General features: G+C 41.0%; 5 protein-coding genes and 1 long non-coding RNA gene across 14 annotated transcripts; 3 read left to right on the top strand and 3 right to left on the bottom strand.

Moving 5' to 3' along the window:
- Positions 1 to 10702: 10702 nt before the first annotated feature.
- Positions 10703 to 19908, top strand: ptmaa (prothymosin alpha a). The gene is made up of 5 exons (XM_030048960.1): positions 10703 to 10882; positions 13528 to 13596; positions 13699 to 13780; positions 17186 to 17262; positions 18783 to 19908. Exons 1-5 carry the CDS (start codon positions 10838 to 10840, stop codon positions 18819 to 18821), a joined length of 312 nt encoding a protein of 103 aa, XP_029904820.1. The 5' UTR covers positions 10703 to 10837; the 3' UTR covers positions 18822 to 19908.
- A 1392-nt stretch (positions 19909 to 21300) lies between these two features.
- Positions 21301 to 35732, bottom strand: lrrc40 (leucine rich repeat containing 40). The gene is made up of 15 exons (XM_030048957.1): positions 35427 to 35732; positions 33593 to 33774; positions 33059 to 33132; positions 32608 to 32737; positions 32015 to 32138; positions 31572 to 31711; positions 30796 to 30968; positions 29859 to 29949; positions 28080 to 28125; positions 27750 to 27852; positions 27169 to 27276; positions 26608 to 26718; positions 25896 to 25973; positions 25035 to 25220; positions 21301 to 24422 (listed from the first exon to the last, which is right to left on the bottom strand). The coding sequence occupies exons 1-15, from the start codon at positions 35560 to 35562 to the stop codon at positions 24317 to 24319; spliced, it is 1788 nt and encodes a 595-aa protein (XP_029904817.1). The 5' UTR covers positions 35563 to 35732; the 3' UTR covers positions 21301 to 24316.
- A 1062-nt stretch (positions 35733 to 36794) lies between these two features.
- dohh (deoxyhypusine hydroxylase/monooxygenase) lies at positions 36795 to 42484 on the top strand. Its single transcript, XM_030050005.1, has 6 exons — positions 36795 to 36929; positions 37645 to 37754; positions 38354 to 38521; positions 38881 to 38957; positions 39464 to 39710; positions 40724 to 42484. The coding sequence occupies exons 1-6, from the start codon at positions 36925 to 36927 to the stop codon at positions 41032 to 41034; spliced, it is 918 nt and encodes a 305-aa protein (XP_029905865.1). The 5' UTR covers positions 36795 to 36924; the 3' UTR covers positions 41035 to 42484.
- A 7736-nt stretch (positions 42485 to 50220) lies between these two features.
- On the bottom strand, positions 50221 to 68724 carry LOC115357472 (leucine-rich repeat-containing protein 24-like). 8 transcript variants are annotated; one of them, XM_030048932.1, is made up of 9 exons: positions 68488 to 68702; positions 67733 to 68234; positions 61088 to 61270; positions 57130 to 57216; positions 56701 to 56892; positions 56403 to 56571; positions 54833 to 55095; positions 53842 to 54426; positions 50221 to 52372 (listed from the first exon to the last, which is right to left on the bottom strand). In XM_030048932.1, exons 3-9 carry the CDS (start codon positions 61250 to 61252, stop codon positions 51962 to 51964), a joined length of 1872 nt encoding a protein of 623 aa, XP_029904792.1. In that variant the 5' UTR covers positions 61253 to 61270; positions 67733 to 68234; positions 68488 to 68702; the 3' UTR covers positions 50221 to 51961. The 8 variants fall into 8 exon arrangements, with proteins under 8 accessions (XP_029904792.1, XP_029904793.1, XP_029904800.1 ...); XM_030048933.1 differs by lacking the exon at positions 68488 to 68702 and adding an exon at positions 68367 to 68428; XM_030048940.1 differs by lacking the exon at positions 67733 to 68234 and having other exon boundaries at positions 68661 to 68724.
- On the top strand, positions 68534 to 89325 carry LOC115357474 (uncharacterized). Its single transcript, XR_003928115.1, has 5 exons — positions 68534 to 68689; positions 69782 to 69834; positions 71369 to 74888; positions 85248 to 85251; positions 89311 to 89325. It is a non-coding gene; the product is annotated as an uncharacterized LOC115357474 (long non-coding RNA).
- Positions 75510 to 123880, bottom strand: nfic (nuclear factor I/C). Of its 2 annotated transcripts, none has more exons than XM_030048941.1 (14): positions 123593 to 123880; positions 111568 to 111738; positions 110360 to 110536; positions 107605 to 107788; positions 103418 to 103492; positions 103254 to 103328; positions 101875 to 102007; positions 98811 to 98932; positions 97976 to 98089; positions 97655 to 97812; positions 93077 to 93260; positions 91032 to 91120; positions 78838 to 84488; positions 75510 to 78804 (listed from the first exon to the last, which is right to left on the bottom strand). In XM_030048941.1, exons 1-13 carry the CDS (start codon positions 123671 to 123673, stop codon positions 84468 to 84470), a joined length of 1584 nt encoding a protein of 527 aa, XP_029904801.1. In that variant the 5' UTR covers positions 123674 to 123880; the 3' UTR covers positions 75510 to 78804; positions 78838 to 84467. The 2 variants fall into 2 exon arrangements, with proteins under 2 accessions (XP_029904801.1, XP_029904802.1); XM_030048942.1 differs by lacking the exon at positions 123593 to 123880 and adding an exon at positions 118367 to 118921.
- Between the last annotated feature and the right edge of the window lie 8488 nt (positions 123881 to 132368).

Genomic DNA, 132368 nt, shown 5'->3' with positions numbered 1-132368 from the left:
TCTCCCTTTTCAGATGTCAGCCAGATATACCTTACTGAACAGAGTGCAGACAAAATGGTATCAAACCTGTATTATATCTTTTGCCAGCTAAAAATAAATCAAAACAAAATTGATAAAATAATCAGTAAAAAATGTATCAATAACCAAACTGATTTTGGATTCCCAACAAAAATTTGGGTGGCCAGCTCTGCTGCCATTCCTTCTTGTATTTGCTTATTCTTTGTCTTTCTTTCTTTTCTTCACTAAAACTGCCTTACCATCCATGAAAATGCACCAAATGTTGGTACACAGCTTTGTTGCAATGCCAAACACCCACTCAGGTCTGGGGCAAATAGTCTTGATGCTGGAGCTATAACAGTGTGCTAAAGTTTTAAACCAAAAAGAAAAAAAAAAAAAAAAAAAAAAAAACACAATGCATGCAATAACTAGAATTTTTTTTAGGTTGTTCTTAGACCAAACAAGAGGATACTTGTGTTTTCTCTTCACTGGAACATATACTTTATTATGAGTCCACCTCTAGGTTTTAATCTTTGAAAAAAGTCAAACTAATAATTAATCTATTAATCTATTTATTAATAATTAGTCTAACTAGTCCCACATACTGTCCACAAATTGCATGAAAATCACTACACCGCATCCTGTCTGACTGTAAATAAATGATAGTCAGCACTGCCACTATAAATTGATGCTTACATAATGCCCAGTCTTCATGTGGAAAAAAAGTTGTTTTTTTTTTTTTTTTTCCAATTTCCTCAGAAACCAGCAAATAGCATATTGGTACCCATTATGTCTTTTACTGGATTTTAAATGTAATGCTGAATGGTAGGGTTACATCAGCACCTGTTGTATGGATGTGACATTACCAGCCACCAAAGACCAGGCGCCCTACTTTTCACTATAGAACTCAGGCTCCACAGAATCATGGGTGTGGGGTTTAATTACTTTTTAAGAACCAGTTGAATAAGTTCAACCAAGAAGCCAGTAGGAGGTGTGTGATTTTCTCTCAGATTCAAAAAACAAGTAAGCGCTTCTAAACCCACTTTGTGTAAAGACTCACAGGGTCTGTAGTGCATCAGGTGTCTGTGTCCTGAAGATATTTTGTCAAGGAAATCAGTGGTGACTCTAAGGTTGGAAGGAAGTGGATTGTTTAATATATAAATCTGTATATTGCGATAGACTCAGTGAGCGACTGGTTCACTGGGGAGCCCAGGGACTGGATCATTACATGATTATTGAATTTTTGGGAGCATATAAAATAGGTTATACTGGGTGTTCATGAAACATGAACTCAAATGTATTCCCCGATATCAGCTGATGAACCACAACTTTACTCACAGCTTAAGGGGATGTAAAACTCACAACCACTGCACCACCTTTGTCAGCATTCATTATAACAATAACAGTATCACTGGACAGACTAACATGCACATGACGCTGTTTTAAGGACCTGGGGGAGGTCACTAGTATCCAGTTGGGAACTGCATCTTTCTTACACCTGCAGTACATGGGTATGAAGATCATCTTCTCTCTCACCCAGAGATGCGGGTGGAAGGTTGGTGCCAGTCAGGGGAAGATGGACCGGGCTTGCAGGTTTGTGTGCAGTGTTTTGTTCATTGTTTATGTGGCAACTTTGTACATCACTTTCACCTTAGCTTTGACGTTCTTGGACTATTTTTGCACCATGATCCTTACGAGAAATCATATTTTACAATAGTTTTACTGTGTCACTTCAATCCCAACTCTGAGAATGGTGACGTTCTCATGTCTGACATTTTCTATTCATAGATTCTAGTCTTGGATGTAGGCCAAGCCATTTAGGGAGCTGTCACCATTTAGTTTACTCTTGCAAACACCTATTAGTCAAAAGCCACTCCAGAAAACTGTAACACTCAAACAGAACAGTGTATTTGTGAGCAAGTACTAGAACTACAGAACAGAACTGCTCAAATGAATGATTGTAGCTACACAGTATCTGTACAATAGTACAAAGGAGCGGTAGGACTAACTGGCCCATTTGTTTCTCTCCAAAAGTACCCAAAACCAAAAGGGCCATGATGGGCTGAGATGTGTCCTGCAAATAAAAGTCAAATATGCACAGGACAGAGGCAATGATGGGTGCCTTCTGTGTCATCGGTGTGGGGAGGAGGGAAGAGGTAATCTCCAAACTGGAGATTTCCTTCATTGCACTGCAAAAACGCAAAATCTTACCAAGATTATTTGTCTTATTTCAAGTCAAAAATGTCTTATTTCAAGTCAAAATATCTCATCACACTTAAAACAAGACATGATCACCCCAGAAGAAACTTGTTTTTAGACAATTTTCAGTTGTTTCAAGTGAAAATTCACTTGAAATAAGTGAAAATTTGCTTGTTTCATTGGCAAAATTTGCCAGTGGAAAAAGTGAAAATTCACTTGAAATAAGTAAAAATTAGCTTGAAACAAGAAACAAATTTTGCCAATGAAACAAGCAAATTTTCACTTGTTTCAAGCAAATTTTCAGTTGAAACAAGAGACAATTGTCTAAAAACCTGTTACTTCTGAGGTGATCATGTCTTATTTTAAGTGTAATGAGATATTTTGACTAGGAATAAGACATTTTTGACTTGAAATAAGACAAATAATCTTGGTAAGATTTTGAGTTTTTGCAGTGTGTAAAAGCTGTGCAAAGACTCCTGAATAGAAAGAGTGGAAAAATTGCTCACTATCATCACAATGGACCTTGTGTGGCCAAACTGCATAGTAAGCTGTAGTGGAATGAACTGTGTTGACGACACTAGGAGGGAGTCCGAGGCATGCCAGCCATTCTGTCTCAGCAATCAAATCCAAAACCTCAGACCTATCAATGGGAGCTGGCATACTTCTGCCCTTGCCTCGTACATGTATTTTGTCTTCAAGGGAGGTGCAAAGGCTGTGCTGGTAGAGGCAGAGTCAGCACTGGAGACCACATCACACTCATGCTCTGTGGAGCCTAAGAAAAACCTCCAGCTTTTTGGTCTTGATGCCAGGGGAGGGAGAGAGACAAAGAAGATCTACATGAGCCCTGACCACGTCTGAATGCAGATGCCAGTCACTTGGACACAGACTCCCGCCCCTCCATGATGTGAGGTCAGGAGCATCTGAGCCTCTGAGCTATGCTGAGTAAACAGGCTGACTGGACTCCACTTTGATGATTTATGTATACTGCTGCCATGCAATTGTCCATCTTAATGAGGACAAGCCAATCTTGAATGAAATGGCTGGTCTTGCCATGTTCAACTCACCACTCTAGATAGATACCTGCCTCCCCAACCTGGGAGGGAGGCATTTGTCAACACCAAGATCTGTGACATTACTTTGTCAAGAGGAACTCCCTCTGCAAACAGACTGGGGTTCCTCCCGTATAACAGGTCTAGCCCCACCAGGGGGGGAAATTGTCACTAGGGGATGACTGTGTCACTTGGGATTGAGGCGTAGACATGCAAACCATCTTTCACATCGCTGGCTATCATCCTCAGTAGTTAGATAACTGTGAGTACTGTTACATCTCTGCAGGAAGGGACACAAACTTGAAGCTCTGTGTTCATTGAAGGGAGTATATCAGATGTTTGAACAGCTCCACTGTCTGATGTGTCACCTTAAGTCTGGAGGGTTCAGAGTTCATCCAGGTATAGCAGGACACTGATAGGAAAAGGTGTGAGGGGCCAGTGAGTAACCAAATGGCAGATGGTTCTGTTAGTACTGGACTACTTTGAAGGTGAAGCACAGGAACATCCTGCGATTTGGGGTGATGTGCACATAGAAATAAGAGTTCTTGAGGTCAGTGGAAGTGAACCAGTCCCCTGACTGGATGGACTGCAACACATGCAACACATTGTCAGAACGCGGAACGTGATGTATTTGTTGAAGAATGAAAGGTTGAGAATTGGCCTCATTCCTCTTCTTTGGTACTAGGAAGTAATGAGAGTAAAACCCCTTGTTTGCGCTCTCCCTGAGGACCACTGAAATCACCCCTTTGTCCAGCAGGGCAGTGTTGTGCATGGACGCATTACAAGAACAGTGCTCATTGAAAGTGCTCATATTTTTAATGAACGGTGAACTGAACAGCTCTTTTTGCAAATAATGAATGTGAATGTGAGCGTGTTAACTCTTGCGAGGGTTAACAACGCTCTTGTGAGAGTAAATGGTGCTTAATCACTCTGAGCCAAGGCAAACAACTGGCATTCTTTCTGAATTAGCCATGCATCTTAACATCAATGCAGTCCTACCATTCTCCATAGAATTTACAAAACCATTCCCACCAGCAGCGCCAGTTCTGATTGGAGATTCTGCCATCTGAGGCTCATTAAGAACTATTTATGTCCCTGCATGGACTGCCTCTCTTTGCTGTGTGTTGAGCAGGACATGTTAACACTGAAAAAGGCAAAGTGGTTGGCAGTGGTTTCCACCATGACGGAGAGGAGGATGACGTTTTAAAAGTAGTAAAATGGACTACACTAACGTTAAAGTACAGCAGGCTGAGCAGGGACAACAAGTGGTGAGTGAAACATCCATAATTAGTCTTTATTAACTTATATTTTGGTCAGCAACAAGTGTTATAACATATACTCACATTGTTTTTCTTGGTTTTCAAAAGTAATCTCTGCCTGGGATTCTATAGTAGCACACAGTAATGAATTTCTGGTAATAATGGATTGCACTTATATAGCACTTTATCTAGATTCTCAAAAGACCTTTGATTGACATGTCATCTGAAAGATGGTATTTCTTACAGCACAGAGTCCCTGTCACTGCACCAGGGTTAACTAGGACCAGAAGGAAGACTGCCCCCTATTGGCCCACCAACATCACTTCCAGCAGCAACTTGAGCGTTCCCAGAAGGTCTCTCATCCATGTAATAGCCAAACCCACACCTGCTTGGTTTCCATCATTCAGCAGAGCCAAGGCCCATGTTTGTATGGCTGCTAGTTTGAGAAATGGGCAGTGGCAATGGCTGAGGGCTAGGGATGGATGGAGGAGGTCCTACTGAAAAAGAATTGCTCAAGGCAGCTCATTAAAAAATAGAAGAATTTTTTTCAAAATTCAAAATTGTGAACTATGAACATGAACTAGTTGATTGTAATGTGTGTGAACTGAACTTTGAGTTGGCTCTTGGGAAATGTGAACTTGCACAACACTGCAGGAAGTCAGCCTCTTTTGTCTCTTTAGTTTAACACAAGGTGCTGAAGAATAAAGGTGAGCAGAACTATGGCTGCACAGCACTTGTGCAAGGTGGGGACAGAGGTAGAGCCCTCCTCAGTAGTTTGGGAAAGAAAAGGCATCAGTGCTGCACATGTATGCGTGGGATACACCCAAATGTGATGGAACCACACACAAAATAGAACAGTTCAAGTTTTAGCTATTTTATATATATACACTTAGTCATAACACTGTCAAATTTATCATTTGTGCTCTTCCTTGTCCCCTACACCCTATGTTACTCCCTTTCCAACCTAGCCTCCATTGATTATGAACTACAGCACTAACTTTGTACAATAAAATACACATTACCAACCTACAGATTGTTGTAAAGGCAACTGTTTCACCTTCAACCTGGCACTACACTTTACTCAGTTATTTCAGAGGATTTTAGAAGTGTTTTTCTCTCACTGCTTTCTCTTTTTGGAATCAGCATTTAAAGAAGGTGAGTTTAAGGCACTTTTGCCCACACTTGAGTCTGTACACATGCAGTGGTGGACACTGACAGCTATCAGTGAAATCACCAGGTCTAGTTTTTGGTTGGAATGAAAACCTGCAGACTCCTGGCCCTCCATGGTCCTCCATGGCAGATGGTCACTTGTCCCAGTACCCTGTACTAGATGATGCCAAAACATCATAAAAATACTTGGCCTACCATTAAATATATCTTTTGAAAAGTTGCTAAAAGCCAAGTTGTGCAGATATACATTCTGCAGCTTAGAATTATTTTGAAAATTATTTCATGGTTACCTGTTAGTGTCAGATTGGGTTTTACTTTACTGATCACTCATGAAACACAGTGTGCTGTTACAGTAAAGAAGCTGATTTGTTCATATTCATGAGGCCTATTAACTGTATGAAGTTTTGTGTTTTTAATGTTCTCATTTTGCTTGCTCTTATGCTCTATGTAGCAGTGTACACCCCCACCCCCCGCCCCCTCGCCGCCCAAAAAGCCATAACACGAGTGAAGTTTATCAATAGGGATTTTATAGTTATTACTGCCTATTATTGCTATTATTTGTTGATTGTCCATGCGTGTCCGTGGTGTGGAGGACCCAGCTCTGCAGTTTCGACTCAGACCAATCCGGTTTGTTCCGACTCCGGTCCTGCCTGTACTTGCGCCTACGCCGCTCCGCCCCCCTTACCCGGAACCGTGCAGGGCCGGTTGAGTGACAGCTCAATCGGCCAGTCGTTGGGCGCAAAGCGTCAGCTGTATGTTCGCTCTAGTTCACCAACCAATCAGCTGAGAGCTAAAACAATCACGACGCCATACGGCCTGCAGCGGCCGCCATGCTGGTGAGGGAAAGACGACCGCAAGCTCCTTCCTGCACCGCTTCAACTCACATAGCAACGACACGACGGCTTTCTACTGCGAATCATCACAACTTTATTACATATCAATTATATATCATATATTATTATTGTGTATTCAATTTTTATCACATCCTAAAGAGAAGCTATCTATCTATCTATCTGTCTATCTATCTATCTATCTATCTATCTATCTATCTATCTATCTATCTATCTATCTATCTATCTGTCTGTCTATCTGTATATCTATAGATGTGTGTGTTTTAAGTTTTGTTGCCACTGAGTGTTTAGATTTAATATGATACAGTGTATTGATGCAATACAATAAGATCATCAACAACAATAATAAAATTGATAGTAATAGCAACAACAATAATGTTATTTTTTTAGTATTATTATAACTAAACAGCTGAATGACCTCAGAGTCATGAGTTTCTGTTAGAATTAGTAGCTGTTTCACATGAAAGCATATATAATTTAAATGTGTGTCTATACCAGTACCAGAAATTTCCCTTAGCCCCCCTCCCATTCTTCTCTCATGGTCCCTCCCATCCTTATTTTCCCCTTTTCCTTGAACAACCCCCCACGCCCCCTCCCTCTGTATGTGTCTGTTTTTTTCTCTCTCGTTACTTTGCCTTGCTGTATGACCTTCAGCAAAACATCCTAAAAATGCAAGCACAGAGGTGCACAGAGGAGCTCACCTGGCAGAGCACGCCCCACATGTCGAGGCTGAGTCCCGGCTGGAGCAGCCTGGGTTCGACTCTGAGCCGAGCCCCTTGCTGCATGTCGCCCCCTCTCTCTATCTGTCTCTCTCTACTGTCACTATGGAATAAAACAGAAATGCCATAAAGTCATGTAAAATAAAAATCATGACACTTTTGTATCATGTAATAATAAGCGTAATAATGAAAAATGATGTGACCATTGTGAAAGTAATCAAATAATCAGTAGTTGTAATAGTAACAACACAGTAGCAGTCATATTAGCAGTAGTGGTGCAGTAGTAGCAGTGGATAGCTTTAGTATTTGTAGTGGTAATGGAGCGCTAATAATAATCATACTAATGATGAAATGTATTGACAGTTTACTACAAATATGCAGCAAAATACAATGCAATAAAATGCAATTAAAAAACAGGTTGAAATTTGATAAAATAACATTTTACATCTGTTGGTGGTCAGTTTTTGTGATATCACATCCCAGATATGCAGATACACCAGGTTGATTAATAATTAGCAATCACTCCTTCACTCTTTCACATGTTGTGGGGTTTGGGTTTGGAAACTACAAACTGCAAACCCTTTTCAGCCAGTCAGCATGGGAGGCTGGTCAGCATTGCCTTGACCTGAGACTGACCTCCCTGTCCAGGTTCATGATCTGACATTTATAGACCCAGTTGCGATGTTTACTTACAATAACTCCTGAAAATTTTATGGCAAATGGAAGTGAAATAATGGCAATCAACTAAGTCTAATTTCAAAACAGGACAAAGTGGTGATGGGGTGCTGGGTAGTGGCAAAGAGGGGTTGTAGTTTCTAACGAGTTAATTTAATCTAAGATTAGCTCTAATCAGAGTTTAATGAATAAATAAATTCATCTCTAAAAATACACAGAGCTCCGTTGCACAGTTAAAAACTAATCCTGAATTAGCAAATCCGGGTTTAGTGGTTTAAACCTAAATTAAATAATGAGAGTTAAACCAGAATGGTGGTTTACTAAAAAAATGAATCAAATAACCAAATAACTAACAATTAGTTGGCTTGGAGGACAACTTCAAATTTCTCTTCTTTTGAGAAAAAAACCTTTGGGCTGAATTAATGGAGCAGCAAGGCCAAATTATATATATATAAAAAACTACAACAGCACCACTACACCATTATAAAAAAAAGGAGACAGTCTGGAAGAAAGTGGCAGACTTTTTAAATGAATCAAATGGAATAAAGGAAAGAAGAGACATGGCCACATTTCCAGCCTGTTTGTAAGAACAGGAAATGAAGGTGAAAAGACGGGAGCTAATCATCCTGTGAGGAGCAAGGTGACATATTAATAGAGAAATTAAACAGCCTCATCCCCCAGCAGACTAAACCAGTTAAAAAAAAAAAAAAAAAAAAAAAAAAAATATATATATATATATATATATATATATGCAGCAAGAGGCTTCCTGGACTTCAATGCTGATTCCTCTTGGTGTCTCAAGAGAAGTTCAGCAGCATCATAAAACTCAGCTGGGTAACGTCTGTCTGAACTTGATTGTTTCAGTCAACCCATCTTAATAAATTCAGCCATTTTAAACATACTCAAGTGTAGACTTAAAAGTGAATTTCTGATCCTAGTTTAAATTGCAGTTTTAACTTTTGTTGCAACAGGGTTACGGTAGAAACCAAACTGACATTCAGGTTTTAAACTGAATTCTTCTTCATTTTATTCCAGTTTTAAAGACTGATGCAACATAATTTAATTGTAAACCATGACTTAATCTGGTTTAAAAATGAATGCTTATTGGTGTGACTCACTCCATATGTTTGAACATTACCAGTATGACTGAAAAACAATCGCTCAAATTTGCTGGTTTCACAGAGCTTACACATTTCGAAGGTGTCATAGTTGTTATGATGATGTCATGATGATCTGTCCTAGACCTATGGGCCTGTTTGTGCTAAGCCCCACCCTCTGTAGATAGTGTTTGTCATAGGACGCCCCTCTCTGCCCATTGGCGTGGACAGGTGGTCACTTTTTGTCCATGCCCTTACAAGATACAGCTCTGTTTGTTTTTGAGCTTTAGTTCTGCTTTTGTTATTGGACATGTCCCTTTAGACCAGTAATGGAAGTCAGTCGGTGTTCCCGTGGCCCATAACCAGCCTCTCGCCTGGCGTTTGTTGTTGTCACAGGACACACCCCTGCCCGCCAGTCAGAAAGGTGCACAGTTTTCCTCATGTTATGTGGATGATATGGAAACTCCAGCCTTGTTTGTGCACACACCTGCCCCTTGCCAGGCCAATCAATAATAAGTAAACATGTACAAAACCCATGGTGCACCGTGCTACCCTCACCGCACTCTAATCGGTAGCTACCGTGTGAGGCTTAACATGGTATAAGAAGAACAGATAAACAAATTAATGAATGACACACAGTAGAGCTCATACCTCTGGTCCACAATCTGTAATAAAGAACACAATCAGAAGTGGGTGTGGCCATATGTCAACGATTTTGGGACAACATGCAAAATACTGATGGCCTGTGAAGTGTGAAAAGTTACTATGTTGTTCCTTCCACCTTGCATCAGAATTTTTGTTGTTTTACGTTAATCTGTTGGGGAAGTTGTGTGACTTTTTGTGGTTTGCCACGCCCACTGCCACGCCCCCTTCTGACTGAATGGCCTGAATAGTAAAGTGGGTCCTCTGTGGCCCACGATGTATGTACTTAAAGTTTTGACATGCTTCTGTTCAGAGGTTATGGGCCTTTTGTGTTACTGTCATGCCCACTAACATGCTCTCTTTCGGCCAGAGGCTGCAAAATGTTATCCACTTCTTCCTTGACCCACGATGAACTCCCCCAAGCGTAGAGTGACAGCAGTAAAGAGAACACATTAAACAAAAAGATACTAATACACAATCATACCTTTATTTGTCCAGAAAACATTAACAGAGAGAAGTGGCTCAGCAAAGCCAACAGCAATCTAATAATAATGATGATGATAATGAGGAGGAGAATGAAGTTACAGTGCTAAGCAGCTGGACTACATATCCTATTAGAGAGGATTAAAACTACACACCTACCTGAATAGAGAGTGGGGGGAGCTTGCACGTGAGTATGCGCGTTTGTGTACGTGCATAAAACAGTGAGGTCAGGTCTGTGCCCATGTAAACGAGCACTTGTGTATACCTGTGCATGTGTGTGTGTGTGAGTGAGAGAGAGAGAGAGAGAGAGAGAGAGAGAGAGAGAGAGAGAGAGAGAGAGAGAGACTTCTATGGTTTGTACGTGCGCGCGCATGCATCCGCGTGTACGTGCGCATGCCATACAGAGTGAAGAAGAATGACAGACAGCTCGAGATTAAAACAGGAGGGAGGGTTGCCTATTGTTCCTGCCTGGCCAATCACAAGCTGAATATTTTCGGCGCTCACTGACCAATCAGCGGGACGGACCAGACACCTACTCCCGCCCACAAGTCTATAAAGGCGGGAGCTGCGGTTGATAGACGCGCCGCTGTTAACGTCTTTTTGTCTTTTGCGGAACACAGGAACAAAACCAACATCCTTTTTATTTTAAACCATTTCTGACTGGGAATTAGTTTGTTTCTCGCAAGGATATCTAACATGGCGGACAGTAAGGTGGAGAGCAGCGGGGAATTGAGCGCCAAGGTAAGGAGGAGAGGGATGGACAGAGAAAGGACAGAATGCTTTATCCAGCTACTATCTCCATTTATAACTCTGTTACTATCTATAAAGCCTATTATAGTACACTGTTGATATAAAGAAGAGGCGGAATGACAAGTGTTGTCTTTATCCAACAATACTCTACACCGTATAGGTCCTCTCTAACGGTCAGCTAATAAAACTGAAGTATTGTTCTGCCCATTGAATTGAAGCGCCGAGGTAAAGCAGCTGTTTAAATGAATCTAGATCGGAGACGGGCTGCTTGATGCTCTTAGTTAGCGGGATAGGAAAAGAAAAGCTGACAGCCTCCCGGTGGCTTTGTAGCCTGCCGCCTCTCTGTTTAATCCTACAAAATCAGACTTGAATAGATTGTAGCCCAATAATTCGCTGTCAGCCTACAAATTACACTAATACCCGGCCAGTCTCTCGCACGAGAGAACGATACGCCAAACTTGACTGAAAAAATGTCATATTAATATTGCCTTGTTATTCGACAAGGGCGCATACCTTATCAATCATAATCAATCACATCCTCTTAACCGTTGGGAGCCATTTATCAATCCGGCACTCATGAAATCCACTTTGCAATACTTTATTTGAATAAATCTCAACTTTTAGGATCGGTACGCACCAGCGCTGCCGCCCACCGCGGAGCAGCCCGTTTTCGTCGAAGATGATTGAAGGAATAATAGCCAAGCTACAGTTACCAGTGAGCCTGTTATGAAAAGTAGGAAAAGTGTCGTTTTTTGATTGAGGTACTTTTAAGTCTAATTATAAATTATATAAACGATCTAAATATTGGCGTCTGACTGTTCTAATGAATTGGTTTAGTGTCTTTTTATGCGCTGCTTTGCCGACATGCAAGGGCACACTAAATTGAGATTTTTTTTGAAAGAGTTGAGTATATGTAAGCTTTCTATTCCTTTCATAATATGTCGTAATAAAATATTGCTCAGTTTAGCCGCCGGTAACGGTCGGGTACTCCGGTCGTTACATGATACAACAATAACAGACTTTAGTTTGTTACAAGCTTCTCGTGCCTCTTCCCAGTCGCCGCAGAGCTCGAGCGTCTAAACTCATGGGGGAGAGCGCGCGCGATCCTTTGTTTATTAGTATTGTCATTAGCGTTGCTTATATCCATGTGTAGCCCACATCATCCTTACAATGCCCCCCGAACATGAATAGTCGTGATTCCCGGGAATAAGATTTTGCACGCCACGGCTTTACAGCCGCGGCGCGTACAGACCCTCATCGCTCGTGCCTCTGAGGAAGCGCTATTATCAAGGTGGGCTGATTTCTGCGGACCCCTGGTTTCGTTTGGTCTGAGCTGCAGATCCTGACACACCGTACGGCTGCGAGAGGGAAATGCGTGTTTAGAGTGAAGTCAGCGCGAGTCTACCGGTTGAATGGAGCCAGTCGGTTGGTATTTTGACCAACCAGCTGGTACGCGAGGGAAGGAGGGTCCGGTCGTGCTTGGCTCAAGATGCCTTCAGGACTTTGCAGGAACAGGACGGCGCTAGGACCACCGGCGGCCGTGTAAAGACGACACCGTCTGTCGAGGATGTCACTCATGCAGTTGGATCGATCGATAGTAGCGCTTGTGTGTGTGTGTGTGTGTGTGTGTCAGTAGCTGCAGTGTAGCAACTTTGATCACCAACAGTACATGAAAGATAGGAGCCAATTTCCTACGGACGACTTTTTTAAGTGCATTATTGCGTAGTAAGTGTATTTGGAGACTTATTGATGCACGTTGAATTGAAATCCAGATGCACAGTACACAAAATCATATGCAGCAGGTTTGAAGAGTTAATTTTACAATGGGCGCCCTTTCTCTTATTAGTGTCTCCTTGCTGTCTTGATGAAGTGAAGTCTCTCTCCTTTGCACCCGCTCTGATTACCTGCAGGAGAATAATAAGATGCTCTTCCACTGGGAGTTGTAGTCTTTTTACGGGTGTGTCTCCTGGTTTCCCCACGAGGCTCCATTCTGAATGGACTACAGCAGTAGTAGGCAGTCAGGTTGCCACCATGAAGTGGGGGGGACTTAAGAGAATTGACCAATAGGGCATCAGGGCATTAAAGCATCACCTTTGGGAAAAAAAAAAAAAAAAAAAAACTGCATGCAGTACAAGTTAGTTGAGGGGAGTAGGAGGGAGAGGTGTTTGTCTCACTTTTTTTCTGTAGGAAGCAATACTTCTTTAGGAGGCATGGTGTTTTGTGAACCTCCTTACATTAACAAAAGGCTTCACGAAGAATACGAACAAGAAATGAGAAGATGAGAGGTTAAGGTCTTAGTGCTCTGATAATACGCACATGATCAAAGAATTAAATGTATGAGTGAACTGCTAGCAAAGAAAAACACTAAAGACAATATGAGTTCAGAGAATCACAGGGAGTATTTAAAATTCCCCCTCACACCTCCGTGAACAACTCAGATGCCTTTTTATGGTTAAATAAATAACATGAAGAATTATTTGCAGCTGCTCTTTGACCCAGGTCATTCTCAAAGTCATGGGAAAGTGGCCTAAAAAATACTGTCAAATGTTATCAAGAATGGTCATTACATTGTTTTGGAGGCACAGTGATCTTCATTCATTCAAACACTGTGCGTGTGTGTATGTGTGTGGTTTCAGGAACTGAAGGAGAAGAAACAGGCAGAGGACACAGAGAATGGAAAAGATGCTGCTGCCAACGGCAAGACTGTAAGAACAGCACCTGTCCTCTTCTCCAAGCTTGTCGAACATTATTGGTCCTGCGCTCTGCCTGCTGACAGCAAACATAACTCTTCTGTCTCATCCTGTTAGGAGGAGGAGAATGGAGAGCAGGAGAATGAGGTAGATGAGGAAGAGGAGGATGTGGGCGAAGATGAGGAGGATGATGGAGAGGGTAGGTTTCTTTATTCCATCCTTGAGAAGGAATAAGTAAACAAAACAAAAACAGAGCATCTGTAAAGGTCATGGTACCCATCCAACTGACATGGAGTTGGACGATCAACAATATTCTGTTGAGACACAGAGAGAATGGCTTGGCTGCAGTGAGTTTTTGAAGGCAGATACTGAAGCTGCCAATATTTTGTGCTGATATTCAGTATCTTTAAAACTGACAAGATAAATAAAAAACTCAATTGAAAACTAGATTAATACAGTAATATTCTGCCAAACTTTGGCAACTTTGGCAGGGTAATAACAATTTTTTGAAGAAAACCTCAACTGTGCACCTTTGCCAAAGGACTACATTCAGGAGAAAGGGATTAAGAGTAAAGCTGAATACAAGTTTATGTTCAAAATGACCAACGAATTACCATAGTTGGGTGCCATTGTGCTCCCATTGCCCTCTCTTTCATCTGCAGAAAAAAATTGTACAAAACATGACAAAAACTGGAGGAGTGCACTCAGTAGAGTGTATTTCTCTGCCATGCGTGTTGTCTCACCTTACACTTTTTCCACTTACTAGAAGTGAAAATACATAGCCGCTGTCTGTGTAGCTCCCCTTTTCCGGTACTTGGTGAAAAACTAGCTGAGGAGTTTTTTCAAAAGTGTTGAATCACTGAAACCACAAGAGGTTGTAACTGTGCACAGAAACAATGGGCTGATAGGCCCAGTAGTTTGCAGGATTAGTTGTGGACAGATACACAGACAGATATACACAACCAAACGCATGGTCCCCTCTAGGCTGCTGCCTGACAGAGATGACCACAATGTTTTTGTCATTTTTTAACTCAAGTAAAGCCTTTCATTGATGTTCAGGCAAATTTCTTTGTACTTTGTATCCACATGTTTTATTAAAGACTTGCAAGGCGTCTCTCTCAAACTGCAATATGTTTCCAAGGAGGGATTTCTGTTTCTGAGAGGTAACTGCCTAGAAACAGAAATGCCTCCTTTATGTGAGCTGAAACTGTGAACTGTAAACCAGCTGATCAGGGTGAGGAGGGATGGACTTATTTTTTGTTAAAGCCACATGTTGCCTCTCTTCCCCCACATGTAAAATGGGTTCTAAAAACTGTTAAACAATTGGCTGGCAACATTACTGGCGACTAGGCTTGGGCCGATTGAAGATTGAATCGGCAGTCGCCAATGGACAGAATCCATCACAATTGCCAGTTTAGCTGCCGGTGCTATACGATGCATCTTCTGATACAACACTCCAAATATACTTAACTTGTGTTTGTTTGGTTATCACAATTAAAGGAGCAATGACAAAAAAAACACATCAGCAAGACACTGCATGAAAGAGTGCACTAGTACAACGTTGATGTTCAAACAGGATTTCAGCGGCTGTAGCCTCGCTCCACTGAACCAACACTGATTCATATATATTTATGACTTTTTGTACTGTATATGAATACCCCTTTGTGTGTATATGCAGGTGTGCACTGTACACCTGCATATACCACCACTACACTAGTGTGCACAAGGATGATTTTTTCTTCTGCTGATCATTCGATGGCAATTGATGCTGTAATACCACTTAGTAATGCAACATATAGGCTCAATTTCACATGCGTCAGACTGTTCTTTTTAATTTTCCAGTAATCAATTGCGTGTTAATTTATCTGGTAGAGTAACTGACAACTAAGTTACGTTTCCATCCCTGCTCTATACAGTTTCAGTCAGTTCTGTAGAGTGCACGATGATACAGATTGCATTATGAGTCATTTATCATAATGTGTATTGTATTTTAAAGTCCTTTCCAGTACTCAGCCCCACTCATCACACAGGGATCCCACATGTCACAGGTCTCCTTGAACATCATGGAATTTGCAGAGCTGTATTCCAGACAGGAGAAGAGAGGGAAGTCAGCCTTTGTCAGAACCAGCCTGTTCAGCGGAGGATTGAATTAAAACTGGCTTTTGTGTAGCGCAACTGCTACAATAAAGGACTTTTTGTTTTGAGTAACTTAATTATGAATACATGCATGCACATTTTAGAACAATGTAACTTTTCTTTCCTTACTAAAATACAGGCCGTTTAATCGGTGGTAACACTTTGCAGCTTCAGAAAAAGAACCAGTTTACTTTAGTAAACTATTATCCGTCAAGGGGAAATTGGGTTTGTAGCAATGTCATTACAGGAAACCACATAAAACAATACATCATCATGCACAAAAACACAGAAACTGCCTAATCTGCATTTTGAGCACCATTGCTGGTGTTATCAGCCAAGACAGTTAGTTTCACACTGTTTTCCATCTGGATTACAGACTGTGCCTTTATTCATCTCTTAGCCTGGTTTAGCTGCGGTCTCAGGGGGACAGAAAAGCCTCTCATATTCATTCAAGAGTAGAGCTTCCATCTAGTGGCCAGACTGTGTACCTGCTCAATTCACTGCTGTAGATTACATTGAGCTGAGTGCAGTTCAATCCAATTTCAGTCTTGTTCAGTTAATTTTAATTTAGTTCTAAAGGTTGAGCATGAAGACATGAGGCATCTTTCAATGTCAAGTTAATTTTTTGTACCAAGTGTAAAAAATGGGAAAGTGTAAGAATTTGTAAAACATCTATAGATGAGGAACAGTAGTTCTGGAGACGACTTTTTTTACTTTCTATTGTGTTTTTTTTTTTCTCTCAAATTGAGAATGTTTGAGAGCAGGAATGGTGTGGGCGGAGGACTGAATTCCAGCGTTACCACCAGATTCCCAATGGGAGTAAAGCTGGAAATTCACCTGTTATGTATGTTTGCGATTGTGAAGTTAAAATGGACTTGCATCATTATCTAGGGCTGGGATGATAAGCGATTTTGAAAAATCTCTATATTGGGCCAAAACTATTGATTATTAATGGTATTGTTATTTTTACAGCAACAACCACCTGTGTTCAACTTTCAGCAACAGTTTTTATTTTTGCCACAAGGAGGCACCAAAGCATAGACACACAAATAAAGTTTTTCAGATACAAGGGAAATCTTTCTGAAGTGGCTTTCTCTCAGCCCATCCGCTACAACATGCACTCTGGGCCCTACAGTGCCTGTTTTGTCTGTGTGCGTGCGAGTGTGTGTGTGTGTGTGTGTGTGTGTGTGTGTGTGGTACAGGCTGTGACGCTGACTCACTCAGCAGCCAATCACAGTACAGTATGTCAGCAGTTACTAGGGGAAAACCAGGGCAGGAGGGTTTTGAAAATCAATCAGGGATCAGAAAATATGAATAAACATACATACATATTTTACTTCTACTGATTTGTTACCAGTTTATTGCTAATTATCAGTGAGTGGTCCCAGCTCTAGTCATATAATAAAAAGAAGCTTCAGAACTACATATAGATCTCTGAGACAGATTGTAATCATGTGTGTGTTTTCAGGTGATGAAGATGATGATGAAGAAGATGACCTTGATGGGCAGACGGGGAAGAGAGCAGCTGAAGATGATGATGAAGAGGTGAGGAGGAGCTTGTGATTGGATGGAGCCCATAGTTCTGTAAAGAACTTGGTTCAGGAAGCAAATAAAAAGTTTTTAAACACCTTGTAAGAGCCTCCACCCTGCAGCTGGGTTGGATCGGTTCCCCTAAAACAGCTGGCTGACTAAAACACAGCCTTAAATATTAGTCTTTTTTTTTTTCTTTCTTTTTTTTTGTGGAACTAATGGAGGCTCGTGTTTATTGGCCCACAGTTTTGTGTTGCTGTACATGACTGTGCTCTGTTTGAGTTTGAGAGATCCTCGACATTTTCATATAAAACAAATGTCTGTTCCATTGTTTCTGCTAGGTTCCTGTTCAGGCCTGATATTATGCACTGGGAAAACCCCTAAACAGACAGGATGGCATATTGCCACGGACGACTTTGGTTGAATGTCACAGCAGACAGTCTGCAATTTATATTTACATTCCTATTTTTTGTTCACTCAGTATATTCCAGACAAAGCGGTCACAAGGAAAAGATGATATTAAGCTGAATTTATTGCCACATTATAATTAAGATTCCACACGAGTATAGAACATTTTAAACAATGTTACAGGACTCATTAGAACATTCAGTGAAAATATATTAAGTTATTCTAACAAAGTAAATTCACGCTAACAGTCATAAAATTTACTGTTGAGATCAGATACCACATAAAATGGCTGACACACTATATAGTGAAGTATATGTAGCAGATAGTCAACAGTTTCAAACACAGCCTTTATCTCATGACCTTTTGTCAGAGGCAGGTCACAAATTTCCACTTGTGTTTTTTTTGAGAGGAGAAATTTATGAGTGCAGGGGTTTTTAAGTTGTGGTGTCTCAGGGTCTCTGGGGGTTTCGTCCAGTAAAATCCTTGGCAGCATCACTGTGGCATGTGGTTGAACAAGGGACACATGGAAATATTTTACAGTATATTGAAGTTTTTTTTGTCAAAGTGGCAGCCTGAAACGTAGCTCTGTGCTCACTAATTGCATACAAACGTGGTCTGGTTTCATCAAAAGTTGCAACACAACATCTACAGCAATCAATCATCTACAGCCTTTCAAGGGCCTCAGTTTTCCGGATGATATGCAGAATATGTTTCACATACGTATATTTTAGGAAAAAAGCTGAGAATGTCCTGGTAGCAGCAAGTGAAAAGTCACACCACCACCGGCAGAAATAGCCTAAAAGCAACCGTAATCCCTAAAAGACGAGCATGACTTTGTTGGTTGTAGGGTGCTCGCTGATGCTTTAAGGGCAGACTAAGTAAATCGAGTGAAATAAAATGACCACTGAACACTGAGTGAGGGTTTACATGGCCCAGAACTGCTTGTCTCCAGCAGTAATCTCTCCATGTTAATTGCGTTTCTTGTAATCCTTTAGCCTGATTATGGACACCAGATTTGTGGCGTTTCTGAAACTGGATTACCGCTGATTACTAAAGTGCATATTAACACTCTGATGTTGCCATTGCACAAGCTGACCAAACCCTCCGTGCTATTCCTTTCCTCCCAGGATGATGTCGGAACCAAGAAGCAGAAAACAGATGACTAGAGACTCCGCAGCGCCCCCCCTCTGCTTGGAGGACAAGTACACCATCAACAAAACAGCCAGTTTTCTAGCAAACCTTCAAGACTTCCGAGTCCTCCCTTCTTAACAAGAATACTTTTAAAATAAGGAGAATTTGTTTGTATTTTTATTTACATTTTATATTTTTGTAAATATTATTAGGAGGTCGGCCATTTTGCGACAGTGATCTCTCTGGTTATCAAGTGGTGCTTTGAAGACTTTTAGATCTGTCAATTTTCATCATCAATCTCCCATCCCAAGCCGTTTAAACCTACCAGCTGAGCATTCCAGCCCCACACACTTTACAAACACAGCGGCATCTTCAACACACTGCCTGTTACACACACACACACACACACACACACACACACACACACATACACACACACACACCCTGGCTTACTTTTAATACAGCATAAGTTCTAGGGTTAGTAGTAACAAAGTGTGTGCTGTCCTTATGAGTTTGTATTAGTTACTGTATATCATTCATCAGTAGACTATATAAGACATCAAGACTGTAGTTTTTAGCTGTCCGTCCGTCTATATCTGTCCACCTATTATGGCCTGGCTTTATGGTTTCATGTTGGTGATACTTTATTAAACAATAAACGGGAAGTTGTTTTTGTTCATTCTTAACTCTGTCTGCATTAGTTTCTGTCTGTCAGAGGCTGCATTTACCTGCAGGAAAAGAAAGAGCAGAATCTGTTATGTAAGATAGATCCTGTCTTTTGACCTGCGAGGAATTTTCAGAGGTGAGTCACACTGGCTGCATTTCCACAGGGAAGTGATACTTCCAGGCCTGATCTTGTCTGGGCTGCTCAAACAGAAATCGGTGTGTTTTCCCCCTGTTTGGACAGCCAGGAGATCTGAGCTGTGGAGAGCTGATCTGTCGCTCCTGTGGAAATGCAGCTGTTGGATTACCCATCAGATTTCTCATGTTCCTGTGTGAATGTAGCCCCAGAAGAAGTGATTGTCATAGAAGCTCATTGTAAATGCCTCATCATGCCTTAACATGGAGAAAACCCTGGTAAATAATTGAGGAATAAACTGACCTGAAATAATTGTCCTCTGATAAATGCTTCTTTGACCTTTTCTTCACGTCTCCTCCAGCAGTTTGTGTGTTTGACTCAAGACACAAGAGTGTAAACATCTTAATGAACGACAAATGATGCATGACATTTTGTTTAACAGCAATAATTTACTGATATTAATTTACAAACTCACCTGTTGTACAGTTAAGTCATACAAAGTAGATGTAACCATCCAATTAAAAGTATTAAATATCGCCACAAGCACCAATGAAACAGCGTCATGTACCTGTGTAGAATGCAGGATACAGTGCAACCTTTGGTCACTTTGAGAGAATATTATTCACAGTGGCAGCCTAAATACTCACACACCAGTTCAAAGCATCATCACAGCAGATTTCTCTCAGCAGCATGCATTATTGTGTTAGGCAGGGCCAACAGTTTGTGAATGTGTGAAGTTAGAGCCTATATGTGGGACAGCATTTTCAGCACTTGAAAGATCTCACTCTGTTTCACTGCTGTTGTGGTTGTGTGGTAGTTCCACAAGATAGTAGATAGTGTGGAAATTAAATTGAGTTTGCTGTGTTATGGGAGGTGAGGAAATGCTCTGCTGTATATAGTGTTTCAATATGAAAGAACAGTGGCATGTATGAAGCAGCAGAGACCTGGTGGTATTTGCTGCCTCATATGATCCTGTAATAGATCCTGTCAGCTCCTTCCCTGTGCTCTCCAAAATGAACTCAGGTGATCTGGCCCAGCAAATGACACAATTTGAGCAGTGACCCAAGCTGAAAAAATATTTATAGGGATGCACAACCACACACACTTGTCTGGGAGTCATTATCAGTGCCTCTTTACAGCCCTCTTGCTTGCTAACTGGTGGAACTACTTTGTCTCTGTATCACTACGCAAACACATACAGCTGAGTGGAGTTTTTTTAGACGTCAGTCTCCCCCTGCTGTCCGACTCCCACCTGCCAGCCTTCAGGCTACGCCTCCTTATTTACATACAACTTGAACAGCCAAATGAAAAAGATTCAACTTTAAATGGAAAATGGCATTTTAAATTTCATATTTTCCAATTTTGTTCTCCCTTTTCAAATTGGCATTTTATATCATCAATTTCCTTATTCTTTTTAACATTTACTTATCGTCTGATTACTCCTGGTAGTAGAGAAAAATAATCATCTACCATTTTAAGGTTCTGTTGAAATCAAACAGAATTTACAATTTATTGTCATATGGAATATAAAAGACATTATTTCAACATATTTCAAGGTTAAGAGTAAATCTCCTGTTAATGTAACACACACATTCTTAAACTAATAATCCAATTACACCACTGTGATGTGAGGATGGCTAAATGACAGTCTGGGTTTGGCTGTAATGCAGGTTAAATTCTGGATTATATCTGAAAAACTCAACCAGTCATCAAAATTATGAACAACATGTGGCTTTATTAAGATAGAAAGTGCTGTCAGATTAACTAGTAAACATCAAATATATTCAGAGGCTCCATGCATACAACAACAAATACACACTCACAAAATTACACAAGTCATGAACCACAAGTTTTTCGGTCAAACTGTGGCTGATTGGTTTGCACGGCTGAGTTGATTAGTCATTTCTTTCGCTTTCCCTTTGCAAAGGGGAGGAAAGTATCATTTAAAGGTTAACTCCAGTGTAATTCTAGTTTGATTCCTGTCCGTTATGTGTATTTGCCAGTCAGAAGCTGTGACCATCTCGTTGGACCACAGGTTCGCCCTGCATTGTGGAAGTCTCGAATTCATTTCAAAAATCCATTCAAACTGGTGGCGTAGATGGATTGCTGCCTTAACTAACATAGTCCATTATTTTCAATGTGTATTGTAGTTTTAAGTTTAATGAGACTATTTAAACGTAGACTTTAAAATTTTCTCTTCATTTTGCAGTGTACAAAGTTGTCTGGTGGTAGTGAAGTAAAAAAAAAAAAAAAAAAAAAAATTAATTAATTAATTAATTTATTTGCACATTATTTAGCCCCTTTAGTACAATTCATTTAGACTTAAGATCACCAATAACCATTTCCCAAAGCCTACCATACTGCTTTGGATGTTTGAATGTGCTTTTCCTACCTTCCAGGAAGCAGCTGTTTCCATTAATTTTAGTAATAAATCATCAATCAATCAATCATCATACTTAAAACTTGAGATTGCTAATCGATCACAGTGAACATCCTGCCCATGTTTGTTTTGTTTTGGTTTGGTTTTTTTGTTGTTTTTTTGTCAAAATTACGATATTGTGGCAGTTTCTTGCCCACACTGAATTGAAAAGTCTACCTCCTTGTGGTGCATTCATATGCTGATGAGCAGCTCTGACACCCAAGACTTCAAAGCCTGCTGTCAAAACAGCATGGCTTTTATCAAAAAACCACACCAAGATGATAAAAAATACATAAACATGGGCATTGTGAAAAAGGATTATTTGGATTTGGCTTCTTCCTGTTTAAAAAAATAAGATAATCTGTCTGATTACCATGCAGAAAGAATGTTCAAATTTATCTATCAACAACACATGAATGTACTGCTTTGTTTGCACTCAGAAACCCACAAAACAGAGCAGATCTGTCTGTCAGAACACAGTCTCTGAAGAAAGTGTGTTTTTTTTTTTTTTTTTTTCCAAACCACATTTAAACATGACTCGTAAAGAAATTGTCACAAATGCAAAGCAGCAGAGGATTTGAGGTATGTATCTCACCTGGATGTTTGAATTATTTAAAAGGTAAATTGGGTACATAGTCAGCAATCATTGAAAAAATGACCAGTTGTGATCATAAGCATGTTACTTCTCATGCAGATGCTCTGCTGGGCCTGCTGGTGGCGTCAAAGCAACGATGAAATGACCAGGTTTGATCCTCTGGCCAAAATGAATGTTCTCACCAACTTTCATGGCAGTCCAACAAATTAATCTGGAGAAGCTCAACAGATTTCAGCTGCTGGTGGCACAAGAGAAAAGATCACCAAAACTGACAGGTTTCCTCCTCTAGGCAACATGAAGGTGGTCACCAAATTTAATGGTGATGCTAAAGTAGTTTTTGACACTTTAGTTGTCAAGATAAAATCTGCCTGTTGGTGGCGCTACAGAGAGGGTCCTATAGGTTCCTCAAATAGCACAGATTTGATTCTTAAGGAAACATGAATGTTGTCAGCAAAATGCATGGTGACCCACCAAACAGATAACAGGTAGATACGCCCCTCTGAACCCAACTGCTGACCGACCAGTCATGTTGGCAAAAAAACACACACACACACACACACGTGTTATTTAAAGCCCTGCAATCCTGCACTGTTTGGGCTAACCTGTGGTAGATGTTTCATGGGCATTAATGGTGACAGGAAAAGCTAAAATTATACCGGCGTTACCTATTAGGCTTTTTTCTGAACTGTGGCTGTTCAGACATGTAAACAACACAGAAACAAGGAGCACAGCGGGGGCACTGAACAACCACCGGCTGTGTTTCCATGCAGGGAGAGAAACCTGGTTTGGGGTACATGCGTGTTAACATGACAGGTGAACTCCCATGTTGAACAAGTGACTGTTGGTGTGTTACGGTGGCATGGCAAGCTCTCTCTGTATCCACTTTGGTTTTTTGTCTGTCACACAACCTTGATTGATGGCCCCTTGTTTGAACCCCAGGCCTCGGGTCATGTCCTCACTAAGCCAGGCAAATCTGAAACTGCATCCTTTTCCCCCGTTTTTGCCCTTCTGTTCACACTGAAGCATTGTTTTCCACAAGTAAAAAACAGATTTTTGAAAATGCTGACAAGGGATGGTCATTTGATCTGCTCATGCTTAACAGCTGAGGGTTTTTTCATTTTTTTTTCTTCCCAATTTTATGATTAACTGTTGTCTTCTGTTGTCTAAAAACACAACTGTGAGGCAATAATTGAGATTACCTGTTTTCCAGGGATCGTTTTATTTAAATCTCCCAAGCTGTTCTGGAGACATTCATTCATTATAAATGAGCCTCTGGCTGCTGATTGGCTGGTGGTGTTGGTGGCCCTGTGCTTCTCTCCAGCACTAACAATGGCTGCTGCCCCATAGGGCTGTTTAAACACTGGAGGGCTGATGCAAATTTGAATTTCTAAATAACTGGTTGACTTTTGATGAAGCCCAGTTGTGAAGAACCAGCTGGGGCCAACTCTCATTAGCTTGTTTACCCCTTTAAACATTTTGAGGCATTTCAGTGTGGATGGTGGGCTTTTGGAAAATGATCTGAATACAATGGTTTAGTGTGGATAGACCACCAAAACTGCATTTTCAGATGTACCCGGCTTAGTGTGGACACTGCCTTTTTCATGTGCAATGTTCAGTCAAACATAAACAAATGATGCCTCATCCCAAGAACAATAACTTTCCATCGTGGCTCTGGCCCTGCCTGGGCTGGCGTCAGGGTCAGGATTAGTGTGGGGGATTATGTGGGGATTCGGCTGCGGAGGTACTCCAACAGAGAATCAGTTCCTTTGGCCACGATGGCTGCTCTCGGAGTCCGGAAAGGGTTCCCCTCCAGACTCAGACACCTACAGGAAGAAAGTTAAGATTATCCACATTATATTTAAACTCAAACCCTATTGTGTAAGTGCAGATAACCACTGGTAAAAGTCCCGTCTGGAATTCCATTTCACCCCACAGACTGAAATTCTTCCCACCATAAATCCTGATGGGAACAAGGATTTTGAGATGGGAGTGTTTTAACTGGGGTTTGACTATTAGTAACTGGCAATCTGATGCAGTCAGTTCTGCTTCAGTCAATTCCCCAGAGATGGCCGCAAGTTTGCTCAGGGCAACTATAGAATCCCCTATACAATGACAATTCAACGTAATTCCATTCATATGAAAGAAATACAGGGTATGTTAAGCTTCCTTCATAGTATTCCCTCCAGAATGTCACGTTGCCACAAGTTGTTCCAGAAACAATCGTTTTTACCCTCTCCATTTACAGGTAAAACCCATGTCCAGCTAAGTTCTCTACGGGGTTCTCAAACAGAAAAATGTCTTTAAACAGATTGAGCATTACAAAATTATGATATATAACAATGAAAGAACATCTGCATTTCTCTTTTAAAGCCTAAACGCAGGTGACACATGATGAATAAACAGTGTGCTGCTTCATTCTTAAGTGTATATCCTACCTGAGGCTTGTACAGAGTCCCAGTTCAGGCGGTATGTTCAGCAGGTCGTTGTTTGACAGGTCCAAAGTTGACAGATGGACCATTCGCTTCAGAGAGCCGGGGTCCACGCTGCCCACCTGGTTGTTGGCAAGCAGCACCGTCTCCAGGGAAACGATCTGATACAGGACATCAGGGAAGGACTTGAACCTGTGACCAGCCGACAAACACTGAGTGGGGAAACTGTAGATGACTGACTGAATGAAGCAGGACTATCTGATTGGACATGGGCTACATCCAAGATTATTTACACGGCTGAACAGCTCATTCTGAGGCATTCTGCTGTTGGGTATTTCTGAATTATTATTATATCTCTGCTGTTGAGATGCAACCTCATCACCACACCTTTTCTGTTCCAAATTAACCATGAAGCCTTGCTGCTGTGTGTGTTGTAGGTTCCATATATAGAAAGAAGTCAGTTTAGCAGCTGACTTGTGACGTCCAGGGTCAAAAAGACGTTGCGACCGTTAACAATGACTAGTGATTATTCTCTGTTAATTTATTGCAATCTTTCACAAGGTGAAGCCGTATAATAACTCCGCGATGGTCTTCAACTAAAAATAAATTAAATATAAAAATAATGACCACCATAGTGTCGAAGAACCCTTCAACACACATTGGAGGGGGGTTTCTCTGCAAAGGTCATTATTTTTTGATAGAAGATCATCTCATCCTGAATTATCCCTTATACAGCCATAAAAATGCAAAAAACAAAAAACTTCAATAGTTGGTCACAAGTCTGAGATGGAAGTTCAGAGCTTGGACCACATGACCTTCAGAGGGATTATATTTTTGTGGTGACCTGTTTCTTTAACAGTCCTTTACCTGTTATAACTGAGTATAACTGAGCGCAGTTTAGTCAGGTTCTCCAGTCCAGATGGCAGATCACTCAGCTGGTTGTTCCTGACAGAAACACACAACAACCAGTTAGACTCTCCACACCAAGAGCCCGTTGCCCCCAGTTGCCCCCAGGTTCGATATCATCCCCAGGGTCCAACACTAAAACCATTCACCCACCAAAAGCAGGTAAATTTTGGGTTTGGTGGAAAAATAAATCGGGGTCACCAGCCAGGTGGCCAGTAAATAAACTGGAAATACAGTGTAGGCCCCGGTTTACAGCGTGTGTTTTTTAGTTGCACTGTCTGACGTCAATGTGACCCGAACTGTCCTTCATACCTATCATGACATCAGCCAATCAAATCAAAGTGTTTTGGTGATTTCTACACCATGTCTGCCTATGGTTTCAAACATCTGTGTTACATGTTGCTAGAGGTGTGGCAACACACTTCTGGTGTTAAGCCACTAAAATAAAACAAGATGAGGACAAAAGTCTTGGAGGCTCATGCAATTTTATGATCAGTTACGAATATTTTTGGCAGGTAAAGTTTCTCAGTTTACCAACCTGTAGTAGACGAGCCAAAAGGTTCATTTTGGACCCTGGTCATCCCATCTGTATGTACTTTGTATGCATCATGTATGAGGCTTAAATTGTAAATGCAAATGTTGTCATGTGTGTGGTGTGTGTGTGTTTCTCTACCTGAGGTCTATGTGTGTGAGCTGCAGTAACTTGCAGATGTCAGGAGAGCAGCAGCTCAGTCTGTTGAAGCCCAGATTGACCTCTGACACTGAAGACTGGAACTCCACTAGTCTAGACAGACAAGACACAAAACAGCAGAGATCAGGCTTCTTAGTTTGTTTATTCAAACTGTAAAATACATCACAAAGCTGCTGAGAATCAAAGGATAAAGAGACTGATTTGCAATGCCGTCCCTGATTGTAAAAGTCAGTCAGTCAAATAGGGGCCGCAGAGGAAAGGGAAGAGAACAGAGTGAGACAGACAGACTGATGATTCCCACTGTGGCCCTCCTGTAAAGTTCAACTAAAACAACAACTTAAAGCAATTAATCCATTACCAAAATTATAATTATGTAATACATTTTCTGTTGATTGACTATTCAATTAATCGACTATTCATTTCCACCCGAAGCTGCTAACTAAAACTAAATGAAATTTGCCCCAAACTGAAGTCACCACGATCAGTGCTGTGTGTGTGTGTGTGTGTGTGTGTGTGTGTGTGTGTGTGTGTGTGTGTGTGTACCTGGGGGGCACGGTGGTCAGCTGGTTCTTGCTGAAGTTAACAGTGACAATGGCTTCACCTGCTGCAGCATCAAACGTCTCATCTGGAATATTCTCTGCCTGCTTCTCACTGACACACACACACACACACACACACACACACACAAAATGCATACATTATAATACCACCGTAGCTGATGTGATTTGGCCTCATTAAATTGCCTTTTAATGTTACTGGGTTTTGATAATTCATTGACATCCATCAAAAAACATGTACAATATGACTGTATACCAAATTATATTCAAATAATGCAATATGAAATAGAGATATATAATATAACGATGCATGTCATATATAGTAAATCAGAATAATTACCGCATCAAAATACAACAGGAGTCAAACACACAAGTAATAATGTTTGGCTGTAGTAAGTGGCACTCCAAAGTTATCCTGTGGTCCTTGTATGATATAATCATGTAAGATAAAGTCATTTGTTCATTACATTACATAATCAGGTTGACTCAAACACTAGTACATACCCAGTTGTAGGTAGAACTATGTATAAATGGAGTCCTACTGTCTAATATCTGAACATCACCAACCTGTACTCCAGCACTTTGAGAGTTTTGATGTTGTGCACGTTGACTCTGGCCTGGCTTGGCAGCGTCATGGCCGTGGGAGTTTCATCTGCTCTCTCAGGCTCTTCTGTACATACAGGCAAATATGTGCATGACCCACACACACACACACACACACACACACACACACACACAATTTTTTTTTAGCTCTGCTGGTCTAGAATAGAGGCAGGATTCAGTTGAGTTAGTAAATTCAATACAGCTGATTAAATCATTAGAGTCAATAGATTCAGGAGGCAGAAGTGGAAGACAGAAGCTGAGATAGTAGAGTCAAGGCTGAAAAGTTGTTTGTACCCTTAATTCTCCCTCTTAAATATTTCAGCAGCTCGTTGGTTCCTTTCTGTCAGAGAGACAACAGAACAGAGGAAGTAGTTAGAATATGGCATTCATGTGTATGTGTGTGTGTGTGTGTGTGTGTGTTACAGTGAAGCACAAAAACACATCATCATCAGGTGATCTGGGATTTTCATGCAGGTTTTCTTGGTCTAGAATTGGACTAAAACATGGCAACAAACATGGCAGTGGTATCCTGTATAAGCAGCTATAGATACACCGACATCCCTGAACTTATGAAGTGTGACAATGTGCTGTATGGTGATGTGAGGTCAGCTATGGAAACATTTATTTCAGGGATCTTTCACACAAAGAAGTGCTGCTAGGAGAGAAGCTGTGAACTTTGTGCATCTCAGTGGAAGGACGCTCCTCATTTAGCACACTTTCTGAGGTGGCACAGCACGGATCAGCTGTCAAATGACAACGATAAATGCACAGTGAGAAAGTGAGAGAGGCTGACATTACTCTGACATACTAAGTAGTTTTGTCTTTGGCCCTAATGTCTACTCCAAAACAATTTGATTTGTAGCTTGACAAGAGTCAGTTAATCTGAGTAAGCTGTTAGTTACTTAACCAGGCAGAGTCTGCAACAAGACAATGTTGGTTAGTTGTCAATGACAGCTGGCTGACAAATGTTAAATAAACACATTTATCAAATGTATCAGTGATGAAACTGTCCTTCTAGTCCATGCCCACATGGATATTGATATTTCTGAAAATCAAACTTTATAAATAAAATATAGCAGCACTTTCTAAAATGCCTTGGTACACATGTGAACACAAAAATGCACAAGTCTCCACTTTAGGAGCTCGTGCAAAGAACCTGAGAAGTGACAGGCATGCTTTGTTGATATCAGAGAGTTAAAAATACATGTAGAAGAAAGCTTAGACGTCTTCATACCTACAACTGTGTGGAAATTACAATCAGATGCAAGACACTGAAGCCCTGACTGCTCCTGGCATGGTGGCCTCTGCCATCAGAGTGTGTGTGAGAATGGGTAAATGTGAGGCAGACACTGTAAAGTGCTTTGAGTAGTCAGTAAACTAGAAAAACTCTATATATAGCCCATGATAAAAGTTGCAGCTGTATGAGATCAGTGTCTCCACTGTGAGCGCAGGCAAGGAAGCTAAACTGCTGCTGGTCTGTCCTGTAGCTTTTTCTATGACACACTGCTGCATGTGGACCGGAGGCCAAACCTGAATAGTTTTAATTCACCATGTGGGTGTGGCCTTTAAAGTCACAGGACTTAATCGTGATATAACTATGTTATTAACTTATTAACTTAACTAGCTATAAATTTAGAAAGCTAATCAGATGCTAACATGTATTACTGCCCAAAAGCTGAACACGTCCTGTGTGACCAGCAGAGAGGCTGCTACATCAGACAACACAGAGGCACAGCTGTAGCTCTGGGGTCTGACTTCAACGGTCCTGTTTGACTCAGGTAAGACAGTGTAATGTCAACCAGACCTTTACATGAGGAAAAGATAACTTTATTTAGATTTAGACATTTTAAGACGTATGGTAGGATGACTCAGCAGTTCTAGACAGTTACAGGCATGTGGGACATGAATCCCCTGCCCTTACGTGTGTCCACATTACTGGAAGAGCATGTGCTGCATCTTCCTCCCTTCACCATTATCTTTGACTGTGAAAGATGCACTGTGTGTGTGTGTGTGTGTGTGTGTGTGTATATGTATATATGTGTGTGTGTGTGTGTGTCTGTGTGTAAACCCTACAGTGAGCAGGTCTCTCCTAATTCCTCTCAATGGGTTTCCCTCCAAGAGTAACATCTTCAGATTGGGCAGTAAGCTGACAGAGGCTGAAAGACTGACGCACACACACACACACACACACAAACACACACAAACACAAACACACACAAAGTTAGGATGTGATTATAATGGTCAATGGTCAATGGCTGCTTGTGTCATACGAGGTACCAAGCTGCTCCTCAGGAGTGATTAGGGGTTTATTCTCTTGTTCTGCGACAAAATAAGAAGGTTATGATTCTGTAAAATTCTTAATACTGTTATGTTATATATTGTTATTATAATGTTAAATGCTGAAAGGGTTAGCACTCCAGAAGTCAGTTTCTTAGGTGCTCTTGGTGATGAAATTTCTGCTCATGGTGCCACTATGTCTTTGAAAGAATTTGTCTTTGCATAAAGTTGGAAGAGAAAATGATTGTAGCCGTGTTGAGATCTGAAAATCTCTGTTGGCTTATAAAGGTCTTCACAACTGAAATAATGCACAGAGGAAAGTCACAGACTGCTGGTCATCATATGAAGTAACTGAAGTAGCAAATAACTGCAGCCAATTTGCTGCCTTGCTTGGTACAGTAAAGCATAATGTCAAGATTACATTTTACCAGATACAGGATTATAAATTATATCTGGGTAAAATGAAATGAAGAAAATCATAAATACAAAATAGGTCTAGATATCCCAATAATGTTAACTGAGAATCTGCTCCAATGCTTAACAAGCACATGCCCACAAGCACTTCTGAATGAAGCGGTGGTCATGCCTGGTCTGAGCATGTGCTGTCACTGACCGGCCTGTGTGACACTATTAGATTATTCAGTGATTTGCTGAGTTTGGCTCCGGGTCAGAAACAGTCAGCAGCTGCTCTAAGTGATCGTCAGGTGATGTTATGGTGGTGACGTGGGCCTACTTGGCGATGTCATTGTTGGTGAGGTCGAGGCGTGACAGTGTGCTGAGCAAGGTGATCTGTTCAGGAAGGTCTTTGATCTTGTTGTCTCGGAGTTCCAGAAGAGAAATGGCTGCCAGGCCGGCCAGGTTCTCCACCTCCAGCACCTCTATCTGGTTGTTACCGAGATACAGCTCCTAGAGACGGACAGACACACGGACAAAGCATTCCCTTCTTAGAGGTCAAGATATGTGGGTAAGATTTGAAGCAACACAGGCGCAATAATTTCTGCCAAAGGATCTGACAGTATCATACATTTCGAGTTCCCACGTCAGACTCCAACACAACATACCTCTTCTGTTCAATGTCATTTCCAAATAAAAGAGAAAAGAAAAAGTGCCTTTCATTTGTATTTAGTTCACAGAAACATTAAAAAGTAGTCATGATGCTTGTGGTGATTTTGTATAGATACTTTTTTCCCATCAATTCTACAGACAACATACTGTATTGTGATATATATGATGACCAAGACATTAAATTATGCATATCGTGATAGAGGATTTTGTCCATATCACCAGCCCTGTCTGATACTATCTTATCTGCCAATCGCTAATGATGTATATCATCAGTTTTAGAAGGAAACAGTATTCTGGTTAATGTTTAATTCAGCCGCTTTCCATGACACTTCCTTCTTTTAGCGACAGCAGATTACTTCTAACACGGAAGGGCAAATGATGATTCCAGACAACAAATTTACCCATAACGCTGTTTAAATCTGAGCTTGCTGTTGCTATGACTACCTTCAGGTTGGAGGCAGGGAGCTTTGGGAGGAGGCGGAGCTTGTTGTGTCTGAGGTAGAGCTGCTCCAGAGCGACCATCTCTGACAGGCTGGCTGGAACACCGGTCAGCTGGTTATTGCTGCAGTCGAGCACTTTGACATCTGCAAGTGATGGAGTTAAATAGTGACGATGGGTTTATTCTGACAGTCATGTAACTATCACGACAACTGACTCCTCGTTTTCATGTCCCTCTCATTTCTCCTAATGTTCTTCTCTCTATTTTGATCAAATTTTAAATTGCCCATTTCTACACCTGTTCACAATATGTCTAGAATTTGTATTCATGTTAATCTGCAAAATGCAAACAGCAAAAAGGTATGCAAAAAGTTCCTTTAACAAAGCAAACATATCGAAAGTGAAAGTCAGACAGGTAAAGAGGAGAGATAGACATAAGACAGTCGTACTTGCCAACTTGGTGAGGCTGTCAGGCAGACAGGTGAGCATGTTGTGAGACAGGTCTAGTGTCTGCAGACAGGTTAGGTTCCCCAGGCTGGAGGGAAGGCACTTCAGGCGGTTGTTGGACAGGACCTTCCACCAAAACACACAAATCAATCAGCAGGCAGCTCCATCAGAGAGCAGCATTAGTATGTAGTGTAGTGTAGTGTAGTACACTACAGAGTACAGAATGATGAACTAATGAGTTCCAGCTGATGACAAGGCCACTTGCTGCTCTGTCAGTCACTGTATCTCCATGCACTTCATGGGTTATTCACCATGTATGGGCAATTATCTGCTTTCTCAAATGCTATGTAATGCTATGAGAAAACCAGTTTCCGAGGGAAGGTATACACTCATTTACTACAACAGACCAACAAAACACTTTAACATTAATATTTATTAATACTCAGAGATCATGTATTAGATCAGGCATTTGCCAGGGCCGCTACACTTCCTCTTCCCTCTTGCAGCAGGTAACCACCGACTGGTTCACACGACGGCAGCCAGTCGATGAGCAGCAGCAGCCCAGGGCCGGTGTCTATATTTCTGTGTTAAGTACCAGCTCAGTCAGATTTTCCAGCTGTCCCAGTTCGTCCGGCAGGGTTTCCAGGATGTTCTGCTGTAGTGTCAGACTGCGAAGGTTCTTCAGAGTACACACCTCCACCGGCAACACACTCAGCTTGTTGTGACTGGACAGACAGGAGGACACATGCACATGCAAAACATTTTATTTGTTTATTTATTTAGCTGTATCCTACTAGTATTTGCTACTGCAATGACCAAATTTGCCCCCTTGGAATCATGTTTTTAATCCTATCATCTTAAAACACACACACACACACACACACACACACACACACACACACACACACACGCACATACACACACACGAAAACCCCAGAATGGCACATTTAATGTAAAAAATACTCTGTACGCGGTAAATGTCCACAAGGCATAAATGATTAACAACTGTGCACCGTGTGTGTGTGTGTGTGTGTGTGTGTGTCTACCTGAGTCGTAGTTGCTGTAGCTGCTCCAGTTCTCCCAAAGTGCTGGGTAAACTGCTCAGCTGGTTGTCATGGAGCTAAAGAAAACAAACAAACAAACAAAAAAAATCAGTAAAAACAAATTTTGGGTTTGTGCTGAATTCCATCATAAAGGAAGTTGTGGGGATGAAACTTACACCCTGAGCTGAATTCAAGCAAATGAATGTGAAGATAGATAGATAGATAGATAGATAGTAGATAGATAGATAGATAGATACTTTATTCTTCCCGAGGGAAATTCACAGCTTCCAGCAGTATCCACAAATTCAAGATAAAACAAATTCAAGATAAAAGACATAAGAAACTGCGTGTGCATCACCTGCAGGTCATTCCATGTGGAAAATGTGTATGAAAGCACCTACAGAGTAAAGTGGCCAGCATCTGAGACCCTTAATAGTGACACCTCGCACTGATTAAGCATATGGGGGGTGCTACTCCCTTTCCTCTGTCATCTCGTCTAACTACCTCTCTGAGGAAAACCTGGCTTGAGTTACTCACGTCCAGTGTAGTGAGTCCAGGTAGTAGTCTGATATCGTCAGATAACACTGTGAGCTGATTGGATGAGAGCAGCAGTTTGGTGAGGTCGGTCTGTTCCCACCAGCGATCTGACGCTCCAAACGACAGATTCTGGTTGGCCTCCTCTGGTGTGTCCAAGTTCAGACGGTACACATCCTGAGGAACTGAGACAGACATTACAGACATTAAACTGGGCTGCTACTTACTAACTCACTACTAACACTTAACGAATCACTGAGATCATTACTGCTATACTGACATCATCAAAGTCCAGCATTTCCTACACAGCATTAGCATGATCAGATTTCCTCATCTTGTTGTTGTTGTTCCAGTAATAACAAAATGATTATTGGCTCTGGCCTGTCATGTAAATAACCAATCAGATTAGACTGGCTGTTGTCTGTTGACCCTCTTGGCGTTGCCCAAATGCTTGGGGACTTTGACAACGAATTAAACAAAGCATGAGCTACTAATTACTAGGGATGTAAAACCAAACCAAACAAACAAACAAACAAAAACAAACTGCTTGATAAAGTGCAAAACAGAACTGTAAAAAAATGAACCATTCAATACAAAATACTAGGGGTGGGACTCACTAGAGGCCCACTATACGATAATATCATGATGCTTAAGTCACAATACAATAATACTGTGATCTTAAATATTTTGCAGTATGCTTTGTATTGTGATTACATGTATTGTGATATATTGAGATTTATTATCTTTTTTCAGCTGAAAATTCTGTCAATATCTGTTTTATCTGATAAGATAAATTTTCATTCTGTTCAACAATTGTGTTCTGTTATAGCAGAAAAATGTGATTGTCAAGCAGACAGACTGACCGACTCTGTCATAAAGGCCTGACATAAATGTTGCATTGATTCCTGGCAATGTAATATTAATCCTTGGCGTTCATGTATTGATACAGTACTGCCACATAAAATATTGCATTACTATGCTGCATTGATTTTTTTCCACCCCCACACAACCCACCCTGCAAAGTGCAGTGTTACAAACACATCTGCTGTATGAGAGCCATCTAAACACACATGAATCCATGGATTTACTGAAACTATTTTTGTGTTTGTTTCAAACAGTCTATACGTTTGCCTTTGAGAGAATATTTGTTGATTTCACAATGTTGTCCCAAATCTCTGAATGGAAAAAAAAGTTATTTCTGCAAAATATCATTTTGGAAATGGTGGTGATTCTTTTCTTCCTGATGGACAAACCAAACCAAACAAACCATGATCCAAAATCCGTGATACAAACTGATCTGTGGGTTTATTGACCTCCAGCGAGTAACAACAGGGGGTTACCTTCAGTGCGTAACAACATGGGGTTACCTTCAGTGCGTAACAACATGGGGTTACCTTCAGTGGGTAACAACATGGGGTTACTTTCAGTGGGTAACAACATGAGGTTACCTTCAGTGGGTAACAACATGGGGTTACCTTCAGTGAGTAACAACATGGGGTTACCTTCAGTGGGTAACAACATGGGGTTACCTTCAGTGAGTAACAACATGGGGTTACCTTCAGTGAGTAACATCAGTGAGTAACAACATGGGGTTACCTTCAGTGAGTAACATCAGTGAGTAACAACATGGGGTTACCTTCAGTGAGTAACAACATGGGGTTACCTTCAGTGAGTAACAACATGGGGTTACCTTCAGTGAGTAACATCAGTGAGTAACAACATGGGGTTACCTTCAGTGAGTAACATCAGTGAGTAACAACATGGGGTTACCTTCAGTGAGTAACAACATGGGGTTACCTTCAGTGAGTAACATCAGTGAGTAACAACATGGGGTTACCTTCAGTGAGCCCCCGGCCGGACAGGTTGAGCTGGCCGCTCTTCCTGGCTGCCTTCAGCAGTCCGTAAGGCACGGTGGGCTCCGGCTTCTCCGTCCTGAAGCCCGCCAGGGAGTCCACCTTTTTAAAACGAGACATTGTTGCTGCACTCAGTCAGAGAGTTTGTAACTGTGTTTAAAAGACTGTCAGCGGCGTGTTCACACATCAGACAGAAGTGTATCGGCTCGGTCAACACCTCGGGTGGGCACACTAGGTATTAAACTCCCGGCCAACACGAAAAATTAGCGGAAAATTTTACTTCCGATATGATGTTTTTTTTCTTCTTCTTCTCTGTTTTACTGGCGGGTAGCAAATAACTTTTCGGTTTATACCTCCACCTACTGTACAGAACATGCAACAGCACACTATATTGCACGCTTACCTAAATGCCCCCCTAACATCTTCTATACCCAAATCTCATTCAAGGCTATCTGACTTGTTATTCAAATAGAAAATCGTGTTTCTTCTACCTCACCAATATATAACCAATATAAGTATTTCGGTTTCTGTTGAAGATTGTACACATGTAGCCTACCACCCTGTTTAAGATAATATTTGTAATTTCTTCCCAACTGTAAACGATGCACTTTTTGTGATTATGATGGGAGAACTGTTGAACATGTCAAAAACAAAAACAAAACAAAAAAACAACAAAATAAAATAAAATAAAATAAAATAAAAAATGAAACAAAGATTTCAACAAAGACTGATAAATTACTCATGTTTGACAATCCGACATTTTCGGCAGATGAATATTATATTATAGGCCTGGTTGATTATTTTGGGTAAATATTAGGCTATATTCCGAAAATTAAAAAAAAATCTGCTTAATAATTTCCCCTCCCTTCACATTTGTAAAGATCTTAAAGCATATTCGACTACTACTGAAAATATAAAACTCAGAAATTACAAACTGGCAAAACATTTCCGGTTTACTCCAATCCGGTTTGCAGACCCTGAGGGTTTCTGGTTCCTTTGTTTCTCTTCCCCCTACATTTTGTTACTTGTCGCTCATTGTAATTCACTGTAGTTTACTGTGATATTATGTTTATACTGGCGTATATGTACATAATCTTTTATAATGAAAAATGTATGTAACATGTATACTCCCTGTACCTGTAATTTAGTCAAATAAACGGGGAAAATATCTCGCAGTCTCTCCCTCTCTGCATTATATTTTGAGCAATAAAAACATGCTCCACATTTTCTTGTCATTTACAAGTATTGCATTGGTCACTCATCCTTTCCCCCAAATAAAACATGCTGCCGGAGATGTAGTGTCGCACTGAGCCGCTCTCCAGTCCAGGTGGTGGCGCTAAATCATGTTTTGGCTGGTTTCCCCGCCGCCGATAGGCCAGTAGAGGCAGAAGCCGCCGCTGTCAGTCAGCTGTGAGCCGTGTTAGCTAACCTCTCCGGCACGGCAGCTCGTCGCTGACAAGAAGAGGGGACAGAAGAAAGCACATGAAGTGGGTATATGATATAAACTCGGAGTGTGTCGGCGACTTTTACTTCTGCTTGAATTATGGTGTTGAAACGTTATTCGAGAGTAAGCTTTGCGTCATTTTAGCCGCGAGGTCTTACACAACCAGCTAGCTCACTAACAGCGGCTCACAACGTGGCTCCCATGCAGCTCCGAGCGATGTTACACAAACTGAACGGAGCCGTGTGTTGGCCTCTGTTGTGTTTGGTGGCTGCTGTAAACCTGATACAGTCCTTTCTGTTTAATCTGGAGCCAGCTCAGGCTAACGTTACGTCCGACGCCATTCAAACATCTGTCAGGTTAATGTGGTCTGGCTCCCAGCAGAAAGTACACGCCTCGCTATCACACTGATGTTACTGATGTTATCACACGTCGTTGTTTTGGCAGGTCAGCAAGACAACATCAAATGATCAGTTTGTTGTGTGGACTTTGGTGTGAGGCTCTCTGTGAGGAGAAGCCAGCGAGCTATAGAGGGTTTTCTCACAATGTGTTTGAGTTCAGTCACTCTTCTTTACAATGTCTGTCTGTCTTTATATGTGTATGTCTTAGGATTTAAGCGTGGCTGCTGATGTTCTGTCTATTCTGCTACATCGCAGAACCAAAGCAAACAGGAGACTCACCTTACATCAAACTGTGTGTGTGTGTGTGTGTGTGTGTGTGTGTGTGTGTGTGTGTGTGTGTGTGTGTGTGTGTGCGCACAGCATCATGGCCAGTGTTAACCAGATATCGGCAGTGGGCGAGGTTCTGGTGGACCCAGGAATGGACCTGACGCGGCGCTTCAGAGCCTTGTTCACCCTGAGGAACCTGGGAGGTAACACACTCACACTCACACACCACACCAAACCAAACAACTCCACCGGCCAGAGCCCTCCACCACACTGCTTTTGGAACTCAGTTGTTTGAAATACAGCAATAACAACATAATGATAAAGATGAGGATAATAAATAGGACTATAAGCAGCAATGAAAGTGGGAGGACGAAAGGAATGTTGATGAAGAGTAAAAACAAGGTGGAGAAAGATCATTTAAAAAACCGTCTGGACAGCAGCTGCAGGAGTAGGTAGTTTTGGATACAGACAGAGTAGTAGCGAGGTATGTGAGGGGAGTGGTCGTGGTAAAAGAAGTAGAGCTTGAGGAGGTAATAACACCAGGAATGGGGGAAGGGAGGCATGAGGAAGTAGTGTTAATCAGAGGAGTGCTAGCTTGTGGTAAACTGGAATAGGATCAGGACAAGGACAGGTTTTAGAGGTCAAGCCTTGTTTCACTAAGATTGGAGTGTGCCAAGTTTGTGGAAAACAGGCCTTTAGTCTGTCTCAGCCACAGCAGGGGCAAGCCAGACAGATTTCCTCTGTGGACGAGGACATGGATGATGACATGTCATGTTTTGTGTCATGTCCTAATCTGTGTCAGGTGCCGAGGCCATTGAATGGATCAGCAAAGCATTCAGCGATGAGTCTGCCCTGCTGAAGCATGAACTGGCTTACTGCCTGGGACAGATGCAGGACACACACGCCATACCAGTGCTCACCGCTGTGCTCAAAGACACACAGCAAGAACCCATGGTCAGACATGAAGCAGGTAAACGCACACACACTACACTTTATACAACGTTCACTACAGTCCCTGGAAGGTGTCTGTTCAGTTTGGCATAAAGTTCCTCCTCTGGTCTTCATACCAGTTAAGAGTCCATCAACAAATAACCGAATATGATGAATGAATGAATGACTTCCTGATATGATGTTCTCACCTCTAACAAACAGCACGGTAGTTCATAACAAAGAGGAAAGACATCACCTAAGATCACAAGGCATTGCTGTAATTTGGCGAGATGAATTCAACTAAAGGCATGAATGTTCCCTACATTTTTCAGACATGCTCGGCGGTAATGCACACTAAATCATCGTTCAGGGTTTGTCTGTCTGCTCGTCTGTCTCTAGGGGAGGCTCTCGGTGCAATTGGTGATCCCGTGGTTCTGGACCTGCTGAAAGAGTATAGTCAGGACCCTGTGATCGAGGTGAGGACATGACCCTCTGACCTGTAACATCTAACCCACAGCAAGCCTAAAGATCCACTATGGAAATTAAAATACATCTACAGAATCACAGAACCATGCTAAATACAGAAAAAATGTAACCAAATTATTTGTAATCCTCGATTTAAAAAAAAAAAAAAAAAAATCTGTGGTCCAGAAGATATGTTTTTGTTGTGGTCTGAATGGAACTACAGCAGCCATACACCAAGCAGCCTGTTACATTTCTTTGGGAATAGAGAGGCGTGCCACGTGCTCTGAGGTGTAGTGGACTCCAGTAAGACTTGTGATCAGATGACGATTGGTTGAGGAATGACTTGTGTGTGTGTTTCAGTCAGTCGGTAAGGGCTTCTGTTACTGACTGTTTTTGACTATTAATGGTGGAAAGATTGTTGCAGAATTAGGTCTTTTCCCTGCTTCAGCAGTGACATATCAGATGTTGTGTGCGGAGCGTGAAGTTGGTAATTACACTTGATCCCTCCACCCTGCAGGTGGCAGAGACGTGCCAGTTGGCCGTTCGTCGATTGGAGTGGTTGCAAAACGGAGGAGAAGAGGGCGGAGCCACGGACAAGAACCCCTACAGCTCTGTAGACCCCGCCCCCCCAGCAGCGAGGAAGAGCGTCTCAGAGCTGCGGGCCATCCTGCTGAATGAAAGCCTGCCCCTGTTTGAACGCTACCGGGCCATGTTCGCTCTGCGCAACCTCGGCACCGAGGAGTCCGTCCTCGCTCTGGGAGACGGTACGACGCTGCTTTGTTTATTTTAGGAGACAGGGCGGCCATTTTATTTGCACATCACTTGAGAAAAACTCCAGCTTTGCTAAATGTCATGTTTTTTTTACTTCAGTTGAGAGATAACGTGGTCCTTTATCGGCTGAAAACAATATGGCACCTGAGACCGCGAAACCTGTTTAACGTCAACCCACATAGAGCTGAATCGAGGGCAGCTGGACTTGTGTGTAGATTCTTGAAGACATTTCACTTTTCATCCAAGAAGCTTCTTCAGTTCTCTCCAAACAAGTCCAAGTTGGCCTCAGTTCAGCTCTTTGCGGATAACCATGACCACACGTTTCAAGTCAAATTGATATAAACATGGCAGTCTTTCTGAGTCGGTGAAAAGCTGGCATGTTCAGCCCTGCCAAGCCTGTCCAAGCTGGACCAACACGAGTTAAAAACAGTGTTAGTGCTGTCCAGATTGAAGAGCTCCTGTGAGAGTCTGCTCCCAGGAGGCGGGACGAGACACGGGGCTGAGTCTTGCTGTGAGGAGGCGGCTGAGCTGCACACAGCCTGTTTAGTGGGCTGGTAGTCCAAGTGATCAGGCAGATAAACAGAAAGCAGTGTTGCCACTGCCTCAAGCTTGATTTGGTGGAATTTTGCCAATGCACATCCACATGAACACACAGGCTGGGAGCGGCAATTAGCAGAGCAGAGAATGTCCAGTTTCAGCAGGTCACGCTGCAGTGGTCATCTGGCTACACTAGGACTGCCTAGTCTTGTTTTTTTCAGGGGACAGCTCACAAATGCACCCAGTAGTGAAATCTTTTATTTAGCCAGGAATGTGCCATTGAGGTTTTACTGATAGAAACACAGGAAGAGAGTCTAAACAAATCAGTATCAATAAATTCTTGGTTAACTCCTTCTTATATTTGCTTCTTCCCCAGAGAAAATGTAAACATGGTGTCCACTTTCCCAAAAGGCAGTGTCCTGTCTGGAGTGTTGGATGTAAATGTGTGTGTGTGTGTGTTTGTTTGCAGGACTGCAGTGCTCCAGCGCTCTGTTTCGGCATGAGATCGGCTACGTCCTGGGTCAGATGCAGCACCCGGCGTCCATCCCCGCCCTGCGCGCGGCTCTCGAGCGTCCCAACGAAAACCCCATGGTCCGCCACGAGGCAGCCGAGGCTCTGGGCTCCATTGGCAAGGACGAGTGTGTTGCTGTACTGCAGCGTTACCGTGGGGACGGGGAGCGCGTTGTCAAGGAGAGCTGCGTGGTTGCGTTAGACATGCTGGAATATGAAAACAGCGACCAGTTCCAGTACGCTGACGGACTGGTCAGGCTACAGGGGTAAAAGTCAGAGTTCAGGATTACAGTCGTAACTCCTGGACTCCTGTGGACTTTCACAAACAAAAAAACAGCCCTGCTTCTCAGCCACTGCGGGAAATGTCTTATTTTCACACTTGCAACTTCTCAACATTACATTTGAGATTCTACATGTTGTTTGTGCAGTTGATCTCAAAGTAGGATGCAGAGCTCCTTGTGGGGGTTTCAGGGGTTTCCCAGCTGATGAGGAACAGTTTAATATCCCTATAATGGAACTCATATTCCCACTTTGGCAACGTCCACGAATTCTAATAGTAGTTTTCACTTGCACCACAGTAATCACACTGTGTCTCACCATGCAGACACAGCTACAGTTCAGCCCTAAAAACAGTAACAAAAATCTGTCCTTGTGGATTTCTGGGATGAAATCTAATTCAATATGTATCTGTGGTCCCGTGACCCAGCTGGATCTCTGACATGAGAACATTTGAGAGGCACGATGAAAACTGATCAGCACATAAACCACAATACAGATGTCTTTTACGTCCAAACCAGCGCAGCCAGTTGGTGGGCTGCTGGGACGTCAGCTGTGGACTGAGGGCTGGTGGCTGCATGTCGGGGTCCCGTGGCTGTGTGCCTACCGCTCTGACTGCTGCCGTGTCTGGACTGTCCTGCTGATCAGGCCTGAGCTCACTTCACATTTTGTTGTTTCTGTTTGATGTAGAACAGAGATCAGCCAGTGTTTCTGGTGTCGAGATACCAAATGTAGGGGCAGCCAGCCCTCTAAACTGAGATGGTTACCTTCAGAATGTGATTTGCTGCCGAATACTGATTGCCAGCTTACAACTGTAATCAATAACCCTCTCTACTAGAGTACTCAAACTCTAATTTAATGTGGTCATTTTCAATTGGTTTTGGATCGCTTTATCTTGAAAGTTATGCGGTGGTGAAAGGAGCAACTGAAATTTATAAAATGAAATTTTACTTTGTGTTCATTGTCTAATATGTATTTGTTGAAAAATGGTACCACTTTACAATAAATCTATCCTTATAATGGATTATGAATGGTTTATAATTAGGTTTAGCCTTTGTCGACATATGAAAACTGTGTTGTAATGGTTTAATTGTTAGTAATGATAATTAGTAACCTAATTCTCAACCATTCCTAAACCCTTTTAAGGGTCTTATTGTAAACTGGCACTGAAAAGTCTTATCTGTAATCTCTCCACTTCCTAAGTGCTTTTCCCCTCAGACGTGTTGCTGACCAGTCCTTGAAATGATCAGGTATTTATTCATAAGCATTAAACTGATTGGTGCCTTTTCCACCAATGATAAGACACTCACAGTTTCTGTGATGTGATCATGTGATCTGTTGCATCACAAGTGTGATTTTGGCGCAGCCTGTCGAGGTGTGTGTGAGCTCTGTCAGCTCTAACTCTGTTACAACAATAAACGGCTTGGAGGTCTTATCCATCACCCGAGCAGCATATCTCTTGGTTTGTAAGTTATTTAATCCACCAAACAGATGGGGGAGGTTAGCTGCAGAGAGAGACGATCCACAGACAGACACTTAACACACCAAGGAACCAAGGACAGTATGAAAATTGTTTGTGGAATCAAAATGTCCAATTAGAATCACTGTAGGTGAAGGGCAGAAAATAAATAGGGATCAAATCAGAAAACAGAAATACTCTGTGTGTTTCACATAATTTCCCTGACATTTGGATGCATTGCACCTATTTGAAATCCCTTGTGTGCCCACCTGAAAAAAACAAAACAAAACAGCTTTTTAATTCTTTAAAGGTCAGCAAGGTGGAACCATCTATTCTGCAACAGATCAACACAGCGGCTGTGAATCGGCCTCTTCATTAACAACACCATGCACAGCTGGGAAAACACTGACGCTATTCTTTATTTTAAAATAGAGCAGTGCACACGATAAATAGAACAAACACCATCAAATAAATAGACAATAAACAGACAAATGAGCAAAAGAATCCATACTCGACTCTGTGGCTAAACAAGCAAATGAAACTCGTACATAGAACAAAGAACCTCATTCATAAATAAATAAATAAATAAACGGTTAACTATAAAATAGAAATCAAACAATTCTCCACAAAAGAACGTACAAATCCAACACTTGGAACCTGGCTAACGAAGATGAACATAATGGCTGTTTTAAATGCTTTTCTCTCTTCCTCTGGCATGTACAGTGAGGATTACAGCAGGAGCAGAGCTGGAGAACACAAGATGCAGCTGGAGCACAAAAAGGCTGCACAGGAATGGGACTCATAATTTAGGATTGCCATAATCTCATTACAAAAGTCTTAACTAACACGTTGCAGTAGTGAAAGAAAAAAAAAAAAAAAACAGCACAGATGATTTTATGTTCAAAATAGGCATTACTTCTTAAGTTACTAAAACTTATTTTAACAATGGCTGATAGCTGGAAGTGATCATACACCAATCAAATTACAAGAAGTAAACTGGAATGTCTTGCTTTTGACTTATTTGGATTTGGATGGTAACATAACCAAAAGCAACGAAGTAATCGAGTATTCGAGCCACTTACTGATTACAGTTTTAAGCAGGTAATCAGTCATTTGTATCTGCAAAATACACCAAGTCAAAGCAAAACCTCAAAACGTGTGACTTTGATTGATCAGCTACAAGAGCCAGCTGAGGTCTGGAAGGAAACGATGGATGGTCTTCATAAATGACAGTGAATCAGACGCCTGGATACGGCAGATTTGTACAAGATGATGAGCGCGAGGCTTTCCGTTGGACAGTGACAGGATGGACAGATAATGCCCTTGAATGTAAATACATCACCATGCATGTTCACGTTGTACATCGAGTTCAATCAGTCGGTCTCCGCTGTCAGAACCGATTCTGTCCGTTGAGAGCACCACACTTGAGTTGATTTTTTTTTTCTTTTTTTTTTTTGTGGCAAAATCTGAATTCAAATAACATCAATATTTCCAAAGAGAAACAAAGCCCCCACCCCACCCCCACACCAGAAGTCATCTTCATCTCTGAACGCTTGTTCACTCCGAGCGTCTGTATGGTGCAGCTACAATGTTTTTTTGCTGCTTTTGCCTTACATAGCATTACACTGTTTGAGTGAACATAGCTAGTAAGTACTAATTAGGTAGTATCAGTTAAAATAAATAAATAAATAAATTTGAAAAACAAACAAACCTGAAAACACTTTATTCAGAAATGATCATCGACCCCGATGATGGATGCAGCAATTGTCCAATCATCATTTTTATTCCTGTGGTATTTCAAATGAAAATTCCTCCTTACTTTAAAGAAAATTCCTTCAACCTCCTGTCCATTTCGCACGATCCAGGCTGCACCAGCAAATCAAATGAGAAGAACAACAGCAAGGCATCTCAAGCATTTATGTGTTTAACTCGCTGGAACGTTCACATCCAAAATTTGTTTTGTTGTTTTGTTAATTTAAAATCACCCGGCCGTATCATGGCTGCCATAACGTTTTTGATGAGCTTGTCATGGAAATAACTGATTTAGTGCATGAGCTTCACAACATCCACACATGAAATAATTTTAGGGCTCATGTGATATTTCCAGTGTAGCAGCATCAAAAACCTTTGGCTGACATTTCAGCTGTTCAACACGCCGAGAGGAGGCCCTTTTTAACCATTTCAATTATGTGGCAAGAGCTTTGGAAAACAATGATGGCTGTAACCTGATTGTTTTTGCATTTTAATGTAGGAAAAAACCATTTCACTTGGGTCCTATGGTGGTTAGATATTATTTTCCTCATAGAAATCTACTTGTTTCTGTAGAAAGAGCTGAATTAGAGCAATGTGGTGATCTTGCAAAGTAGCTGGTCAGGCGGTATACAAAATAGACGGTGTAAGGTTATATTGTAGCTCTGTTTTCCAGTACTTTTAGTCTTCTTACATGACAACAACTTGAAAAAAGCCAGCACAGGCTTGACCAGTCAGTCCTTCACTGAAGATCTGCTGGTCACTCTAGGATTTGGGTAGACCCTGAGAAGAATAATCTGTTGCAAATTGAGAGAAAAACTAATGTTAAGTCTCTTGTTGTATTTTAAGTTATTTCTGCACGAAAACATTTACCAACCATTTTAATGTCACTGTCTAATTATAACTGGGAAACATGATAAGTGCAATCTCAGAGATGTCCAAAAAATCTTTGAGGAGAAAAAAGACAAATAATGTCACAACTTTAATGACATTCTGTCACAGAGGAAGGTGAACAAAGCTGCCCAAACTGATCAAAAACTAATACTGAAAGACTAGCTTGGATCAGTGGCGGTTCCGTACAATTTCATCGCCAGGCTCCAGCCTGGGGTCAGCTGTTCAGTCACAGGGGGCATTTCACAAAGAGCTACAACTACCACTTTTCACCTGAACTAAAGGCCTGCCCGGAGACCTAAAGCTGCAATCATCAAAACTGCCAAGGGTGGCTTTTAGTGAGGACTCTTTAGACTGAACTGACAGATGTACTGAATAAACATTTCATTCGATGGTTGAGTCTCCATGGCTTTCACAATCAGCCTGACTCATAAATTACATGTTTATATTGCACATTTTTGACTGAGCATGACATTCTTTTGCCTCTGGCAGTATCAGTCTGATTGTGACACTCTTGTTAACTCCCAGACAAATTAGAGGCAATATAGTTTGCCCATGTTATCAAAGCCCTATGTTCACCAGCTCTATATAGCACATAATGTCCCCCAGCTTTAAATTCAGGGGGTTGGAATCAGGATTAATGGGTCTTAACAGAAGACTGAACTAAAGAACATAGGACCTGGGAAAAGTAGGACCCTGGAGACAGAACTCTGGGAACATAGGACCCTAGCACATAGGACCTTGGGAACTTGGTACCCTAGGAACTTAGGATCCTAAGAACATAAGAGCCTGATAACTTGGGACCCTGGAAACTTAGGACTTTGGGAACTTTGTATCCCAAGAACATAGAACCCTAGGAACATAGGGCATTGGGAACTTAGCACCCTGGAAACTTAGGATCCTAAGAACATCGGACCCTAAGAACATAGGACCTTGAGAACAAGACCCTGAGTACATAGGACCCTGGAAACATAGGACCATGGGTACATAGGACTTAGAGAAGACGGGACCTGGGAAACTTAGGAACCTAGGAACTTAGGATCCTAAGACTACAGAACCGAGGGATCATAGGACCCTGCAAACAGGACCCTGACTACATAGGACCTAGGGAACTTAGATGTGCTGCCAGTAAGGATACCATAGGATACCAATACATGACCAGATTTTGGAATTTAATCAAATTATGTGAGAAAAGAAATAAGACCGTGGTAGATCTGCAGTAGAGAGGCATGAAAATCAGCAGCCTCTCTGTAAAATTGGAAGGGTTGATTAATATAGGAGCACAAAGTTATTTAGGCTGCATACAACTTTACAGACTTCAACCCAGACTGCTATTACAGCTACCACACAGAAACAAATGTGAAAAACCTATCTGATCTCCCCAATACATACACTTCCTTTAAATCTAGCATGGCAAAAGCTCCAGGATCAGTCTGGAGAAAATGGGTGTGCTTGTTATTGCCACTGGCACACATCAAAACTGGTGGGTGGACTCAGCACTTAATATACAAACAGATGATGATTGATGATAGTTTTTTAAACCCTTCGACAAACACCTTCTTCTGTATTTCAGTCACACAGGGTACTCTGTTGTTTTTCTGCATCTGTACTCTTATGGATCTTTTTTCTACTGAATTAGTGTAACTTGCAATGACCACACTGCCAGTGCAATTTAAACTAGTCTTCCTTGTTGTTCCTTGTTGCACACAATTAGCTGGTCTGTTGTATTTAACTTATGTTTCACTGTTGCTCTCCACAGTCTTTCAAATTACACAGAGAGGCGGTTCTGCTGAGGGTATACCTTGAAACACTGTATGAGAGTAACTGATCAAACTCTCTTGGAAAAATCGTTTCTATATATTATTTCAGTTACTTGAAAATCTCAAGTGACGTCCAGGCTAAATAAATAAATAAATAAATAAGAACTAAACTTGTTCTACAGGGTGTCCACAAAGTCTATTTACAATTTAAAAAATCTATTACAAAAGCAATTGATGAGATGTGTTAATCAGATTTGTTCTATGTACTCAGTGGTTATCAAAGATTTTAATCACATTGCATTTGTGTATTTCAGCAAAATATCGCTGATGCCATTGCCACCATTGATGAGGCTATGCTACAGCTAACATGGCAAGAAATCGAGTATCGTCTTGATGTGCTTCGTACAGCTAATGGTGCCCATATAGAGGTGTATTAAATGAGGCAAAAAAACTTCAATATCTGCTCCTCATTTTGGAATAATTTCCACAGATTTGTCTATTCATTTGCTTTTGTAATAAATTTGTTAAATTATAAAGAGACTTTATGGACACCCTGTATTTTCTTCTCAGTGACTGGAGAAGTAGTTTTGGAGAAGCCATTCAGCCATTATTGGTAAGCCTGGTGTTGCTTGGACAGACCTGTTGCTTAGAACTGCTTATGAAATTTTAAATAAGCTGCAGTGGCTTTACTAAGCACATATTAATTTTAGCTTATCAAATATTTGATTCATCATTTACTGTGATGCCAGATCCCCAAATTTAATTTCTGTGTTGCAGCTTCACTGAATAATTTAGGCTGAAGATCTTAACATAAAATTGTATGGCATTAAAGGCTCAATGCATCCCACTGTAACAGTTTACTCTGACAGTACAGGACAGTACAGCTTCCCCTGTGCCACTTGTTTGAACCTTCTAGGTGTAGTTTGGAGGATTGCCCAAGGTCAATCCTTGGACATTCTGCCTACGTTCAAAGGATAATTCTCTTTATTTCTGACCTGGGCTTTATTTTGCAGTCAATTCCAATCAATCAGTTACCACAAAATATTGTCCAGTTTGCCTCTCTAGAGTACTGAGGTTGATGGCATGGCTGGACAAGCTGGTCTCTGATAAAATCTGTTAGGTTGTCTGGGAAGCCCTGTCTCTATTAAATTCTGAGGAAATCCAAAATTGTGTATCAAATTTGACATCCTTCTCTATTTATTTGGAACAATTTAAGACTTGGGAGCCAGTCTTATTGTACCCTGTTGTGTCTTAGGATGTCTGCAGGAAATTTCTGTTTTTCTTACTTGTCTTCAAAACAAGAAAAGACATGGCCAAATGTTGCACAGACATAAACTATCACAAAAAACTATATAATCCATCTAGGCATTAATCCATTTATAAAAGTATTTACATAAAAGTTCCATAAAGCCTGCACTCTACCCACCCAAAATAATGGTGCTGTGTCTGATTTCTTATGTTGAGTCACTGTGCAAAAGGGCACACCAAAGACAGGTGAGTAACGAGCCCTGTGCTGATGTTTGTCGAGCCATTCTAGGTGGTGATGATGGTCCTTTTAGCAACTAGCAGTGGGAAGGTGCCGGAAGAAGCCAGCTACGGGACTGCTGAAGACCAAACATGTCAAAAACACATGAAACTGATGTTTGATGCTCTGTGTTGATCTATCGTCAACACGTTAAAATGTAAACATTTTTGAAAATGTGCAGCTTCAGATGTCAGTTTCTTGCAATTTTAAGCTTTTTGGCCTCTTTGTCCATTTTTAACAGGTGTGTCATATTTCCCCACTAGCTGTTAAACAGGAGGGTTAAATCATTTCTGTAAGCTTAAGTTTTTCCTACCTCACATGCAAGATTTTCTTCCTGGTGTTTTAAAATCAAGCACCTCGCCATGCAGTCTGCCTTTACAAACATTTGCTCGTTCTAAAGAGCTCACTGAATTCCAGCGTGGGGACCTACTCCATATCATTGCCCATGGATTTAGAATGGGATGTCATAAAAGCTCCTGTAGGTGTAATGTGTAGGTGGTCCAGTGCTTTTATCCATGTAATGTACCTTAACCTGACTGCTCAACACAGCCACTGGGGAAGTTTAACAGTCACACGTTCAAAATGGACAAGTGGCAAAACAGCTTGGAATGTAAAATTAACCTATTGCAGACACACTGTTTGCATACAAACCAGTTGTTTGAGTGTGGTCACATGTACAGTTACAGTACAACAACACGCTGTCTTATGTGCTGACAACACACAAACAACATGGTGACATGTCAGTTTCATGTTTTTACCCTGTTTGGCCTCCACTCTGTGGAAGATCAGGGTTAAACAGGAAGACGTTCTGGATTTTAAAGGGGGCCTTGGGTGTAATCTCACTTTATCTTGTATGTACTAAACTTTTGATCAGTTTTTAGATACAAGATTTTGTGCTTTTATACGTTTTACTTTTATGGGTTTTAGTATTTTATCTGATAGTTGCATACATTTGGTGCATAAATGCACCAAATATTTGCGATTATCAGTGACATTTATGTCCAAAATAATTCATCTTCCAAATTAATCAGCGTGTGTGCACCCACTTGAGAAGTCTGTTCTACTTTTCATCATTATAACAGCTTTTGCATTCCTTTGACAGTGTGGAAAACAGATAGCTCTTACCCACTCATTTTTCTATTTAGATTAATCTGGTAGGATGTGTTTCTTGGAGTACAGTGTTTATCTATTAAACATTCAAAATCCCCCTGCCTTTTCTTGGCATTGGCTGACCTATTACAGTTACAGCTAGCTAGCATATGCAATGCCTGTCCATGCCTGAATAGGTTAGAAATCTCTTTAACACATAACTTGTCCAGAACCTCACAGACCCAAACTTCATAAAATGTATCACTTGATATGTAGGCCATCCTGACAAACTGTCCACACCCAACACATGTGAGGCCTCTGTGCTAGGCGGGAGAGACACACCCATCAGAATATTGCTAAGAGAAGGTTAGTGTATTCATTAGTGTTAGTGTATACTCAGCGTAGGCTCGGTGACTTCAGCTGTATTTGGTGTTTAGTGAGGTCTGTTTGTGTATTTGTGCATGGCAGAGCTTCACTGTTGAGCCTTCTAAAGCTGCTGTGGGTTTGATGTGATGAAAGGTGTCTGCTCGGTAACCCCAGTGACACACTCAACTTTGTCTTTAAATTAGGTGGCAGATGAATGGTGCCGCCTGTCCGATGAGCTTGTAAATTGAGGACAGCGTGATCTCCTCTTTTGGTAAATGACTTTCTGATACATTCCTGTTTTGCATCACTGAACATCAAACCTGTGTAATCTTGGTAAAGGAAAACATTTCCTGACTGCTGCAGGTGCTGCAGTGTGTTTTGTTGGAGACCACCATGCCTACCATTTCAATGGCATTTACAGGTAAGTCATTCTGTACTGGTTAAATGGATATGAATTGATCAGAACTGATGAGCAATGTGGCAAACAGGCCTGTATTCAAAATAGACAGAATTATCCTTTAAGATCCTGTCTCCTCCACCACAAGGCTTCCTCAGTGCTTACTGTCTTTAGAAATATTCAAATGTTCCTTGTTTCATTATGGTAAAAAAAAAAAAAAAAAAAAAAAAAAAAAAAAACATGGGTTTGTCTTGAGCTATTACCATGACAGATGCAAGTTTTAAACCCTGTAAAGGCAGTGGAAGGATTCCAGTATTAAAGTGGTTCTGATTTAGGCGAACCCAGTGAAGTACAGTACAGAGTGTGAATGCCCTTTTCTCTGGACTACACTGAACATACCCACTTATTTATCTGGTCAGCCTTGTTAGTGTTCACTGGACTGGAGTGTAGAGTCTTTTTTTACCAGCCTAGATGCCACTGATTTATATTGGACTATGCTATCGCAATATATCTATCTATCAGCTTATGTCAACTTATGCTGGAGTACAGAGTTACAGATCCCCCTAGTTACCACTCACTTTATTTGAGTGCGAGGTCAAGGTTTATTGATCTATCTTCCGAATTACCATTCACTTATATTGGAATATCCAACCCTGTCTCATGGATTTGGAGCAACAGTCATGAAATGTAATCGAGTTTGTCTTTTTATGTTCATGGACACAGATATAATTTGTGTCCATGAACATGTTTCCTTTCGTGGAGGTGGCTGAAACCACTTCCAGAGGCTAAATTTCAGTAGCTTTAGCCCACAAAAGCGTATATCCAGGTGTGGAAAGGTTACATTTATGTATAAAAACAAGTTGGTTAAGGTTAGGGAAAGGTTAGGATTAGGCAGCAAATCGGTCATGGACACGGTCTCGGTCTACAACAAACAAACACTGGTCTCACCTCAGACTCAAACCTGGCTTTCTTGAATAAAAGTTGTGTTGACTGATCCATCCACCAGCCCATCTGACTCCTAATGCGGAGTTTGTGGCTCTTTATCCTACCTCACAATGTGGTACAGGCATGAAATATACTACAGATTACTTTTAAAGTCATGCTGTCATGAAAAAAATGGACAACTTGTGTCCATTTACACGAATTTGATTACATTTTCATGACTATATCTCAATCTGCCGTGACACCAGGCTGGAATATCAGCCTTCCCCAGTATATCTACTCTTTGTACTACCAGTACATCACTGGGAATATTTTTAGTATTACCAACGGCATTTTAGCGAAAGGTAAATCTTGGGCCAGCGGCTCTTCTGGCACAACAGCCTCTCATTAATTTTTCCTTAGTCATAGATGAGGTTTGTCATGACTTTGGATGCAACATAAGCTCTCCTCATTGATGATCCACAACAAAAAAGCTCTTTTGTGCCATCACATCTTCCAGGTTCTTCCCTCCTCCAGTAACTGTAGATTTTTAAAGTAAATCCCTCCACATGGATGAGTCTTTCTCTCATTTAAAAGCAGATTCCAGCAGTAAATTCCTTGACTTCCTTCAGATAAAATGCGATACACAGAGTATTATCTCAGACAGACAGTGCCTGTGGTAATAAAACCCCACACTGTAGCAGTAAGATCAAACATCACATCGCTTCTCCATCCGTGATGATCCAGTAGATCCTCTCCTCCCTTCAACAGTGGATTTCATAGGCAATCTGAGAGTCCATGAAGAGGCCAGTGTGGTTGAGAAACATCCCCTCAGCCTCTGATGTGATCACAGGTTCTGCTTCCCCTCCCTCCCCTGCCATCCTCCGCATGGTCCGTATATCGGGCTCCAGCTGCTGCTGTTTGTTGGGAGCCAGGGACGGGCTCATGGTCTGCCCAGGTCCTGAGGAGAGTGCAGGGCTGGACGACAGTGCCTCGGACGGGGTGGGGTAACTCAGGTTAGTGGTGGTGACAGCTGTGGGCGGTGCAGGCGGCAACACAGGTTTGGCCCTGTTGAGGACATACATTTCGTGGCCACGCTCATCGCGGTACTCTTCCAGCTGGGCGAAAGTAGTTGGGCCATCTGAATAATCGTTCACGTAGAGGATGCTCTCTTCCTGCATGTTAACATGGAGCATTGTTATTTTTCAGTGCTTCACAGAACAAAACAGTGTTATCTTTAAAAGTGTTAGAAAAAGACAGAAATATATAGCGCCAATTAGGGGGCTCCAAGCAGTGGGTTCTAGGAGCAGGCGTTTTAAAGGTGTGAGAAATGTACAAAGTGTGAAATACCAGGCTCAAATACCAGACTCAAGATTACAGGAGTTCTTCACCGATTTATCCCCAATTCACCCCTCCCAGCAATTGGGGAAAGAATCTGGGTCCTCATTTATCAAGTTTTCATATCCGCAGTGCTGTGTATAAGTCATGTGTAGTTACAGTATGAGTTAAACTTATAATGTGTCTTATCAACATCCTAATAGTTGAAAAGTGCAACCACAGAGTAATTCCTAATCAACTGATTACATAAACATGCTAAGTTTCACAAATATTGTCTGCTATATCCACATATTTGATTACACTATTACATGGAACATTTTAGTGCAACCATATAAAAGACATGCACAAATGAGGAACTGTTTGAGATGCAGACGATGACAGACCCTGACTTACAAGAGGATTTGGCTCATGGTGCACTGTGCAGGGAGTGTTTTTGAGGACCACAAAAACCTTTTTACGGAGAGTGATAAGTTACTCCTCAATCGTTGTTGTTTGCCTCTTATGGTTTATCTCTGCCAGCAACTCGCCCCCATTTTGAAGAGGACAGCAAGATTTCTGTGCATAACCAAGTCTTGTCTACTCTTGGGTTTTGAGCCACGGGGATATTTCAAAGAGAGAAATTGGCATTTGCCAACTAACAATGAGCCACATAATGCCCACTGTTCTCTGTGCCTTAATTTCACTCATGCCACACCACATCAAATTCCCAGAAAATGTGGCACAAAAGACAGCTATAAAAATGGATTTCCATGCCACTGGTTTTACCACCAACATAGTAATAAAAATGCCAAATGTTGATGAATTTGATCAGCAGAAGGGGATATCACATTATAAACGTGCAGGTAATCTGCAATGCCTATTTGAGAATACTCGATGATGTTGCTCATTGCCAACTGGACAGGAGTAGTGAATGGGTAAACCTTCCTATTCCTTTAAGTCTCCCCAAGAATTTTGTTCCCTATCAGGAAGCCCTGTTAACAATAGTTTCAGTAATCAGATAGCGAAGTAAATTTTCTCATTATCATGTGTCTTAAATAACTAGCACAATAAGGTAATTTCTAAGGAAAGACTTTTACATCTACTTATTTGTAGAGACTATGGTTTATGGCCTTTATGAAAACTGGCAATGAAATGCGTTCATACACATAAAGTATCAGACAAACAGGTATTAGTGCCAAAAATGATGCCTTGTAGCAATTACTATCACATCTTTTGTAACAGGTTAGACATGAAAAGTTCTCTGTTTCTAATGTTAAGAAATTCCCTTTGAACTGCTCCCAGTTGTAATACAGACAGATACACACACCTTCTCGGCTCCGTCAGCCTCCTTCTCTCTTTGGTGATGCCGGCTGTAGATCATAACGACCAACAGGAGTGCAGTAAGAGCCAGGAGGGAGATACCTATAGCTATGGCTGTCTGCGTGGCAGCTCCCAGAGCACTGAAGGCCATGCTGCCCATGCCGTAAAGTGGCTCACGGCTAACATCGGAACCTGCAGCAGGACGATGGTTCCTCAAGCGTGGCCAAGAGGGGTAGAACGGTGAGGATACCTGGGACCACGAGGCCCAAATAGAGGAGGAAGAAGAGGAGGAGGAGGTGGATGAGTTGATAGCCAGCTGAAAGGTCACCCTGGCCACACCCCCTGCATTCCAGGCTTCACACTCATAGAAGCCTGCGTGGGCCACAGTCACATTACTGAGAAACAGCATGCCGCTGCCCGTGTCGGGGTCGAAGCGCTCGCCATCAATTTTCTGTAGATGGACTCTGCCTTCCTCTGAGTATTCCTCTGCGCCTTCAGTTTCTCCTCCTCCAGCTGCTCCAGCACCCATTTCCTGCACCAGGCCTCTGGGAGACAGCACTACTTTTCCCTGGGATGCCTTCCTCCAGGTCACCTGCAGATGCATAAAAAGGTTTTCATTAAAAGTGTCTTCATGATCATTACATCATAACCTCACTCACCACTCTCAGTATCCAACTTGAAAGGACAAGGGAGAGAAGAGGACAAAGACAAAGTGATGAAGAGACAACACATCATAGAAGACCCATAAAGAGTGACGCTCAAAGTGTTTACTATAATGTGCTCTTTCAGTGAAACAAGGTGTACAGACTAATGCATTTCTCTGGTCAATGTTCAAGAGGGATATTTCAGGGAGCACACCCCTGGATCCCCTTAGAACGCTCTGTAACGGGCTCTGGGCTGTACCTCGATAGTTCTGAAATCCCAGCAACACCGCAAATCATCATCATCATCATCATAACCATCAGAGCTTCTGGGAGCAAATCTACAAGTATCCATACCTGTGGTCTTGGGTAGCCAGACGCATGGCAGGACACCCTCAGGCTTTCCCCCAGCCGTACAGCTAGCCTCCTGGGCTCTAGTTGTACTAGCGGAGGGATACACACCAGGCTGTTGAGGGGTACTTCGACCAGGCTTAGGTGGGAGAGGCGTGGCGGCTCAGTGCAGACCAAACGACGCTCTGCTGAGCTAAGCAGCCGCTGGCCCTCCTCGTCGATCCAGCTCCGCAGCCAGTGGAGAGCACAGTCGCACCGCCATGGATTGTCTGATGGAACAATCCAGAGAGAGAGAAACCTACTGCTCAACCAGTTTAAAATCACATCGCAAAGACACAGACAGACCTTGTTTTGTATTCAGTTAAATTCCTGTTCATCCAGGGAAACTCACATGATGCACTGAGATCTCTCTCCTCTCTCCATACTTACTAAGGTATTCATACTCCATTAGTGAATGTTACTAACACAGCCTCTCCTCTCTCCTGTTTTGTGCTCTCTCCTCTCTCTCCTCCCTTCCTGTTTCTTTCTGCAAAGACTATTATATTATATTATATTATATTATCACAAGTAATATTACTATACATCTCTATGTGGATCATGCATTGTACTATGTTCTGCACTATTGTCCTTGTGCTCACACTCTTTTTCTCTCTCTTTCTCTTTTTCTTGCTCGCTCACTCGTTTTCGCTTTCTCTTCCTCTCTCTCTTTGTCTCGCTGTCCCTCCTCCAAGCCAAAGGTCGAGGCTGATAGCCACCCACACAGTGCCAGGTTCTGTTCAAGGCTTTTTTTTTTTGTTATGATTTGCTGCTGTACAAATGAAACTGAACTGAACTGAAATTGAATTGCTTGTGGTACATGTGAGAATCCTTTAAGTCTGGAAAGTGAAGAACTGCAGAGCAGGCTTACAGCAACTGTATCTGAAAAGGCATACTGATCATGAAAAAGTATGTCCCCTTTCTTCAGGCCTCATCTGCTTTTTGTGCTGCAACCATCCAATTTTCTGCTGCATCCGCCTGTGCCTGCAAATCATTCTACTGAGACTGCTGGCCAGCTACAATCTATATTCCTTGCCAGTTATCACTCCGGTCCAACATGTAAATGTTGAGTCCTAGTCGAAAAGCCTTATTAAAGTGTTCCATAAATGCTAATTGAGTGTGACAACAAAGACTACAGATATGATGAGATTTGGTGCATATGTGGCATGCTATACTGTGTGGAGAGGTGTCGCCGCACATCCGTTTTTTTCAGGTGTGTCAGACTGGGAGCGGAGGGTCCCGACTCTATTGTAAAAGGAGGAGGAATCCCGCACACGCTGAATGCTGCATTTGTCTGATGAAGGTCTGAGGACCGAAACGTCACTACAATAAATATTTAATGCAAGTTATTCAGTGTGCGGGATTCCTCCTCCTTTGATGCTATACTGTGTGAAAGCATCAAGACTGCATGTCTACCATGTTCCTGTTCCTGTTTGTGTTCACAGTCGTGTTCTTGTTCTCATTTGCATTCACTTTCAAGTTTATGTACATGTTTGTATTAATGTTTAAGTTCACGTTCACATCTATTCCAGTATCTCACCTGTGATACGCAGCACCTGTAGGCTGACCAGCGGTCGTAGCGAGGCAGGACCTATGGTGTGGAGATTGTTCCTGCTCAAATCCAGAAGAGCTAGAGAAGTCAAGCCAACCAGTGCCTGGTCTGCCAGCATTTCTATACTGTTGTGCTGCAAATGGAGCTCCTGGAGACGCTGCAGGGACAAAGATTTAATGGTACATATCATACGGTAGCCACTGGACCATGCGACCAAATGAAACCAGAAAAACATGTTGCTTTGATCACTGAGCTGAAGTTAAGGATGGATGCCATTGTGCTCTACCTGCAACCCGCGGAAGGTGTAGTCTTGCAGACGTGTGATGTCATTTCCTGACAGGTATAGGATGCGAAGATGCTCAAGCCCCTGGAACATGTCAGCCGTCACCAGATGGATCCGGTTCCCATTCAGCGCCAGCTCTAACAGCTGACCCTGGTTTTGGAAAGAGCCGGGCTCCACCGCCGATATGGAATTGTTCTGGAAAAGGGAGGATGATCAAGGGAGTCAACAAACAATTCATCTTTTTTATTGGTTTTATTGCTCGGTAGTTAGTGGTCGCAGGTTCCACTGCTAAAATGACATTGTATTAGATAAAGACAGTACGAAGAAGTATGTGGAATCAATTCTGTTTCTATGAGTTCCTTCAGATTGTAGTTCAGCTCAGAATTAGTTTTGTGTGTGTGTGTGTGTGTGTGTGTGTGTGTGTGTCTTTACCTGCAGGTAGAGGTAGAGTAGCTGCCCCAGCTGAGAGAGGTCCTGACAGCGGATCTGACCAATAACATTATCCTGGAGGAAGATGGTCTGCATCGAGGGATAGAGGAAAAGAGAAGAAATAAAGATGAAAAAGTTTGTGCATGTCAGCCTAGAGGCACAGCATGAATCTGTGGCCAGTCCTGGGGTTTAGGTTTCCTAAGAGGCCTGTTTTTGTTGGTCAAATTGAGGTGACCAAACCAAGGAATAATGCAAAAAGTTAAAACCATTTTGATAAAAAGTTCCATAGAAAATTCACATCATCACAGGACAGATACAAAAAGATTTGATCTTTTTTTAATTAACAAAAGATGGTGTCGCGGCTCCCATGCTTAAGTTAATTTTGCTACAATTTTTAGCTTTGCATTCCTTTTTCTATTATAACAGTTTTGACTTATTAGCTTGTAACTTACATTTTCTTCTTTTTTTATCTAAATGTTTCATAACTTGAGAAGTGGCCATCTCTTAAAGCCTGTCTTAGAGGGCAATTTTTTTTGTTGCAAAACTTGAAGGATTAAATAAACTCTAAAATGCCATGCTCAATTTAGATCACCAATACACCTTGACACCTTCACCAGATCTTTCTAAAAAGTGCTTCAGATTACAATCTGAATTTGATCTCCTGTGCACTAAGGTATTTACTACTGCATACTTATTACAAACATGGTGATAAGGGAAGCCATCTGCTGGCACATCAAAGAAAATGCCACACTGTCACCCATCTCCCCAACCCCAACTCTTCAAATTAAAGATTCCTTTGATAGAGTTTGATTGAGTTTGATTTCCAATCCTGTGAGGACATATAACATCTTCAAATCTTTTTAATCTTCAAATCTTTTTCTTCTTCTCTGTACGAGTCTGTGTTTCCTTCAGATATTGCTAATATGACTCTGTTTTCGAATGAACTGGAGACTCCCAGAGGTGATGCTGATGCTTCAGGCAATCTAGCTTCTCCTTTCAGGCTTGAAGAAGTTGTTCAGTCTAACAAAGCAATGCAGAGCAGAATTGCAGGCAGCCACTGCAGCAGGTGATTTCAGGTGATTTCACCTGCCGCAGGCCTGTTTTTGTTGGGCTTCTGCCAACAAAATCACCTGCTGCAGCAGGTAACTGGTTGGCACATGACTGCCCACCACTGATACAGACTTCTGAATCTCCTAAATGTGGATGCAAAGAGACTCACCATCTGAACGGTATAACCCACAGTTCAGATGGTGAACTGATGAAACACCTAAATTGCAATTTGGTGTGGCAAAGAGCAAAGGGAGCTGCGCAAGATGAACTCATTTCATATGGAAAACTTTGTTTTATTATATGCATGCACATAAACGTTCCACCAAGAAAAAATATGTTCCCCAGTTGCTATTTATTACGAACAAATGGACCACAGGCAAATCAAAATGCAATTTAAAATGCCTTTGTTGAACCCTCCCCTACTTCTTCAAGCAAAGATTTAATGAACTCTTGATGACTGATTAATGACTGAGTTCTGCAGATACACCTTTGCAAACAGTACAGCAGCGGGAACCGTTCTAACGTCAGAAGTGCAGCCAGGTGAATTCGGTCATTTCAATCCGCTGTGCTACTGTTGGACTTATTTTGAAAGAGGCTCTGGCATGGTGCCTGGACTTGGTCTCAGCAAGGGGCTAAGAGGCACTCTTACCAGAAATCAGTTTTTAGTTTTTAACTTTCAGTCATTGTTTAATATCTTCTACTCAAAAACAAGTTTCTAAATCACCTGAAGTGTTCATTTCCCTATACACTTAAAAAGGTATTTGACAGAATTGAGCAGGAGTATTTGTTTGCTGTTCTTAAAACAAACGTGTTATTTATGATGCAGATGCTGGGCCTGCTGGTTGCACTAGAGGAAGGTCACAGAGTCAGCAAAGTTCATCATCCAACCAACATGAATGCTGGAACCAAATTGTATGGCAATGCAAAAACCTTTTGAGATAGTAGTGTGCAACATTAACAATTTGGCCTGTTGCTGGTACTGCAGTGAAGGCCACAGGGTCAGCAAAATGGACAGATTTGATCCTTTAGTCCTTTAAATGTAGTCACCAAATGTCAAGGCAATGCACCTCCGAGATTTTGAGATATTTCATGCAAATCCTGCCCTGTCTACTGCCACTAAACACTTTCCGCTGTGCCTCTGGACCTAACTGCTGACCGACTGACTGCCACAGAGACGTGCAGGCCCAGGCTTAACAGCGGGGCAAAAATAGACCCCTGTGATAAATCCACCTCATGTGTTCATCTTTTATGCACCACCCCAGGCCTGTGTCTTTACCAATGACACCTGTTCTGATTATTTTGTTGTGGACACACCGGGGCTGTCCATCGTCCGCTTTTTTATTGGCCGTGGCCACTGAGCCCTTTTCAGTAACTTGACGGACGTCTGCCACTTTCCAGGGTATATCACATGAAGCAGTGGAACATGTGTAGACACTCACTGTGATTTTCACTTAGTGTAAGATGATTTATTGCTCTATGTAAAATAACCCAGTAGCTTGTTTAACCTCTGTCCTTTCCATTCTCTGTCTGGTTACAAGCTCAATTTGCAGGAAAATGAATGTTTCCCGATTGATGCAGTTAACTTTGTGTCTGTAGTTTCAAATTCTTTGGACTGAACAGAATTCAGTCACTGCCTGCTCTTTCTTCAGGCAACTTCGCTCCCCTCTTTACTCAAATGAAACCTAATTTCCAGGATTAATGCTGTAAAAATGAATATTCTACCTAAATTTCTTTAGCTCAGTATATATATATATATAGATGAATACAGTATATACATTTATATTCCAGAAATGATCGTTCTGGTTATATGACTCAAACACCCTTTGGTGTATCTTAGAGGTACAGCCTCCTATTTCCTAATCTCTACTTGCCTTCCTAGCCATCTTGCTATACAGGCAACACTGTAGTGCCTTTTCTGCCTTCCCTGCTCTTCTCCCTCACATCCTGGGATGGCTTATTGACTCTAATGCACTCAGTGAAAGCAGTCATTTCTCATATCTCATATTTGTTTTTCAAGTCACTGGACAATCACCACGGCTACATGTACGCTACCTACAAAACTAAATCTACCTGGGAACAGTACAACATACAGGGTGTCCACAAAGTCTATTTACAATTTAAAAAATCTATTATAAAAGCAGTTGATGAGATATGTTAATCAGATTTGTTCTATGTACTCAGTGGTTATCAAAGTTTTTAATCACATTGCATTTGTGTATTTCAGCAAAAGATCACTGATGCCATTGCCACCATTGATGAGGCTATGCTACAGCGAACATGGCAAGAAATCAAGTATCGTCTTGATTTGCTTCGTGCAACTAATGGTGCCCATATAGAGGTGTATTAAATGAGGCAAAAAAAAAAAGAACTTCAGTATCTGCTCCTCATTTTGGAATAATTTCCACAGATTTGTCTGTTCAGTTGCTTTTGTAATAAATTTGTTAAATTGTAAAGAGACTTTATGGACACCCTGTATATCCAATATCCATAAAAAGTTAACTCAAGCAGCGAAATCTTAAACTCTGAAACCAAACGCTAAAAATCTGACCCAACCAGACCCATAAATTTGAAATTCCTGTCCTGATCGCAAGCCAATCCAAACTGACAGGAACAGTTGGTTCCTGTCAGGTTTGGGCAGTCATCTCAAGGAGAATACAACAGCCGTGAGGGTAGCCAGTGTATTAACAAAGCCGACTGGGGGAGACGATATTTACTCTGACAGTCTGCGTCCTGTTGGTTAAGACAATCCAGTCCACAATCCAGTCAGGTTAAAATCCAGATTACAATCAGGAAAGAGTTTCTCTGCCAGGAACTGAGGCTCATGTTGGAGTCAGAGGGGAAATCTTTACCTCAAGCCTTTTTAACACTTCCAAGAAACACCTCCATACAAACTCATTCATAGTGAACTCACCTGTGTAGACGGGGGGACATGCTTGGGGACGTCCCGCAAGCCTGTTGAGCCACATTCCACAGTGAGGCTGTAGCACCGACACACGCCTGGGCAGGACGGAGACCCACAGCTGGGAGCTGGGAGGGACAGGAGGAGCAGGGAGACGAGTACCGACAAGACAGCCATCACACTGGAGGACAGTAACTGTGGACATGGAGAAGAGAATGAAGAAAAATGGATGCAACACTAGCAACACATGGCCCTCAGATGATGTTACCACCCTCTCTGCTGGACAGTCTGGAGCTCTTGGCAGCAAGAGCCTGAACAGCTGATTGCATCTCTACACTTGTCTGGAATGACTCAACTAAAGAGGCATGGCTAATTTTTGTGTGGCATCTGACAACACAGTTTTCATTTCATCACTGATAAACCTGGTCAATTTTGATTTTGGACAATAACCAGGTTTCATCCACCCTTTGTTATGCGCATTTAGCCATATCAAATACAAATGCTTAACGGAAACCAAAAATGCGACTATATGACTGAGCTGGATAAACTTTTTGATTTGATAGGAAGAAATGTAACAATTTGCACTGGAAATCCAGTTGCCAAATGAAAACAGTCACTGTCAGTGAGACACACGCAAAGGACAACAAAAATGTCAAACTGCATTCAGTACACCCTCCTGAGGCAGAACCGTAAATGGCGAACATTTCAGCATTCAGGCTTTCATCAGTGTGCATTCACCCGACCTCTTGACCAACAGACACAGGTGGAGGCAGTCAGGTGTGTTTCCATACCCAAGGCCATAATGAGAAACTCAGTGTGATACAAATGATGACCTGCACCTCCACACTGGTCATTAGATTTGATAGAAGATTGCTGTGAATTATCCCTTATTTATATATGAGCATATGTTATAGCTCTGTAAGGTTGTCTTTCATTTCTAGCCAGTTATTTACTGGCTAGCTATATAGCTGATATGAATTATTAGTTACCCATTGTCCTTTCCTCTGCAGTTTCAACTGCCTTTACTTTTCAAAAAGGTACATAGGCCCACCTAATCATGTACTAATAATAACAAATGCTATGTATGTAGCACATAATTTATATAAACAAGTTTATGAAGTGCTTCACAAAATCAAGACACAAAATAAAAAACTGAAAACAATTAAACACGTTGTGTATCAAATTGAGACTGCTGCCTACTCTGCTCACTCTGCTCTCTAGGGCCTACATCAGATGGATGTGATGTGATGGATCAGAGAGCCATCACATGAAGAAGCACGGGATGAAGGAAGTTGTTGTTAGGAATGGAAGTATGTGTACACTGAAGAGGGGGTGCAAGGACAAAACAGCTGAATGTGGGCACTGTTTCAAGGGAATTCTCAAACATTAGCCACCAGAGGCTGTTAGAGGGGGTGGTGGTTACAGAGCTGGTCTACACCACAACAATAACCAGCAACTGCTGAGGGTTCCCCACTGCTAAACACACACTTCTTGTCACAATCTTTCTGTCATGATAGAATTCTTTAAAACATTTAAATATATCCCTTAAAGGTGCACTGTGTAGTCTGAGGAGGCACATTTTAAACTCAGAGAGGTCCAAAAATCCTAAAGCTCTAAATCTTGGCAGGCCCTGCAAATGTAAATCAGTATCTGATGTAGTTATATATCTGCGTACATGACTACATCATTTCTGACATCATCCATCATCTCAATTTAAATGAGTATTTCACCATGACACTACACTGTAATCACAGCTGCAGAACGGGACGGTATCATCTCCAGATGCAGGGACTGCACACCAGCCACCTGCCCTCTGCCACCTACAGGCACAGCCTCACACCTTCAAAGTGTGTTAAAAATGTAAGTTCCTCATTGTCATGAACACCATCTGAAGTATGAATATGAAATATGATGTAGACATGGGAAATGTCATTCATTATACTCTCATTCAGCCAGAGGGCAAATGCATGACAAATCAACATGCCTCAGGTTTGACCCAAAGTTTTGAGTTCAATCTTAATGAGATTTCGACCTTATTCAGATGGATTTAAGAGGACAAATTGGTCTAACGGTCATACCTCACTAAATATTACAACCAAACGTTGGCATTACAAACATGGCATAAAAAAGAGGCTTAGTCTCCTGTGATCAGATTGTTTACAGTGGAAAGTCTTTTTCAACTACATGAGATTTGTCTGTTTGGCTTCACAAACATCGACAGCAGGAGGGCCTGCAAGGCTTCAAAACTTCCTTTAAAGCACACAGAGATACTCAACCATACATGCACACCAACAGGCAACCACACACACACACACACACACGGAATCAAGTGGCTCCACCACTTGATTCATACAGTCAGTGCTAGCAGATAACTGGTTTCCAATTGACTTCATAATTAAAATGATTAATTATAGTCGTGTTTCTGAGCCATAGCTTAATTTATATGTACAACAGACTGCAGACTTGCAGTGACATTTCCATTTTATCATTAAAACTACATCAGTCCAGGTCGATCACAGGCAAAATGCACACATACACACACAAAAGACATGATGAGAATCCTACACTGCAACACTGCAAGAAAAATAGCTGGCTAACAACAACCATTACACATGAGAATGCAATGACAGTAAAATTCTGTTTTTATGTCTAGCCAGAATACAACACAGCTTCATACAAAAACACTAAACACATTTCCAAGCAATGAATTTGCATACAAAATATTTTTGGACCTTGACATATGCACCAATGGGCTTCTATGAAGTAAAAATCCAGCCTAAGACACATCAACATCTCAGCAACCATTCTCAACACAACTACAATGTATAATTAGAAAAGAAAACAGCAATGAACTAAAACAGACATGTTAGCTGAAGCAAATGAGCATCAATAACAACCAGCGCTGAGGAAAGATACTTTTGAATCTAACAAGTTACTATACAAGACCAGAATAAGTCATTTATTGGAGTACTTCTTAAACAAAATGTCCTTGAAATATGTCTTCCAGTGATGCTATCTAAAGAAAAAAAAGAATGTCTGAAAAGAAAGGTGGCTTTCAGCAGCTACCATGGATAAATCACCACTAAACTGGTAATTTATTCTATCTGGGTGCAAAATAAAAAGCAGCCCGCACTCTCAGCACATCGGCAAAGTGCTTCCAATTCCCTGATTGCAGAAAATATGATTTCCTCACGCTGTTCTTCAAAGTAATGTAAATTTCCATTCGAACAAAATACAGCCTACACAGTTACCACCAGAATTGCAATACATGTAATAACATTTTAGATGGTAGGTGTAAGTGAGACTAATTTGTGTAATCTAAAAACAAACATCACTGAATGGACAATGAAGAAAAATAAAGCAATAGTGAGCACCGCCTCCGCTTTAACTGCAGTGATATCTATTGGGGCTGCTATTGGAACTGCAAGGGCCCCTTGAACTAAAGTGGGAGTACTTTCATCATTTCTTGGCAATTTATATGACCAACTATTGTCTATTCGCTAGTATTTGCCAGTCCATGCAGGGTTAGTCTGACAGTTGTCATAGTTGCTTTTATGTTTCTAGACAGTGACATATTTTCAGCAGAGCACTTGCCTACTTGTGACTGTCAGTAACCAGCTACTAGGCATGGTGGGATTTGCATCCCATGAGAAAACATTAATTTATGAAAGCTATCATGGTGTTTTTCTCACTGGTTTTGCTTCCTGACTGCTTATGAATTTTAGACCATACTCACAGTGCTGTAACTATTTAGGCTGCACAATAGCAATGCTATCGACAAATGTTTCCATATATAGTACTATTGATCTTAAAATATTAAAATTGGTACTAAAATAGCGTATTTAATTCAAGATCACTGGGTGGCATGCGGCCCATAGGCCACCAACTGAGTGAGTCGGCTCTAAATGATTGGTTGATTACTGATGAGGCCCAGTTGTGACATCACAGCTGGGGCCAATTCTCATTTGCTTGTCCTCTGGTCATATTATTTCCCATGGGGACACTTGTTAAGTATCAATGAGTGTCACCACAATCTTTTTAAATCATTTAAATAACATCCCCTGCAACGTCCAGGCTTTCCCAAAAGGAAATGACACACTCTCAGAGATGTCGATTTGCAAAGAACTAGCTCTGCCGAAAGCTACAGTGTTGACACTTGTGCAGCACCTAGGGCTTTGCTGACAACACTCTCTGCACCGCATCTGATGAACTAAACATTTACAATTACAATTATCAGTAAATTCCTTCAATTAAGTCTTTCCTAGCCACAAGATAATTTTTCTCTAATTCAGAACAGCTTGAACCGAGTGAAACGGGCTTCTACTTAATAACAATTATGAAAATACTTTTAAAAGGGCACCACCTGATCCACTTATGTTTGTTATAGACACACAGGTTAATAGACAACACATGTATACAGGTATACACACACACACACACACACACAGCAATCACAGCTGCGTAGGGTGATATACAGACCAACGTGGTCCCCAGTCAGAGCATCAGCCAAACTATAAGGGTTTCCCTATTCCCTAGTCAAAAAAAGGATCTGTGTGCATTTTAAACCATCTCAAAGACAATCAAAGCACAGTCACCCCCACCTCAATGGCAAACCATACAAAATAATGACACTGAATTTAGCTAATTTACATTAAAGCTTCGCACAGCAAAATACCCTATAAAAGAAACATTTTGATGTAGGTCTGTTGTCCATTTGTCATTACTGCATGTGGATACCCATTGGGAACAAAATGCAACTTGTTTTTCTGGGAGCAAACAATGGCCATGCCCTTTACAGTCCATTTTATTTGACTGCTAGAATTCTTAATCCAGTCTTTAAGAAATGCCTCTACTTTTGTGACCATGTGGTGATTAAAAGGCTGGTGTTGAGGATCCTGAGAGCTATACCAGTTGGGGGCATTACCCAGTCGAGCTAAGTTGGTTTTAGGCAACAATCTAGAGAAAAAAGCAGCCACCAGGTCCTTAGTGTGGGGGTTGGACAAGGCACAATAATACACAGCATTACTTTAAAACTGGCGCATGAACCTGCAGGAAGAAAACACTGACCTTCACATGGAAAACCTGACAAAATTTTACCGGTACAAAGAAAACCCTTTAAAATTCTACTGGTACAGAAACCTTGACAATGAAAACCCTGTAAAACTACTGCACAAAAACATTCACAAGGACGACTCCCTGAAATTCTCCTGTTACAAAATCCTCACAAGAACAATCCCGTAACATTGGAAGAAAAAGCCACAAGTCTCTTCTGGTACAAAAAAAAAAAACCTAAATATGGAAAACCTTATAAAACTTCACTTGTACAAAGATGCTCATTCTGGTAAAATGAAAAATCACTAAACACAATTCTCAGCTGCATTTTTCCTTTCACCTTCACTCAATATTCATTCACAAGAAAAGTAGAGACCAGCTAATTTGTCAATAGAGCAGGCAGTGACTATATTGTACATTTTGTACAGCCTACTGTGCACCAACAGGTAGTCTTACTACTTCAGAGTGCAAGCTGGAGTTTGGGTATAGCAGTGAAGAAAGAGTTTGATTTGTGCATGGAAAACAAGGCTTTGAAACCCATCATGATTCAAAATGCAGCTACTTGGGTTTTTTCATATTTGCCATATTTATCTTGGTTATCCTGTGGCATATTAATGTGCATGTAAACACACATTGATTCATTCACACAGGTTTTTGCTGTTTGCCTGAGAGACATCTCTCCCTGTGAACTTTCTGCGACATCCAGGGTTGGGATTTTTACACTGTTTACAAATATAACACTTATTATCTCCTTAAAATTGTAATCAGTACTATAACCTGCAAATCTTCATCACAGCAGTGGAACTTGATCACTTTCATCCACACAGGGAAATTTGGTTGTTATGACAGCAAATCGAAATGGGATGCAGCAAAGAAAGAATAGAAACAATCAGTGGATGGGATATTAAACATAAGGCAAACAAGAATTTCAGCACTAGAACGTGTTAAGTAGAAATGTATGGATGTTTGAAATGTATTGATCAGCAAAAATATGAATTTAGAGGCATTAGAGGGTGTGCAAATTAACAGTCGATGAAAACAGTGAAAATATGACATTTGTGCAGTAGGCCTGTGTATAATGCCAAAAAAAAAAAAAAAAAAAAAAAAAAATCTGTGTACCTACCTAAATACTTCCAATAAATTACACAAAGAAAGTATTCCAATAAACAGTCTACAGCTGGAACTGTGCTCCTATAATAAAGCCCTTATTTACCACTATTTCAATCTACTTAAAACAATGACTGTTTCTCTCATTACAGTGTTTTGCATTAAGTTATAGTAACCCCATTACATAATCCTTTCTTCCACAACCCTGGTGGGAGCTGAGGTGGTGAAATACCCACAGGTACTGTAGGCCACCTTCGAGGAAGAGGCTTCCACCGCCTCGCCAGGAGGCTCGCAGCTCAACACAATGACAAATTAGAGCATCACGCATGCAATTCGGTGCTCTGCCTCGCCTCAGGTAACAATGCACAGCGGGACCTGTACTGTAATCCTGTACTGCATTCAATGCATCAAAATGGATATATTTTACTATGAAGAATGACAAAAATACTATCAAGAAGTATGACAATTCGGCATTTCATTGAATTGCAGCCTACATACCCCGACGAGGAGGGAAGAAGACTCCAACAGTGATATTGGTCCTGCACAACGCCTTGTTATTATTTATTATTATCACTTTTTTTTTTTTTTTTTTTTTTTTAACAAACTGTTTTTAATGCTGCACTGTTCAAATTATTCTGATGTAAATTCAGTGCTTCAGATAAAACCCCAGCCACCTGAAACCAAAACAGCAGCTGATGGATGTGTCCACAGTGCGCAGGACACGGCGGGCCCGTCGCATCCTTGGAAAATAATAAAGGACCAGAGGATCAAACTACGACCAGCGGCTCATCGGCTGGATCCAACACACGGCCGAGGTCAGGAGGGAAAAAAATATTACTGCGCTGAGCATTAATAACCAGCTTGAAACAGGTCATCCCCATCCTCTGGTCGTCTCGGCACCCTCCTTTCCCCACGCACCGTTTCCTCCAGTTTCCCCATGCTTTTCCTGAGCACCACAGTCAAGACAGACCGAGTGGGACAAGGCACTTCCGCTCACAACCTATAAAATAAACCGGCTTAACGAATACATGCTGATACCAAGCCAGTGCAAAATTAAAAACACACAAACAAACAAACATACTACTACCACTACTACCTACTGCTGAGAATAATATTATAATGATAACGTTACATGTGTTATTAGTGACCATGTGGCACCAAGGCTGTGAAAACTACAGGTTGCTACCGTTACCGCTGTTCATGCTAGCTGACTGGACACTTAACTGAACCTTAATTAACGTCATTAGCCACACCTGTGTTTATCAGCTCTCTCGTGCCAAAACGGCCGTCGTGAAAAAAGACTACAACCTGTGTTTCAAACACGCATTGGACTGAGAAGAAACTCCAGAGAAAACATGGAGAGAAAGAAAAGGGCCGACGACCCGAGTATCTGACGAGTGTCCGACATGAAGCTGTTCGACTTTACCTCGGTCAAGTACCGTCATCAAAAGAAGAGTGAGAAATTATTTAAGAACGAAAGCCTCGTAAAATATGCAAACACCAAACCTGTGCCTAGATGAAAGGGTGTTTACTCTCTTATGAGACTTTATTGTTCTAGTAGTAGTAGTAGTACTAGTAGCTAGAAACACAAAGCACTAGCGCACAAATGAATCACTCGAGTACAACAAATTTTACACTTTTATTTTGAAGGCAAATTTACCTCACTTCCTGCATTGTTGTGGGTGCATATGGTAGCAGCAATCTGGCGGCACCTCCCTTCCCCATCACACCCACCCCTCTATCTCCACACACACACACACGCACACACACACACACACACACACACACACACACACACACACACACACACACACACACACACAAAGCACGCGAGTTACTGTAATTGATCCAGAATTATCCGGAATGTAAAACAATCAGATCAGTGGCGAGTATCATTCCTTCTGTGGGATTTTATTATTCATTGTATTGTTATCTGACTGTGGGTTTGTGACACCCAACACAAAGACACCACATACACAGCAGTCCCTAATCCAAAAACAGCACATTTGATAAATATTTAAAAATGATTACTTTAATTAATACACTTTTTAGTGTAATAATTAAGTTATAAATTAATTATTACACTCATAAATTATTATAAGTTAAAAGTTATTATAAAAGTTGAATTATTATAAGTTATAAATTATATATAGATGAGGAATTCGCGGTAAAAAACAAAACAAAACAAAACTTAATTATTAAATTTTTCTATACAGAATCAAGCAATTAATTAGCCTACTTGAACTGATCATTATGATTAGCCTTATTAATTACCCAGTGAATAGATAAAATAGTGGCTCAACTGGGTGCAGTGGGGGCTCACCTGGCAGAGTGGCAGGCTGCATGTTGATATGGCTGGGCTGGGCTCCAGCTCGGGCCCTTTGGTGTGTGCCATCCCCTCCCTCTCCTCTGTCTATCCTGTACATCTCTGTTGCTGCTGTCCAGTGGAGCAGAAATGCAAAAACAAAAGTCTCAGCGTTGCCTCACATCAAACAAAGTCTTTTCTGGGTGAAATCTGCATCTTCTCTCTGTGTTTGTATGTTCCAGGTGCTCCAGTTTACATGCAGCTGAGGTGAATTAAAGACTCTAAATGCCCAAATGTGAGTATGTGTGTGCATGTGTAAACCATGTGATGGACTGGTGGTCACCGCTGGGTGTCTCCCTGCCTCCAGCCCAATGCATGCTGGGAAAGGCTTCAGCCCACCAGTCATGTATGGCATTTTGGAAAAGTTCTCCATCTCAAAGATAGAATATTTTAGTCCTGAAGTCCTGCAACTTCACATAAGTTGGTACCAGGCACAACCAAATATGGTCTGACATGCTTAGATGTTTACAGAGTTTGGATGCTCAGTCACTGACGTGTTTTCATATCTTCGCCCACCATGACCAGAAAGTTACAATTGCCAGATTTCTGAGGATGATGTAGACAGTTGAAACAAACTTGTGGTAACAGTTAAGATAACTCTGTATGAATAATTAAAAATGTGCTATTGGAAGGTTGTCCTGATGATGGTGCTATGGCACAGGATCAGGTTCAAATTAAGTGATAGTTTTGATTCTTTGCCATAGAGGGGTATTTACTGCTGTCTGTTACTGTAATACATCCACCAAGTGTGGACCATGAGATCCCTCCCTGTCCTCAGAACAAGAGCTTCACCAGGAGTGTGCTGCTCCTGAATGAAACAGATATAGATCAGAAAACTGAAAGCTGAAAATTTGTTTTGCACAACACACACTTGTAGTGGTTTCACTTTCAACTCTCTTTTCACCTCTGTGAAATTTCTGATGTAGCACTGCCACTGTATGACCATGCAGTCTTCTTTGGTCACATATTCAGAGATTAATGACTGTAACACCGTTTTGACTGACTGGCGACACCCAGTGTCAAATCATGTCAGAACAACTGACTTCTCTCTGACTTCCCTCATCACAGGTACAGTGATGAGGTCACAGCTTGACAGCGGCCTTGACCGCGGTCTGTTATTTAGAGATATCAGACCACAGAATGTTTTAAGTAACCAACTAGAATCAAATATTCAGTATAGACGTGTAATAGTTTATATATACAGGAAAGACAGAGGTAAAACAATTTATTAAAGTAAAATTGGTAAAGAGCCTATTATGACATGCTAAGGAAGTTTAGGAATTGACTTGACTTGTCAGACTTGAGGTTTGACTTGACTTGAGACTTGAGTGCCAGCCAGGGCTTGAGTCTTACTTGCAAAACAATGACTTGATCCCACCTCTGCTTACCTCATCCCAACTTAAGAGTTTGCGGTACGACTGGAAACCTCAGTGTGATAGGTAGTTTTGGCGGATCCCAGAAATGCCCCTGGACCACAAGCTGCATCCCAGTGCCTTTTTACAGCACAATCATTCTCTTACTTACAATGACATTGGGAATAAGGATCTGCTAGCAGTAACGATGGTGAGCGGCCACACTGGTTGGAGGAGGTGGATAAACCATTTCTGGTGTGGACAGACGACAAGAATCTGGAATATATCAGGACTGTCAAATGTATCATTTCTCATCAGGCCAAGAGGGCTTTGTTTTTGGTCTTCACTTTATCTTGTCTTACTAACCCAGATATAAGAACACCAGACCTGATTCTCAAACCCATCTGTTTGCCACAGAGCCAGAACCGATTGTGCCTGCCCAGTACCTGGTTGCTCCTGCCTTCCTGGACATCAAAAGGGTGTTTCAGGAGCCAGATTCAGGTAAAAGCCCCAAGAAAAGACTGTGCCTGTGTCAGACTGGGGTCCCCGGTTTACCTCACAGTTCTGGAAGGTGTTTCGTTGCCTGATTGGTGCTACAGCCAGCCTGTCATCCGGGGTCCATCCTAAATCTAATGGGCAGACCAAGAGCGGCGAGCCAACACCTAAAGACATCGCTCTGTTGTGTAGTGAATCAGACCCTCTCTTCCTGCACTTAGTTCCTTCCATGGATTGCATATGTCTACAACTCTCTACGTGTCTTTTCTACTGGACTCTCACCATATGAGTGTTGTTTTGGTGATCAAATACCTCTTTCCTGCTCTAAAGGAGGAGTTAAACATGCCTTCTTCCCAGATGTTTGCCCACAGGTGTCATTGTACCTAGAGGAGAGCTCCCAGCCAGTTTCGCAAAGCCAGGGGTGTCAAGCTGGTGCCATGGAGGGCCAAGAGGCTGCAGGTTTTCACTCCAACCAAAAAATCCACCAGGTGATTTCACTGATTACCTCACCTTAAAGCAGAGAGGAGGAACCAATCAGTGAAATCAACTGATGGAGTTTTTGGTCTGAACGAAAACCTGCAGCCTCTTGGCCCTCCATAGCACCAGTTCGACGCCACTGTTCTAAGGCTTTGTCCTGGCTCATTTGGTACCCAAAGTGAGCTCACACACAGTTGCCTGAGGTAAATTTGGATAAGTTTGGGCTTTGAAAATTTTCTCTTGCTACCACCATCAGAGGAGTAATGACAGCAACTCTTAGTGAGATCCACAAGTTTGGGTACACATCTGACAGATCCTTTTTCATGAATGAATGCCAGTAGCTCAAGTGCTGCTGTGGTCTTTGATGGCAAATCAGGTAAATTCTTCAACCCTTGGCACCCCTCCATCTCAGCTTGACCTCCAGTGTTGGCCAAAGCTTCTGGTTGTTGTGTTAGCTCCCCAGATAACAAATTTTGGAAGTCTGAGAGCACTCCAAACCTCTGTCCCACATTTCCCAAGGTCAGGAGTTTTTCCCGAAGGGCTGAGATGCCCTCCATTCCTCTCCATGAACAGCTCTGGTTTCTGTGCTCAGCTTGGTCTACAGTCCTCTTCATGAGTTTGCTGTTCAGTGTCATGTAAAAAATCTTTCCTGTCAGGAGCTCATGTCATTGGGTCCTGAAGCACCGCTAGCAAGCTAGTGTATAATATTGTAATGTGAGGTTTCAAGCTCAAGGCGACAGAAGGTGTATGTGAGAAAGACAAATGATTTAAACAAACAAAAAGAAGAAGGCTGTTAACTGAGTTGTGGCATAGCTTTTTTATTAATGGTATATTTTTGCATAGGGAAACATACTCACTTCCAGTAATGAATTCATCAGCATGTGCTGATAGCAATGGCTGAATATGGTTACAAAGCTGTTAATACCCCCCACACCAGATTAATAACACCAGTTCATAAACATGTTATTAAAATTGTGCTGGATTCAAACAGGAACAGAAATTTCAACTTCTGATCTACTCATGGGTTTCCTAAAGAGAACTGTCAGAGTCCATGTGGATTCTACTAGTTTTGATAGCCATGAGAAGGCAGAACTGTGCCAGTGTTGACATCATATCCTCTCCCTGTGTAAATGCAGCATTAGAGGGACATTTTACATCATGTAAAGAAAAGTTCATTACTGACGTCTGACTCAATTGAAAGAAAAAAAAAAAGTTAAAGGAATTATGGTTAAAGCTTATGTTGAAGCTGCTGAAATACAGCCAGAACAGTCCAGACCACCAACTTTTTCCATGTGGAACATCATTACCCAGCATTAACATTAGCCCAGGACTAACCTCTACGTTTCAGCTGTAAGAGTGTAAGTCAAGGCTGATCCAATGGAACACTCTTAAAAAGAGTGATTTGTCACTTCCAACACTTCAGTGTGCTTAACTATGAATGACATTCATTGATGTAACTTGTCAACATATTGTATGTCAATAGTAATGCATAATATCAAACAAGAGGCACTTGAGATGCCTAATGTCCCCTAATGTCGCCATGATATAACGAACATAGGCAGTTATGCTAATTTGATCACAAAGTTAATTAATACATGAATGAACAAATATTGCTGTCTTAGCTTACTTCTCTTCACATAACACATGGGTGGCATCAGTATGAATTCAGTGGGCTCTGTTTTTGTGAATCGAGGCACAGACACAGGGTGGCGCAAGCTCACTTGGGCTGCACCCAAGGGAAACCGATGCTCTTGTCTGGGAGGTGCAGTCAGTGCAAAATATATGGTGTTCCAAATATGACTGTACCACACCTCAAATATGCCAACGGCACATGATGTCCCTTTGTAAGGTGAATTCATGTTTCATGTTATTTTGGAAGACAGCACACAATAATAATATGCAGTTACAACAACCTTTGTGGTAGTGTTTAAGCCACATGCGTGACTGTATAAACTGACAGCTCCCCATAATGACCAACTGAAGTAACTATTTCAACTTCTGGAGAGGAGTGTGGAAATCTACATATTCTTAATAAAAACACAGACTTCTTTGATGTCCACCACCATCAAATTTAACCCGACCCAAACAGCTTCTGTCCAAACACACCTTGTCTGTGGCAGCTACAGGCCCTCCGCTAACACGATTAAAAACGACATGCTTCAGGCAGTGCTAATTGGAAAGGAGATGGCACATGCAGCTGCACCCTAGCAACCTGGCATTTTTGGGTGAGGATATGTAGTGAGGATTGGTGATAATTTGCGCTGTAGGAGCTTGGAAGCTGCGCAGAGTAGCCTAGTGAGTTATAGTCAGTAAATAAATTTGCCAGCATCAGGCAAGAGCCTGATCTGCACCAACAGGTGGTTTGAGCAGGCGAAGGGACAAGCATGTTTCTACTGTGTCGCCCGACTTGTAGTGATTATTCCCTCTGGTGTGCTTCCTGCCAAATCTTGGTGCAAGCAGTGCCATTGTGAACCATGAAATTACCAAACAGGCGGAGGCGGGACCCCCTCTGTGCCCGATGTAATTACTTTTTTCCTAGTACAAAATTACTGTGTTGGATCACAAAAATAGAGCCCTGTATCATAAAGCATTAAGGAGATACACTATTATTAAGAAGGGTTTCCAAATTTATATGACAAGGTGCTGCAAAATGTAATCGGATTAACTCTTCTACAGGTTTACCATGCAGTCATCTTGAATGATCATGTTTACAAGAATGCATATACTGATGCCACAATGGTGTCCTGCATGTCATATACCATGGTGGTAGGACATCAAAATTGTGTTATTTTACACCGTCATAATGCAGCTAATATGTTCTTGAAATGTTGTAACTGTTATGTTAATAACCTTATTTGCCAGAGCTTAGTTTTCTTTGCTGTATACTATTAATATTTGCTGTTGCAATGACCCAATTTCTCTGCTGGGATCAAGTTTCATCTTATTCCATATCGACACAAAATAGGTTCTCTCCCATGGGTGGGAGGCAAGCGGCGGGGAGGGAGGGCAGGAAGACACTGTTAATGAATATAACTTCATTCAGAAAGACTGGATTTATGTACTGGATTTGTATTAAGGTATACCTGACAGTGATAGATGTAATGTCTTTCTGCTGCCCTACAGAGGAATAATTGAAAAATCAATGAAAATTTGGTCAAAAAACAAACAAAATAAATCAATAACAAATATAAGAAAAAAAACAAAAAACAAAATAGGGTTCTTTCACAACACAATTTGTGTTGTGAAAACCTAGTGTAAAGTAATGAAAAATGGTGTAGTCCCGCACTAGACATGCAGATGTCTTGAACATAACACAACCCCAACCCAGGGCTAACTAAACTGTAGAATATGCTGAAGTACGTTTAGTGAGCCAGGAAGTGAAAAGTAGTCAGCTCTGTCTGTTATACAGTCCAGTATAAAAGCTGTTCATGCCTGTGTCACTCTGATGTGAGGGATATATGTCTGGCAGCAAGCAAAGCAGTCCTTTACTATAATATTATCTTTAAGGTTATAATGAGAAGAAAGTCCTTAAAATGACACTGTGTTAACAGGTTCTCTGGAAAACAGTTGTGTTCTTCTGTTGTCCAGAGACTGTCTACAGCACATGGACAGCGTGCAGAAACAAAGTACCAACAGATACAGAAAGGAAACAATATGGGATTGCTATCACAGGAACCCTCATAGCTCTACTAACTAACAAAAGGATTCTTGATGTCTGATTGCTATGTGTTTTAGATATTACAGAATAAAGGTTTGAAAACATTTTGCCTGTCCGAGAGCCATTGATCTTAGCACAAACAATGTAAAATTCCAATTCCATTAAAATAAAAAAGAAATAAAATAAAATAAAAGAGTTTTCAGGCAACAATAGGGCAGAGCAGAAGAGCAGAGAATAACATAAACTGTTCATAGAAAAGAGCCCTCTATGAAAACGTCTCCACCACTTAGTTTTCAATATCCAATAGTCCCTCTATTCCTCACACAGCATTCATCCATGATCTGAAAAATTGCAGTGTTTCTGTTGCTCTACCAATCTGAATTATAGCTGCTAACAATCCCAACAGGGATGCTCCAAGAAACTTTGTTCGCATTGTTGGCACTTAAAACATTCTAACAGTGATCCTCTCTGCAAACAGTGCAAACAGTGAGCAGAACAGCACTTGGTTTGTATCACAGAGTAAAAAAATCTAGAGGGAACTCTTACAACAAGAATCTGTCCTGATGAATACCTGCGCATCAGTTAACGTGGAGTCAGTAGCTTGAAATGATCTTTGACCATGTGCTTTAGTGCAAACTGACCGTTCTTAGAGTGCAAGTGTCCACATCACTGGGAAAAAGGTCTGATTTTTCAACCCATCATTCCTGCTGACAAGGTGGCACTTATGCTGCATTAACGTCTTGTAGGAAAGACAAGCTGAGTGCTTGATAATGCAATTTATGTTAGCTTTCAGCTGGTAAATACTCCTAGAAAATACAATTCAACTCACTTTTTAGCTGGTAAATACTAGAAAACACTGTTCACTTCAGCTGTCAGAGGAATATTACTTGGGAAATACTAGTAATATTAGTCAAGGGTAGAGAATAATATTCTTTTCAAATGAAACCAGCATTTTCCCCCCAAAGTATGTTGTTTTGGGATCACAGTGCTTAAAATGACAGGACACAACTACTTGATGGATTTTTGGTTTGTGGTAGACGTTACAATATTTGATTTGCTGTAAAAAAAAGAAAAAAAAAAAGACCTCAGATGTATCATCACCAAGTGCATTTGTGTTCAGTAAAGTCTATGTTCTCCTCCTGTTGTGACGGCTTCAAATTTGTCAACACTTCCAAGTTGTTGAGTTGAACTACCATGTCAGTCCCACAGTTATTCCAACATGATGTGAAAGCAGTATCAACACTGGGCCTCCTAACAAGATCAAACGTCAAATGAAGAAGCAGAATGCAGCAGGGCTTGCAATGGAATCCACTATGAGAATTTCCTCTAGATTTCTTTATACTCTTTGGTTTATATGGCTTGTCATTTCAGAGCCTGCACGGCCCATCTCTATTGGCCAGGGCTGGTGGATATCCTAATCGCGGAGCACCAGCCCCTGGGTTGCACATGACCATGCGGTGTTTAAAGAGAACATGTAATGCAAAGCTTAGTGTACAAAACAACTCAAATTAAACTAGCAGTAAAATGATAGGCACTGCTTATTGAAATAATTTTTGGTTATTTTCAGTTTCCATGCTGTCAGCCTGCTGGTTTAAATTTAATTGAGGAGAGCGAAAGTCATGTGTCCGAGTCAACTGGAAAGTGAAAGGTTTTTGACCTGAGGAGAGGACAGTGCTTGCATGAGAAGCTGAAAAGGCAGGTAGACCATTTTCTCAGTGTGACTGCTCTTGGTTTCTGGCAGACATTATTCTCATCAACCCTTTTGCCTTGAAGTGAGAAATTTCTCGGTTCCTGAACACACTAAAGCTTTGGCAAGAGGCCGTGGCTATACTTGTCTTTTCAATGCAATTTTTGTTATCCGATCATGCCTGGACGCATTAACTGTCAAGTCCGTATGCTTTGAGACTGGATCTTGCATTTGGATGCCAGACCACATGCCGAGGCGGCCTGGCTCACTTTGAGTTTGGATCTCAATGAGGTGTGGACACCATGTGGGATAACCCGGACCATTTATCAATACATACAGTGAACATATATCTGTGCGGGAATGTATCCAATCACTATCCGATCAGGCAGGTCATGTTGAAGTGTCACGTCTGCACACGTGGACACAGCTGAGCTCCGATCTGGTGCATCTGATCACTAAAGTCACTACTTAGAGTCACGTGGCATTTCACCACAATAACCTTGTGTCACACGGCTGAGAAAGAGTTCTCTTTGAGTGGATTTGATATAGTGGCCTGGGCATACATTTTGTCACGCAACCAATGACCCAAGGGGACATGGTGGCTCAAGGTTTCTCTGTCCAATCAAAATTCTCCACTGTGCACAGTAGAAGAATTGGACTACCATTCCATAGCCAATTCTGATTTTTTCATCATTTTTCAATTTAATGCGAGAAAAACAAAGGTCAACAAGGTAGCTATCAGCCAGTTTTTATACCTCTGCATAGTTACATTGCAGTTTTTAGAGGGCTGGTTAGCATGTGCATTTTAGGTTACCAGAGGGGTGAGATGGGATTTCCCCCAAAATTGAAGAAGTTGGTCTCACGTCTTGTCACAAAATCACAACAATTAAGTATGGAGCAGTTCAAAGAGAGCAGTGTGCATGCATTTTGAACATGTAACTTTATCAGTGCTACTGCTCATCTGATACCCAGACTACTAATAAAACCCACTCTGCAGATTCCCCGGACGAATGAAAACTCTTTGTGTACAAAACTGCAGAACATTTAGCTGATCCAGCACAGATAATTGTCTAGACCTCATAGATGCCTTCATATCAGTTTTTTTCTTGCCCTCATTAAACTCATGTTATGATTGTATTGGTCAGACAAATAAAAGTAGAGAGAATTAGAGATGAAGAGGAATGATTCTTCACAACCTGCTCTCCTGACGGTCAACAGCTCTTAATACCCAAGTTGTACATTGATAGTCTGATTTAACTCTGAAGAAACACTGCTAAGTAAAATATGGTACGGCTTTTTTAGATAGAGTATGATTCATTTTTCATTTTTCATTCATTTCAGGTCCAGATCTAGAAAAATCCTGATCACCTTTTTCTCTGTGTCTATAGACAGAGCCATCGACAGCCGATAAGGTTCCTAAAGTATGACGTACACAATTTATTGATGACCGCATTTATGACTATCAGTGACAAACTGCCCGAAAAAAGCACTCAGGATGTCGGGGCAGCCATGATGTTTAAAACTGCCGCCAAACCCCTCGAACGCCTGGTAGGGATTGGCACCTTTAACCCTGTTGCAGGAGTCGTTCTCAATAAGAGACAGTCAGCGGTACACTTGGAGTGGAACTGGACAGATCAACCAGTTTTCCTCATTTACCTATGTTTTCTCTTCTGTGTTCTGTCACTTCATTATTTTTTCCTTTCTCCTTATCTGTTGTCCCTTTCTTTCCTGTAGTGCATATGCTGAGTCAACCAACAACTAATCATTGTCATATTATAATTCATCATTAACCACAGCCTTTTTTCATCACATGCTTACACCCTCCTTTCTCATTTTAACAGACGTCAAGAAACAGTCTTGTCCTGGTCTGAGTGAATGGTTGCTGGCCGAGCCACTGATTAAGAGAGTTCTCAGTGGGAACCACATGAGCACCACAGACCCCCATGCCTGAAGTCATGTAACAGGTGCCTCAAACACTCTGATTTTTTAAATCTTGGGCAGCTAACCATGATCATATTTTGTAGATCGTTGTTCCAGACAAAATTTCTGATTTAAAGTAGGAGCAGCAATACGATATTCAAATAACAACCTGGCCAAACTCTCTGTTTCCATGGCTCTGGCTACCAATGACAAACAGTCCTGAAACCAACTTAATTTTAAAATGCTGTCATTCTTCAGCAAACACACAGCTCTGCTTAACTAAGCCCAACTTTGTCTTCACCTGGCCACCTCTCGTCTATCATCTTTCCCCCATAATCATTCACATGGCTAAACTGTTAACCAACCTAGCTATATCCATTCACATGGATCCTTTATTTCGTGGCTTAGCCACTGGCTTAAGGAAGCCAAACTATAACACAAACATGATCAAACTTAAAGATTTTATACACATTTATCGTTTCTTTATAATAGATAAGTCTATATTGTACATATTATTATACACACTATCTTATCAAAAACTGTGAAAATTCTACAAGCAACATAATACCAACATAACAGCTAAAGAATTAACTAAATAATCTTAAAGTAGTTGTTGAATAGGGATAGTGTTTAGTGCATGCATCAGTATGAAACTGAAAAATCACCTATGTTCTTTTTAAAATTTCCTGTCACATGGTCACTCACATCTAACAAACGAAATGGACGGGGTCCTGCTGGTCTTTGAGAGCTGCAGAACCTTGAAGCCCACCAGTAGCTGACAGACTTCACCCTACACTTAATCCTAAACCTTAAAACATTAACATGTTTCCATTTGATGGAATTCAGATTGAGTGGCTTGGCCACGACCTCAAGGGAACTAAATGTTAGCACATAAACATGGTCATAACTGAGCACCAGACAAAATATTCACAATATCACATATGACTTTTCCCACAATAAACACAAATATGTGTTTGCACTGATTTAATGCTGGAAACAGAGCTTAGACAGGGCTAACCAGACACTCTGAGAATGGCTTTTTTTCATGTTATATTGTGAACATTCCATCTGGAATCACCACCATGGTAGTGCAAAGTTACTTCATAGTCAGTGTTTTTTGCATTTACTTTCTTTTGTAACTTACCAAAGTGCCACTGTCAGACCCAAGGCAGGTGTAACTACACTCCTAAAATAGTGTTTCATTTCCAGCACATAAGTGTGCGTACTTTGGGACAACTCGCTCCTTGTTATAACACAACACAACTAAATGCGTGATGTGCTGACATGACACTCAAAGCGTCAGTGTTCATTTAAATCTAAGAATGTAAAAATCAACACTCTAATAGTGTCTCTCTTAGTCCAGACTCATCTGAGTTCATTCATTTTTGACCAGTGGCCTGAGAGCCCTGTCAGCTCAGTGAGTGGACAAACAACTCTTCAATCAACACTTGGCAACTCCAAATTATCATTTCTGAACAATCAACTCTGGACAGACGTGTGGAGCGTGATGAAAGCTCTCATGGGGCTGAATCTGAAGCTTGTATTTCTATGAACTGATATTTCTAGTATCTCTGTAAACAGACTCTTAACGTAAAACTGTCTATCAGCTACACAGAGTAATGCCAAGCAGTCACACATGCAGCATTTTTTTGTATTTTTGAAGTGCTACCAGTTGTACCACAAAAAAGAAAATCTTTTTCCCATAATGTATTATTTTTCTTTAACTAAAGGCAAGGCACATAATGTGTTTTATGAAATATCGTGCAAAATAGGAGTTTAACAAGAGGGGTATTATTAAAATCCAAGGAAGTAGATTTAGGAGGAACAACCATTCCATATAGCGCCCTCTGCTCCTCTTCCTCTCTCTGTGGAACAGGGGAAGGAAAAGGAGGAGGAGCACTAGGAGGAGACGGAGCAAAGTAGGGAGGGAGAGGTATTGTCGGGTTGAGCCATGCATTCATTAGGTCAGCACAGCGACCAGAGCAGCACCATGCAGTATACATCAGCTTTCAGCTAACTTTAACCAAACCTTAACCCACACCCTAACCAAACACAGCTCACACAACAGGATCTTCAGTACGAAAATCGAACCCCTGGTAGGGATTGGCACCTTTAACCCGACCCCGTTAAAAAAGGAAACTGTTCAAAGAAATACAAACCTCACTCGAACACAGGAAACACTACTCACTGAAATGCATGCCAGCCTAAGAAACAAACAACATTAGATTGCTTTACAGTGACAAAGCCTTAAAACATGGCATCAGGTATCAAACACGAGTCCTCATAAATAACATTCATTTTGAGCATTTTACATCAAACTACTGTGTGTTCTCTGTGTTCTTGAGCGTACAGCATAACTCTCTTTATCCGGACTTGAAACCAAATGAACACGTTAAAAATGCCAGAATCATAAAATGCTCTAACTTTTGCACATCTGTTGGACTTTCCTGGTTGATACATGCAATACACATGGTGGTGTGTTGTATAATTTCATTCTGTTTCAATCTTCCGTCTGCCAAAGGACGTCCATCAGGCTGCACACACACAGCCTGCGGTGTGGCTGTCCCTTGGCCTGTTGTCCGCAAGAATCCATGAACATATGGCTTTGACATATTGTTATTACTGCAGATAGCGATTCATGTTTGGTTTGTGTTCTTTTAATGCTAACGCGGTTAAACTTCAGGTTTCTCGTGAATGATTCTGAATCAAAAGCAACCAGTAAATGAAGCCCCTCTGTGAAAGCCTGTCATAACGGAACACTGCTTTGCCCCACCAAAACGCTTTCATAAGGAAACTATTGTGTCAAGCTTGGGTACAAAAAATGCAGTTTGAAGCTCATAACATATAGTGTAAATTGCAGCTTTAAGTGCTCTATTCTTTTTTTTTTATTTATTAGTATAAAACCGACCCAAACTAACCCAACTCTCGCATTCTCTGTAACCTGGCCCTAGCCCTACTTTTGTCTCTAACTCGCCCCTACATTAATTGTGGCCTACAGATTTGAGGTACATTTCTCCATAGGTCATGGAGGTTGGGTCGAGGTCATGAGTTACACAGTACACAATCCATTAGAGACACATTCTAGAGCACCACTCACTCTAGAGCTGGGTAAGAAACCCAAATTTTGTGCTCAATTCAAATCAGCATTCATTTAACCTGTTGTCAAAAACCATTGACAACCTCAACAAAAAACACTGCAGCACACCTGCCAGGCAACATGCCACACTATCATACAAAAACATTGCTCAAAAAGTGAAATTTACTAAATCATAGTGCAATGCCTGCTATATCCAATAGTCTTCTACCTACGGATACAAGTACAAACCCCTCTGGAAACAGCCAACACTGCGTCCACCAAAACACAAACACAATCTACACAAAAATGTCTCTTCAGACAAGAGCAGGGATGAATGTGGAAATGTAGGAACCATATTCACATTCTGACAAAACACAAAGCCACACTATGCTACAATTTCAAACAGGCTAGAGATTCTGCATGAGAACTGTGTTGGTATTTCAACATTACAGCTTCTTCTAGAGCAGTGTCAATATGCTTCCCAGTCAGGCTGGTGTGATCACATAGGATGCTTTTTTAATAAAACTGTGCCCTTTTTTTTTTTTTTCTATTTTCAGTATCTTGATTGTGGCAGATGCACTTTTTTTTCCAAATGATTGCATATGCCATTTTGGTAATGGTGCATTTTCACCACCAAAGTAATTAACAGCATCTGAAGGGGGATAAGTAGGCTCTTATGAATGGCTTGGTTTTAGCAACATCATGACTGCCAGCAATCTTCCTCAGCATGTTTACAAGTTCTTCTGCACCGATGGGCTTCTAGAAAGTTGTTTTTTGTTCTTAATGATGAGTAGCTTCACAAATTGGACAAGCCATTTGAACTACTATATCTTGAGCAAACGTCACTGTTCCTCCTAGGAAGACACATCCTCCATTTAGGAATGGCTTAGCTTTCTCTCATCCATTTAATTTTCAAGGTGAATCCCTTTTTTTTTTTTACCTTTGGTTACCTAGCAAACACTAATAACATATTTTGCATTTTGTTGACAAACAAAGTGTTGTGATGCTCATTGCACCCACCCTGTTATGAGGGATGCTCACAACTGGGATTTGCTGAAAAAGCCTCCTATCTGATCACGGCCTGCGGAAGCTTGTCACTCACAAAGTCCTCTCACTGAAAGTCTTTGCTGATGTAGCTTTTATGTAGAAATTTAGTCTACCCTCATTACTTTCTCATCACTGAACTTGAGACAGCGCCTCCCTCCAACATATCTGTGCACTGTCCAGATATCAGTAACACTGCCAAACTCTGCTGGTGTAGAACTGTAGCACTGTGTGTTGTTTTGGCATGAATGTAGTTCTTACAATCCACCATTACTCATTGTTTCCTGATAAAAAAGCACAATCTTAAAAACATGGGCCTCTCAAAGCAATGTGATGGGCTCAGGCTGATGATTGTCAATAAAAAAGAAAGAGAAAGCCTCTGTCTTTTGGTGGGAAACGTGGGAAAAAAACTACGCTGTTTGAACTCTTTGATTTCCCCAAGTGCATCATAAACATACTGAAAAGTGCAAAGAAACATTATATATTAACAACAGGATCTCTCTGTTTCAGAAATAAGGGAGGCTTATTTGCATATATAAGAAGCAGCACCTGCAGCGGAGAGGGGGATTTCTGGGTGGGAAAGTGGGGTGAGGCCCAGGGTCCCTCTAAAACCTCAAACTGGGTTTCGGGGAAGGAGTAGAGGCCCGGGACAGTGGAGTGTCATTCTGGGAGGGTTTGAGGAGAAGAGGGGGATGCATTCTGACGTCCATCCGAGGGAACAGACCTCATCCTGAAGACAGAATTAGGCTAGAAGCTTCTTAGGCTCTGAAGGGTTAAGGCCTGGATCTGGCCAGCAGTTTATCTGGACCATTCAGACATTTGCTTCAGTTCTTTGCCTTCACTTGAACATCATAACTCACACTGGTGGCCATTTCATGGCAGCTATTTTGTGTCCCTCTTGGCAATTTAGTTAATTTAGGGGCTGCAAAGTGATGTGAAAGCAGCATCCCTCCCTCTGTCTTTCTCCATCCAAAGGCCGCTTCTAGGTACACACACATATATAAATATATTCGAATATATATTTATATATATGTATAACAACATATTATACTTCTACATAGTTGAGTATATTTCTCGTCTTGCATCATCTTGATAGCACTGTTGCCTGCCCTCCAGGACACTGTGTTGCCATGGTAATGACCTCTGCTCCAAAGTTCACTCAGTTGCCCAGGTACCAGGACTGGAACACAGAAAGAAACACAAATTCAGTTCAAAGTTTTGCTGACATACAGTTAGGTCAATAAGTATTTGGATAGTGACACAATATTCAGAAGTTTGCTCTTGTATTCCACCACAGTGGATTTGAAAAGGGAGTAATCAAGATGTGATTGAACTGCAGACGTTCAGCTTTAATTTAAGGGGTTGAACGAAAATATGGCATTAACCATTTAGGAATTACAGCCAGTTTCACACATTGTCATCCCATTTTCAGATGCTCAAATTGGACACTTTACTAAAAAGCAGTTTCCTGGCCAAGTGTGGCTTTTTCCCTCATTCTTCCATGATAAATTTAGAAGATAAAAATCAGACAGATAGCAACAACTTTAGAGATAGCCTAATCAACAGTTTGGTATATCCTGAAAAAGAAGGAATGCGCTGGTAAGCTCAGCAACACCAAAAGGCCTGGAAAACCACAGACGACATCTAAAGTTGATGACCGAAGGATTCTTTCCTTGGTGAAGAAAAACCCAATTCACAACGTCTAGGGAAGTCAGAAACACTCTGGAGGAGGTAGGCATTATCACTGTCCAAATCTACAGTCATGAGACGTTTGTGAAAAAATAAATACAGAGGGTAAACAGCAAAGGTGCAAACCACTGGTGTCACTCAAGAACAGGAAGGCCAGATTAGACTTTGCAAAAAAGCCTGCCCAATTCTGGAACAAGGTTCTTTGGACAGATGAAATGAAGATGAACTTGTACCAGAATGATGGGAAGAGAAAAGTGTGGAGAATGAACGGAACAGCTCATGACCCAAAGCAGAGCACATCATCTGTCCACCATGGTGGAGGCAGTGTTATGGCATGAGCATGTATGGCTGCAGGTGGAACTAGGCAGCTGCAGTAAAGGCTTGGCAGAGCGTCTCAAGGGAGGAAACTTGGTGATGTTGTTCATGGCTTCCAGACTTCAGGCAGTCATAGACTGCAAAGGATTTTCCTCCAAATATTGAATATAGTCCTTATAATTGTAGTTATGTATGTTACGTATAGTTTGTCCAATTACTTTTGAGCCTCTGAAAATGGGGTGACAGCATATAAAACTGGTTGTAATTCCTAAACAGTTAACGCCATAGTTTTGTTCAGCCCCTTAAATTAAAGCTGAAAGTCTGCACTTTAATCACATTTCCATTTCAAATCCACTGTGGTGGTGTACAAGAGCAAAATTATGAATATTGTGTCACTGTCCAAATATTTATGGACCTTAGTGTATAATCTCAAACACATTTCTTGATACAACTTGATACAACACATTTAAAAAAAAAAAAGAAGGTTGAATTAAAGTTAAATTTAAAACCATAGAGCACAGAACAATAGAAAGAAGAAGAAGATAAAGAATGAATTACAACATATTTTACACAAGATTGTGTAAAATATCTATAAGTAGTTTAGAATGCTTTCGCCTGTGAGGGAAATATTAAAAACTATAAGCACTGTCCAAGTTGCTTTGTCAGATCCTTAGAGTTCAATAGCTGAGCAGGAAACCTCCCCAATCCCTCCCCACTGTCTTTCAATGCTGCATAAATAAGTAAATAAAAATATTGAACATTTTAACAGACTGAACACATCTTAAGCAAGATTTGGCAAAGCAGCATTATTACATCTATGACGATTTGCTTTGTTTTCTGTAAAAGGTAAAAAACGGCCTGGTTTCCAGACCCCATGAATCCTGCTGTAATTTCATGGGTTTTGGAAATGTCTCTATTAGAAATGATTTACCAAAGTCAGTGCCTATCCCACCTACGGGCCAAGACCATTGGACAGCACTGAACCAATCAAAGTATGTTAACTAATTGCGTCATCAGGCATCCTAACGACTTTTACACAGGGTAATTGCTCATCTTTTACTTTATCGATGTAATGTTTCTCAAGGACAGAAGACATTGCTGAATTCAGCTTGCTGTCAGTGACAGTGCGACTCTACAAAGCCGCTGCCATGTTTGTTTACTTCTCTGACGTGAAGGCATCATCAAAGAATTTGTGGACCAACCAATCAGGCATCTAGCACAGGTTCCAGTCAAATCGAATGACAACAGTCTATTGAGTGGGTGTTTGTGTTTATATTACGTTGTTGTCTAAACTGTTACGTTCATTGTTAAATTGTTCATGTTAAAATATGAGGTTTTTAACATAGGTAGGGGAGAGTGGGGTAATTTGTGCCAAAGGGCAAGTAGTGCCACCCCTGTTATCTAGAAAACTATAGAAGAAGTTGGTCATGTGACCACATATTTTTGAAGAGGCATCCATTACACTCATCTTATAAAGAAGGGAGACACATGGCTTCAGAGGTAAGCACATTTAAGTTCAAAAAACATTTTTTTGCCCTCCAAAGTAAAATTTCCATGATCAAGGTTTTTTGATTGCTGTGTTTGAACAATTATAGAAAACTTTGAAAACAGTTCACACAGGTTTTAGTACTTTAGTAAGCTACACCATGAGTCTATACAGTTAGCATGATGTTAACTCAAAACAACTGGGGGATGCATTTTTTTCAAAATGGTGGGCTTGGGGTAATTTGTGCCAAAGGGCCTTGGGGTAAATTGTGCCAGTGGCACAGTTTGTGATTATATACTATTTATTACTTTATTGTATTTTATTGTTATTGTACATTGTCTTCTTACCTTTGATCACTAAAACTATTCAGATTCAGATGAAGATGATTTGCAGGTGCTCATTTTGGAATTTTTATTTAGTTCTGGGTATGTGTTCATGTGGCGCTAGGCCTCGTTATAGAAAAGTGGCCTGTGAGCTTGTTAAAATAATAAATAAATGTTAAATAAATAATTCTGGATTGAATTTGTTTTGCTTTTATATAGCATTATCATTTGTGAGATTAAAATGATCTGTTTTACTTCAGTTATCAATGGCACAATTTACCCCAGTGTATTCTCTCTAATGGCACAATTTACCCCGCACTGGGGGCAAGTTGTGCCACAAAACCACTTTTTTTTCGAAAGCTATATTTCTCAAACAGTTTATATAAGATCCAAAGTGATTGTTCCCAGGGATGCACAACATCTTAAACTATATGTGCATATTTTAGTTGGAGGCATTACTGTAATCCCCTCGCTTTAAAGGCACTTTAAGTAAAAATTGGCACTATTTACCCCACTCTCCCCTATAGTGTACGGCAGGGTTTGTACATGTGAAAAAACACACGTCAAACATCGAGTCCTATTTTAAGCATCTGAAATGCATTTTAGCTTGCAAAATGTTTCCTCCACTATATGGCTCTTACCCTCCACTGCTAGAGTTGTTGACATTATATCTGTTGTAATAAGCCACGAGCATAGTAGGTCTGCTAACAGCCACCCATCTGCAATGGCATGGAAGGCTGCAGGAATTGCACAATTGACTGTACTGAGATTAAATGTGGTGCTTGCGGCGCTTATCACAACAACAAAATAGCACATCTCGCCTTGCACTTCCTCATTTAAATAAACCTCCTATTTCGCTGTGCCACCCCTCCCACCCTTGTGCAAAGGCCAGTGTGTAAGCCGGTCATAGTGCTGCTTGCAACGATCTTTGCGCACCCATGGTAATAGGACCCATCAGTTTGACTTTGAGCTAACTAGATCACAATAAAGGGCAGCTACACAGGCCAGTAATGTTAAATTGAATGTGTATTAGCAGTGAGTGTCAGCGACAGTAGGTCTCACTATCACCACTTTTATGGATCCGTTTTCAAAGCACCTAACAAGTAATTGTGATCAGCAGAGGTAATAGCCTAACAAAATCAGTTACAAAATCTGTAAAATGATTTAATGCAATGTGGAAAATCATGTAAACATGTCAACCAGCAATTTCTGTTTCCAGCAGACTCATTGGGAATTATAGTTGGCAATATGCAACATTTGAAAGAATCAAAATAAATAACAGTTAGGGGGGCACTAAGAAAAGATACACCTTTGCAACTTATTCAATATTTTATTCCATAGTTCATTTTGGTTTGATGAAGGAGCTGATGAAGCAGCAGAGGACAGGCTCTTTGAAGGAGTGTTTTAGGCATGCATTGTACTACTACTACCACACATGCACGTGCGCGCGCACGCGCACACACGCACGCACGCACGCACGCACGCACGCACGCACGCACGCACGCACGCACGCACACACACACACACACACACACACACACACACACACACACACACACACAGGGGCTCCTGGCTCAGCAGTATTTGCCTGTTTGTTTTATGGAGCACAGGCACTGCAATGCAGCAGCAGCCAAGAGCCACAAAAGAATCCACACCACATTTTAAGACACAAAGCCTGTCACTATCATCTATCTACATTCACAATGCCTATCCATCTATCTATAATGCTATTTCTGTATGGACTCTGCAAATAGATGATGTTTTGATAAATATTTCATATTGATATTCAATATCTTTAGATGTGAGCATTTTCATTTTCAGACCATAGCACACAAACTCATTGAAAGCTGTTATACTATGACTGTAACTATTACAACTAACAATGAATATATGCATGCATATTTGTGCAGGATAGATCAGCTCTCCACTAAGTGTATAATCAATTAAACTAAATCATATCCATCAAATCAGAGGGCCACAGAGGCGACTGGGTCAAATCCCATTTTTGATAAAAGGACAAAAGCACTCCCACGGTGTATAACAGTGAACCTCTTTTAACTGTCAAACTATACTTGATATGCTCAAATTAGCCTCCCTCATCACTTTACCCAAAAGTGTCTAACAATTTCTTCACTCCACTTTGCATTGCAGTGATCTGGGCCGGCTTCAGCAACATAATCTAGCCAGAGGCTTCTTATGAAATTCTTACTGGAAACCAACGGCCAATGAAGCTGGCTAAATGAAATATCACTCAGTATGGTCCACTAGCTTCCCTTCAACATTTTGTTCCCCCAAAATAATTCAAGGTAAAATAGTCTTCAGTGTAGCAAATCTGTTGACTCAAACACTTAACCCCTACATTTCACCTCATGAAAATAAATAAGACTGTCATGACAGTATTTTCTCCCAAATTACACTCCAATTTATTAAAAACATAAAACAAACAAACAAACAAACAAACAAAATATTGTATTCATCCTGGGCAGGATTACTGATCAGGCACATAGGGTGCAGGTCAAGGGGCCCCTGGACATTAATTACCCGGTATTTTTGTGACCATGTACAAATCTTAAATGCAGGTTCATTGAACAGTATGCAGATCCAGACAAAAACTGTGGTGTTACGGGGCGCCCAGGCACAGTTTGTTTTAATTATTTTGGACAAGGCTCCTGTTCAGGCTCTTTGGGCATTATGTAAGTATGTTGGCCATATCTAGGTGTTCTGTTTCTATATAGTGCAAAGCTAAGACACCAAATGGGAGATAAAAAGGCAATATGGAGTTCTCTCATTCTAGATCAGGGATGCATGATTTATCAATGATCTATTTTTAACTTTATTTGTATCTGTTAGCCACAAATAAAAGATACACATAGTACCAATCTAAATCTGTCTGAGATATAATCTAGACCAAAACTGATAAAATGAACATTATTCTGAAGTATCTGATTACAACTGCATCATGGAACCATGTGAGAAGAGTAGAATTTTATCAATTTACTATGACGGTCATTTGTCCTTTAGATACAAAGAAAACACATTTGAAATGCACTGCTATGATGAGCAAACCAACACACTTTAAAAATTATTCAATTAAAGGTAACTAGGTCACACCATAATTCTTTGAAGTTAGACTTACTTTTAGTGAATATGCACAATTGAATAGTGCAATTGAAATACATAAATTTAACAAGCAGAATATGTATGTTTTTGAATTCAAGTTAACTGTGTTGCAATATGCAACTGTAGTCCATTCACACATTTATTTTATCTGCAGGTTTCTGCCACAATTCCTCTGTCATTTTGGAGGTTGTGGCAGTGAATCAGTCACATGCCTGCTAATCCTGCTTTTGACTCGCTACTCATATTGCCTTAATTTCAAAATGGGAGTGCAGAATTATCCAAGACAACTATACAGGTTTGATAAATCAATCTGACACCTACATTCAAGCAACCAACTTAGCCAGATGTGTTTTTAGACAGATTATTTAAAGCGGCCAACTTTTTTTTTTTTTTTGATAAACAAGAGACTGGGCCCGAGAACCCCAAATATACTAGGTGAAAACTCCTGCTGCACTGCTCTCTTGGAATTGAAACTTTCAAGCATGTTGCACTTTTGGCAACACCCAATCAGTGATGTGGCAGCTGACAGCTGTCAATAGGAAAGCACCTGCAATCACATTACTGATTGGGTGTGGTCACAAGTGCAACATTCCTGAAAGGTTCAAGTGTTAGGGAGCAGTGCACCACAAGTTTTCTTGCTGTGTTGACTGTCACTTTAAATGCACCATGCCTTAATGTTAAACTGTTGAAGTTTTTGTTAATGTTGTTTTACCCCTACTAACCTGGCTTTGGTGTAGTCCACTGAACCCCCTATCATGGGCTTGGTAAAGTCTACTGAACCCACACTAACCTGGGTCTGGTAGAGTCCACTGGGGTCTCGGGTTGTGACACCAATGAAGGAGGAACGGTTGGCAGGGGGGGTCCCAGGGGCTGAGTAAGCTGGGTGGGAGTAACACAGAGAGATTGAAGGATAAATACAACAACATGTAACTGATAATGTCTCTCATGATTCCATGTCATTAGTAAAGCTAATTTAAAGTCAGGTTTTTATGTCACAATCCAGCTGTCTTGTCTGTGAGAATCACAAAGTGGGGCTGCAACAGAGAGCATCCCTTCCTATAACAATACTGTAGATTCACCCTACCTAACCATATTAAATTCTCATGTAAGCATGGTCACTGATGGGAAACCTTTTACACAAATGAAATGACTAATACCCAAAGTCAAGAATAAAATCCATATGAGTCTCTCGAACTACAGTGACCAAACACTTTATCCAGCAAACGCTGGACATTCCAATACCACTTACCACCTTTTGTCTCTCGTTCCTCCAACATCCTATGGTTTAACGCAAGGACAAGCAAGTAAGTTTGGCCTAAATATTTTTTTACGAGTGATTTGATGATGGGCCAGAATATAAGTAGAATAAAAGCTCATTTAGCACATTGAACTTATGTTATTTGTGTGATCAGTGGGCTATTGCAAAGTGTGTGTGTGTGTGTGTGTGTGTGTGTGTGTAGTTAAAGGATGCTGGAGTTAGTAAGTACTGATGACATGCAGGGAATCCCCCGCTTAGTCTTGGAGTGGAGTACCTCCTGTAACTGTAAACCACATTGATTTTCATCTTGAGCAAAGCACATGATAAATGGAAGGAATTATATTATTTTCATTATTATCATTATTACTATCCTTATTACTATTCTTATTATTACTAGTAGTAGGAGTAGGAGTAGTAGTAGTAGAAGTATCAGTGGTAGTAGTAGAAAAGGCATAGTAGTATTTTTATTTTTATTATGTAAATTGAAACATTGGCAGATGGCATCAATGACCAAGTCACAGATAGGGGCAACATGAAAGATATGCTGAGAATAAGTCGATAATGAAATGAGGAAACATGAACTGAAATGACACAATAAAACATAACACCGCAATAAGGGAGGGGTGTACAGCTAATTTACAGGAAAAAAACAAACAGTGTGTGTATGCTGAAAAGCCTAGTGTTAAGACAGCTGCCACACACAAAAAAAAGTTGTTGAGCTCTGACCCTGTGGGGTGACAGTGACTGTCCCAGACGGGGGTCGTTTCCCAGACTCTCCCTGGCACATCTGAACTCAGCAGCAGCACTTCTTTTTCACCATGCTGTACTATGGGGCATCTTTGGGGGTCTAACCAAAAATATCTTTTGCCACAAATTCATGAATTTGATTGGAGGCAGTGGAAAATCTTTTGAACTAACTTTGTCAAAAATATATTTTTTGTTCATCAATTTGCAATATTATTGTAAGTTATGAGTCAATATGTCTTCTGCAGTTTTTAGTTTAAAGTAACCACAAATTTAGAGTAATTCCTTCCCAAGTACAAGATTTTAAGCTGTAACATGCAATTCTCACCTAAAGCAGGTTTGGTAGTCCTACGGGAAATGGCAGTGAGAGGTATCTGTATGAATTTATATTATTTTAATATCCACAAATGCTCTAAGATGTTTACTGTTAAGGAGAACAAGCCAGCTCCACACAGAAAAGAGCACGGTATAGAGTCTCATAAACTGGACATAATGCACTCATGTTTTCCAGCCTGGCCAGTCTGTGACTACGTTTACATGCACACCATATTCCGGTTCTGGTGTGACTTTTTTATACCCATCTATATCAAAGAGTTTAGGACGGCAAAATATATAATCTTAGCAAGTCCAGATTTCTCTGAATAGAGAATGCTGAATGCTCTCGTGAATGCTTGACTTTGGTATCAAGGTATCAAACTCCATGTTCAGTATTCTATTGTAACACTCTATAAGGCATTAGATACACGCATTATGGTAAACACCTATACTGTAGTTGTAAATGGGTTAGGATTTCTACCATTATTTATTATACTTACATTATATATTATACTTACTAGGTGATGTGGGGGACTTTGCCCCCCCGTCAGAGGAGGTGGTGCTGGCCTTGGAGTCTGCAGGCAGTGTCAGCCTGGGCAAGGAGGAGGGGGGTGGTGCCAGGGAGGGTGCTGGGCCAGGGGGTGCCAACATCTGAGAGGAGATGTAATGACTTGGCACTTTTACCTGGTTGCTGCCATTCAGCTGGACACACAAAGACAAACAACCAAACACTTAAACTTTGTTTATATAGCACTAGTAATATTGTTGTATGCAATGCTGGTTGGCAATAGAGAGCCACTGGACTCAGGTTAATCTCCCTGCTACAAACTTATATCCCCATTCCCTCCTCATTCTAAATGAGGAGGGAAGGCAAGGATGAATTCCTGTCCCCCACCCAACCTCCCAAAGAAAAGGGGATATACTATTAGATTCCCCAACAGAGGGCAGAGAGGCATCCATGGCCTTCATGCTGCTGGTGATGCTGAACCTGGAGATCTGTGGAGAGACTAGAGGTTAGATGAAGAGGATCATTACCAGTGAGCTGGACAAGAGCTTAAGATGGGATTCATAGGAAACAACCACCATGAAGAAAGAAAGAGGTGCTGGCAGTCCAGCTGTAAGGACTGAGATGGGCTGCATACATGATGACCATAGATGGTTCTTGCATGAAAGATATACATGAATGATGGGATATGTGAATGATGATGCTGGATGGCTACTGCATGGATGAGACATAAGAATGATGGTGCCAGTTGGTGTTGCATGGACAGATGGATAGATGGATATACCGAATGTCTGACAACTTAAGATCCCATGGAGGACTGATGAACTGCTGGAGGAGACTCCCTTGGTTGGAGGATACAGACTGAGACATAGGAAGGTGGGGCTATCCTTGGGGCAGGGTGTGCGTGACTGACCTGGGATTGAGTGGAGGACTGAACTGGTACCTGAAGGGGCATTAGAAATGATTGGAAAACTCACTGAACTGAGAGGCTGCCTGAGAGATGGGGCTCGATGTAGACACTAAAGGCTGATGAGAATGACCAGTATAGAGGCCTGATGGAGCTGGCTTCTGCTGGTGGCAACTATCAAGCTTGGGGGCAGGGTGTGTTATAGATGCTGCTGCAGCAGGGTAGGGGTGTAAGGTGGACCAAGGTCGACTGAGCAAGTGATATCACCATACATCCCAGATGCCCGTGTGGATTCCCAAAGTTGTGCCACAGGCTTGGACAGACTGAAAAACTTTCTTGTCCTGTTAGGGTGGTTCAAATTGCATGCTGCCATCCATGGGGAAAAAATAATGATGCAATAAGACTAAAGGGGTGTTACACCCATCATTCAAAACACTTTCCTTTCATGCAGAATGGTTGTCTATGAATATTGTGACAGAGTACCTGTGCCATCATTTTAGTGATGGCACAGTGGCACAGAAGCTGCAGTATATATTACACATGTATTTGAGAAAGATATTATTAAAAGAATGAAGTTAAAGATGTGGACTTTTCCATGAAATTTCTTCACTTAAGTTGTAAATTCATGCTTATGCTGACTTCCATTTTCTCCTAATTTATATGAAATTATTCCTTGGAATGGAATTGCATAGCAGTTTTACAACAGTGGAGTCTGGAATCTTGCCAAATAGACAGAGGAGATCTATTGGACTGGGCATTGTTGTTAAACATGATTTCCATTTCTGGCTAGTGTCCTCTTTCCTCCACCTGTGTTGAAGTTCCCACTGGCTGCTTCCAGTGTCGAGACCTGTACCAATGCATTCTATTGGAGCTGACTTGACTTGGACAAGACAGTTACAGTGGGCAGTCTTAGATAGATAGATAGATATAGATAGGTATACTTTATTGATCCCAAACTGGGAAATTCACAGTCTTCAGCCAGTTTAAAGTAAAGAATAGTCTGTGCTGACTGCCAGTATGGATGGGCATTTCAGGGAAAAATGCTATTCGATAATCACAGGGAACTGTTCAGCAATTTGTTAATATTAACATTATTAACATCCACTTTGACAAAGCTAATGGGAAGGTTTGGCTTACTTAACGTTACATCAAACTTACTTTGTCTGATGACAAAGATAGCCATTGATTGTTGGTCTGTGGATAGGCTCCTGCCATCTCAAAGGGGTTCCACATTGAACCTTTTGACAGTTGTAGTAGGTTTTGCATGTTTCTATCAAGTCACAGCACTGTGGTAAGTGCTCTCATGTGCTCTCATGCAGAAGTGAGCCCAACCAAATATGCCAAACTTATGTGAGAACACAGGCTCTTTCATTACTACCAGGTGCCAGTGAAAACAGGATTCTTCTTAAATAGAAGACAATAGTTGTATAAACAATTTGATTTTTTACAATTGTTATGACTATTCAAAAATTCAAAATTCATTACCCCATCCTTAACAGTCAGGCTCACCACAACCACAACTTGCCAACATTTGGGTCTGTTTTAAAATTGGCATTGTATTATCATGTCTTAAAGTAACATAATCTGAGGGTCAGAAGAGCACAAACATCATCGGACCGCTGATTACACCTTGGAAAAGGTAGAATAAAGAAGACTAAACAGATTTAGAAACTTTCTATGGTCTTGTTCTGGATATGTGACAGCAGTGTGACAGTGAGTAATTAGCGCCCAATGAAGGAAAGCTACATTGAATCCTGGAAGGGGAACTGCACTCCTTTTGGGACGGTGAGGTACAAATATAATGCACTGCATGTTGTTGGAACATCCTGGAGGTTAAATGCTGCTTTGAAGACAGAATCATGGAAGGGGGGTATGGACAATATGGGAGACAAGTGCCAAAAGACAAGGAGGATTAGGTGAGTGCTTTTGGCTCAGGTGCTGGGCTGAGGTCAACTGGTGGAAATGTGGCACCAAAGACCAAGAGGGCAGATGTGTTGTATCGGTGAGAAAAGGTAAAGAGATGCCAGGACCTGCAAGGGCTCAAGCAGCTGGATGCAGCTGGAGAGGATGGGTCACTGATTAGGATGGGGTTGAGGAACACAATTGTTGGAATAACATTTCAAAGCTGGAGACAGATACATTTGTGAATGTGGGCAAAGAGCCTGAAATGATAATAGCCTGTCATTTCCCAATCATGGCGATTGACAGTCTGTGTAAGAGTGTGAATCTCCCTGCTAAAAGTTATGCTCCTGCTGTCATATAGATATTAGGGCTCAACTGATATGGGTTTCTGGAGACCAATTTTTTGGACTGAAACTGCTAACAGCTGACGTCTTGTGCCAATATTTAATATCTTTACTTCTGACCATTTTATGCCAAAGCATTAAAAAGAAATTCAAGTATTGAGTACTCCCTCCAGAGTTTTAGTCCTGTCAGGGTGAAAAAAAACCTCTGAAACAGCACTGATACCATGGGATAAAAACTCTCAACTGAAATCCAGGATTATAATCCTATAATCCCTAACTGTAAAAATAAATAAATAATCACAACATCTACAATAGTACTCAGAGAGACAATACATTCACACTACATGTACTGTAATTTAAAGGTTGTGAAGGATGGTGTCACACATCTGTTACAAGATGGAAAGGGCCTGATTCAGTTTGACCTGTATTTTGTAATTCTGAAAGTCTGTGAAAGCTTATGTAGGCACTTGTTGCCTACATGAGAATTTATCAGGAAGTGACACATCAAATCAACAGGTCATGAGCCCACACCATACAATGACATGAAAATGAAAAAAATGAAAAAAAAAAATCTTTTCTGCAAAATGACCGATAACTGTTATTTATTTTAATCTTTTCATTTATCTGATCTGAAATCACTGCATAGTTTCTTTGGCAGTGGAGTCCTTGCTCCTATCCATCATGAACCATTCCCATAGCCAAAAAATCCTGACTTTCCTTGTCATATTTATGTCTGATATTTCCAGCAGGCATTTGAGGGCTGCATAGTACTTTTTTACTATATCAACATGTTTGCCAATTTGTATACAACACAATGAATCTGTTGCCATCACCACCCAAGGTGAAGTTGGCAGGGGAAGAAAGACCCAAGCACTCATGATCATTCAACAACCACTATGCATTATAATATGCTGAAACAGAAATACTTGAAAGCTTAATATGACCAACAACAAAAAGAAAACTTTAACACCAACACATTGCTAAAACACTCCGTGCAAGGCATTATGGGACATTGTTTGTGTATGTGGTGACCCTGGTCCAATAAGATCTTATTGCAATAAGTACAATGGACTGTATCAACAGTCTTTGCCTGAGAATTTTGTAAAGAAACAATAGTTCTGGCCCTTGACTAACTTTGAAAATATCTGTAAAGCACAATTTATGCACATTAATGACAGAAAGAAAGACAGACAGAGAGCAAACACATAAATGTGCAATAATCTAAATAACAAATATAGCCACAAGCAGCAAAGGGCCGAGTCCAAACACAATATTTGATGTATTCCATATTCTGAATGCAGGTTTTGTACAGCAGTGAAAGCAAGAATAAAGGTATTAAAAACACATTTTCCTGACAGAGAAAGGCATAATCTACATGAGCTAGGCCCATACAGTGACTACTACTATGAGGACTAACATTTTGACTGGTTGTACTTACTGAGCTGGGGGTTTGATTGGCGGGGTCACAGGCCAATGACACCAGGTCTTTAAGGGGGTCCTGGGTGAGGTGAGGAGGATAGCGGATCGCTCCATGGGGGAAGTAGGAGGAGGAGGGAAAATGAAGAGATGAAGAGGGGTGTGGACTGCGAGACAGGCCTGGACACACAGAGAAAGGAAAAACAAGTGCAAGAAAGAAAGAGAAACATTTTAAAAGCTGTAATGCTGAACAGAAAGTGCTATGTTTTATGTGTTAAGGAGTCAACCAGTTTATTAAGCTATTTCTGGAGTAATAATGTATTGTGTGTGTGTGTACACTGACCACTGTGGACAGCAATGACAGGCCGGTGGTGTTGAGTGAAGGAGCCCATTCTTGGTGAGTCTTCTTGGGGAGAGGGACTGTCCAGTTCTGCCTTCTTCACTGGAGGAGACAGACCTGGACACACACAAAAAGAACCCCCATGTTAACCTTCAAAAAACTCACGAGAGCAGTAACTAGTTCCTTAGAGCTCCAAAACAGGAGCTCTAAGTGCAGGTTCCACCGCTAAGGGACCCACTGGTGTGGTGTATCATGGAGGCAGGAAAGTACTGGGAGATACGTGGGGGTTTGTGCATTTGGTTGATGGTGGTGCTAGAAGAAGTGTTAGAAGGTTACCAAAATTGGCAGGGTGAATAAAATGGGAAGTGTGTTTGAACATACACAGTTTCCCAGCCACAAGCTAGTTTGCTTGGAAGTTTCCACTGTAGTATCTGCTCACGGTATGAGCCCCAATGACTGCCTGTAAAGCAGCACTTCCTAATAGAGCGTAGTGATATGGTATGGTATGGTAAAAAAATTATACTTTCATTGCAATAATATTTGCGATTTTAGTGAGAGTGGTGGCGTAAAAATTAATATAGAGTAAAAAAAATACAGTAAAAAGAGAACAATGTGATTTTCTTTGGTGGTCTGCACCAAACCATTATTATTATTATTATTTAATGTCTGGAGAATATGATATGTATGATATGTTCATGCGTCTCTGTAGTGCCATAATACTTATAGTATGTTGTTACAATTAACAATCTGTTCAATCACTGTTTGCAGCTATGTCATTATTATTATTATTATTATTATTATTATTATTATTATTGTCGTTGTTGTAATATTACATTACCTCCTTCCATATCATCAGTCCAATTCCTGGAGCTGCTGGCGGGGGAGGAAGGTGAGGGGTAATACTCCCCTCCTGGGCTGTCGGCCTCCTCCTCCATAGAGCCAGACTTATGGCGCTTACTCCTGCAGGTATGCACGCAAACATACAACAAATGCAGTCATTATTTCATGCTCTATTTTGGAGTAGAATTATATATCATTTTCATTATTTTTTGACAATTATATATAATGAACTATGGTCTAAAAACAACTGTGACATTTAACTGAAAGAACATTGTGAGGAAATAATGTGGGTACCGCATTTCACCAATTAATCGTCCGGCCGCAAATAGCCGCCGGGTTCTTATAAACACCTGGGGTCTGCACCCATTTTGCGTATTAAATGCCCACCCGAATAACCGCCGGTGCGATTATTTGCATCATAATGAGGTAACCCAAAATAAGGCTACTCACCTTATTTTTGCAGCAGTAAACAGTTAACCGCACAATAACTGTGCGGCACTTCCGTTTTCTGTCAAAATAAGAGCGCTAGCTAACGTTAGAAAAAAAAAGGGTGTACCGTAATCTTAAATTGCCCGACTGTAAATATGTTGGACAGTAACTGTGATCACAGTAATGGCCTGGTGCAGGTCTGTGCAAAAATAAATAAAGGCCTGCAGCGAATAGCCGCCTGGTTCTTTTAAACGCCCGGGGTCCAAGTTGATTTTGCATATTAAACACCCGGGCGATTAATTGGTGAAATACGGTAAGTTATTTTCAAGAGCTTCCTTTGCATCTGGTATCTAACAAGCATCTGGTGTATCAAGACTATCTCTCCATCAAGGTACATCGTCCCTGCGTACGGGGAAGACCCATGGGAATGGGTAACGTGGATCTCTTTAAGAAAAACTACCTGTGAGCTGGCTGCACATGCTATATAAGCACCTGTGCACCTTACTCTCATTGACTATTTTGATTTCGTGACAGCAGGTTCACTGGTGTTACTGTGAGGCTCACTGGTTTTATTAGGGTATTTGTGATGGCAGTGATGTCTCATCTGAAAGCTTGTCCTGTCAGTTCGCATCGTTGGGACTGACCCTGCTCTGTCTGCTCAAGGCATGCCTTACAGGGTTCCTGTACATATGGAATGTGTAACTGGATGGAGAGATCTCGATATGATAGTCTCAATAAGATAGTCTCAATACAATAGAACAGTGGTTCTCAATTGTACAATGAAAACCAGCAGGATTGTTGAGCCCAAGCAGTAGGATTGAGAACCACTGCAAACAGAGGCCACTTGAAGACGTAAATATTATAATTAATCAGTCTTGCGTTGGGTGTGCAGCCACCTCACAGGTGGTTTGTCTTTAAGAAATTATCCATGTCACTTGATCCTATGGATCAGTCTCTGCGTGGAGAGAGCATGAGAACCACGGTTACACTGTACCCTTCTGTTTTGCAGATATTCATTCATTATTAAATAGCAACTGGCTGGTGATCGGCTAACGCTATAGGTTTGTGTACATGCATTAACAGCATTGATTGCTTCACTAGGAGCTTCTTCTCTTACATGTTAGTAACGTTGGTCAGCAGTGCTAGCAGATTCTCTGATGTTTTAACATGCTAGATTGCTGAAATAATAGATGTATACCCATGGGTGTGTCTGTGAGCACATTACATGTTAACTACTACATGTTAATATATCACAATTAAGAATGAATGGCCGTTTTAACACTCGTACATGATACATGCTTATCCATTTATACTTCATGTGCAGTTAGTGTAAGCTTGGTTTTGACCTAAGACATTGGTCATGATAACAAGGTGTTACACTTAATAAACTCCTCTATAAGAAAGACTTGAGATAAGTCTGGGAGGCCTAAGATGCATTATGCAAAGCACAGTAAAATACTCATGATGGCATGATGGTGTATATTTGGTATTTTCATGGCAAGATGCACCTGGCACATTTGTGAACAGCCTAGGATTAACAAGAATATGTTATCAGAGGGAGTGCTAGGTTGTGCTCACTTTTCATCTAGAATAAACTCATTTACTAATTCTAATTTCCAACCTATGATTTTGATTTTGATGTTGGCGGTGATATAAAATGTTGCAATGTGATGTTTAGTGATATCTACCTTAACTGTGTTCAATAAAGTACTCTATTAGACTGTGAAAAAAAATCCAAATTTCTTAATTGTCTTTCCAAATTAAATTTAAAGGCCCTTGAAAACATTGTAGACAACGACTCCCTGAAATTTGTATCAATATGATTTCATTGTGATTTAATTATTATTCATGTGCCATGATGCACAGTTGTTACGTTCATGATCATATAACTGCCACCACGTGTGTTGGAATACAGCACATCAATAATTTATTGATTTTTTTTCCCCATCTTGACAGAATCATGTCAGAACAAAACAGAGTAAACAAACAAGTAGAAATAGAGTAAAGACACATAATTGACACATAAGCCTAAATCAACTAAAGAAAAAAAAATTACATACAACCTAGCTGTGCTGCACTGCTGACCTCTTCCCAGCAGTAAGGTACTGGCTGGTGCAAATCACATTCATCCATCGCACCAAAATTGCAACAAATTCTCCCTCATTCTCTCGCCAAAATACCAAACGCACCCAGGCGAGGAGAAACCATCAGTGTGCCTCACTGCACCAGTGACTGGCCGTGCTCTGCACAGTGCATCTGTATGAAAATAGGGCCCTAGTAGTTATTCCTCGACACTCATTTCATGAAAGTGAAAGTTCAAAAGAAAATGGGCAGAAAAAAGAAAATCCCCTATGGCCTATGTCAATGAAATGTGCAAAAAGTCATTGTAGGCGTGAGCACATTTCTTAAGCGACTTGTTAGTTTCTGTGAAGGTGTGTGTATGTGTGTGTGTGTGTGTGTGTGGTGTGTGTGTGTGTGTGTGTGTGTGTGTGTGTGTGTGTGTGCGTGTGCATTTCCAGCAGAGCCCTGATGTTAAAATCCATGACATACCTCTCAAAATTCCATAATATTTCAGGAATGCCAGGACCAGTGTAACTGTATGTGTGTGTGAGTGTGTGTGTATGTGTGTTTACCCGCTGGATGAGGTGCTGGCTAGTGATCGTCTGAGGCTGACTGGTTGGTTGACAGACTGGTTGAGGTCATAGGCCAGATGACCCTGTAGCTCCCCCAGAGAGAAACTAGGACCGACTCCTGTTACCACTGGTGCTGGACACACAGGGAGACACAAACACTGGTGTTATGGCCTTTTATTAAAAACTGGAAATCAGCCAGTCAAATTTTTGAATGCTGCAAAAGATAAAATGCAAATGAGGTGTTTCCTGAAGTGACTAAATCTGCTTTCTGAATGTCACAGAAAAAACAGGAAAGTGGGAAGTGAGGAGTATTGGTTAGTATTTCTCAAGTTGTTACTACTCTCTACCCTGAATTCACATTGTAAGAAAATGAAGTCCATTCATTTCCTATAGAGCTGAATGACCAGGGAAACTGCTCTGTGGATAGTTGAACAACAGTCGTTGGCTGTCAAGTGTCAGCAGCCAGTCACATTTCTGTGTTTCTTTTCCCTACCTGTTTTCTTTCATGAACAACAGTTCTGCCAACCAAGTGAAAAACGGACAATTACAGCCACTGAGAGCTTTACAGTTTTCAAAAAAAAAAAATTGGAAATAAAAAACTACAAGAATAAATATCTCAAAAATGACTGGCTCACAATCAGTCAGAATAGAACGGCACATCGCAAGCGACTAGTCTGTCGCTTGTGCATTGACTAATGGGGATCCATTATAATCAATAAACATTAGCCAGGTTGTTTGCAATGTGAGCAAGCAGTTAGTGTCAGTTAATACTGCCATTTCATTTCAATCAAAGATGAAAATAAATGATTGCAGTGGAAATATTTTAATTTGCCAATCAATATCCTTGATGGTACCAGAAACAAGGGTTAAACTGGGACTTGTTATATGGAGGGGCCTGATTTGGCTTGTAAGTAGTGCAACATAATTTTAATTTTAATTTTGAAAAAAAACAAACAAACAAACAAACAAAAAAACAGCTAAAATTAAATAGTTTATTTTAAAAACAGCTCATAATTCACAGTCTTAATAATAAAGGCAAAAAATATATATATTTAATTAAAGTAGTTAATGGTAGCAATGCCTGGGCTCAGCTCAGCCTGTAGGAGCTGAGGCCCAAACAGTCCCCATCCCATTTAGCCTGAATTTCTCCAGCAGATATGACATTAGTCTTAATTTCTGGTTACAGGCAACATGCATTTGTTTCATTAATTGCATCTGTTCCATTAATGAATGAACATTTGAGAAGACCTACGCTCAGAAGCAGTAACAAGACCAGGTCGGTGTCACTGAAACTGACTACATGGTTAGGGTTAGTATCAGTGGTAGCAGTAAAGTGAAAGATTGGGTGAAGGGTAAGAATCAAGGTGATGGGGACTTACTTCTAGAGACCTGGACGAGCTCATTGACGTTGAAAACTCCTGACGTCACAAAACTCTCCTGGAACTCTGGACCATCTACAGAAACACAACAACAGTCATCCAAGTGTGTACATGTCTGCGCACGTGCATGCGTGTGTGTGTGTGTGTGTGTGTGTGTGCTTTACCCATGGTGGCAGTTCGGCTATCCTCTTGATCAGATCCCACTCCTGTACGACCAGGACTGCTGCTCTGCTCTGCCTCTGGAGGGAGGAAGCCATTGAAAAGGAGAGGCAGAGAGAGAGAGAGAGAGAGAGAGAGAGAGAGAGAGAGAATGAATAATTTTAGCATATAGATGCAAACAGGCATGGTGAGGTGAAGAACACACATTGAAACACACCAGTAAGAATCTATTCCCACACCACATACTGTCAGAATGTCTGTGACCCTAAACTGAACATTCTGAAACCAGTTTTATGTGTTAGCCCTACAATGGGTGTATGAATCAACTCACTCTTGTCCACACATCAAAAAAATGGGGTTGAACCAGTAATCTGTCATGCCTCTAGCAAACATTTGGTGGTGGATGAACTGATTCAAATATTTAAGTGAACAAAATGTGCAATGTTCAAAAACATTGCATCGTGTGACTATGTGGATTTGGGCTGTCATATTATTAATAATCATGACCATAAGCACTAGATCCTGTATAATCTTGGACTTGACCACTTGGAAAACATTTGTGTTTTTCTGCTTGCACTGGCAGATAAGAGGTGGCTATGTGCCGAAACAGAAAGGGAAGATATGTAAGCCGTGATCTGGAATTTGAAAAGAATGCCCCCTCTTCTCCCCGTCTGCCCAGGGATCATCTTTGGAGCAAGGGAAGGGGCATAGGTGTTGCTAATGGGAGGGAAGCCCTCTGGGTGAAAAGCCTGTAACCACACTCACCACCAGTTGATGTGGAGTGTGATATGTGATGTGTTTTGATAAGATGGTGATGATGCTTTTTTATGAGATGTTGAAAGACATTCACAGAGATTTCAACATACAAGACAAGGTGACCATTATAATTACAGATGATGTTTCAAATTCTGTGAAGGCTTCAACATCTTTGCAAGTGTCGCGTGAAATAGAGAAGATGGAAACTGTGTGATGCTCAACAACAAAAATGTTTTATTTGCTAATATTGCTGCTGAAAACTGAATAGTATTTCAAAGCAAAAAATGTCAGTGAATGGGCATGGTGATGCAGCTACTGTATTGCGAATGTTTCAAGCTTGGCTTTTTTCCTCAGGCAGCATCATGAGAGCAGTCCTAATATGTCACTAGAAATAGAGGGAAGAGACAGGATGTGACATCATATAGCAGAAAAGAGAACTTTAACGACCATAAGGGACCTTTTCAGATGAAAACAAGTTCATGAATAGGGGAAATTTAAGAAGTCATGGTCATAATCATAATCCATAATCCAGTCATAATCCAGCCAACTGACTAAATCTGAGACTTTGCAGGTTTGCGATTAAGGAGCTGTTACTGTGGTAACAAGTTAGACTAAATCTTAACGGTAGGAGCCAAAAATCCTGGGCTTATGTCAAACTGTCAAAGTAATCCAGCTAAGTCAGGTATCATTTTAGATAGTTTCCATCTTTAAACTCTTACTCTTTTTGCTCCAAAACAAAATATGGGCCAGAGTGTGAGTTTTGAAAGTCAGATATCTCTGCAGCTGGCTAAGAGTTACTAGTATTGACCAACTACACTAGAAGTTCCCTCCAGATATGTAACGGTCAACAAAAATGACAACAACAGTAATAAAATGATTTTAGGTCAAGCGGATGATGTAGTGTAACAGTGTAAAGGTAGAGAGCAGTGATGTAGCCTTATAGCATGCAGCTATAAACGAGTAATGTTGTTTGATATTGAACAGTATAGAGGAATGGTGTAGTTTGACAATGTACAGATATAGAGGGGTGATGTAGTTTGACAGCTATAGAGTAGCACTGTGTGTCTCTGACTGACTGGACTGAGTTTACCTCTTACTATAGACCATAATAGCATGTTAACCCACATCAGCAGGACAAATATTGACTTCCCCTATGGAAAGAACACTCGGGTATCTTAGCCTCTTTATGGTTAGCCTGGTTAGAAAATCAGATCTAGGTCTTCCCTCGCCATTTCCCTGGTCTGAGAGACGCAGCAAAGCTAAAAATAACTTGGGAGCCCACATTAATACTCACACTGTTGAGGCAGACTGACACACACACATGAATACACAGTGAGCACATTTAAGGTCACTGGGAAATTGGTTCCAGCTGTGTGTAGTATAGTACGGTAGTTGAATTAATGGAATCATGTAATCGAAAATATTTCAGTAAAAACTGTTTCAGTTCACAGTATCACATACTTTCATACACTCATAGAAAGGACCGGACCCAGAGAAAGTGTGAGTTGGTTTGACTGGCGGATCAGACTGCTGGAATCCCCTTCTCCGCCTTCTCTTCCCCCACAAACTGAAAGGAACAATTCTGTTTCCATGTGAAAAACAAACTAGATTTCCTTTTCTTCATTTCCTGACTACAGCTGGAAGTTTCCATAGGCCTCTGGGTGCTAAATGAATGTAGTTTTCATCTCACTGTAGAGATGATGTGCTAAACATTTACAGACTGTGGAGATGGGTAGCCTAATCATAACAACATTATTATGTCATGATCATTTTGATCCTTACAGCACTTTGTGTTATTAATGTTGACAATGACATTCCCTGCTGAAGGAAAATCCATTTCCACAGCTGGAAAGGTAACATATTGTGTGCATATTATTCATCCTAAATTGTAACATCAGTGTGCACATCCAACCTATAGTATGTAGGCCAGGTGCTGGATAAATATGTCAAGAAAACTGATTCAAAAACCAAAGTGTTTATCAGACAAAGACCCACATTTGACAGAAAGGGGTATTTAGGCTATAGAGTCAGAGAGTGCATATGGTTTCAGAAAAGAATGTCTTAAGTCATATCACCATTTACATGTTGTTAAACTGTTGTTAAACTATTTCTGCAGATTTGTGGTTTGCCATCAACTTCTAGATTACATTTCTTAATGCAGTCTTATCATACATATTGTTCACCTGGTTTGTGATCTGCTTGTGCAGTCACATTCTAAAGACTAGAAATCCCAACACAACTCTTGGCATTCCAGTCTCCTGCTGTCCACCTCCATAAACCTAACTGAACTATTTGCTAAGGCATCTTGTAACCACGGTAACCCTTAGCAATATTCTCTGTTTTTATCAGAATTCATGATGCTCTCTAATCACCAATATAGATGTCGTTAAACATGCCAAAATTTGCTCTGATCCTCCACCATGCAGGACTGATGATAGTGGACATTGCTCTGAGATTGCTTTGGCGATGCACAATATCGTCTTCTGTTCTTCCACACATCTCAGTTTTAGATTCATGAATCCAGAAAAGCTGACCCCACATCTCAGACTCAGAAGTTTGGTATTCTAGTGTAATTTCTCCCTCCTATTATCAGGAGCAGCTTTTGACAGCCACAGCCACACAGCTCTCACACTGTGAAAGTTGTCCCCTCATGGTGGAGGGATCTGAAGCCCAAACACACTGTCCACTGGCTAAACCAAAGGCACCAAGTCAACTTTTCACAGGTTTGCATTAACTTCAATCACAGGTTGTAGTTTTGCCTTAGCCTCAACAAGTTGTGGTCTTCACAGACAATATTTGATTACATGCCTGCTGTGGAGGTTAAAAATCCCACCCTGGGTCTGCCAGAACACTTGCAAAGAAACCCATTCTAAGGTCTATATCATCTCTCCAGTCTGCGCAGAAAATGACATTAGAACTCACTCCTCATCCACTGTTTCTTCATAACAGTAATGATAATAAAATAATAACGCCATCAAAGTGTCAGTAAGACAATGCCTTGAGCATTTTTGAAGTAAAGTAAATTCATAACTAAATAAATAAATTAAATAACACAATTAAAATTAATTTTAAAAATCTCTCCCATCCTACTATCAAAACTAATTAGAATCTTGATTCAACAAACATTAAGTCTAATTAAAGTAAATAATCAATGCAATTATGTAATGACCTAAATTCAACTTGTTATGGCAAGTGTGTGCAATTATTCTTTATTAAATTGCGCACCCATGTTAATTCATTATTTTACATAAATAATAAATCTGTGAACAAAAAATTCTGGGAAATTAGTTAATAAATTAACACAAACAATGGCAGATGTAGGGAGACTACACAAAAAGAATATTACCAATGAACAATGAACAATCCTATGGTGTGTGTGTGTGTGTGTGTGTGTGTGTGTGTGTGTGTGTGTGTGTTAACACATGTTAACACATACCTCTCTCTTGTACATAGTAAGCCAGGTAGAGGTCCAGCTCTTTGACGGAGACAGAGATGTGTTGAGGCTGGACACAGAGGACGGGGTTGGAGCACTGGCCTCCTTTCACCAGCCGCTCTCCATCTGTGCTTTCCAATGGGATTCCTTTAAACAGGATAACCATCACCAGGTCTAACCTCCACACCTAGGATAAGACAAACAATGGCATTCACCATCACGATTAATACCCCAGGCTCAGTGTTTACACTGATTCAAACACCTTGACTCCAGGAAAAGTTAAGTTGTTTATTTGGTCTTGAAACATTTTGATTTGCTAATGTCAAGCCATAAGAAGGTTTTATCGATTTTTTCCACCATTTGACACATTTTTTGTATACAATTTATTCAAATTTTTGTTTAATAGACATTTGGTGTGAGTTGGTGTGTTTATATGTAACTCCTTTTGTATGTGTGCAGCCTAGACCACAGGGTGTTGTAACGTGTCCAGTGCAGTACTGCAGTAGTTAGAGGGATGAGGTTCGTGGCTACTTCCCACCTGCTTGCAACCCTATCTTATAGTTTGTTGATGCTGCTTACATCCTGTCTGTCACCAAGACTTCTGCGAGACCGCCTCGCAGTAATGCATGGTAACTAGGTATCTTGAAGCCTCGGACTAACATGGCATGGGATCTCAGAGCTGCAGTGATCCAAGAGATTTACTTGCAAAAGCATAGGCTGTGGTTTCTCCTTGCCCACAGGCACCTGGGACAAGACCCGACCCAGACCATCAAGGGAAGCAAGAATGGACGGATAGCCTGTCAAAATCTCAATGTGCGAGCACTGCACTGTTATGAAGTGCACTTTTTAGATCATCAAATGCCATCTTACAAGCAGGAAACCAATTCTCAGGGTTCAGCCCATGAAAGGGCCCAGCTCTCTGCCGGCCCCCAGAGTCCTTGACTCTCCTTTGCTCATGGAGGGGGCTGGATGGACATGGTGGTAGGACAGCCAAAAGTGATGGTGATCAGTGGGGAAGATAAGGTGAACAAAGTCCCGTGCCTCATGCACACCAACTTGTCCTTTGAGGAGAGTGGTAAGTCAACACAGGCCCGGTCAGTCTCCCCTTCCATTCATCTGACACTTTACAACCCTCAATATTAAGGTCAGCCAACACAAAGTCTTTAAGCAGCTGCAAGCTACCAAGTGCAGGTTCCAGAGTCAGAGTCAGAGGCGTGGCTGGCACAAGTCTCAAAGACCCTGAGTAATAGGCAGGTCCTCTGGAGTAACACAAGGAAAAACATCATTCCAGCAGAACTTTGTATATAGTATTTTAATGAGAAAAAGTTTTGTTCCAGCTCTGCTCTTGCACAATCCCAATCCAATTACTGTGTCTTTTTCTGGCTGGTTGAGCAGAAGAAACAGATCTACCTGAACAGGGCAGGCATGAACGTGTGGAAGAGTAGAGCTGGAACAAAAACTTGCAGGACAGGGGGCCTGTGAAGAGTATTCTGTAATATTGATTAAGCTGCATCATAACCATGATATCACAGGTGCATGAGTGGCTGGCTAATGACTAATTTTAATAGCAGGACAATATATGGTCAATATGTATGCCTTTGACCCAAACTTAACGAATCACTGAATCATATTCAACTCAGAGGCACAAGCACTTGATTTCTATGCCTATATAAATTAAAGGGTCAAATCACTGAAGCTAGTGGTAAAATCTAATCTGTTGAACACCTAATCTATCTATTTTCATGAGCAAAGACAGAATTTAATTATGACATATACATGAGGCAAACTGCTGAAAAATCTTTCAGCACCACAGAAAGCAATCGCAGTTTTTAAAAAACAGGACCAATTAGGCTACATCATGAAATTACTGTGGGTGGTAACAGACACTGCTGCGGTAAATAAAGTGGACAATAATAATTAGTAGTAGTGGTAATAGTAGTAGTATTATGCGGCTAACTGGTTGCAACATTTTGCCCTGGTTGTAGCTCGTAGGTCGTATCTGTAGAACTCTGTTGACTTTAAAAACATCCAGTGTTTCATGCTTCTTTCTCTGTTTCTCATCCTCACGCTCGACTGATTGTGCTTGTATTTGAAAGACATTATCTTTATATTTACTTTATATGGACTACTAGCTTAGTTGCACACAGCTAGGATGGCTGGAGCATACACTTGACATTTGTTGACAAAGAGGCTGTGATACACTTAAACAGAATCCAACCTTCATTAATGTCATTAGTAACACCTGTGTAAACCTGCTATTTCATGCCAAAATGGCTGCTGTGAAAAAGATCTATTAGTAACAATTTGTTTAAGCAATTTTCCAGCAATCTTTAGCACCATAATGCAAAGAAAATACGTAGATTTTCCACATAAATTGGAAAGTTATAATGAATTTATTGCTTCTCAATAGATGGGTCTATGATGATGACCTAGGCTAGGCCTTAGGGTGAGGGGGAAAAACTGGAGTAACCATGAGTAGCCAACAATGAAACACTGTACAATACTGCAGTATATATACAGTATTTGGGGTGGCATGGCTCCAAAGGTACAGCAGTCATCTGGTAAAAGACTCCTGGTTCCTGGTTCAATCCCTGGTACCTTCAGAGAGTGTGTCAAAGTGTCCTTGAGCAAAACACAAAATCCCTAACTGCTCATGATGGGCAGCTTGGCACTTCGAATGGCAGCCTCTGCCATCAGTGTGTGCATGTGTGTCTGAATGGGTCAAAACCTAGCAGTATTAAAAAGGTTTTGAATTTACCTTGTCAGCTTGTCGGAGACAGTCAATGCGTCTCATCTTGCCTTTCTGATCAGGATTCGATAGGACACAGCAAGCTGCCTTCTTCCCTGTGATCGACAGGACAAAGTCTTCTCTGCATTCAGGTCTGATGTCCTTTCGTAGCTTGGCCAAAAGACGGCTGGCCCACTTCTGTTTCACCTGGAAATAGAAAAGTATTAATAAGAAAAAATATTAGCATGAATAGATGAAGTTGGTCTTTTTGGGGCCTTCATGACTTTTACGACTGATCAGAGGTATCTGGTACTAGCAAATGTTCCAGTGCTGTCAGAGAGCATTTGGCCCATCTCGTGATAGCCAACCACAAAAGCACAAATTCATTTGTAACAGCCTGGAAGATTGTGCAAGATTTAAACAAAGTACTCCATTGGATGAGGTGCAACTGCACAATGCTTTGGAAATTGACACAGCAACCTTCAAATGTGAGGCTGCAGATGGAATGCATCTACCCGTCCTGTTGCCCTCAAATGGCTATGAGGATTTTATTATGCAAATCAGTAGTGCTTGCACAAAAAATATTACTGCAGCTATTTCTGCAGCTGTCAAACACAAGTAGGCAATTACAATACTAAAGGCACTATTTTGGCACCTCCTATATAGCCAAGTTCAGAATCTGGTATCACATGTGGAGGAGAGGAGAAAAGTTCCCCCAGACTGAATGTGTGTGTGGATGACCCGCTACCCATGGTGGTAACATTTCTAATTCTAGCAGTGATGTTTCTGATCATGATGTAGCATTTCTATGTCTATGCGCAGTGATGATAAGTAAAATTTCTACATATGCTGATGATGTTTCTACCGGCAGCCATGATATTTTTAATCATAATAACAACTCTTGGATGATGACATTTCTACCATGGTGATGATGTTTCTATTTGCAGTAATGTTACTTATCCCCATGGTAATGACTCTGCCTGATGTGATGACATTTCTACCTGCTGCATTGATTTTTCTACCCATCGCAATTCTCATCACAATGCATGTGCTCTGCCATGCGATCAGGCCTATTGGTGTAACTGGGGATTACTTATGTTGTAAGAGTGGTGTTACTCCATATACAAACATTTACCATGACTTTTCACATCAAATCAAAAATTCATGTCAATATTCAAACTGCGAAACAAACTAAAAACTCCTATTTCTATAATCCACCGATCTACAGTCCATCCTACCTCTGCTTTCTCCCCAAGGAGTTCATCTTTGACAGCTCTCTCCTCTTCTTTAGTCATCCTTTTCTCATGTTTTTTGAAGTATTTCCTTTTTCTGGCCTGGAGGTTGAACCAGGTGTAGGCGAAGGCACGGACCTGGGGCAGCAGGGCCTCAATGAACGGATGAAACTCATCCTACATGATAGATAGATGGACAGAGAGACATAAAGGGGGATAAATAACAGTAAATACACACACAAAGTTGGGGTATGTGGATAAATTTCTAGATTATGATTATAAGTTGCCATTATCATCCCATTAACCATTAATGAAAGACAATACTTGGTATTGTCTATAAATAACAAGGTTATTTCAACGAGAGAAATTCAGCCAACCAAACTGTAAGACAAAACTGCTGTACAAGTGATGAAATGGCACATGCATATGCATATGCCTGAAAAGTTTATTGTCATGTTTATCATCATGGATTATAGTAATGATTCTGAAGAATTAAGGTATACATTTCCTTTTGTAGACATGTAGTACTGATATAAAGGACAGACATAACCTTACCAAGGCTTGTGATATAATTGATCACAGCCTCCTCCTTGATAAGCTCTATTCTATCGCTATAACTCAAAATGCTCTGCTTTGGTTTAAAGCTTATCTTCATAACGACCATCAGCGTGTTGTCTTTCAGGATTCTCAATCTGACTAACCATTCAGTTTTCTGAAATGACAACACTTGAAACCAAAACCAAACAAGGATATTTTTTATAAAATACAGAGCCACAAGGTTATTTTCTTAATTCTTAATAAAAATGTCATCATGTCATTTGACAACAGAAAATGTTGGCCTTCACCACCATAAACAAACTCTTCTGCTCTTCATGCTTACTCAGTACCATTTCGAAGGTTTTTAGCAAGTGAAAGCAGGGAGGAAATATGCATGGCACATGCATGGACCATACAGGCCACTAAAATGATCATGACAAGAATAATGGCAGTATTTTTTCCCAGCAACATGAAATTGTGATGGTAAAAATTTAGTGTCAGGCCTTCATATTTGGCTTTATAACTTTTTTCTTCTACACTCTTTTTTTGTGAACACGGAGTCATTCTGGAGTAGCTCTGCAAGATATCTTATAGAACAATTGAACTCTAAACAATTATCTCTAGTCTGAAAACTGTCAAAAGATCATTTGGTTTAATTTGTACAGACACTTTAGAGCCATCTTCAGGGCTTGTTTTTTTTAGTTATTGACATTTGTATGTTTTTTTTTCTACCACTGCCTACAGGATGCCATGTCTGTCCTCTCCTTCATCCAAGTGCACTGACTGTGCCAACTTTATAAATTGCTGGAACAAAAGCTACTGCAAAATACCTGAACTCCAGGGCAGAATCTCTACTCAATACCAGATACAGGATTCTCACGGTGACTCATGCAGCGGACTTTGATGTTAATCATCCTGCTGCTGAAAGGCAAACTGAAATTGCAGCTGTGTTTGGCAGAACAGACTGTGGGTCCAACAGAGTAGTTGAGGTGGAAACATCAGCTACAAGGGCTCTCTTCCTTGTTCTGGCCCAAACCACATCTGACACTCAGACCCACACCACCGATCCTGACCCAAATTACTAGCTCATCCAGCACGCATGTCCACAGCAGTCCATGGCGTGTTCTCCACCTGAAGCCTCAAACCTGAAGCTATAAACTTATGTAGTCTGGGGAAAAAATAAACCAAAGAATCTCCCTCCTTCTTCCCCAACATTAGACATTTGGTTGGAAAACAGATGCAATGTGTAAGAGGAGCTCTCCAACCAAGAATGTATGTAATAATGTAAAGTTGTTTCAGCAAAACCAAATTATTTGGTCTCTCTTTCTTACCCTAGTCTTGCTGGACTCTGTCTTCTGTTGTTATTTCATATTCCATGCACCTGGAGTAATATGAAGTTGCCCCTCAGCTAACTGCCACTTCAGGTTTCTGTGTCAGGTCCTGCTCCAACATTTCATATTGGTGCTTAACACTTCTCTCGGTTACTGGCATTTAGGGTTAAGCACTGCAAAGACTGAACTATATAGACAATTTCAGTCTTTTCTAGGAATGTATAAAATGGTTCAGACTGAATGGATTTCTCTCTAACAGGTCAGGAGCTAAGGTGCCTGGTGCCAACATACTTTATTCCCTCCATCATCCCTCTGCCTCAGTACTGGAGAAAAACACACAGAGAGTGCTCAGAGAGTCAACACAACCCTTTTCTGCGAAAAAGAACCTTGTGCCAGCCACCTGATACCCCAGTCCTGCCCTGCCTCCCCATAAAGGGATATCTCAGGAAAGTTAAGGTAAGTGTTTAAGGATCTAGATGTAACTGCATAAAAATAAGCGTGTCGACACAGGCTTGCACAGACAGTCAGCAGAGACAACACACCAAGCAAGGTCAACATTTTAGGTACATATTTTTTTCCATTTCAGCTTCCTTACATCTTACAGTGGGATGTTATTGAGAAATGTATTGTCTGTGAAACATCTACGATGTTTATTAGGCACCTAAACAGCCTCAATGACCTACAGAGGAACTCTAAAAACTCTAAGAACTCTAAAAATCTAATTTACAAGTCCATCGCAATATTTATAAAGAACATCTCCCTCTTCAACAGAGCGATAAGAAATGGCTGACCATCCTACTTCTTTTTTTTTTTTTTTTTAAACTTAATAAGACTTATCTTTGTGTACTTTTCACAGCAATTAACAAGCGCTTGGATCCTGCTCCAAAAAGCTGTCCTGACACTTTCTCCACATGTAAGTGTGATGATTTTGCAGTTTTCCTTAGAGATAACAATATAGTTTGTGAGCTCCTGTCTGGGAGCTCTCTCAATACTTTTGACAAGGCCTTGAGCCAGTTTGCTGCTGTTGACAGGGAGATGCTTATAAAAGAAGAATTCTCAATATGCTCTCTTGATCCTATCCCATCCAGTTTTTTTTTTTTTAACAGAGTTTTTGATTGTCTTGGGGATGACATGCTGGCAATTGTCTACCAGTCCCTTTTCACTGGTATCCTTGGTGCACTAGAAACTGCCAACTTAAGAAAAGTAATCTTTATCTTTTGGCTCATATTATTTTTAGACCAATTTCAATTCTATCCTCCCTTTGCAGAATAATTGCAATAACTTTTTTTACACAGCTTAACTCTTATCCTTACTCCATAACATTTTAGAGAAATTCCATTCTGGCTTTTGTTCTCATCACAGAACTATGGCCGCTCCCTTGTGAAAGTTGCCAACAACCTGAGAATGAACTTGGATGATGGCAAGTTGTCAATTTTAGCTCATCTAGAACTAAGTTTTCCTTCCCATGCTGTTAATCACAACACTCTAGACTTTTGGAGCTGTGTTAGCCTGTCTGGAAGCTACAGTTTTAAATTGGTTTATCTGACAGGTAGATTACAAGAGGTGGAAAACATCTACATTACACAGTCTCTAACAGCCTCTCCCAGAAACATGTGACATCATCATCACAATCAATTAATGGCACACTTCAATAAGTGCATTATTTTTACTAGACCTAGGCACCAAAGACCTCAAAAATGTTTTTTTTTGTTTTTTTTTTAAATTAGCCTATCAAAAAATATATGCATGTATTACAAAAAAATTGACTCTGGTAGATGGATGCACACCAAAATTTGCCATTCAAGTAACAAATTGAATTATGTGGCTGGCATCTTTATCATAAGCAGTGACATCATCAACAATATCACAGTCAACGGAATATTTCCATTTCTAAAATATCTGCATAATATGACTTTGCTACCCTGACAGAAGCAGAAATAAACTTTTGGGCAAGTGCTCCCTGGAAAACATGGCATGATTCTAAATATAGTTCATCAGTATGTTACAAAACCAACATCTTAATTCATATCAAAAGCCACTTAATTTATATTAAAAAGGCAGCAAGCTTTAACTAGTTATTTGTAGAGGCATAGTGCCCAGAGTATGTATCCAGAAGGCTTCTCTTTGTGGAATTTTTTGAGCCATGTCCTGTTCAGCGTCTTTGTTCATCCCGAGTGTGGGCTTCTGCTATATATTTTTCTATGATCGAGTGTTCTTTTGGGGAGCAGACACTTTTCGAATGAATAAACAACAGACACTGTAAGGTGTGGACACGATTTGTCAGAAAACCTCCTGCAACTGAACAAGGATAATGTTGTGGCACCAGTTAGACAGAAAGTGTGTTCCATGTTAAGATTCCTGGCATTTAACATCAAGCCCCAAACCAGAATCATTGGTGTGGTTTTTGACCCAGTTTGAATTTCGAAAGACACGTAGGATAGATCACAAAAGCTGTCTTTTTTTCATCTAAGGAATATCGTCACAGTTAAAACATTTCCTAAACCATTGAGTTAAACCATGTCTTTCTCAGGCCGATACTGAAAAACCCATGCATGTTTTTATTTCCAGCAGGCTGAACTACTGTAACGATGTATTTTCAAGTGAAGCCTTACATAATCTGCAGAGTGTCTGAAATGCTGACTGAAACGTTTTGCACAAATCGCCAAATTAAAATTTCATGGCTGAGTGATTAACTGTTTATTCTTTCTTATGTTTGATCCAAGTCCTGTCAAGTATTTCTGCCCTCACTTTCAGGTGGGACAGATAAACTGCGCTCTGGGTTGGTCCACCATCCATCCAACACTTTACTCCAAGTCAATTTCAAAATCTATTGGGCAGACTGACATGAAATTTGGTGAACATGTTCATGCTCCCCTGAGGATGAACCCTGTCAAACTGATGACTCAAATAGCGCCAGCCTCAGGCCAAAAAATCTAACGTGCACACAAGAAATAACAAAAAGTAACTGGTGGATTATTGAGATATTTGTTAAGTGCATTCATACTTCCGAAAGGAAGATTCCTGTTAATTGTGGTGACCTGTAGCATTTCCTCCAGGGCCACCCTCTGGCCAAACAATTGATTTTTATATTTCAAAGGAAATAGGTGGACCTCCGAGTAATTTGCTCAGCATACAAATGCTTCTCAGAGAATGAACTCTATCATTGCTGGTGTTACCATTACCTTTCCTTTAATACCATCTCAGGATGAAACCTGCTCATGAGATATCACTAAGACTAATTAGCATTTATTTGGTGAGGGCATTCACACTTTCCCTCTGATTTTGATGACCCCAATTCCTTCCCTGTAGTGCCAACCTTAGACTTTGATATCTCAAAATCTACTGGGCACAAAATGAAAATGACAATTTGCAGTGTTCTGCGGCACACCTGCAGCGGTGCTCGCACAATATTTCATATTAACAAACAGTTGAAATACAGTTATATACGGATCTTGAGAAATGCCAGTATTTCAGCATTGCTTTGGATGAGTCTTGCCACGTTCAAGATAAGCCACAGTTGGCAATATTTTTACAGTCTGTGTCAGACGACTGCACAATTAAGGAAGAGCTGCTTGACATTGTGCCGAGACAGGACACATGGCATCGGCCTAAAAGAAACACAACTGTTGTTGAGAATCCTGAAAACTGTGTCCACAGACAGCACTCAAGATAATGTTAATGTTTGGATCAACTTACATCTGGGAGTCAGTGTTTTCTACACTGAAACAAGTGAAGCCAAAACATTGCTCTGCTCTTATAGACACACATGTGAAAGAGTTGCTTCAAGTGGCCACAACTGAGTACAAGGCAGATGTGACAAGAACTGTGCAAAACAAAGACTGCCGGGTGTCCCATTGAGTAAACCAAGATTTAAAAAAAAAAAAAACACATGAAAACTGTTAGGCTATGTGATTATGCTCAGTCACTGTTGCTGTTGTGTGGGCATGCATGTGTTCATGTGTTGTGTGGCTCTTTGCAATGGTGTGGGTTTATTTTTTTTATTTTTTGTTTTTTTGTTTTTTTTGTTTTTGACTTTTCATGCTGGACTGTTGCCATCCCTGCTTTAGATACTAGACACCATATGTTTCAAATAGTGTTCAGATATGTCAAATGATGATTCCTCGGTGACACTGACTATCTTACTATAAGTAGTAGGCTACTCTGTGCATGCAATGTTTGATCAATTTCACCAAAATTGTTGACAATACACCTGATAAGAGCAGAACATTGTGTGATCTTTGAGGAATTTTATCCCTAACAGTTAACTTATTATGAATTTTTTAAGTTATGCTGCTTGGACCCTGTCAATTTAGATTTCATTTTGTTTTTGTATGGACAAGACAGACAGATGGAAAAACAGATCATTGCAATAGCACTGGCAGTATAAAGTAGCAATTAACCTCCACAAAAAGTATGTAAAGTGTATGGTAGAGCAATAATAACCGAAGAATGGAAATGAAAAATATTTTTCTACATTTCTAGCCCATATTAGCGGGGCCTGTGATGAAGCTGCTGTCATGAACTAGCACTTATCCAGCCTTTATTTTACTGCTACATCCCTGAAGACATACACAAACACACACAAACACTAATTGCAGACAAGCTACTAATGACAGAATTGCAATGCAGTGTGTATGTTTCAAACATTTCTTCAATCTGCTTCAACTATCAAGCACATAGTGACTTCAAGCCCGCTACTGCCCTGTAGATCTGGTACAGAGTCACAGACAAATAAACTTGACTTGACTCCACACTGCACTTCACTCTCTGATTCACATCACTGCCTGTTCTCCACTATACAATGACCAGCTGTAACTGGTCAAGTCAGATTTAGTTATATAGCCCATTTGTCACAGAAATCTCCTGGTACGTGTTGATTTTTTTTTTTTTTTTAAGAACAACTCAACCAGAGCAACAGAGATGCACAGTCTTGTTACCTGGGACAGAGAGAGATGAGAAAACATCATACTGACGAGAATGAGCAGAATAAAACCAGGCTTTACTTTAGCACAAAATATTCCTCGAGTGAAGAATTCAATTTCCACAGTTCCTTCAGTGGGGCTGGCAGAATCAAATAGTGCTTCTTCTCCACTGGCTCAGTTCCTCAGCGGTATCAGTAGGTTACAGACTGAATTTCCTGGGCCGTTTAACTGGGTTTTTGAGAAATCTAGATATGAGAGAGCTCTGGTTGCCTTGGATGACTCCACTGCGTTAACTCCAGAAATGATGACACACCAGAAAAGTTGAGGCCGTGTAAAAATCCCCAGTGCACAGGAAAAAAAAAGCCAGAGTAAGTTTGGAATAACAATTTTTAGGCTGGGGGTGTAACAGAGCCAGGCGGGCTGTCATTTAGAGACGGAAGGAGAGGAGGGAGGCGAGGCATACAAGAGAGAGAGAGGACTGTAATGACGTTATGAGTACAACCCATCGGCTTAAAGCCACAGCAGCTGCTGGGCTGCCTCCCCAAACTGGCCACGCAACGTGAACATTATCACATTATTATCACTGCATCACAGGATTATCTTTACATTCACAGCATTATACAATATGTTATGGGCTGCATAAGGGATAGGGGTGCATAAGCCCCCTCAGACTCCACATGATGCCTCATGGGTTAATCCAGTTCAGCTAAGGTGTTACATGCGATAACGATACGTCCTTATGGCCTTGTCTTGTCTGGTGAGTCATAATGCCAAACCTTGTTTAAGAAATCTCACAACTTAATATTGTTTTGCTTATGGGTAAACAAACATAGTATAGCAAAATTCATGACATCCAATACACAAAGCACCACTTATCTCAGTAACATTTCTACCTTTAAAAACTATTCAACTGTTTAACAATCTTCTTCCACCAAAGAACACCAAGGTAGCAAGGTAGTAAGGACAAACTTGGGGTACTGTCATGCTATGAATGAGACTTCCATAACCTCAAAATAAAACTTATTTTATTGCTATCATGACAGCGCTTATATCCAAAACCTGCTGCCAAACAACAGTGACACTCTTTATTACAACAGTGACACTCTTTATTGCCCCCAAAACACAATAAAGTTTCATTGGTGTGCTTGCCTCAGCAAAGCACTCTAATAACCTAGAACTACACTAACAATGAACTAGTACAACCTAGAAAACTACTACTATTATTATTAAAGTACTACTGCTATTACTGCTGCAGTACCCTAACTATGATCTGCTACACCCTTGCAACCACCCTGCATACCTTAGCAACCAACTAGGAACACCAGAGCAGCCACTTAGGACAACCTAGCAACCACCTAAGAATACCTTAGTAAACACCAAGCAACAATGTAAAAACATCCTAGTAAACACCTAAAAAAAAACCTCTAGTGACCACCTCAAAACAGACTAGTGACAAGGAGCCAGTACACCCTACCAACCACTTGGAAACATACTGGCAATGACCTAGTACACCTAGCAACCACCTAAAAACACTCTAGCAATGACCTAGCATACCCTAGCACCCACTTAGACACATCCTAGCGATGACCTAGTGATACAACCCAGTAACACTCTAGTAATGACGAAGTACCACCTAGCATCCTACTAAATACAGCCCAACAATCACCTTGTATGGTAGTGACCACTTGGAAATGTCCCAGAAACCACCAACTAAACCCCAGCACCCAACCACATAGATGTGCTGCTGCAGCTACTTTAACTACTGGGCATTCCTCTCAAGAACTACTACTGCAAATACTGCAGCTGCTATGCTGCTCACTACTGCAACTATCTACTACTGCTACTAGCCTACTAGTTTGTACTTCCTAGTTTGTACTACTGCTGATACTAAAACTACTAAACTCATACCACTATCCTCACTGCTCCCTACAAACTACTATTTCTGTAGTTATTCCAACTACTACTGCTACTACATCTACTGACATTAGCCTACTATTAATGCTTCTACTACCAATCAATCCACTACTACTTTAGTACAAATACAGGCTTTTTAGCTTTTCTTTAATTTATTAATTACAAAGGGGCATTATGAAATTAGGTTCTTAAGCTCTAATTAATCAAATGACTAGACTACAGCTTCAGCTAGCCCACTTTACCTACTGCTTGACATATTTCAACCAGTTTAACAACTTCAAGTACTGCTTCAGGTTCTTTAATTCGTTCAACTGCTTTGATTACTTCAAGTTCCATTTACTTTCAACTATTGCTTAAAGCACTTCAACTTTGATTACATATACTACTGCTTCAACTACTTTTCCAAACTAACACAACCTGACTGCAGGAAATTTAGTGGAAATTTAGGCCCCTCTAGTTATCATTATTATTATTATTATTATTATTATTATTATTATTATTATCATTATTATTATTATTATTGTCATTATCAGTAGTAGTACTATTATCATTATTATATTAGTTCCTATTATGGGTGAGCACAAGTAATTGATTAATTAGGTACTGATTATCTCACCATCTGCTTGACTAGTAAAATGCTGCTCAAAATTTGTAAAGTGATTTGTCCAAGACAGAATACAAAAACCTGATCCTCCTTTCAACTCCCTCACCTGAATCTTACAACTATTACTGAATCAATTGAGTGGCACCATTGCTCTGGTTTAGGCTACACTTGATGGTGGAAACACCGTGCTAAATACTAGCCTGGCTCGTGCACTGACTCTGTGCCATGAAATTGGCGCAACGCTTGCAAAATATTACACGGTGCCTTCTTGTGCCTGCTGCTTTGTGCCCGCAGAGAATGTTTTCTCACAGCAGTCCTTAATGTAAACTGACTTAAGCTGACTGTTACCACAACATGTTGACATCAAAATGTTTCTCAGCCAGAACATGCGAAATAGTAAAAATGATCAGGTATAGCCTATAAAAGGCTTTGGCCTTATTTTCATTACTGACTGCAATACTTTGACAAATTACATAAAATATAGCACCACAAGGTGTGTGCAATGGTGCATTTTAAAAGATGATGATTTCCTTATGTCGGCTCGTTGTTTTAAACAGCTGCCAAATGTTACTTGCCACATAACACAAAGAATGGAAAAAGGAATAAAGTACAACATAAATTTCATGCACATGTTTGACTGCTCATTGTTTTCAACTAATGAAGTAAGTGTTTTTTATCTAACCGAGTATTCCACTCATAAATTACTAAAAATTCCTATCCCAAATTATTGGTAAACCAAACAGTGATGTTCAGGCCATACATGAGCCACTTATACCTGCTGCTACTAACATATCCTTAGCAGCGGTTTTGTTGAAATATAAGGTGTTGTCCCAAACTATCCTTGCTCCTACTGAGGTGAAAATGACAGATCCTCTCACAGTAACTTCAACAAGTAGGCTAACTAATAAAGAAACATATTCCAACTATTGCAACTACTACCACAATTACTACAATTACTACAAATAACAATGACAACAGTAATAAAAACGTGAGTAGTGTTTCACACTTTTCTTTGAAAAGTTTACAAACTCCTTTTCATGGTTGTGAAGATGTCACTGCAAGATCACTTGTCATTCTTACTTGTATGCTCTGATTATGTCCTGTCGTTTTTAATTAAAATACAGATAACCTATGAGAAGGCAAACGGTCAACAACAGAAACAGAAGGTAATTGTATTTTCATAACTTTGCAGTTACAATAGCTTTGAGTAATTAAGATTTACTTCATCCTGAAAAGGTGTGTAGACTGAGTTTCGAAGGGTTTAGCCTCCACAATATCTCTGAAAATAGTGATAAATAGAGTGTGTTCTTGAGTTTTATCTTTGTGCTTCTCGAATATAACTGAGCTGATGTTGATGGAGGAGCAATAATAAACAAGGCCAGCTTGCTATCTATGAAATCAGAGCTCATGTCAAGTGGCTCAGCTGACAACTGCAGTTGGTTTCTCCCAGTGTGTGTTTCCACTAAGACTGTAGTTACTGGAACACTAGCTGTCTTAACCAGCACGGGGATCAGTGTGTGTTTATTCCAGCGGCTCACTGTTCTGCCAGTGTCCGGGACAGGAGGCCCTCTGTCGGTCTGCCATTCTAACTCTGCCCGCTGGCTCCAACTGCGGCCATTTTCTGCTGACTGACTGACTGACTGACTAACACACACACACACACACACACACACACACACACACACACACACACACACGGGGAAACGGAGGCTTCAGCTCAACTTCAACTTGGCCTTCCGCCGTAACGCGTGACGAACAAAACAGAAGGGGGACAGCGGGCCTGCTGCTCCGCGTTCCCTGCACCGCTAAAAACTCAACAACTTTCCGCCGCCACAGCTCGCAGTGTCAGCTACAACCAAGGCAGCGGGCTGCCGGCCTCCTCACTCGCCGCACGGGGACAGAGCCACGGCTGGCGGTAGGGCAGAGAGCGAAAAGCCCCACTATGTCCTGCTCAGCGCGGAGTGGATGCAGGCTACTTCCAAAATTAGTCCAAAACTCAGGCAGTTAAACGTTTCCTTCTTTACTGACCAACGTATTCACCTCATAGGACTGGACTTAAAACCCACTGCGAATCGCCGTAATGTTATGATTAATTCGGCATAAATATAATCCACCAACGCAGCACCTTTTTCAGTGAAACATCAACTTTTACAATCGGTTCAAGCCGTTCGCTTCCGCCTTTCCCTGTGTATTTTGTCAGAAGATGACCGTGGGAATAATGGACGAACCAATTCTAAAAGTTGTGACTTTTTTGGAATAAGCCATTCTTGCCGTATCGGATGTATGCCGAATTGGAGGCTGGGTCCGGATCATTCGCACTAGCTATCAATTCATGTTCCACCAGGTGTGTACCTTTGCAGACAAGCAAGGGAGCATTACTCTGGCATGTGTTTCATTGGGTTTGGCAGGAGGGAGAGATGGCACAACGGAACGGAACATATTCGACTCGAGCGCGAGCTGTTTGGACACTGCTTAGCAAAAGAAGAGATGGAGAGAAAAGAGAGAGAGAGAGGAGAGAGAGAGGGGCTGGCGGACAGCGGGAGATAAACAGAGGCAACTGCCGCCGCTTCCTGCTCCACTTGAAACTGCGTAGCAACCATTCTGCTTCTCGCATTGCGTCTTCTGATTTTTTTTTTTTTTTTTTTTTTTTTTTTTCGGAAAACACCGAACCACACACTGGTAGGAACGGACAGGTTATTGTACCCGAACAGGTTTTGTCCTACCATGTCGAAGCGGAGCCGCCACCGAGGGAAGTTAAAGCTGATCTCACCGCCTGCCCATCTCACGCTGTCGGCCGTTATCATTCCATATTCATTTCTGTTACTATGCGCGTGCCAGCAGGGGTAAATCCGCGGTGCTCGAAACCAGAAACGTCCCGCGCCAAGCCTAGAACTCCACGGCAGTCCACCCCCTTCCCCCCGCCCCGTGCGCCGCCCGGTCGGCTGCGGCAGAAGAGAATAGAGCTAGATTCATCCGCTACCTCTCTCGACCTCCTCTCTCTCTTTCCGTTCCCTTTCTGTGCCTGACTCTGACCATCTTTCTCCCTTTCCACCTTTCTTCCTCCCTTCTGCTCTCTCCTCTTTCTCTGCCTCCCTTCTCCCTCTTTCTCGGTGGCTTTGTCCCTTTCTCTCTCACCGACTGTTTCCTTTCTGTCTCTTTCTCCTCTCCTCTGCTCCCTCTCACATTCTCCCACTTTCTTGCTCACTCAGTACCTTACATGCACTTTAGTAATGGGTTATCCCCCTCTTAATAGCAGTTATCTGATTTCAAGGAACCCAGTTGCTGAAGAAACCCAATTACTTGGGAATATAAACTGGATTTCTGAGAGGGTTTTATGTGCACACATGGCAAAAAAAAAAAAAAAAAAAAAAAAAGAGAGAGACAGCAGATAAAGAAACAGACACAATAAACAAACAATGTGAAAAAGCAGTGGCATCATTTCAGCTGAAGCCAAGGTATGGCAAAGTGTCCTGAGTGTGTGTGGGGGGTTTTGTGTGTTTTTGCCAAATCACTTGTTAAGCAGTCAGTTATGGTGAGTTGTGCAAGGACTTCTCCTCCTCATATGGTGAAGTCTGCTATTACAGCTGCTAGAAGAGGCAGGGAACCACAAATACATAAAGTACATGGATAAGTTATGGTGAGCAGAATACAGTAAGGGAAGGGAGGGCGGGGCACAACCTAACACATTTTGGTTTTGGTTCAATTTAAAAAATATTTGAGTTAATTATATTTTATACGAGCAACATACACATCTCTGCTACTAATGAACACTTAGAAGTTTGTCTCTGGGACCTGCTGTTCTTGTACAGTTGCACTAAATGTGGCATAAATGAAACGTTACAACTTCCCCGATGGGCAGGGTTAACTAACAGAGAGAGGGTGAGTGGTAATTCTTGCTGGAAAAGCCTGTTTGAATTCAATTAATGCAGAACAATGTTATCTTTATATTATTAGTGGACACTGTTTGTGGATCTATCCATGATGGATGTATATTCCATCCCTCATCTAACCATCCACCATGGATGGCAAGATCGATAGATGGATAGATATGCGTGGATATTATCTATCTATCCATCTTTTTCCATCCATGATAGATGGATGGATAGATAGGTATGTGGATATTTATCTGTCTTTCCATCTATCATGGATGGGTGGAGAGGTATCCATATGGGTCTTTGGATGTAGACAGATGGAATATATCCACACGTCAGTGATTCTAGCTCCACATATCTAATATATATGAATATTGACAAGACATTGCGTCAGACATTGACAAATTGCAATTAAAAACAGCATAGGTCAGCTGCAACATATACATTGTTAATCTGAAAACTTTGTATGTATGTAATAAAAAGGCTTTAATCTGCTGATCATAATGTATAATATAACAAACAGGTCAACACAGTGGTACCAGGCAAAAATGAACAAATGAATAATTGTGAAAGCTCAGAATAGTTTCAGTTCCCTGAATAATTTGAGTTCCCTTCCCTTTCCTCAGTGTCAGTGGAGTGAAGCAGTGATGTCTCACTCTGTGAAGAGAAAGACTTAATTTTCGCTGGACACAATGGGTGACTTAGTTAAAACTAACCCCGCCATGTGAGCTTCTCTCAAGCCTAGCTAACACTTGCTGTGAGTTGGTTACATGTTTTAGGCAAGAATAGAAAGATCATAAAAGGCAGGATTCAGGGACTTACACATACAGCTCAATAATTGAAAAACAAGAATGGTAAAGAAATTTACTTACATGCCACTAAATCACTGTTTGCCATAGATCCCCATGAAAACACATCCAAGCGCTGAAAATTAGAAGGAGACTGTCTGCTGGCAATGTGGTAAACCAACCGGAACTACACTCTGCTCGACCATGTGCAATTATGTAAATGGTCCGAGTTACATTTAACCCCGTGTTATGAAGTACCCTGAAAATAAGAGCTCTAAAATACGAGCTCACTAAAATGGGCAATGGATTAAAAATAGGGATATTCCTGCAAAAATCAGGTGTTGGCATATATGAAAATTATTTTTATCAGCGAATCTCTTAGTTATGCTAATATTGTTCATGTGAAGCAGCCAATTCGAGTTGATGTTGTTGCAGATGTGCCATGAAGCATAAAACCATGGACGTGCAGGAGCTTGGCTGTTTGCATCAGATGCGTATTTCTCAGCACCAGTTACTCTCTCTCTCTCTCTCTCTCTCTCTCTCTCTCTCTCTCTCATCTGTGTTTGATAAATGTGGATAAATGAGCTGCAGTGCACCGATTCATTTTGAGAGAGCAACAGCCAATAGATTAAGTCAAACATGCAGCCAACCAATGGTAGCCAACACACAGCCATCGTCTTTGGTCTGCTGACTGATTGTGTAACTGTGATCACTCACTCACAGACACAGCGGTCTCTAAACCTGGTCTCATTCTTGGCCCAAGCAAAAAAAAAAAGAAAAAAGGTTACGTTCTTGTTTTAATTTTGAACATCTCATTTCTCTTTGAACATCTCACTTCTCATTGAAGTGTCCACTTCCAAACAAGGTGAAGAGAACAACTGGTGTCTCGAACTACACATACACACACACACACACACACACACACACACACACACACAGACATCTAAAATTTTGGAAACATGTATCCTCGACAGTGCAACCCTCACAAATGTTGTTCACTTGTGAATTGTTAATGCAAACCAGCTTTCATTTTGAAAATATCAGTGGGATTTCCTCGGGATTTTCCCATAATCGCACGCTGAATTTTTGAGCCCTGTTCATGTCATGTTTCATTTGCACTCAGTGATATTGTCTATGGCGAGTGCAGTACCTTACCACACTAAAATGACACCTACCAGGCTGCAGAGAAGACAGAACAAGTCTAGTTTCCCTACAGTACCTACCCTAGCCTGACAAGTACCAACATCATTAGATCCTCTCTGAAGACGAGGAAAACCTCAGATGAAAACCATATCAGGGGGAAAAAAAACCTTGGTTCCACAAGGATGTTGAAGAATGGTTAATAATTTTATTCCAACATTACTAATGATGAAAACTGAGGGAAACAAAAAACACCACATCCTGCTTCATGTATTTGTCCGAATACAAAGTGGTGGAAAACTATAGCTGCCACTCAGCGAGCTGTCTGACCCAGTTCTGTCCCGAGCTGGAGGAGCAAAGCTGGGAGAAGTCTCCACCACGAGAGGGCAGATGTCAAGTGCATTCCAGTGGCTCTGCGTAGGCTCCAGCCCTGCAGCCGTCAGCGGTTACAGCCCAGGGTATGGAGGGGGTGGGGGTGGGGGCAAATCTGATTACTGACCTACCACATGTAAATTGGAGTTTTTGAGTAATTAGAGTAACACAGCATATGTACCAACTCACAGTTATCTGGTTACCTATGTGCATGTAAACCTAGTAACTGTGTCTTTTTCCATCTCCTTTTCCCTTTCCTTGGGGCACTTTTGCTAAAACTGTGACAAAATCTCTGTGATTTCAATGAGAGGTTTGGAGTGGGCAAACTTTTACTCGTATCACAGTGTCCTGTACTGCAGTCTAGAGCCTGTTTTCCTCATTTAAATGCCAGACAATAATGGGCTACGTGTATGAATTATTTATGCAATAACTATAATGTACAGTAGTTCACAAACAAGTACAGAAATTGTATACATGATATAAGTATGAACTAACAATTTAGGTTTGTGCCATGGACATCCCATGGACCAGTTCTACTTAGCAGCTGCAGTCTTATATAACATACTAATTATGCAATTAGATGATAGGTATTGCCATAGAAAGTGCACTTGGAACTAATTTAAAAGATGATTCTGGTATTTTTCAACCTAACTCTAACCTTTTTGGAACGAGATCACTGATAGGGACAAACATTTTTGATGCTGGTCCAGTATTGAGGTAGATGGTTTCAGCTGGCAGCCATGAAATAGGCTGCAATGTAATCACATGGGGCAAGTTGATCCATCTAATTACATCCACTGAAAGTGCTTGTTTTTGCCACTGACAGACTCATAATGTTATTTTAACTGTCTAATCCTCAGGGAAGGCTTATACTGACATCTGTTGTGTAAAATGTGAACTGCACATTGTTTATCAAAGTGAAACAGGGCATAGATCACACTGATGCAATGTGATTTTTTTTTTTTTTTATGAATGATTGGTGGCAAAAGGTGCTGAGGGAAGCACTGTCAATAGGCAAGATGAACTGACTGAAAGTGGCTAGGAAGGAAGAACTGATTCACTTTTTACACCAAATGGCCAAAGGAAACACGTAACTTTCAAACAAATTCACGCAATACCATGAAACTTTGTGGAAAGGTTGGTCATGGAGTAAGGGTGTGGCAGTGGGTGTGGCTTCATGGCTCGGGTGTGTCCAGGCAGATTCATAAAACATCGTGAAACTTTGTGGAAAGCTTGGTTCTCATACCAAGAACGATTTGATTCACTTTTACACCGATTGGCCATTAGGGAGTTTGGCGGTGGGCATGATTAACTGTTGGTGAATAGCCAACATGTAAAACCACTTACTTTGGCAACTGCACAGGGCTGATGGAGGTATGAGCTGCACTGACTACTTTTTTAATTATTATAGAATTAGAATGCACTGCCAAAAAGAGGTGCAAAATACTGTTCATTTTGCATTTCAGTTTGTCTTGGATGCATGTTTGACTACACAATACTATAACTTTAATATACTACTGAAGAAATGAAAGACTGTATCATTGAAATACATTTATATTAAGTCCACCTCCAGTCATTTATTAAGCCCCTAAAAAGCCGCTACTGTTGTAGAGCCAACATGGTCACCGTCAGATAAACGTCTTTTACTTCAATCTGGTGCTGATCTCTCCATAGCAAAGACACAGCAGTGAAGTTCAGTATGACCTGCACCTCAGCCTTGAGGGCTAAAGCTGAAACATCCAGCTGCATATCACGTACATCATGTTGAAAACTAAATAAGTGATGAACATGTTTTTCTTGAGTGTGTGGTTATTGAACTCAGTACTCTGTTCAATACTCTGTTCATCAATATTGCATATTTAAAAGTTTTCCATGAGAAAAAAATTCCATAGTGCCTTACACGTAACTAAGCCTTGCCCTCGTTAAAAATGTGCAGTTCTATGAATATGCAAATAGTCCCTGCCCACCGTCCTGTCTGGTTGCACACTGGCTTGTAACCAGAGCTCTGTTCACGGGACAAGGAAGTCCTGTCCCGCGACAGTCCTCAACATTATACTATATTTGAATGGCTACACTAATATTGTTCATTTGAGCAGCCATTTCGAGTTGATCTAGTTGATCTTTTGAAAACAAAACACTGGAGTAGGAGAGCGGTGTTCACAGAACGAGGAACTCCTTGCCCACAACACTCAAGAAAATTGTTTTGTATTTCATAATATAACTGTGAAAAAAAAAATCAGAATCTCTTAGTTATACTAATATCGTTCCTGTGAAGCAGCCATTTCGAGTTGCTGTTTGTTTGTTTCTAGCAGATTTCTAGGCAGGACTGCTATTACAGTAGTCTCCTCTCTAGTGATAGGTCTTGCAGCAGTTGTGCTTACCAAGGCCAAAAAAACACACATTACACCCGTGTTAAAGGACCATACCGGTGATTTTGAATGTTTGACCCATTTACTACAATTCATTTTTACTGAATTTTTGGTTGAAAGAGACACCTCATAATGTTCTGCTTCTCTGGCAAACAAAGTCAGCACCATTCATAAACCAGAGAACTGACAATTGGCTGTAGAAAGCACACAGACAATTTTCTGGCAGCCAGAGACTGTTTCACATAGCCAAATTTCAATTCATCAAAACACAACCGTGCTGCTGCTTTTAGGAAAACTAATGTGGACGACTTTATCACAGTGATGGAATACTGGTGTGAAAAACCCTGAAGTCTCCGAAAGTTCATTTTTGTATCATAGTAGAATGAATGGAAACCAAATGCAGGATAAAAGGGAGGGAAATGATATCATAGTTTTAAAATACGACTGCTTGCTTTGAGAAAAAACAGAAACATGAAGTATATAAATTTTGCAGATATTCACGCTAAACATGCAAAATCACAAGTCTCCTTAGTAAAGTTAAATATCAGACCCAAGAACCTGTCTAAGCCAATGTCGAGGTCAGGTGTCAGAAGTCAAACTTACCATCCACCATGTCTTGGCAGTAACATCATAACACAGTTGCCACTTCACTGAAGTTTCAGCCTCGCCACAACACCCTGGCACCGCCGGCATCGCCATAACAACAGAGATGGAGGTCCTGAGATGTCACTGATAAACAGGACACAGTTGGGGTGGGGGGCTGGGAGGGGGGACTATATTTCCCTGAACTGTGGCAACTCAGAGGGGTGAGAGAGATTTTGCGTTGTCGTGGCCTTACACTTCAAGCATTTTCCTCATCAGTTTCCAGCTTTATCCCACGTTGGTAGACAGAAGCAGTTTCAGTCCTTTGTGGTTTTGGCATCCTATAGATCCCGTGCATTCAGCAACACAGGTATTATCTACCTTTTTTCCAGAGAGTGTACAGATTAAATACATGATTTGGATGCTGTAGTATTTAAGCACACACAGCCTGTACTCTCGGAGCAGACAGTCTCTTGGTTCCACTCAGCAAACCAGTCTTTTAAACTTCAGAAACTAAAGTGAGAGGCTCAAGCCTGCATACAAGCTGCACGCCAGCTATACAGCCACTGAGATCATGTGGTGCCTCATTTTCCAGTCCCTCTTGACTCCCATTGCTTCCATTGGCCAAGCTGTTGCCAGATACAGCATCCCAGTAGTCCAAGTCCACCGTGTTTTAATCCCTGTAAACCGTAGTGGTTAGTCAGGTTTCAGAGATTAGCCCAGGAGCAGATTTGTTTCTTCGTACTTTGTGTCTACCTGTCCCTCTCTGCTGTCGTCCTCTTGTAGAAGAAACAAAACTCGTCTCGATGTCTCCTCTGTGCTCTCCATGCTTCAGTGCCAGTAGAGTGGGGTACAAACATCTCAGGGCAGTTGAATCAAGTCAATGTTGTTTAGTTCCAGTGCCACTGTATCATTTATAGTGGGGAAAAAAAGCACCACCAACCAGCCACCCCCATTCTGACCATGCTCAATCTCTCTGTCTCTCCCTCTCTCTGTCTGTCTGCCTGTCTTTCTGTCTGTCTTTCTCTCTCTCTCTCTCTCTCTCTCTCTCTCTCTCTCTCTCTCTCTGTCTCACACACACACACACACACACACACACACACACACACACACACACACACACACACACATCTTTGCTTCCAATCAGTGGGCTTTCACTCTTTTAAGAGGACGGTCAGGAACCAGCAGGCACACACACAGAGGCATACACATGCACTTCTATCACCACATGCCAGGTGTTTAAACATACACACATACAACTTGTATCAGAATTTTGATTTAAAGTGATTAAAAATATAAATAAGGTTTTTTTTTTTATAATGAAACTGTCAGTCTGCCCACTGTGACTCAGTGTCCATTTTAAAATAATGACAATGACCTTTCTGTTTCTCTGTCTGCGTCTCTCACTCTCTCATCATCTTCCTCAGCACACTCTTAGCAAAAAGGCTCTAGATCGCACTGGAAAATGGTTCATAGCTCTTCTACCAGAATCCCTTAGAGTCCCGCTTTAACACTGAATGAAATGTTCCAAACCAGCAGAATCAGTGTAATGTTTTTTAAGAATGAAATGTGCCAGTCAACAGTAATAAATGATTTTTGCCTTTTTTCCTTTTCTACTGTTGGTCATTCCCAAGCACAAGGGCTTGTATGGGCAGAGCCAGGCCCCATGCGTTGTTTACGGATGGATTTTCTCTTGTTCAGCAGATTAAACTCTTTTCTTAGATGGAAAATAAGGCAGTATGGTTCATGAAAGTCTGATGGTGCATTAGTGCATTTGTAAGACATAATAGTATTCATTATAAATTTATATTTATACAAGAATGCATACATTATAGGTTCTTGATGCAATGTGTTCTATATTCAGGGTTCATAACACCAATATCAGGTTTTCCTTACCTCCTATAAGTATTTGATTCCCACTGCTTTTAACAATACATTACAAAAACTCAGACTGCCTTAACTAATGCATTATTTTAAGCATTCCATTTTTTTTTCCTAACATGGCTTTATCATGCAGCTAGCTATTTTCAGGTTTCATAGGGACAGTTTTTTTCTGTGTCTGTTACTGTTCTGGCCTTGAAGAGGCAAAATGAAACTTTGGGCAGAGTGAGAGGGAGGCAACATCTGGCACAGATCTTTTCACATTAAATTGTGGCAGAATAGAACAACTTTTGATAAGATTCTGCAGTGATTGTGGCATTGTGAAATCATGTATGCGGGGAAAAAGAAATGCACCAGTTTAAAAGCATTAAACATTATAACATTAAAAGCACGAACAACCACCATGTTAAAACCAACACTGAACACATCAAGTCATAAGTGCATCTTGCTTGTGTGTCGGCAGTCCAGGTCAGTTTTAACCACAAATGTACAAAG

Source organism: Myripristis murdjan, chromosome 4 (genome assembly GCF_902150065.1).
Source record: "Myripristis murdjan chromosome 4, fMyrMur1.1, whole genome shotgun sequence".
NCBI classification, from domain to species: domain Eukaryota; kingdom Metazoa; phylum Chordata; class Actinopteri; order Holocentriformes; family Holocentridae; genus Myripristis; species Myripristis murdjan.
Note: the sequence above shows the minus strand (reverse complement) of the source record. Positions and strands in the feature narration are given on the sequence as shown.

Bases quoted from the DNA above. Each gene is read 5' to 3' on its own strand.
- dohh (XM_030050005.1), top strand. The intron at 38,958-39,463 runs GTGAGGACATGA...TCCACCCTGCAG, and splicing joins GTCAGGACCCTGTGATCGAG to GTGGCAGAGACGTGCCAGTT. The intron at 39,711-40,723 runs GTACGACGCTGC...GTTTGTTTGCAG, and splicing joins CGTCCTCGCTCTGGGAGACG to GACTGCAGTGCTCCAGCGCT.
- lrrc40 (XM_030048957.1), bottom strand. From the start codon at position 35,562: ATGTCTCGTTTTAAAAAGGTGGACTCCCTGGCGGGCTTCAGGACGGAG. The intron at 31,712-32,014 runs GTACGACTGTCT...CATCACTTGCAG, and splicing joins CAGCCTCACCAAGTTGGCAA to ATGTCAAAGTGCTCGACTGC. The intron at 25,221-25,895 runs GTAAAGGACTGT...GGCTGGTCACAG, and splicing joins GTTATACTCAGTTATAACAG to GTTCAAGTCCTTCCCTGATG.
- LOC115357472 (XM_030048940.1), bottom strand. From the start codon at position 61,252: ATGGCTGTCTTGTCGGTACTCGTCTCCCTGCTCCTCCTGTCCCTCCCA. The intron at 54,427-54,832 runs GTATGGATACTT...ATGCATCTGCAG, and splicing joins CTGGCTACCCAAGACCACAG to GTGACCTGGAGGAAGGCATC. The intron at 52,373-53,841 runs GTGTGTGTATCT...GTTAACATGCAG, and splicing joins AGGCTGACGGAGCCGAGAAG to GAAGAGAGCATCCTCTACGT.
- ptmaa (XM_030048960.1), top strand. From the start codon at position 10,838: ATGGCGGACAGTAAGGTGGAGAGCAGCGGGGAATTGAGCGCCAAG. The intron at 10,883-13,527 runs GTAAGGAGGAGA...GTGTGGTTTCAG, and splicing joins GCGGGGAATTGAGCGCCAAG to GAACTGAAGGAGAAGAAACA. The intron at 13,597-13,698 runs GTAAGAACAGCA...TCATCCTGTTAG, and splicing joins CTGCTGCCAACGGCAAGACT to GAGGAGGAGAATGGAGAGCA.
- nfic (XM_030048941.1), bottom strand. From the start codon at position 123,673: ATGATAACGGCCGACAGCGTGAGATGGGCAGGCGGTGAGATCAGCTTT. The intron at 93,261-97,654 runs GTAAGTACAACC...TTGTGTGTCCAG, and splicing joins CCAATCAAACCCCCAGCTCA to CTGAATGGCAGCAACCAGGT. The intron at 91,121-93,076 runs GTAAGTATAATA...ACTCCCACCCAG, and splicing joins AAAGTCCCCCACATCACCTA to CTTACTCAGCCCCTGGGACC.